The sequence below is a fragment of the Bufo gargarizans genome, chromosome 2 (assembly GCF_014858855.1).
Source record: "Bufo gargarizans isolate SCDJY-AF-19 chromosome 2, ASM1485885v1, whole genome shotgun sequence".
Taxonomy (NCBI): Eukaryota; Metazoa; Chordata; class Amphibia; order Anura; family Bufonidae; genus Bufo; species Bufo gargarizans.
Genome location: NC_058081.1, coordinates 521,276,228 through 521,398,123, shown reverse-complemented (window position 1 = coordinate 521,398,123; position 121,896 = coordinate 521,276,228). Strand labels below are relative to the sequence as shown.

General features: G+C 44.1%; 3 protein-coding genes across 7 annotated transcripts; 1 reads left to right on the top strand and 2 right to left on the bottom strand.

The window, feature by feature from the left end:
- Positions 1 to 540: 540 nt before the first annotated feature.
- On the top strand, positions 541 to 97,995 carry IQSEC3 (IQ motif and Sec7 domain ArfGEF 3). 5 transcript variants are annotated; one of them, XM_044281399.1, is made up of 15 exons: positions 541 to 1,006; positions 26,118 to 26,186; positions 60,614 to 60,845; positions 72,240 to 73,237; positions 76,404 to 76,565; positions 77,698 to 77,820; positions 82,193 to 82,359; positions 84,295 to 84,434; positions 85,966 to 86,091; positions 86,517 to 86,616; positions 86,846 to 87,007; positions 88,505 to 88,597; positions 92,499 to 92,542; positions 94,358 to 94,510; positions 95,190 to 97,995. In XM_044281399.1, exons 1-15 carry the CDS (start codon positions 597 to 599, stop codon positions 95,280 to 95,282), a joined length of 3,072 nt encoding a protein of 1,023 aa, XP_044137334.1. In that variant the 5' UTR covers positions 541 to 596; the 3' UTR covers positions 95,283 to 97,995. The 5 variants fall into 5 exon arrangements, with proteins under 5 accessions (XP_044137334.1, XP_044137336.1, XP_044137335.1 ...); XM_044281401.1 differs by lacking the exon at positions 94,358 to 94,510; XM_044281400.1 differs by lacking the exon at positions 94,358 to 94,510 and having other exon boundaries at positions 95,160 to 97,995.
- LOC122928502 lies at positions 88,606 to 92,479 on the bottom strand. The gene is made up of 2 exons (XM_044281403.1): positions 92,108 to 92,479; positions 88,606 to 92,050 (listed from the first exon to the last, which is right to left on the bottom strand). Exon 2 carries the CDS (start codon positions 91,799 to 91,801, stop codon positions 88,901 to 88,903), a length of 2,901 nt encoding a protein of 966 aa, XP_044137338.1. The 5' UTR covers positions 91,802 to 92,050; positions 92,108 to 92,479; the 3' UTR covers positions 88,606 to 88,900.
- Positions 97,996 to 104,194: 6,199 nt separating the features above from the next.
- On the bottom strand, positions 104,195 to 120,257 carry LOC122928505 (sodium- and chloride-dependent GABA transporter 1-like). The gene is made up of 14 exons (XM_044281405.1): positions 120,026 to 120,257; positions 119,659 to 119,790; positions 118,880 to 118,980; positions 117,734 to 117,843; positions 115,848 to 115,980; positions 114,678 to 114,812; positions 113,046 to 113,149; positions 112,354 to 112,478; positions 111,859 to 111,971; positions 107,279 to 107,410; positions 105,710 to 105,812; positions 104,969 to 105,069; positions 104,716 to 104,883; positions 104,195 to 104,317 (listed from the first exon to the last, which is right to left on the bottom strand). Exons 1-14 carry the CDS (start codon positions 120,255 to 120,257, stop codon positions 104,210 to 104,212), a joined length of 1,797 nt encoding a protein of 598 aa, XP_044137340.1. The 3' UTR covers positions 104,195 to 104,209.
- Positions 120,258 to 121,896: the final 1,639 nt, after the last annotated feature.

Sequence of the window (121,896 nt, the reverse complement as noted above, 5' to 3'; positions counted from 1 at the left end):
CAGGACAGGAGAAGCGGTTCTGTGCGGTATCATACATACAGGACAGGAGAAGCGGTTCTGTGCGGTATCATACAGGACAGGAGAAGCGGTTCTGTGCGGTATCATACATACAGGACAGGAGAAGCGGTTCTATGCGGTATCATACAGGACAGGAGAAGCGGTTCTGTGCGGTATCATACAGGACAGGACAGGAGAAGCGGTTCTGTGCGGTATCATACATACAGGACAGGAGAAGCGGTTCTGTGCGGTATCATACAGGACAGGAGAAGCGGTTCTGTGCGGTATCATACATACAGGACAGGAGAAGCGGTTCTGTGCGGTATCATACAGGACAGGAGAAGCGGTTCTGTGCGGTATCATACAGGACAGGAGAAGCGGTTCTGTGCGGTATCATACAGACAGGACAGGAGATGGGTCCAGGGTCGGCGCCCGCGGAGCTGACACTCTTCGGGAGGTCTATTGGGGGTGGGCTCAGGGCAGCCTCCTCCTTCCACGTTATATAACAGCGGCGAGTGCGCTGCCTAAGTCCGGCCTCCTGCTCCCCCTCCCCCGTCCCTGGCAGCCTAGGCTCCGCTGTCAGTGTGTCCGGGTCCGGGATGATGATGGAGAATCTCCTGGAGAACCCGGTGCGCGCCGTGCTCTATCTGCGGGAACTAACCACCATCGTGCAAAACCAGCAGAGCCTCATCCACACCCAGCGGCAGCGCATCGACGAGCTGGAGCGGCGGTTGGACCAGCTGGGCAACGAGAACCGGAGCCTCCGGGATCTGCATCAGGCGGCGCAGCAGCAGAGCCCGAACCCGACCCCACAGCCGCCACAGAGCCCCAGCGCCCCCGAGAGCCCGGCGCACGTCCAGGCGCTCACCCCGGCGCACCAGCACCCGCCGCCTGCCCCGCACAGCGAGCCCGAGCCGGAGCCCGCACAGAGCGCTGCGCCCCGGAGCTCCCCGCAGGTCCAGCACAAGCCCGCGACCCTGTGCAAGGCCATTCTGGGAAGGAAAACCGAGTGAGTACCGTGCCCTGCTGCGCCAACCCGGGAGGTGCCCTCTGTAGGCTCCCTGGATTCAGCTGGCCTCCGTAGAGTTCTTACAGTAGTCCATTAACACAGGTGCCCTCTGTAGGGTTGGTATCATTAGCTGCCCCCTGTAGGGTCCATGGAATCAGTGGCCATCCATAGGGTCAATGTATTCAGCTGCTCTCTATAGGGTCCATGGATATAGCTACTGAAATAAAAATAAAAACCTGGATTTTGCTATCCTCTGTAGGATCCATGGAATCTGCGGTCATTCAAAGGGTCCATGGATTCTGCCTCCCTCTGTAGGGTCCATGGATTCTGCTGCCCTCTGTAGGGTCCATGGATTCTGCTGCCCTCTGTAGGGTCCGTGGATTCTGCTGCCCTCTATGGGGTTTGTGGATTCTGCTGCCCTCTATGGGGTTTGTGGATTCTGCTGCCCTCTATGGGGTTTGTGGATTCTGCTGCCCTCTGTGGGGTTTGTGGATTCTGCTGCCCTCTGTAGGGTCCATGGATTCTGCTGCCCTCTATGGGTTCATGGATTCTGCTGCCCTCTATGGGGTCCGTGGATTCTGCTGCCCTCTATGGTGTCCGTGGATTCTGCTGCCCTCTATGGGGTCCATGGATTCTGCTGCCCTCTATGGGGTCCATGGATTCTGCTGCCCTCTATGGGGTCCATGGATTCTGCTGCCCTCTATGGGGTCTGTGGATTTTGCTATCCTTTGTAGGATCCATGGAATCGGCGGTCATTCATAGGGTCCATGGATTCTGCTGCCCTCTGTAGGGTCCATGGACTCTGCTGCCCTCTATGGGGTTTGTGGATTCTGCTGCCCTCTATGGGGTTTGTGGATTCTGCTGCCCTCTATGGGGTTTGTGGATTCTGCTGCCCTCTATGGGGTTTGTGGATTCTGCTGCCCTCTATGGGGTTTGTGGTTTCTGCTGCCCTCTATGGGGTCCGTGGATTTTGCTGCCCTCTATGGGGTCCGTGGATTTTGCTGCCCTCTATGGGGTCCGTGGATTTTGCTGCCCTCTATGGGGGTCTGTGGATTCTGCTGCCCTCTATGGGGGTCTGTGGATTCTGCTGCCCTCTATGGGGGTCTGTGGATTCTGCTGCCCTCTATGGGGGTCTGTGGATTCTGCTGCCCTCTATGGGGGTCTGTGGATTCTGCTGCCCCCTATGGGGGTCTGTGGATTCTGCTGCCCCCTATGGGGGTCTGTGGATTCTGCTGCCCCCTATGGGGGTCTGTGGATTCTGCTGCCCCCTATGGGGGTCTGTGGATTCTGCTGCCCTCTGTAGGGTCTGTGGATTCTGCTGCCCTCCTATGGGGCCCGTGGATTCTGCTGCCCTCCTATGGGGCCCGTGGATTCTGCTGCCCTCCTATGGGGCCCGTGGATTCTGCTGCCCTCCTATGGGGCCCGTGGACCCATATATCTGTAGGCTAAGCCTTGGCATGGCATCTGGCATCTTTTGGGCACCCCATCTGTTGTGGAATCGGGGAATGTGTCTTGCATATTGGAAGTTGTAGCTTTCCATCTGAAGCAGTCTTGGAAATATAACTAGGGTCTGGTGCTCTCTGAGCATGATGGGGGTGGTAGTTTTTTCAGGCAATCAGTATGTGTTATGGTTCTAGAATAGATGGAACGGCCATAAAATGCCAAGGTGTCCTCATACAGATTATACATGGGGGCTGGCATCTCGGAGCTAGTCTTCATTGTCCGTACCTGCTGCAGAGTATTAACCCATGCTCTGCCAGTGTTTAGCTATACTGATTACATGGGTTTATCATTCAGGACTAGGAGTGGGGGTGTTACAGGGAGATCAGGGGTCACATCATTGCTGTCACTATCTGCCGGTGATCTAAGGAGCTAATCTAGGTCAGGATCCCTGCTGCCAGCTGTAACCGAACACCATTTTGGCGGGGGAGCAACCTCCCCAGGACAGGGAAGTAAGTACTATTGTGTCGTGTCCCCCCCCCCCCACCCCCCCACCGCCCCCTTATTATGCACCCCCTCTCCAGTGTATATCATCTCAGGCACAGTATAAAATGTCTTTAATTCTTCATCTCGTCCTTTCCCTGAGCCGGGGGTTTGGTCGTGTTTGTACCATGAGCACAGTATGGATGATGGGAGGGATGGTGCAGCTCTGTATGTGGGGACTGTGAGAAATGGCTCGGAGGAGTGTGTTGTCTCAGAGGTCTCTGTATGGTGGACGGAGGTCACTGTAGGGGCATGCTGATTTGTGATGCAGGAGATTGGTTACGGCATGTGGGGGTGTACTGGTTATATAGTGCAGGTCACAGGTCACATCGTGGGGGGTGTACTGGTTATATGGTGCAGGTCACAGGTCACATCGTGGGGGGTGTACTGGTTATATGGTGCAGGTCACAGGTCACATTGTGGGGGGTGTACTGGTTATATGGTGCAGGTCACATCGTAAGGGGTGTACTGGTTATATGGTGCAGGTCACAGGTCACATCGTGGGGGGTGTACTGGTTATATGGTGCAGGTCACATCGTGGGGGGTGTACTGGTTATATGGTGCAGGTCACATCGTGGGGGGTGTACTGGTTATATGGTGCAGGTCACATTGTGGGGGGTGTACTGGTTATATGGTACAGGTCACATCGTGGGGGGTGTACTGGTTATATGGTGCAGGTCACAGGTCACATTGTGGGGGGTGTACTGGTTATATGGTCCAGGTCACATTGTGGGGGGTGTACTGGTTATATGGTGCCGGTCCCATTGTGGGGGTGTACTGGTTATATGGTGCAGGTCACATTGTGGGGGTGTACTGGTTATATGGTGCAGGTCACAGTGTGGGGGGTGTACTGGTTATATGGTGCAGGTCACAGTGTGGGGGGTGTACTGGTTATATGGTGCAGGTCACAGTGTGGGGGGTGTACTGGTTATATGGTGCAGGTCACAGGTCACATCGTGGGGGTGTACTGGTTATATGGTGCAGGTCACAGTGTGGGGGGTGTACTGGTTATATGGTGCAGGTCACATTGTGGGGGTGTACTGGTTATATGGTGCAGGTCACAGTGTGGGGGGTGTACTGGTTATATGGTGCAGGTCACAGTGTGGGGGGTGTACTGGTTATATGGTGCAGGTCACAGTGTGGGGGGTGTACTGGTTATATGGTGCAGGTCACAAGTCACATCGTGGGGGTGTACTGGTTATATGGTGCAGGTCACAGTGTGGGGGGGTGTACTGGTTATATGGTGCAGGTCACAGGTCACATCGTGGGGGGTGTACTGGTTATATGGTGCAGGTCACAGGTCACATCGTGGGGGGTGTACTGGTTATATGGTGCAGGTCACAGGTCACATCGTGGGGGGTGTACTGGTTATATGGTGCAGGTCACAGGTCACATCGTGGGGGGTGTACTGGTTATATGGTGCAGGTCACAGGTCACATTGTGGGGGGTGTACTGGTTATATGGTGCAGGTCACATTGTGGGGGGTGTACTGGTTATATGGTGCAGGTCACAGGTCACATTGTGGGGGGTGTACTGGTTATATGGTGCAGGTCACATCGTAAGGGGTGTACTGGTTATATGGTGCAGGTCACAGGTCACATCGTGGGGGGTGTACTGGTTATATGGTGCAGGTCACATCGTGGGGGGTGTACTGGTTATATGGTGCAGGTCACATCGTGGGGGGTGTACTGGTTATATGGTGCAGGTCACATCGTGGGGGGTGTACTGGTTATATGGTGCAGGTCACAGGTCACATTGTGGGGGGTGTACTGGTTATATGGTGCAGGTCACATTGTGGGGGGTGTACTGGTTATATGGTGCAGGTCACATTGTGGGGGTGTACTGGTTATATGGTGCAGGTCACAGGTCACATCGTGGGGGTGTACTGGTTATATGGTGCAGGTCACAGTGTGGGGGGGTGTACTGGTTATATGGTGCAGGTCACAGGTCACATCGTGGGGGTGTACTGGTTATATGGTGCAGGTCACAGTGTGGGGGGGTGTACTGGTTATATGGTGCAGGTCACAGGTCACATCGTGGGGGGTGTACTGGTTATATGGTGCAGGTCACAGTGTGTGGGGGGGTGTACTGGTTGTATGGTGCAGGACACAGGTGACGGCATGGTAGGGTGCTGGTATATGGTGCAGGACACAGGTGACGGCATGGTGGGGTGCTGGTATATGGTGCAGGACACAGGTGACAGCATGGCGGGGTGCTGGTACACGGTGCAGGACACAGGTGACAGCATGGTGGGGTGCTGGTATATGGTGCAGGACACAGGTGACAGCATGGCGGGGTGCTGGTATATGGTGCAGGATACAGGTGACAGCATGGCGGGGTGCTTGTATATGGTGCAGGACACGGGTGACAGCATGGTGGTGTGCTGGTATATGGTGCAGGACACAGGTGACAGCATGATGGGGTGCTGGTATATGGTGCAGGACACAGGTGACAGCATGGTGGGGTGCTGGTATATGGTGCAAGACTTTAAAAGTGGCATAGCTCCTATTTACTGACATACGGTCCTCTGCAGGGGACAGAAATGTTTAAATGTTTTTGGAATTAATATCATCCTTTCATGATTCTGAAATGGCTGATAACAGAGGACAATAGATTGTATTTTAAGTATTCCTTTTAAGACGCACTTCAGTTCCTGTTGCCTCAGAAGTATCCTGTGTATCCGGCGTCTCACAGCTGTGACATGGCTATGAAGGCAGCCGTGAGATTGAGGGGGCATGTTACCTGCAGCATCGTCTGTTTGGCAGATGCCCGTACCTAGATAGGTTAATGAGGGTGTGTAAGGGTACTTTCACACTTGCGTTTTTATTTTCCGGCATAGAGTTCCGTCCTAGGGGCTCTATACCGGAAAAGAACTGATGAGGCATATCCCCATGCATTCTGAATGGAGCGCAATCCGTTCAGGATGTCTTCAGTTCAGTTTGTTTGACTGATCAGGCAAAAGATAAAACCGTAGCATGCTGCAGTTTTATCTCCGGCCCAAAAAACGAAAGACTTGCCTTAATTTTTTTCCATAGGAATGTATTAGTGCCGAAAGCGGCATTCAGAATGCCGGATCCGTCCTGCTGGTCTGTACATGCGCAGACTGGTAAAAAAAAAAATCAAAACTGATCTGTTTGTCCGTATGACAAACAGACAGATGGATCTGTTCTTGCAATGCAGTTTTAAAACTGATCAGGATCCTGATCAGTCTTAGGGCTCGTTCACACAACCGTGCAGGCTTTTGCGGTCCACAAATTGCGTATACAGAACGCAAAATACATTCGTGTGAACTAACCCTTAAAATACAATCAGTTTGCAGGCTGACTCCAGTTGTCATCTAGAAGTTTATAGTATAACCCGAAATCTAGAGATTATTTTTGGATACTGGAGCATACCGTGTGGATGAAATGTGTTTGAGAGTTGAGGTTCATCCACGGTTAATTTTAAATCTGATCTTTACCTCTTGGTAGTTTGATTTCAAGACATAATCCAATTCACGTACTGATTTAGGAGAAGATGTGGAATGACATTATCTATTAAATTCTGCTTGGACTGATGTAGGTATGTTTTTGGTCTTTGGTTTGGTGGTCTGAGCTGCTGGGGAATCTGCGACTACAACCATTCCAGCTGTGCCATTTATATGGCTGCACCCTATGTACAGTACAATAATATAACTACTATAATCCTGCCTCCTGTGTACAAGAATATAACTACTATAATACTGCTTCCTACGTACAAGAATATAACTACTATAATACTGCCTGCTATGTACAAGAATATACCTACTATAATCCTGCCTCCTGTGTACAAGAATATACCTACTATAATACTGCTTCCTATGTACAAGAATAGAACTACTATAATACTGCCTCCTGTGTACAAGAATATAACTACTATAATACTGCCTCCTATGTACAAGAATATAACTACTATAATACTACCTCCTGTATACAAGAATATAACTACTATAATACTGCCTCCTGTGTACGAGAATATAACTACTGTAATACTGCCTCCTATGTACAAGAATATAACTACTATATTACTGCCTCCTGTGTACGAGAATATAACTACTGTAATACTGCCTCCTATGTACAAGAATATAACTACTATATTACTGCCTCCTGTGTACGAGAATATAACTACTGTAATACTGCCTCCTGTGTACAAGAATATAACTATTATAATACTGCATCCTATGTACAAGAATATAACTACTATAATACTGCCCCCTATGTACAAGAATATAACTACTATAATACTGACTCCTATGTACAGGAATATAACTACTATAATAATGCCTATGTACAAGAATATAACTACTGTAATACTGCCTCCTATGTACAAGAATATAACTACTATATTACTGCCTCCTGTGTACGAGAATATAACTACTATAATACTGCCTCCTATGTACATGAATATAACTACTATAATACTGCCCATGTGATCAAAAAAAGGATATGGCACTACATTAATTCATTCCTTGGATCCCATTGCCCCGCTGTTGGACCTTTTAGATCTGCCCCCAGTCCACACACACAGCACAGGGGTCTCACGAATATTATTCTACATCTCCAGTTGTTGGGTTAGAAGGTTTAGGTTAAATGTAGACGTTCAGAATTCATGTGCAGAGAATCTGTACTGAAATCCGCAAGTGTTCGCAGGGAAATCCGTGAAGACAAGCCACATCAATTGGTGCGGTTTTTATGTGGATTTGGCGCTGATTTTCTCTCTCCATTAAAGTGAATGAAGAAAATCTGGTGTGGAAAAAGAAAATAAATTGACGTGCTGCGGATTTTAAAATCCGCATGGAAAAAATTAACATTGTGTACATGAAAATATTTTTAATTCTCATAGAATACAAAGTGCATGACCTACGGTGCAGATTTTCCACATGCAAATCCATGCGGAAAATCTGCAATCCTTATCGTGTGCATTTGCCCTTAGAGGAAAGGTTGGTAGATGGGGGTATTGAACGGAGCTGAATAAACAACAGGGTAAGGGCTGTTTCACACGAGCGGATGCCGTGCGTGACATCCGCTGCGTGAATGACAGCCAAGACCCGATGCAGACAGCAGAGGCACGGAGCAGTAACATGGATGATAATGCTCCGTGCCTCTCTGTGATCTCTTTACTACGAAATCACAGACAACTTTATCTCCCTGTGATTTCGTAGTAAAGAGGTCACAGAGAGGCACGGAGCATTATCAATCGTGTTACTGCTCCGTGCTTCTGCAGTCCGCATCGGGTCTTGGCTGTCATTCACGGAGCGGATGTCACGCACGGCATCCGCTCGTGTGAAACAGCCCTTACTCAAACTGAAGTGAGAGGAGGATCTCCCGCTGGGCACAGGCCTCTCCATGATATTATCATTTTAGGAAGCCTCTCTGGCCTCCTGCCGAATGAGGGAGTTGATCTGTCCCTGCATTTCTTTTATTCCGCACACTGCTTCCTGTGTATTTCTGGAAAATGTGGGTGAGAGGGAGAAGTGTTGTAACCTGTCCGCCCCCTCCCTGCCTCTCCGGGCGAATTACTTAGCTGCAAAGCTTTAGAGATGCAGAAAATGCTCTTCCTACACTGCGGAGGAGGACACTACATACGTGTTACACTCTATGTACTGCATGGAAGACCATTTCATAGGGGGATCCTGAGAATTGTAGTCCTTAAACGGGTACAACTGTGAGCAGCTTCATCTCCTTTTATCCCACAGTGTAGTCAAATGCAATCTGTTGCCATCTGAAGCTGAGGGAAGGCTAAGGCTCCATTCACACTTCCGCAACGTGTTTTGCGGATACACGGAGCCGCAGATCCGCAAAACACGGAAAGCGGCAATGTGCGTTCCGCATTTTGCGGACCGCACATTGCCGGCACTAATAGAATATGCCTGTTCTTGTCCGCAATTGCAGACAAGAATAGGACATGTTCTATTTTTTTTGTGGAACGGAAGTGCTGCCCCATTGGAACGAATGGGTCCTTAATTACGTTCCGCAAAATGCAGAACGAAATTGCGGACGTGTGAATGGAGCCTAAATGTTTGGTTCTTCAAAGTGTTCCTCAAGCGGAACCCTCTGTCACCCTGCTACTGATCCTACGGCTGAAGAGATGATAACCCCCATGAGTGATATTTTAGGTTTCCACTTGTGCAAACTTCTTCTCTGACTGTCATGATCCTGACATAGCGCCCAATAATAAATCCCCCAAATCTAGACCTACATACCCATTTTCCTATACCATTGTCACAGATATGACCTGGTCCTATACATCAGACTCTCTGTTGGAGAATTTCATGGGACTGTTACTGGCTGGTGGTAGGAATCGGCCATGTCTGTTCGTGTTTAGATTCTCGGCGTGACCTGCGCCCGCAGCTGCTTCAGATCTGTCCTTGGTGCTGAAAAGCTTGAAGGGCTGTGTGTAGGAGTTAGTGTCTGTGGAAGTAGTCCTGTGTGCGGGCAGTGATTTAGTTATCAACTAGGAAAAGAAACAGAAAAAATAAAAATGAAAGCCTGTTATAGTATGTGTGTATGTATATATGTGTGTATGTATATATGTGTGTGTGTGTGTATATATATATATATATATAATAAAATCTGCCCTCCTGAACTCAACTCTAGTTCCCATTCTCAGGGGGACAGTACTTTATGCTGCACTGTGCTATTTGGTTCTGCTGGGACAGTATTTTGTGGTGCACTTCAATATTGCAGGCCCTGCCTACCTGTGATGACCCGCTTTCTATCAGTTTGGACCCACCTACGACATGAGGCCGCTTTCTTTTAGGTATTTTTTTATTTATTTTTCCAGTCCACCCTTGTTCTTACCACTTTTGTGGCCCACCAGTTTAACAATACAGTGGTCCCTCAAGTTACAATATTAATTGGTTCAATGACGACCATTGTATGTTGAAACGATTGTAAGTTGAGTAATCGGTTCCAAAGCCCCAAAATGTCATCCAAGATAGGAGAAAAATAAGCAGGTAACTAAGACAGATAAAACAAGTCCTTACATATAACAGTCAGGAATAGCTGCTAACTAGCACCTAACACAGCTATTTTACCAGAGAAGTGACCTTGATTGGTTGGGTCTGAGTCTGAGACATTGTATGTTGGGTTTCAGCTTACGATGGGTCAGAAAAGACCATTGTATGCTGAAATTATTGTATCCTGAGCGAGCGCTGTATCCTGAGCGAGCGCTGAAGCGTACGCTAGCCGCTGGCTCATGTAGACTTGAATTTCTGGTGCATGGACTACCAGAGATGCGAATAATTTATTAATGGATGTCTGCCTCATCATAAATTAGGCGCATCTCACTTCAGCGCACAGGGGTCAAGACCGGAGTATGGGAACGCCAGACGTGTTTGACCGATAGCGTTTTCTTCACAGCAGTTTTCTCCTATAGTGAAAATGTTTTCCAGACTTCTGAAAAAATGTTCCAGCGTACTGCATTTTTGGAAAAAATTCCACCTAATGAACATAAATGCCAGCACAAAAAAAAAAAAAAACGCTTGCGTGCCCTATGTTTCATATTTCCCGTAGGCCTTCGGCTGACTTCTAGAGCTGGAGTTTTTTTACTGCAAAATAAAAGCGCAGATAAAAATGTAAAAGTGCTGAAAAAACCTGTAAAAACCATGTGAACCCACTGGTAATGCCGCCTTACCCAAATGCTGCTTCCGTTTGCCTCAGACATGACGCTCATCCCAGTGCACAGCTTCTCCTATAGCGCATGTACTGTGCATTAATGCCATGAATGCAGCTTATTTGGTTCTCAAGGCTTCCCACCGGCCTCCTGCCGGGCAGACGCAAATGAGGAAATATGAATGTAATTACGCCACTGGTCTCCGCTGACCCAGATGCTCTGCAGCCGCTTGTGGATGAGGCTCTGGCTGTGTGGATGGCAGAATTTGTACGTATGGGAGCTATACCATCCCTCTCCCCCCTTCCATCGCACAGCTAGCATTTTAATCCATAACACAGCAGTTGGCCAGTTCCCTTGGGCACATCAGGTGGGGGTAGGGGCACACGTCCTCATTCAGTCAAATGGAATCCAAGGTTGGACACCTGCCTGGAGCTGAGCATAGAGCAAATCTGCTCAAGCAGGACAGAGTATTTCAGGAGAGGAGAATGCTGATGATATTGCAGAAGGTCAGAGATCGAGAGAAACAAAGAGGGAGCAGCAGTACAGAGTATTTCAGCAGAGTGGAATACTAATATTGTGGAAAGTCATAGCCTAAGAAGCTGGTTCCCCAAGCAGCACCAAGTATTGGACTTTTTTGAGTACATGTTGATTATACACAGGGGTGCAGACTTTTTTTTTTTTTTTTATTCGTGAAGGTGAAGTGTTGTATCTTAATCTAAGGACATTGTGGTGTGAGACCTAGAAATCCAATGTCACCTTATCGGCTTACTGGATGCTGTCAGTGCTGGGGTGAATGTTGCCCTGTCCATGGTGCTGAAGAACTGGTGCGCCCTCGCTTCTTAAAGGGCTGGTCCAGTTCTATAACTGACTATGCCTTTCAATTCCTCGCCATTTTTAACACCTGTGCTTGCTGTTGTTGAATGGGAACGTTCATTATTTAGATCCAACTGACATGACAACAGAGTTTGTGACGAGAGAGAGCACTGATGTTGCTGGTAATGGTCTGTACCAGGGATGCTCAGCCTGCGCCCTCCAGCTGTTGTAAAACTACAACTCCCACCATGCCCAGCGGTATACTGATACCTGTAGGCTGGGAGTTGTAGTTGGAGGGCCGCAGGTTGGGCATCCCTGGTCTATACAGATTTTAAATCTTAGAATGTTCCCGTTCACTGACAGGAAGCAGACTTATTGAGAATCGCAAAGAACGGAGTATAAATAAAGCTGAAAAGTTTCTCATTTTACAGTAATTAAGATTTAAAATCTGATTTATAAAATCATGCCACAGTTCTTAATGCAACTCATTTGTGGGACCGCTGAGTGACAACCAAAATGGCCACCAATACATGTTGGTTACCACTTAGCTTTACCAGAAATCACACGTTTTTATGGTCCGCTATTGCAGTTCCCATTCTGCAGCCCCTCGTTTTATTACAATGGCGTCATGATTTGCCAGAACATCGGGTTGGTCATAGTGACCTGACATGATGACGGTTCACTGGGTGTAGTTGGCCCACCATTGTTGCCTGTGGCCCGGCAGATCAGATGAACCACTCCCCCTGTTATTACCGTGAAAACATTGAGAGCACCGCGTGCTGCGGGGGCAGCGATTATGTAGGAGACATTATAAACCTTGCAACCAGTCAGAGACCACAATTAGTTTATGCATTGCAGTGTACACAGTCAAAGCTGTCCTCAGATTGGCTGTTACCTAACAACAAGCCAAGCCTTGATACCTGAGCCCTAGAGGACAGTAAATATCCTGGAACCAGATAATTTGGAAGTCCAATAGTAAGAACTTGGGCTAGTTTAACACTAGCGCTTGTACATCTGTCAGGTCATTCTGGCAGGGAACAGCATGGCAGATCCCTCTGCATTCTGGCATTGCCAGAAGCTACAGAGTGTCCGTCCGGTCCCATTAACTAACTGGGACCGGCGAATATCCTGTCTTAACGCGGCAAATATGTAAGCACTAGTTGTTTTTTTGTATGTGGATTTCCATGCAGATTCTGTGATGGAAACCCCCCTCCCATTGTTTTTTATGGTAGTCTGCATTTCCGGTTATGTGGCCGTGTTAGCCCAGCTCCCCATACCTGCAATTCTGTCCCCACACTCAGGTACAGATGCTGGGCTTCTTCACTCCTCCCTGCTACCGCATGCTGTGTTGAGGGGCGTGGGCAGCGGGGTTCTTAGCTGCGGTCTGCACTCCTGCCACCAGCATCTCCCTCCTGGTTCCTTGTGTGTATTTAGGCTCCATTCACACGTCCGCAACGTGTTTTGCGGATCCGCAAAACACGAACGGCAGCAATGTGCGCTCTGCATTTTGCGGACCGCAGATTGCCAGCACTAATAGAATATGACTGTTCTTGTCCGCAATTGCGGACAATAGGACATGTTCTATTTTTTTTTTTTTTTTTTGTGGAACGGAAGTGTGGACCCAGAAGTGCGGGTCTGCAATTCCGTTTCCGAAATAAATGGGTCCACGTTTTGGAAATAATTGGGTCCACAATTCCTTTCCGCAAAATGCGGAACGAAATTGTGGACGTGTGAATGGAGCCTTAGGGTGTGTGCGGGCGTCTCTCTCCTCTTTGTGAGGCAGCCTGCGGATGCCTTCTATCTTCCCCAGGCTATGGGTGGTCTGCAGGAGGTATTTAAAGGTGCCTCCATCTACAGGAAGGCTGTAGGTTCCTAGCTAGTCTAGTTTCCTTTTTGAGCGAAGGTGTTCTGTTGGTTCTTGTCATTCTGTGTACCGGATTTTGGATTAAGTTTTACAGAATTTGCCTGATTGCCGCCCGCCCTGACCCTGATCTACGTTTATGGACTTTGCCTGACTGCCGCCTGCCCTGACTTCTGCCTCTATACCCCGTACTACCCCTCCATTTGATCAGCCTCTGGCCTCCCAGCATCCACTGGGTGTATTGTCACCTGGAGGTCAGTCCAGTAGGTTCACACTCTGGTCCTGATTCCTTCGTGTTCCAATTCCCCTCTGAGGTAGCACCTGGTACTCCCCTCAGGAAAGTCTCTCTCCTCACCATCAGAGGTATCGTGTGAAGAACAAGTGGTGTGCTTAGACATCAACCTCAGAGGAGTTGGTCACGTGGATCACCCACTGGTCATAACACTGTGATTTATTTCCACATGGTTTTCCAGACCATGATTTAAAAAAAAAAAGTTCATGGCGCAGCTCCCTCACTGACGAAACCTCAGCTGGTGTTCACTTGCAGATTAGCCCAATTAAATTTCACTAAAGCTGTAAGTGGGTCCACCACATTTAACCTGTATAACCATGGCAGAAACCCTTGATTATTCAGCATGGTGTTTGCTGCAGGATCTGTTAAAAAAATAAATAAAAAAAACATAAAAAGAAATATAAAATCCCTTATGGACAAGCCCTTAAACTAGCCAGTATTACAACCAGGAGGGCAAAGCTGGTATTTAATTTCTTCTGGTTACTTTAATTTTCCCTACAGTAACCAAGGAGGTACTAACGGCTCTGTCTCGGGCTGTATACCAGTTACAGATATGTCTTGTTTTGAAGGTGACAATATAAGCAGAGCTCACTCTTGACCTCTTTTCTAAAAGCTGTATCGGTGGCAGTTAGATTGCAATCCCATTCTTATCTTAAAGCTTGGATTTAGAGTTTTAAAACAGGATGTGACTTGTATCTCTAGCCCCTAGTCAGCCAGAGATAAAGCAGGTTAAAGTAGCCCACCTCCCCTTCAGAGCCCTAATGGGGGGGGAGGGGGGGCTGACAAGCTGGAGGGAGAGAAGTCATAGACCCTCTCCCCCCTGTATAACTGTACATGACCCAATCAATCAGAACATGGTTTCTGATTGTCACACATGGAAGGTCTTTTTCCCCAGAAAAGCAGTAAGTAGATGATTGCTTGCTCATCTTCTCACCCTTCTGCGCATAAGTTGAACATATAATGATGCCACGACTCAGATATTTAGCAGCTTCCAGATAAAGCATAAAATAAGTCACACCAAACACACAAACACCATTACCGTTTTCATAGCTATATTTAGCTTAAAACATGCGGCTGCTTCTCTAGCAAAATCCTTGCTACAGTAATGGAATAACAGCTAATATATTTCTGACAGAAGGGAAAGGATTCCTTCAGTTGGTAAACTTATATTTGCTCACTGTTGCTATAAATGATCATTTTTAATTAATTAAAAACAAACAAACAAAAAAAACTGTATAGCAAACCAGGACAAACTTGGTTTCCGCATAGGACTGCTCCATTCAGCGGCAGGTGTATGGCAAGGGTCAGCAACATACAGCATTAAAGCTGCTGTGAAACTACAACTCCCAGTCTGTATACCTGTTCAGCTGTTCTCAGAACTCCCATAGAAGTGAATAAAGTATGTTGGGAGTTGTAGTTTCAGATCAGCTGGAGTGTTGGAGCTGAAGCCTGGTGTGTGTGTGTGTGTACACACACACACCATATTTTTTTGCCCTATAAGACGCACGTAGGTTTTAGAGAAGGAGACCTCAGGTCAGAGTCCCAATCAGACCCCCAGTGTTACGAAGACCCCCAACCATACCTCAGATCAGACAAAAAAATAAATAAAAAATCAACTCTCCTCTCCTGGTCCAGACGCCACCGCCACTCCTGTTACTTAGACCCCCTATCAGACCTCAGATCAGACCCCCATGTTAATAACCTGTGAGTTAATCAGTCATATATATATATATATATTATACACACACTTGACATGGGTGTGAATGCAATGGGTTCATCTAGCTCCACTCTCTCAATCTTGTACTCACCTTCCACATAACGTACATCCCAAACACAGTCTGCACTCCCCAAATCCTTTCTGGTACCATTTCTTATTACAGCAGAAGAGATGCCAATCCATTAGCACACAAGTACGTGTAGGCACACACTGCTCTCAGGCGAAACGGGCTTAGAAAAGCCATACAGCATTAAAGTGCACACAAGGATTACAGTTGGTGCAAAAAAAAAAATATATGAATTCCACTTTATTGTACCAGTCATGTTTTTGGGTTTTAAAGCCACCCTTTTGCTTCATTATCCAAATGCTTTATATGTGACAGTACCATCCATTAATAAGGGGACAAGTAATATTGTTCATTTGTCAGTCCTTAGAAGCTTGTAGAAGCCAGGCCAGTTGTCAGAATTCTCACTGCTTATGTTGGCCAGGAGAACACCCCCCCCCCCCCTTATCGTTGGCCATGCTACCCACCTTCATCCAAGCGGCGCTAAAAGTTTTTTGCCAGTTCAAAGGGACAGTACAAGATTACGTTCTTGTGCCCTCTTTCATTACAAAACAATCAGCGTCAAATAGCACTTTGTGTCATGTGACGCCCCAAGCCACGCCCCCTTTTACCCATGTAAACTCGGCGGATATTTCTTGTTAGGAAGGTGGAAACCCTAGTGCTGAGAAACTCGCAGAATGCACAAGTCTTGTCTGTTTTCCATCCAAAACTCATTCAAGTCAGTCGTTGAGAAGAAAAACGGATGCACCCGGACACCATACGACCTCCACATGAATTTACATAGGTCCTTATTTTGCTGACAGAAATCAGAACCGCCATCTGAATTGGGCTAAAAAAAAAGCCAATTTGACATATTCATTTCAACAGGCAAAAAATATTAAAAAAAATAATCATATTTGTGGTATTGCAATGAATTTTTAAAAAACCACGGCCACACACTGCACGTCAATTAATCTCAATATGGATGTCTTGCTGCGTAACTAGACTTGTTTTACCATTCAAAATCCTAAGAAAGGGGTTGTCCATGAAAAATATTCTACATTTTTCAAACCAGCTCCTGGATCTGAATACTTTTGTAATTGCATGTAATTAAAAACTTAGTACAGCCACGGAGTTATTCGCTGAAATCTGTCTGTATAGCGCCACCTGCTGTTTGCTCTTTTTCTAATTTTTCAGTCCTGCTTACTGAGATGGAAGCACATACTCTGTTCCATCCTTCAACTGCCACCAGCTGCATTGAAAAGGACCCCCCCCCCCCCCCCCGATATAGTATATGCCCCCTAAACTGCCAGCTTAATATAGATCTATCAGAGCAATGAATGTGGAGATCTCTGGATCCCTTTGAGGTACACGGCTGGTTCTAGCTTGGTTAGGTATTGTCATGTCCTGTATCGGGGATCAGCAACCTCTGGCACTCCAGTTGTGGTGAAACTACGACTCCCAGCATGCCTGTTCTCAGAACTCTCATAAAAGATTATAGAGCATGCTGGGGGTTGTAGTTTCACAACAGCTGGAGGTTGCTGACCCCTGTCCTATATGACGTCTGATTTTTAGTGTCCTGCGGAGATGCATCATTATTTGGGCAGCTCTGCGCAGATGACACTGGTCTCTGGCACACGGTACACAGGCAGCGGCATCCATGTGGGATGTAGTGACGGTGAATATTACAAATGCGCCAGTCTTTTTAAAGTCGCAGAAGGGCTGTTTTTTGGAGACGTCCCTCGCACGTTTATCAGCGGTGGGAATTTACAGTCTCCTCTAAAATGCCTAAGCACATCTGTGTCGTGAACGAATGACAGATTCATTAGCAGCGAGGGATGAGCGGCCACTGAATGCGTTCAAACAGCAGAAGGGTCCTGCAGGGAGGCCGGTGGCGAGAGCCTGTGCCATCCATGGCCCAGTAATAAAGTCCCCCCTATGACGATAGACAGTGCGGGCAGCTTTCTCCCTTAAAGGGCCAGTAACCATAAAATGGCCAGATACGAGTGACACATATGGCTGTCACTGGAGGTATGTGACATATATTGGGTTGTGGCACGAAGCACTTTGAAAAGGACACTAGACATTCACGGCCGAACACATGTGTATTCGGTAGGGAGAGAGGAGAAAGCCGCTGCCAGACACGTCTGGTGGTTGGGCAAAGGGATCAGACAAACATGGAGGCACACTACACCCATCAAACTACAGAATAAGTTGCATACCTAAATTATTAAATAAATACCAAGAGACTCCAAGTTTGGAATGATAAGGCCGCAATGCTTTATTATGAGTTACCCATTAAATTACCAAAACGTCCATTACTCACTAAATTAGAATAAATAAATAATTCCTCAACCATTAAATCAGTCCATTTAACCATTAAAACCACAATCCACCCAGCTGTAGCTGAGTGATAAACCCCAGTAATAAAGCATGCGACATGAATTAAAAAATTATTTAGAGGGAGGGCGGGCGCAGATCAAGGTCCTCTTCAAACTGGCACCTAGCACAGCCAAATGCCGCATTATAAAGGTGTCGGTTTCCCGCCACAAATCAAGTTCCTGGATTTCACCCCCAGCAACCGATGACGGCCAATCAGGAGAGACCTGGACACTTCACCTAGGACCGCTTCAATCCAGATCCAACCGGTCTTCTTTACTCAGGTAAAATTCCTCCTGAGGTAGATTTTACCTGATAAACTACAAAAAGGTATTATACCCCCAAAAATATCTAAAACCGTAAAGGTGTATGTGTCCCCCAAGCTAGGCGCTCTGGGGGGCCAATGCATTAATTTCCCCCGATCCCTACATTTGCTGGGGGAGAGTCTGGAGCTCCCCATACACATTAACCCATCATTCTTGGCCATGTTTATGGAGGTCTTAAAATGGTCCTCTGATTTCAAGAGAAAACTGGGCAACCCTCGGGATCAGCCTGCAATAAAGAACTGGTGAGTACTTACCTGGCAGATCCGGTGCAGCTGCTCCAGTTCTCCTATCCGGGTGCTACTTACCCAGCTGCAGAAGACATGTGACCGTTGTAGCCAATCACTGTCCTGAACTGGAGCAGCGGCGTGGCATCTGCTAGGTAACTCCTCAGGCTGATCCCGAGGGTTGTCTCATGAAACCGGACTACCCCCCAAGTCTGAAATGGCTGATCATAGGGAATGAGAGATGATTAAGAAATCGTAGCGCTTCCATACATTGAATAAAACCAAGCTGATGGGTCGGGGATGTCCGCTAGATGTCTAGAACTGCTAGTGTTGCACCCCAATATGTAGAGGTGACATCAGGGGGACACTACTACTTCTATGGAAGAAGGAAAATACCTCCCACTTCCCTTAATGGGCGTCATTGCGCCCGCTAGCTGAGTGTAATTGGGTCATGTTATAGTTGCGCTAATCTGGGTCTGCTTTACTAACAGATGGACTGTGAAGGGTTACACCTCCCGTTCAGTGAAATCTATTGCACTCTGTTATCAGCCATTGTAACCTTTGCCATTTATTAGCTTTTCCAAAACCCCTTCACTACATGTGATGTGACCTCTCGTCCCTGCGCTGCAGTGTGTGAATATGGCCTTGGACATCACCATGGAGGAGGATTCTGGTGCTGAGCCACACAGGAAGCCACTTATCAGCAGCACTAATGAGACGGGCTGGGGTCGCCCTTCGCCCTCTTAGGAGACCTTGTTTACCAGCTATTCACGCATCAATACGTTGTGAGAAGACGGGTAATTGGATGCAAATCGTGTTTCATATCGCGCTCCGCAGATTAATATATGCGCACCCTTAAAGCTTTTCCCAGAGGAGAATATTGGATTCTTGTCTGTATTGGGGAACTGCGGCAAATCCGTAGATTAAAGGTAATTCCAGGAGCCGCCATGGATTGCACTGTGCCTGACAATATAAAAAAAACTATGATCATTATAAAAATAATAATTATAATAAATCCATTCATTTATTATTCATTCATGCTCAGTAGCAACCTCTGACAATAACTATTGCTTAATCTTCAGTGTCTTGGTTTAGGAATAGAATGTCAGAAACGGTAAAGACTGACACATAGCTATTCTAGGAGTCTGTATAGATCGCAAGCTTTATGTATATGTTTACACAAATTGTCATGATCTGTGAATAGAATGCCAGAACTACAGCCAAGACTGGCACCCAGGTAGTAAAGAGATGGATTTTCCAGCGACTGTCGCGTCGCAGTCGCAGCATGTCGCAGTGCAACACCATAGACTACCATTATAAAAATTGTCACGCGACATTAATGTCGTGCGACACATGTTGCAGTGTAGTTGTGCCCTGTGTGTTGCGCGACACATGTCGTTGTGTAGACCTAGCCTTAGGGTACAGTGAGAAATATGATTTATTGGCCTCCCAGAGTCTACAAATAAATGGGTTACACCCCTTGTAAGCGTTATAGGGGTTACCCTCATTGGTAGTCACCCCATCTCTGTAGGAAGATCAAGGGTTGTTTGCGCTAAAATGCGTGTCGTCATCTTTTAATCGTGTTAGGCTAAATGCACACGATCAGGATTGCATGCGGATTTTCCACACTGAAAATCCGCGCCGTAGGGCATGTACATTGTATTCTATGAGAAGTTGAAATGCTCAATGCACACGATGCAGATTTTTTCCGCACGGATTTTGACCTGCGGTGCGGATTTTAAAATCCGCAGCATGTCAATTTATTTTATTTTTCCTGACCAGATTTTCTCCATTCACTTAGGCTTCATGCACACGGCCGTTGCTTTGGTCCGCATCCAAGCCGCAGTTTGGGCGGCTCGGATGCGGACCCATTCACTTCAATGGAGCCGCAAAAGATGCGGAAAGCACTCCGTTCTCTGTCCGCATCCGTTGCTCCGTTCCATGGCCCCGCAAAAAAATATATAACCGGTCCTATTGTTCTCCACGCTTTGCGGACAAGAATAGGCAGTTATATTAAAGGCGGTCCGCGCCGTTCCGCAAATTGCGGAACGTGCACGGACGCCATCATTGTTTTGCGGATCTGCGATATGCGGACCACAAAACACACAATGGGCGTGTTCATGTAGCCAGAAAATCTGCATGCAAATCCGCACCAATTGATGCAGATTGACCGCACGGATTTGCCTGCGAACACCTGCGGATTTCAGTGCGGATTCTCTGCACATAAATCCTGAACGTGTGCCTGTACCCTTACAGAACTGCGCCAGTGTTTAAAATAAATAAGTAAATCTGAATCCGATCGTTGTAAAGCACGCTGTGTGTAAATAGTTGTCTTGATCTGAGCCATAACCCTCATGGATTTGCTTGCTGTCAGTGAATGGGAACATTTTCCTTTACATCCTGAGGCCAAATACAGGCCTAATACTTCACACAGCTGAGGGATTGTTACTGTGTATCTGGACATACTCAGCCCCTTGATGTCAGTGGTGACGGCCTCCACAGCTGAGGTCAGGGAGCATTAATTAATGGCGCCGCCGCTCGTCGGGGTCCTCCGTTATGACCTGTACTCCTGGAGGGGGCCTTGGGACATTACAGTGAAGGTGCAGATGTGATTCCCGGAGGAGAGTGTCACATCCGCACATCAAGAGGCAGCGTGCAAATAATGACATTGTACGTACTGTCGTCATGGCAACAGGGCCTGCATCCAATATATTGTATTAGTTGGCTGCGTGCACCGATCAGGGTCACATTGAGAAGATGGGGGGGAGGCAATCTCATAGATGTGTGACCTCATTATCCTGGCAGGGGTCAATGGCTTCAGGTCACTTGTTAACCCCTCATCGTCTATAGAGGTCAAGGCTGTTTCCTTAGACTAAAAAGTATTTGTGGAATCTACGCACGATCGTCTCAACGCAGCCAAGTTTCCGCAGGATGAATCCATGCAAATGATGACTGGATGAAGTATCACGGCCTGACTGATTTGACCGCCATTAGAGCGCCGTTCCAGGAAGCTTGGCCTTACCTCCCTAGGGCCACAATATATGCTCCACTGGACTCGTGTTTCTCCATCCCCGGTGTGCAGTCGTACTGGGGGGGTTCTGTAGGGGGGCAGCGCTGAAAGAGATGGTGACATGACATCTGTAAAGTCCTTAAATAAAGCGGGTCCCGGAAAATGATGGAAGGTGTAATTTATTCATTAGAATCGACACTTCACAAAGTGGGTTGAATTACAGAGCGTGGCTGTGAAGATGGAGATGACAACCGGGCCAAATGTCAGCACACAGATACTGCCATTATCTGTGTGAAGGACACGACATGCGGATCTACACGCGAGGCTGAACCGCAACCTCCCAGATTATGTCCCTGCATCATTGTCATATTAAGACATGTCTTGTTCTTCCCATAGGAGGCAGTATTATAATAGTTATCTCTTGTACACTGGGCAGTATTATAGTATATTCTTGTACATAGGAGGCAGTATTATAGTAGTTATATTCTTGTACATAGGAGGCAGTATTATAGTAGTTATATTCTTGTAGATTGAGAGAACAGTATTATAGTAGTTATATTCTTGTACATAGGAGGCAGTATTATAGTAGTTATATTCTTGTACATAGGAGGCAGTATTATAGTAGTTATATTCTTGTAGATTGAGAGAACAGCATTATAGTAGTTATATTCTTGTACATAGGAGGCAGTATTATAATAGTTATCTCTTGTACACTGGGCAGTATTATAGTATATTCTTGTACATAGGAGGTAGTATTATAGTAGTTATATTCTTGTAGATTGAGAGAACAGCATTATAGTAGTTATATTCTTGTACATAGGAGGCAGTATTATAATAGTTATCTCTTGTACACTGGGCAGTATTATAGTATATTCTTGTACATAGGAGGTAGTATTATAGTAGTTATATTCTTGTAGATTGAGAGAACAGCATTATAGTAGTTATATTCTTGTACATAGGAGGCAGTATTATAGTATATTCTTGTACATAGGAAGCAGTATTATAACAGTTATATTCTTGTATATAGGAGGTAGTATTGTAGTAGTTATATTCTTGTATATAGGAGGTAGTATTATAGTAGTTATATTCTTGTAGATTGAGAACAGCATTATAGTAGTTATATTCTTGTACATAGGAGGCAGTACTCTAGTTGTTATATTCTAGTACAGGCATCCTCAAACTGTGGCTCTCCAGCTGTTGCAAAACTACAACTCCCAGAATGCCCGAACAGCCTACAGGTATCAGCTAGGGATCGACCGATTATCGGTTTTACCGATATTATCGTCCGATATTGAGGATTTTGACCGTTATCGGTATCGGCATCTATTTTGCTGATATTCCGATAATGTATGGGGAACAGATCTCACTGCTGTCAGTGCTCTCCGTGTTCCCTCAGCAGCACAGGGGAGAAGGAAGCAGTGTCTCCCTCCCCCTGTGATGCTGCTGCCGCCGCCAATGGGAGGACAGAGGACAAGAGAAGGGGAGGGGCTGTGGCCACTGCGCCACCAATGAAGATAACTCTCTCATTAATTCATATACAGGAGGCGGGAGCTGGCTGCAGAATCACATAGCCGGCTCCCGACCTCCATGACAAGCAGCTGCGATCTGCGGTAGTTAACCCCTCAGGTGCTGCAGATCGCAGCTACCGGTTCTGAGACGTGTAGATGCAGAAAAATCAGGGCATGGTCAGAGATGGTGATGCTGCCTATGGAAGCCTTTAAGACTCTTTGTATGTGCGCCGAGGATAAAAACAGGTAGTCAAGTCTTTGATAGGAGGCTTGTGCAGAGGAATAGAAGGTGTAATCCTTCTCTACAGGGTTTAGTGTGCGCCAGACATCAACTACTCCTGTTCTTTTTAAGTGTTGTTTTAAATTGTTTCAGAAGCTTGTGTGAAATGGCTGATCTACCGGTGGAGGAGTCCAGGACTGGCTCCAAGGTGGCATTAAAATCACCACCAAGGACTGTAAATCCCTCTTGAAAAGAGGATAGCTGAGACAAAGTCTGAGTAAGCCATGGGACTTGTCCTCTGTTTGGGGCATATAGATTCGCAAATGTCACTAAATTTCACGAAAATGCAACGCCCATCTGGATCCACCACCGTCGCCAAATGTTTAAAGGCTAGCTGTTTATGAATTGCCACGCTCACACCTCTACTAGCAGTGGAAAAGGGGCAATGGAACCAATGTGAGAATTTAGCAGTGGGGAGTTTGGGTATCTTACCAGATTTAAAATGTGTTTCTTGCAGGAATACAATTGATGCCCTTTCTTTCTGCAGAAGAGACTATATCTGGGCCCTCTTGCAGGGTTTGTTCCAGCCTTTTACGTTAAACGATGCAAATACAGCAGTAGCCATGGTATATGCGTGTGGCTCTCAAGTGGAAGACAATCAGTGCGGTTGTACTCTAATCCTCTACAGTAGTTATATTCTTGTACACAGGCGGCAGTGTTATAGTAGTTATATTCTTGTACATAGGAGGCAGTATTATAGTAGTTATATTCTTGTACATAGGAGGCAGTATTATAGTAGTTATATTCTTGTACATGGCGGCAATATTATAGTAGTTATATTCTTGTACATAGGAGGCAGTATTATAGTAGTTATATTCTTGTACATGGGAGGCAGTATTATAGTAGTTATATTCTTGTACATAGGAGGTAGTATTATAGAAGCTATATTCTTGTACATAGGAGGCAGTGTTATAGCAGTTATATTATTGTACACTGGACGCAGTATTATAGTAGTTCTATTCTTGTACATAGGAGGCAATATTATGGAAGTTATATTCTTGTACATAGAAGATGGTATTATAGCAGTTATATTCTTGTATATAGGGCCCATATTATAGTAGTTATATTCTTGTACATAGGGGGCAGTATTATAGTAGTTATGTTCTTGTATATAGGGCCCATATTATAGTAGTTATATTCTTGTACATAGGGGGCAGTATTATAGTAGTTATATTCTTTTATGTTATAAAATGTCCCTACTATGCAAGTTAGTAATGTATTTGGATTAGTTTTTTTAGTCCTTAGGCTGGACCTGCTGAGTGTTTTCTTCTTTTCTCTGGTATAGGTAATGTAATGAGGATCAGTACATTTTCAATAGACAGAAGAAATGACAGAATAAATATATAAACTGATAAATCAAAGTCTGAGATGGAACATTAGAGAAGAGGGAGATTTCTAATCCAGTATTCTCTCCAATCTGTCAGGATGCCGTAGACTGCAGCAGCTCTCATATTACAGGAAATCTGTTTACTCTGCTGCTCCCAGGGAACAACCACCCTCAGAAATTCAGCATTAGGCGTGTTCATCATTCCCCGTTTCTTACATAATTTGTGTACTTGATTTTAAAACAGGCACAAGCATACCATAGAATATTCAATATTCACAGCAGCACTGAGTATAGAAGGATGTGTAAGTATGTGATGATATTGGTGAGGACAGGTCTGTATGTTAAAATTAAATTATCTAGTCAAGAACCGCCAGCTTCAAAAAAATCATGGACACATCTATATTTTTTATTTTGGACAGAGGAAAAAATTTCCTATTATTGGACAATTGTCAACCCTGGAAGTCACAGTTCCGCTTTCAGACGAGCGTATTGAAATCCGTTTTCTTGCTCAGGATCCTGATGATATACCACCAGTACTGTCATCAGGATTTACATGCGTATTTCTTCCTTCCTTCATTTTTACGCACTTCACAGACTGTAATGTGCATATTTGGAAACAAATCCGCACAAAAGTTTGACATGCTGCGGATTTCAAATACTGACGGAAATTATACGCCCATGTGAATAGCTCTATTCATTAACATTAGCAGCGGATTCCGGAACATAAAATCTGGACTATATACGCTTGTCCGAAAGAGGCCACAGAGTGAGAATAACATAGAGGAGGGTACAGGGTTCCCCAGCATCACAGAGTATTTTAGGAGCAGAATGTGTAAATATGTGATGATATTGGTGAGGACAGGGCTGTATGTTATGAGCAGTGTCATGAGGAGGCAACTGGGAGGTTAAAGGGAACCTGTCATCAACGTTATGCTGCCCATACTAACGGCAGAATAAAGTAGAGACAGGTGAGTTGATTTCAGCGGTCTGTCATTTATAAGTTAAAAGTAAGTGGTTGCCGAGAACCAACATCACAATCATTGCAGACTGGACCTGGAAAAGAGTCCGGCCACCTGAGAAGAGTCCTGGTTATTCATGACTTCCTGCTCTCCTGCCCACCTGGTGCTGATTGACAGTCTTCTACCTGGTTTTCTCCCTTTCTCTAGGAGAGAACTGCCAATCATCAGCAGATAAGTGGGGAGAGCAGGAGATTATGGATAACCAGGACTCTTCTCAGGTAGATGTGACTCTTTCCAAGGCCCGGGCTGCAATGATTATGATGCTGGTTCTCGGCAAACACTTACTTTAGATCAGCATTTCTGTCCCTGTTTTATGCTGCCCTCAGTGAGGTTAGCATAACGTTGATGACAGGTTCCCTTTAAGTAGTGGGAGCAACATAGTGGAGGGTACAGGGTTTCCAAGCAGCACAGAGTATTTCAGGTGATGAATGTGTAAATATGTGATGATATTGGTGAGGACAGGGCTGTATGCTACGAGCGGTGTCATGAGGAGGCAACTGGGAGGTTAAGGAGTAAGAGCAACATAGTGGAGGGTACAGGATTCCCCAGTAACACAGACCATATCCAGTACAGGAGTCCTGTGGGAGGCGCTGATATTTGAGGTTGGACCTGTCGTACTGGTCAGTGGCTGACATTTCTTGGACATGTTTCTAACATCTGCTGATATAATAATACTTGGCTTTCTCTGTCTTTCCAGGAATGAGACTGTCTTGCACCAGTTCTGTTGCCCTGTTGCAGATGCAGAGCAGAAACCGTCTCCACCGAGGTAAGACCTTGAGGTACAACAGTGTCAGGTCTCCAGCCCCAGATCTAACACATGGAGCCCCACTACCTTTCTTGGTGAATCCATGGACTGCTTTTCAGCTGTGATCTCTGATACAATAATATCCTCTGCTCAGTGTATTGACGCCTACTCCTTGAAGAGGACCCGTCTCCTCTCCTGACACGTTTGTTTTAGTAAATAATTGTTTTCCACAAAAAACGACAATTCTGGAGCATCTGTCCTTATTAATCTATGTTGTGCCATTCCTCTATTATTCCTACTAGAATTTTATAACTACATGTGCAACTGGGTGTTACTAGTTTGCCACTGTCCAATCAGTGCTGTCAGTGAGAGACTGTACAAGAACAGCCCCTCCCTAACTTATGCATACGCTTTTATTAGAGGAATAGCACAAGATGGAGTGCAGAATAGACGATTCAGAATAATTGTTACATGGGGAATACAAGCAGTTACTAAAACTGACATGTCAGGTCCCTTTGAAACACCGGTTCATCTTTCATGAAAATATACTAATATGTACTTTCGGCAGGAGTGTTCCAATAATAGGGCAGTGGAGGAGAATTTGAGTTTTGTGGCTATTTTATGACAACCCCTGCCTGCTGCTCAATACACAGAATAAAGGCTGATCCACATAATAGCCATTAAGCTGACTGACTTACTGGGCAGTATTAACTAAATTGGCACGTGAATGCAGTGTCAGACTACACACAGGGTTTGTTTGTAGTCTGTAACCATGGAGACACACAGGTCTGCATAGATATCGACATAAGAGTAGGAACATTTTAATATCAAGCATAATTACTTCATTTTTTATTTTCAATTTTATTGTCTGCAAAAGTATACAATCTATTTAAAGTGTTCACCAAGGCTATGTACATGATCAAGATGATTATTAGTAAAATTATAATATATTGTTCTGTATATATTTGTATGAAGCCACCCCCCAGGGGCTGGATAAACGTGCGTTTAGTAACAATAGAGAATGCCCTGATCACTGTGAATATTGATCCATGCCCCTGTCACATACAGCTCAGACCGTATATAACCACCAGAAGATCAGCACACTTCTCTCTTGAAAATGCTCTGCGCTGCTGTGGACCCTGCTCCTTCCACTGTGTAATTCTCCTGTGGACCCTGCTCATTTCACTATGTAATTCTCAGATGTAAAAAAAAAAAACAGGGCACATCCCCTTAAAGGGGTTGTCTGATAGGTGCGGGTCCCACCGCTGGTCCCCCCCACCTGTATTAAGAACGGAGCCCCGAAACTGGTGGAGGGTGCACTGACTGTCTCCTCACTGACAGACTGTCTGATCACTGTCCACTGCGTAACTCTCAGTCTGTGACTTTCCACAAGATCAGCTTACTCCTTTTCTAAAATACTCTGCGCTGCTGTTATCATTCTTTCCATCTGGTTCCAAACACTGTATTTATATCACAGGCGTCTCATAAGCAGGAGTCACACGGACGAAAAGGTGTTAAAAGCCTCAGCAGATCTGACAAGGAGCTGTGAGGAAGATTTAATTTGTCCTGTACTGTTTTATTGTATCAGTCAGCCGATCATTTCTTATAAATGGTTATTTTTCTGCTCATAGAAGGTATTTCCATAAGGGACATGTTCCTCTTGTATTATATCTATGTATTGATAGTCTCATCATCCAAATGCACTCATAGTGATAATGATATTGGATACCAATCTGATTGGGAATGCGTCGGTGGCATACATGACGATTACAAGGCCACACAGGGTATATCGGATGGCTCATTATTTTTCCCCTGCTGCAAATTTTTACCTATTTTACCCCTGCATGTGCCTCCTTGGGCAGTGGAAATCACAGGAGGCGATTCGTCATCCCATCATATAGCAGTAGGGTGCAGGACGAGGGGTATATCCACCATTCCATCACGTGTTGTTTTAGAGCCTAGTGTTGGCGTCCAGAGAGTAAGGGGTTAATCTGACTTTTGCGCGGTTTCCTTTGCATAAAATTAAACTTGATTTTTCATCTGTATCATGTAATTAACCTGGAAAAATCTGCAGTAGCGAAGCATTAAATATTCTCCTGAGAGTCTTATAGCAACACCTGGTGGAACATGTTTAATGTGCCAGGGGAAGAGACTGCCTTGTCTAATGTGCCAGGGGAAGAGACTGCCTTGTCTAATGTGCCAGGGGAAGAGACTGCCTTGTCTAATGTGCCAAGGGAAGAGACTGCCCTGTCTAATGTGCCACAGGGGAAGAGACTGCCCTGTCTAATGTGCCACAGAGCAAGAGACTGGCCCTGTCTAATGTGCCACAGGGGAAGAGACTGGCCCTGTCTAATGTGCCACAGGGGAAGAGACTGGCCCTGTCTAATGTGCCACAGGGGAAGAGACTGGCCCTGTCTAATGTGCCACAGGGGAAGAGACTGGCCCTGTCTAATGTGCCACAGGGGAAGAGACTGGCCCTGTCTAATGTGCCACAGGGGAAGAGACTGGCCCTGTCTAATGTGGCGCGGAGCAAGAGACTGGCCCCGTCTAATGTGGCGCGGAGCAAGAGACTGGCCCCGTCTAATGTGGCGCGGAGCAAGAGACTGGCCCCGTCTAATGTGGCGCGGAGCAAGAGACTGGCCCCGTCTAATGTGGCGCGGAGCAAGAGACTGGCCCCGTCTAATGTGGCGCGGAGCAAGAGACTGGCCCCGTCTAATGTGGCGCGGAGCAAGAGACTGGCCCCGTCTAATGTGGCGCGGAGCAAGACATGGCCCGCAGTCCAGAATGATATGCCAGAGAAAAAAATCCCAGTAGCAGAGATTTTTCAATGCAAGACTCCTGAGTGTACAGAGCTCGGCCAGTTCAGTGTGGTCATAATGGCTGAGCAGAAGGCTTATACAGATACGCAGAGCAGTACATAGGAATGGAGTATATCCATATACTGTGGCCAATGACTGCTGTAGTACTACATCTCTCAGCATGCACTGGTTTCTTAGTTCAATCTTCATTCTACAAGATGTAGATGACATTCTATGTCATACGTGATAGGTTCTTATTATTGGACTTTCCACAGTAGACATTTATGGCACATGATTGGCTATGACCAAGAGTGATTGTGAGGATGACCAATGTGAGACCCTCCCCTACAAGAGCCGCAGGTCCTTCTGCTGAAGCGCTTTGTGCTGCTGCCACACTGCGATTTTGGAACAATGCGAAGACCCCCTGATTGTCTTAAGGAGACAACGTGACATCGCACAGACGCCTGTTTCTTGCTCACAGCAATCTAAGAATATTTGTGCTTTAAAATGCAGACACTTGTGATGTATCATTAGCACATGGCAGTCACCTTCCTAATGTTTCCCTGAATTCATATACATATTTAGTAGAGCGCTGGCTGCACCGGAGGGCGCACTCCTAATCCTACCGCACTGTCACATCCAGTATCCCACATCACACTCCTCACAGAACACAATCCTCTATCCAGTCCGCATCTTCCAATCTTAGTTGCAGTTTATTTAATTTCCAGTAAGCTTTTGTGAAAAATGTCTGTGTTCCCCTTGGACCATCTGTTTGTGCATTTTCTGTTCCTTGTTATAACAAATATATTTATACCCAGCCTGTGTTTCATGGCATAGTATTAAATTCGTTATATTCTGGTACATAGGAGTCAGTATTATAGCATTTATATTCTTGTACATAGGAGGCAGTATTATAGTAGTTATATTTTTGTACATAGGGAGCAGTATTATAGTAGTTATATTCTTGTACATAGGGAGCAGTATTATAGTAGTTTTATTCTTGTACTATACATAGGAGCATTATTATAGTAGTTATATTCTTGTACATAGTAGACAGTATTATAGTAGTTACCAGAATATTCTTGTACACAGGAGGCAGTATTATAGTAGTTATATTCTTGTACATAGGAGACAGTATTATAGTAGTTATATTCTTATACATAGGAGGCAGTATTGTAGTAGTTATATTCTTGTAGATAGGGGACAGTATTATAGTAGTTATATTCTTATACATAGGAGGCAGTATTATAGTAGTTATATTCTTATACATAGGAGGCAGTATTATAGTAGTTATATTCTTGTACATAGGAGGCAGTATTATAGTAGTTATGTTCTTGCACACAGGAGGCAGTATTATAGTAGTTATATTCTTGTACATAGGAGACAGTATTATAGTAGTTATATTCTTGTACACAGGAGGCAGTATTATAGTAGTTATATTCTTGTACATAGGAGGCAGTATTATAGTAGTTATATTCTTGTACATAGGAGGCAGTATTATAGTAGTTATATTCCTGTACATAGGAAGCAGTATTATAGTAGTTATATTCTTGTACATAGGAGGCAGTAATGAAGTAGTTATATTCTTGTACATAGGAGGCAGTATTATAGTAGTTATATTCTTGTAGATTGAGAGAACAGTATTATAGTAGTTATATTCTTGTACATAGGAGGCACTATTATAGTAGTTATATTCTTGTACATAGGAGGCGGTATTATAGTAGTCATATATACTTTTCCATATATTGGTAGAGGTACAAACTATCTTTGTCAGGATAAGGCCCGGATCTGCTCCGGATGCGTCGCGTGTGCATTGCGGGAAACCTGCGTGAGTGCCCACGCAATTTCAGTCAGTTTTGACTGCGATTGTGTTGCGTAGTTCAGTTTTTTACCGCACGGGTGCAATGCGTTTTGCACGCGCGTGATAAAAAACTGAATGTGGTACCCAGACCCGAACCCGGTCTTCTTCATAGAAGTTCGGGTTAGGTGTTGTGTATATTTTATTATTTTTCCTTATAACATGGTTATAAGGGAAAATAATACCATTCTTAATACAGAATGCTAATTAAATTAGGGATGGAGGGATTAAAATAATGAAAAAAAAATCAATAATTAAACTCGCCTCATCCACTTGTTCGAGCAGCCCGGCTCGTCTTCTTTCCTCTTCTTCTTTGAGGACCTTGGAGGAAAAGGACCTTTGGTGACGTTGCTGCGCTCATCACATGGTCCATTTCACTGCTTTTCTTAGCAGGTCGTGCACATTGTATTACTCAGCAAAAGTGACATTCATGTCTTTGCAATGTAACTTAGTAATGGTTACTAGACTGATGTGAATATCGGCTGTGGCTGGAATTCTTTGATTGTGGTTCCCGATTTATTCTTCCTATTGTTCGGCTATATACTCTGTATGCATTCCTTCACCTATGAAAGGATCTATATACTAGTGCTTTTTTTTTTTTTTTTACAGATAGGCACCTGTAAAATGTAACCTTTTATTATACTGCTATTAAAATGAAAGTCTCCTATTATAAAAAATGCATTAGACATAACAGAACCAGAGATGGTTCTATACTATATATCAGTGCAGAGTCTGTCCCCTATGGAGACCTTAGGCCTTGAGTTGGACTGACAAACAACAGCATGTTAACGGTTGCTGCATTTCCAAGACAGATACCTGCATTTTTTTCTTTTTTTTTCTTTCCTATTCTTTGAATCCCCCTAACATGCTGCTGTTTATCATTGAACAGGCCCAGACAGTGACGTACCCCACCCTGGATCCCCACTCCCAGTGAAGCATCATTTCAGCTGAGCCCCCAGGTGTGTGAGCGGAGCATCGTGTCAAGGCGTCTGCTCACACAGCCCCCACTCCGGATCAGGACCTTTTGCAGTGCTTGCGACGCCATCACATTAAAACCGAGACCTGCAGAGCATTAAGTGACAGCACACAGCTTTTTATTCCAGCCGAATCCCGATTGGTGAAAAAGTGGTGGAATCATTCTAAAGAAGGCCATGTACTTACACAATGAGGGGCAGCTATTTTCTGATGGACCAATATTCTTGATAATTCAGTTCAGTACTATAAAGAGCAACTCCAGTCAAGTATGGAAGTCTTCCTTTTCACATCAACCTTCTTAAAGGGGTTTTCCGAGTTATATTTATTGATGACCTATCCTTGGGATAGGTCATCAATATCAGATCGGCGGGGGTCCATCACCCGGCACCCCGCCGATCAGCTGTTTAAAGAGAAGGCGCGCGCCGTGCCAGTGCCGCCTCCTCTTCACTGTTTACCTTCTTGCCGTTGCATCTGCGGCGGTGAGCAGGTGTAATTACACCCAACCGTCCCATTCATTTCAATGGGACGGATCGATCCTATACAAGTGTTTAGAAGCGATCCGTACCATTGAAATGCATGGGATGACTTGGGTGTAATTACACCCGCTCATAACTGCAGATACGACGACGAGAAGGTAAACTGTGAAGAGGAGGCGGCACTGGCACGGCTCGCGCCTTCTCTTTAAACAGCTAATCGGCGGGGTGCCGGGTGACTGACCCCCGCCGATCTGATATTGATGACCTATCCTGAGAATAGGTCATCAGTTAATATAACTCGGACAACCCCTTTAATAGGGGGGCAGTATTATAGTAGTTACCATATATTCTTGTACATAGGAGGTAGTATTATAGTGATACTAAATGATAAATGAGACAGACCTAGTGGCCTGCCCCCTTCCCCGCCTACATCATGCCCCCCTTTTTTTAGACCTGGCATGAGCGGTGAAAAGTCACAGATTGCAGCGCATATAGCCTTTGTGCCGCAATCTGTGATGGATATACGCCAGTAATCTAGCATATATCAGTTTGTAAATGATCCCCTTTGTCTTTATAGGGGTTTTCCATATTGATGTCCTGTCCTCAGGTAAGGTCATTAATCCATGGAGGTCTGATCAACTGTTATTGGTGGGGGTGCTGGCTGTCAGACTCCCATCGATCTGATATTGATGACCTTTCTTGAGAATAGGCCCTCAGTATCTACAGGCTGAGAAACCCCTTTAATGCTGGATTTGCTCTTTAAAAATAAGGAGATGAGGTAAAGTATATCAGTTGTAATACTAAACTAACATTTGATGACATCACGGGGACAGAATGATGCAATCGCTGTTCTCATGAATATTTGCTCCTCCCATAAAATGTATGCATCAACTTAGGCCTCTTGCACACAGTGGCTTTTTCAGTGTTTTGCGGTCCGCAAAAAAGGGATCCGCAAAAAATACGGATGACATCCGTATGCATTCCATTTTTTTGTCCGTTATGTGAACAATAATAGGACATGGTCTATCTTTGAATGGAACGGAAAAACAGAAATACGGAAAGGGAAGGCATACGAAGGCATACCGTTTTTTTTTGCGGATCCATTGAAATTAATGGTTCCGTATACGGAACACAAAAAACGGAACGTAAACGGGGGAAAAAAACAAACTTTTGTGTGCAAGAGGCCTTAAGCTAATACTTTGCATGTAGGCAGTGACAGACAGAATAACCTCAGGGAAGGTGTTTTCCCTGCAGAATTTCTCAGGTTTCTGTAAAGACTCAGGTTGTAGTTAACCATGTGCTGTCTGATCCTGCTTTAGGAGTGTATAGCTCATCTGTCACTCATAGAACGTAGTAATTGTATAATACGCCAGCTGTTATTTTGGTGCTGAAATCCAAATATCTTCCCCCTCCAGTGTATATATAGACAGTATACTGTGAAAGTATCAATGCTACATATACACACTCTGCCTTAGAGTAGCCTACAATATATTGTACTACGCAGAGGAGCCAGAATAGTGCTTTAACAGCTCCACCTGCTGGCCAGAAGGAGTAATGAAGTCACTGCTCTCACCTTGCATGCACTTTCCAATATATTCTATATAATATACGTTTCACTACCATCAGTGCCACTGCTAACATCCATCTTAGAATATAATCAGGTCTGTGAATCTCAGTATGTATTATGAATAATCATGAATTGATTAGATCAATACTGATCAGCTGGATCGTTTTATTGTTTATCCAGACACACTCGCATACTCTGGATACTGAAAGGTTGTGTAGACTTTTGCAATCAGTATTTTTCTATTGAAGAGGACAAGAATAGGCATTTCTATAAAGGGCCGTCCGTTCCGTTCCTCAAATTACGGAAAGCTCATGGATCCGCAATTTGCAGACCGCAAAATAACGGCACATTCGTGTGAACAAGCCCTTACAGAGTAACACATGATTGCCAGATCTGACTACATGGATTGTTTGTAGTCTGTAACCACGGAGACAGATTGGCATAGAAGTTCTACACACAATAGTAGAACATTTTTGATCAAGACTATTTACTAAGTGCTTAATTTTCTTTTTTGTTTTAGACACATTGTAGCAAACTAAACTTGGTATAATTAAAAATGATATACATTGATAAAAGTAATATAAAAATAATACATTACCAAAAAATACATTTATATATTATTTAACCCCCCCAAAAAAATAAAATATTCACATTTTTCTGATGCATCCAATGAAAGTCACATACTCTAGGTGTGTGTTTGCAGGGGGTTAACAGTGGGAACCTGCCATCTGAAATCCAAGTATTAGCGGTGATGACTAGTCCATTTTTGGAACCTCCAACTATAAGGACATGTGAACATCGTATAGGACTGACTTCCCCCTATTAGTTAGCCATAGAGAAAGGCGTCAAAGAGCTATCACTCTGGTGGACATGGCCTGTCCATTTATCACATGACTGGAAATGTATTTGAATTGCCGCCTGTAGTATTTCATTTTCCCAGTGGTGACCACTCTTCCTCCACAGTATCTACTGATAATTAGATCACCAGGCCTGCTTCAGTCCAAAAAGAGTAGTTAGTAACTTGGAATAACACTGAGGTGCCACTAAAAGGGTTCTTCAAACCCCTTGAATTGCCTTGATGGAAGTTATATGACTAGGTCTAAAATATAATATACTATGTATGTATGATACTACATATATATACACCATGAGGCTGCTTTCTGCACCTACCCCATCTGCCTGATGCTGTGAGCTAATAATAATATATACTCATGTTATATCATTCTGATCGGCAATAAATCTGCCTCTATATGTGCATGAAAACTGTATTGTGTCTGTTATACTGTGTATCTGTAATCATACATGTGTCTGTAATCATACATGTGCATATACTCACCTTTGGATGTAACCTTGCAGAATATTTATATAATCTGAACAAAACTTTGCTTAATTTGTACTGTTTTTGACATAAATTATGCTGAAAAAAAATCTATTCACATCCAGAGCTGTATTCCCAATTCTGCCGACTGCTTTAGAAATGGCTTTGTTTAATGTCCAGCCTTGCGCTGCATTGTGTTATGGACAGAGGTTATCTAACATGGATTTGCATTGAAGGGAACCGGTCACCATGAAAATGCAGTGCAGTCTGCAGGCTGATATACAGTTTTATGGGAAATATTTGGCAAAACCTGTAATTTATTTATTTCTGCTCATTCTGGGCATTGACTTCACGGAGACGGTCCTATCAGTGATGACAGCCTTCCCTCTATGACTGTGTATACACAGATAGCTAAAAATAATAATAATATTTATATAGCACCACCATATTCCGCAGCGCTTTACAATTCAGAGGGTTCATGTACAAAACAAAAGACATCACAATGTAACTGGCTAATATACAACTGAGCGAGGGCCCTGCTCGCAAGAGCTTACAATCTATGAGGAAGTGGGGGCGACACAAGGTAGTTTATTATGGTAGTAGTCAAGCCATCATTGTACTGAAAGCAGATGTGAAGGCCACTGATAGGACAGAAGGAGTAGGAGTTTAAATGTAAAAAGTTTTTCGGAATAATCCGTCTGCTCAGCTCCTCCTGCTCTATGACGCCCCACCTGTAGAGTACGCTGCATTTTCATGGGGACAGGTTCCCTTTAACAACAGCCACAAGTCTGCAGACAGATTAGCTCCATTTTATTTATTTCTTGCTGCGGCTTAATCAAGATCAATGCGGATTCAAATTGAAAACTATGGGGTGTGCATTCTGGTGCCATGTGACCATGCCCTAGTTTACTGTATAGTACAACGGTGGAGGAATTCTTGAAAAAGATCTTCCAGAAATCCCATGATTAAGATCCAAGGGATAACTGGTAGAGCGTCTGGTGTAAAGAAGACACTTCCCAAAATGCAAGTCAAAAGAACAGCCTGGATGTAATGTAACTGGTGTACAGAACAAGATAATGACGGCAAAGTTACTCAAGATTATACATAGATCAACTATATATACTGTATCTATGAACTGTAAAAATGTTCTGACGTTAATCTGCTGCTATCTACAGTATCTAGTATACACACAATTATAGGTGCCTATTAGATGGACAAAGGGATATGATAGAGGTTGGATAGGTAAGATATAGATATGAGAAAGATATCTATTAGATCTATAGATAGAGAATGATAAATAAGTAGAAGATGGATATTAAATGTATACATAGATTGACTGATGGATTCATAGGCCGTAGATATGAGAAAGAGGAGATATATGGATACTTAGGAGATATGATAGATATCTATGAGAAAGATAGTAGAATAGCGGAAAATGTAGACGACGGGTGCCAGCGGCTGTAGAAACAATCCCAGTTCCTGGAAATATAGTGCAAAAATTCCACGGCACTCCAACAAGCAAACGGTACTCTGTGTTTATTCACCAAACGGCAACGTTTCGTCCTCTTTCTGGAACCTTTCTCAAGCAGTGATGCATAACTAAAGTGCACAGTGAATATAAATAGGGTAGACAATTTACAACAACGATTCATGCAATTATGTGCAACTCAATACAAAATAACATTATATAGTGTATATAATTTTTTTTTATCAACATATATACAGGTCCTTCTAAAAAAATTAGCATATTGTGATAAAGTTCATTATTCTCTGTAATGTACTGATAACCATTAGACTTTCATATATTTTAGATTCATTACACACAACTGAAGTAGTTCAAGCCTTTTATTGTTTTAATATTGATGATTTTGGCATACAGCTCATGAAAACCCCAAATTCCTATCTAAAAAAATTAGCATATTTCATCCGACCAATAAAAGAAAAGTGTTTTTAATACAAAAAAAGTCAACCTTCAAATAATTATGTTCAGTTATGCACTCAATACTTGGTCGGGAATCCTTTTGCAGAAATGACTGCTTCAATGCGGCGTGGCATGGAGGCAATCAGCCTGTGGCACTGCTGAGGTGTTATGGAGGCCCAGGATGCTTCGATAGCGGCCTTAAGCTCATCCAGAGTGTTGGGTCTTGCGTCTCTCAACTTTCTCTTCCCAATATCCCACAGATTCTCTATGGGGTTCAGGTCAGGAGAGTTGGCAGGCCAATTGAGCACAGTAATACCATGGTCAGTAAACCATTTACCAGTGGTTTTGGCACTGTGAGCAGGTGCCAGGTTGTACTGAAAAATGACATCTTCATCTCCATAAAGCTTTTCAGCAGATGGAAGCATGAAGTGCTCCAAAATCTCCTGATAGCTAGTTGCATTGACCCTGCCCTTGATAAAACACAGTGGACCAACACCAGCAGCTGACATGGCACCCCAGACCATCACTGACTGTGGGTACTTGACACTGGACTTCAGGCATTTTGGCATTTCCCTCTCCCCAGTCTTCCTCCAGACTCTGGCACCTTGATTTCCGAATGACATGCAAAATTTGCTTTCATCCAAAAAAAGTACTTTGGACCACTGAGCAACAGTCCAGTGCTGCTTCTCTGTAGCCCAGGTAAGGCGCTTCTGCCGCTGTTTCTGGTTCAAAAGTGGCTTGACCTGGGGAATGCGGCACCTGTAGCCCATTTCCTGCACACGCCTGTACACGGTGGCTCTGGATGTTTCTACTCCAGACTCAGTCCACTGCTTCCGTAGGTCCCCCAAGGTCTGGAATCGGTCCTTCTCCACAATCTTCCTCAGGGTCCGGTCACCTCTTCTCGTTGTGCAGCGTTTTCTGCCACACTTTTTCCTTCCCACAGACTTCCCACTGAGGTGCCTTGATACAGCACTCTGGGAACAGCCTATTCGTTCAGAAATTTCTTTCTGTGTCTTACCCTCTTGCTTGAGGGTGTCAATGATGGCCTTCTGGACAGCAGTCAGGTCGGCAGTCTTACCCATGATTGCAGTTTTGAGTAATGAACCAGGCTGGGAGTTTTTAAAAGCCTCAGGAATCTTTTGCAGGTGTTTAGAGTTAATTAGTTTATTCAGATGATTAGGTTAATAGCTCGTTTAGAGAACTTTTTCATGATATGCTAATTTTTTTAGATAGGAATTTTGGGTTTTCATGAGCTGTATGCGAAAATCCTCAATATTAAAACAATAAAAGGCTTGAACTACTTCAGTTGGTGTGTAATGAATCTAAAATATATGAAAGTCTAATGTTTATCAGTACATTACAGAAAATAATGAACTTTATCACAATATGCTAATTTTTTTAGAAGGACCTGTATATATTAAGCAGTGTTGTCCGTGATCAAAACAATTCATCATAGTTTCTCATATTTTTTAAAAACAATATAAAATTAATATGGGGGATTCAGCCCGCACAACCCCTAGCAGGTGCAGATTGCTATGGCGAAATACAGATACAAACGCAAAAACACAAAATGCAATCGCACTCTGCAACCAGCACTCTGCCCTGCCTTTATGCTGGATGTTGAATATAAGGCATTGGTGTACATTTTGGCCAAAGCGTAATAAGCCACTCACCACGTCAAGGTCGCCTCCATGAGTGGTCCCTAACACTAGTTCCTACCTTTTATGGGCCATGACAGCCACACAAAGTCCAGGGAGCGTAGGTACAGCATGCACGCCAAGCACACTCTGCTTTTAACCCCGTCCGGGGTACACCAATGCCTTATTCAACATCCAGCATAAAGGCAGGGCAGAGTGCTGGTTGCAGAGTGTGATTAGGCTCCAGGAGAAGTATATAGTGGGCTCAGCATGCATGTTGGTACTTGCATCCCTGGATCCGATGAAAACTGTAATGGCACCGGACGGGGTTAAAAACAGAGTGTGCTTGGCGTGCATGCTGTACCTGCGCTCCCTGGACTTTGTGTGGCTGTCATGGCCCATAAAAGGTAGGAACTAGTGTTAGGGACCACTCATGAAGGCGACCTTGACGTGGTGAGTGGCTTATTACGCTTTGGCCAAAATGTACACCAATGCCTTATTCAACATCCAGCATAAAGGCAGGGCAGAGTGCTGGTTGCAGAGTGCGATTGCATTTGTGTTTTTGCGTTAATATTAAATTAATACTTGTGCTTAATAGATTATCAGGTGACCTTAATGAGTGTAATAGTGTGCAGGTGAGATAATAAAATGCTCACACAAATAGTTTGTACCGGCTTGGATCCCTCTACTCCATAAGGTTTTCAGCGTGGCAAGTGCTTTACTGTGCACGCACGATGCGCGTCCCCACTTCCGTTCACAATGGAATCCATGTGGGACGCACCTTGTAAAGCGCACACGTGATCCCCAGGTCCCAGTCACGTAATGCGGTCCACAAGCTGCGCACCTAAGGAGTGTTCAAACATATAATGGATGAAAACACTACTTTTAGTTAATACTTTTAAATTCATTTATATTAAGTATAATGTATATCAAATGCATTATGGGAAGCTCGCTCTTCCCTTCCAGACGGGGTCAAACACTCATTTATAAAAAAAAAAAAATGAATTTTATTAAATTACACTGTATGGATTATTTAACACAATCACCCATTGTGTTCTATATGTATTAAAAGAACCTTACACATCTCGCCAGAATTTCTCATGTGATCGGGGTGTGTCCGGAGGCTGAGCCCAGACATGGATTATCTGCGCCAAATTTCCAAAAATCACTGTTGGAATAAAGGAGTTTTCCTACGTATAGAAAGATGGAAAAGTCCAAAATCAAAGAAAATTTACTAAATCCAAAAATCCATTTAAAGGGAACGTCCCAGTATCCTAATTTTACACCAAGTTTGCTGGTAACGGTGGTGGTCCCGAGGGTCTGCGGTCTGTATCCATTTGAATTACCTTATCTCCTTGACTTATGTAAGACTTTGATATACCTGTCATCTAATTATCGCCTGGGTTGTTTCTGTATACAGGACTGACTTCTGTACCCGTTTACCTAGGGGTGTGTATATGTGGGGTTCTACTTCAAGATCTCCCACTACTTTTGTTGCCTGCTTATTTGATGGCCTGTATAATGGAGATGTGAAACTGCAGGGAGGGACTGATGCTATTTTCGTATTCGTATTTATATGAATTTTCCCTTACTTTCATGTTTTGTAGACTATGTGAACCTGTAGTGCGATTGGTCCGCCGTCCACTGCCACATTTGGGATCCATTTTTATTGATGATTAGCACTATGTATTGTAATTTTTTACAGATGTATTTGAAATAAAGATGTTACTTGATATGTAATAGTGGTGTACAATTTAAACACCGTTACATCCCGTCTTTGGAGCCCTTAAAAGGGTCTTCAAACTTTCTTCTGGGGACCAACGTCTGCACGTACCAGTTTATCTTTTAGATTATTTTTTTAAAAGTTTTAACTAAAAGTAGTGTTTTCATCCATTATATGTTTGAACACTCCTTTGTAGGTGCGCATTACGTGACAGGGACCTGGGGATCACGTGTGCGCTTCACAAGGGAGGAAGTGAGAGGTCACACATGCGTTCCATTGTAAATGGAAGTGGGGACGCGTGTGCGCAGTAAAGCGCTTGCCACACCGAAAACCTCATAGAGTAGAGGGATCCCAGCCGGTACAAACTATTTGTGAGCATTTTTTAATTCTGAATTTAATCTCACCTGCACACTTTAAGGTCACCTGATAATCTATTAAGCACAAGTATTAACTTAATTAGTTTTTAACAATATGAGAAACTATGATGAATTGTTTTGATCACAGACAACACTGCTTTATATATATATATATATATATATATATATTGATGAAATGGTTTTTTTTTTATATCCACTATATAATCATGTTATTTTGTATAGATTTGCACATAATTGCATGAATCGTTGTTGTAAATTGTCTACCCTTTTATGTGCACTGTGCACTTTAGTTATGTATCACTGCTTTAGAAAGGTTCCCGAAAGAGGACGAAACGTCGCTGTTTGGTGAATAAACACAGAGTACCGTTTACTTGTTGGAGTGGCGTGGAATTTTTGCGATAGATAGATATGAGATAGATAGATAGATGGATGCATGATGGATTTTACGAAGAAGTATAATAACTCCTGAATGTCAAATACGTTCATTACATCAGATACTGGAATGTGTATATTCGATAGATGGGTAAATAGACAGATATTATACACATGTACATAATATTCCATATTTAATTGCAAGAAACATGTAATAAAACGTGTGTGGAATCTCCTGCTGTGCACTGTGCTTGTCTATTTGTGTGGTTTTGTGTAATGTTGTGTATTGTGTAAGGAGCGGCCCGTGCTGTCTCTTCCCGTCTATATATGGAGTGATAGTATACAAAACTCCATAAGTTAACATTATCAGCAACATTTTGAGTGACGTGTGTGCCGAGTTGCATCATATTTTATACTCCACTCACATCCAAAGCTGCATCTACAATTCTGCAGGGTACAATATGCAACTATCCTGCACCTCCCCAATTCCTTAGCTTGAGCTGCTATGATGTATGGTTTTGTAGGCGACGCATTTTGATTATTAATGTAGTTCCCGAAAATACTAGTGTCCCTGAAGTCAACCAGATTGTGAGGTAACCATTGCTTAAGGCCCCATTGCTTAAAGGGAACCTGTCACCTGGATTTTGGGTATAGAGCTGAGGACATGGGTTGCTAGATGGCCGCTAGCACATCCGCAATACCCAGTCCCCATAGCTCTGTGTGCTTTTATTGTGTATAAAAACCGATTTGATACATATGCAAATTAACCTGAGATGAGTCAGAGCTTGAAAATATGACTCTTCTCTGGTCACACCTGTAAGATATGACTCTTTTATGTTAATTTGCATAAAAGGCGGGAAGTACAAATATGCATCATACTTATTGAATTTGTCTGCAAATAAAATTAAAAGTGTAATTTATATGTTTAGGGTAACACAATGAACATTTAGAAACGCTCAGTGAGGGTAGCATAGTAGAGGTGACAGGTTCCCTTTAAGTATTTGTAGCTGGTAGAGCCACAAAGGAAATTGTTTTGTGCCATGCAGAGCCATGGGAGGAGAGTGGGTGTGGCTTAAGGAAATGGGTGTGGCTTTGGATTTTATGGCTTATTCACAATGGCTCCAATACGGTAGGTGCTAATAAACGGTGTAGTAGTGAATGAATAGTAGGGTCATTGATGGCACTGTACTAGTATATACGATACATTCTGTACGTATAGCATAGTACATATAGTATATTCTATAGGTGTACAGGCTGTATACACTATACATGTATATAGTATTTACTATACATGCATACATTGCGTACTTGTATATACTGTATGTTTATATGCAGAGTATACTTTTTTATGAGTATATACTGTAAAGTTCTGTGTACTATTTTATATGTATACTATGGATGCATGTGTTATATACTTGTATATACTAGGCCTGCACAATATATCGCCAAAGCAATCGCAATTAATCGCAATCGCCAATTGGCCGACCCAGAAATGCTGCAATTATATTACCATATTTTTCGCTTTATAAGACAAACTCCCCCCCCCCCCCAAAAGTGGGGGGGGAAATGTCAGTGCGCCTTATAAAGCGATGGTTGACTTTTTACGTGGTTGACACGGATGTATTGCCGGTGTTCTGCCGAAAGTCTATAGCGGAAGTGACGTGGTGCGCTGTGCAAGCGCACTTCCACAAATCATCAGAATCATTGTCGTAAAGTGACAATCACCTCCAGTAAAATACAGCATCTACATTAATTTGTACCCTCGCGGGCTTGCTTCACTCGCCACGCATCGGGCTCGGACTCGCTGCGCTCGGCATTTAGTAAAACTGACTCTATGCCGCCATTGATAGTAAAGAAGGAAATGGATGGTAAAGAAAGAGACTATCCATCTCTTTCTTTACCATCCATTTCCTTCTTTACTATCAATGGCGGCATAGAGTTAGTTTTACTAAATGCTGAGCGCGGCGAGGCCGAGCCCGCGAGGGTACAAATTAGTGTTGATTAATGTAGCTGTATTTTAATGGAGATGACTGTCACTTTAAGAAATCTATACCCTTAAGTGTGCGCACGCGCGGTGTGCGAACTACTGCAGTGGAGGCTGCAGGAATGCTTCGCTGAAGTACGCTTGTGCGCTTGCGCAGCGCACCACGTCACTTCCGCTATAGACTTTCGGCAAGCTATAGAGATTTGGCAGAACACCGGCCGCTATGCTGCACAGCGCGTCCGGCGATACATCAGTTACAGTGCGGGGAGGGAGGAGGGGCTGGAGGCAAGTCGTTATTTTAATGAACAAATGTTCTTTTATTTATTCTATTTTATTTCTCTGTTCTGTGCAGTGCTATTAAGAAAATAGCAAGTTTTGTATTTTGTACTTTTGCAGTAATGCAAATATGTTATTTAATTTAGTAAAAGATGTTTTATTTTGAAAAACACTGTGCATTTCACTTCTTGAGTTAAGCATAACTACATTTCTGCATTATCAGTAATTTGTGTGTGCTTTTGCCTTGAAAATCCAAGCAAATAGACCTGCAACCCTAGTATATACTATAGGTGTACATGCTATGTATATAATTTGCGTGCACATGCTATCTGCAGTTGCTATATGTAAGTGTACCCTGTACTAATTACTAATGTGGTCTTACTGTTATCCAAGTTAAAATTAGTCTACTTTCACACTCGCGTGTGGTGCGGATCCGTCATGATTGTGCACAGACGGATCCGTTCAGATAATACAACAGTCTGCATCCGTTCACAACAGATCCGTTTGTATTATCTTTAACATAGCCAAGACGGATCCGTCTTGAACACCATTGAAAGTCAATGTAGGACTAATTTTGTTTTCTATTGTGCCAGATTGTGTCATAGAAAACGGATCCGTCCCCATTGACTTACATTGTGTGTCAGAACAGATCCGTTTGGCTCAGTTTCGTCAGACTGACACCAAAACGCTGCAAGCAGTGTTTTGGTGTCCGCCTCCAAAGCGGGATGAAGACGGAACGGAGGCAAACTGATGCATTCTGTGTGGATCCGTTTCCATTCCGAATGCATTAGGGCACAACTGATCCATTTTGGACCGCTTGTGAGAGCCCTGAACGAATCTCTCAAACGGAAAGCTAAAACGCCAGTGTGAAAGTAGCCTTATAGGCAAACGCAATATAACAAAATTAATACCACATGATCAGTTGTACTGTTTATATCTTTTAGGGCTCTTTCACACTTGCGTTCTTTTCTTCCGGCATAGAGTTCCGTCGTCGGGGCTCTATGCCGGAAGAATCCTGATCAGTTTTATCCTAATGCATTCTGAATGGAGTGAAATCCGTTCAGGATGCATCAGGATGTCTTCAGTTCCGGAACGGAACGTTTTTTGGCGGGAGAAAATACCGCAGCATGCTGCGCTTTTTGCTCCGGCCAAAAATCCTTTTTGATCCGGATCCGGCCTTAAGCTAAACGTTGTTTCGGCGCATTGCCGGATGCGACGTTTAGCTTTTTCTCAATGGTTACCATGGCTGCCGGGACGCTAAAGTCCTGGCAGCCATGGTAAAGTGTAGCGGGGAGCAGGGGAGCAGTAAACTTACCATCCGTGCGGCTCCCGGGGCGCTCCAGAGTGATGTCAGGGCGCATGGGGCACTCTGACGTTACTCTGGAGCGCCCCGGGAGCCGCGCAGACTGTAAGTATACCGCTCCCCGCGCCTACTTTGGCAACCAGGACTTTAATAGCGTCCTGGCTGCCATAGTAACACTGAACACATTTTGAAGACGGATCCGTCTTCAAATGCTTTCAGTACACTTGCGTTTTTCCGGATCCGGCGTGTAATTCCGGCAAGTGGAGTACACGCCGGATCCGGACAACGCAAGTGTGAAAGAGGCCTTATTGAGCACACTGGCCTAGATTCACTTTTGACTCTGTGCCTCGATTTTTGTTTTCCACGGTTTTTGCTCATTTAGATGCACAATATTGCAAGCAAGACCTAATTAGCAAAATTTTGTTTCATAGTAACATAGTTTCATGGATTATTTCTCCATTAAAGGCACACAGAGCATGGTTACTGACAAAGCTGTTCTTTCTGAGTAAGATTGATTAGTGTGAGCCTAGCCTATATGCAAACCGCTTTCGGGAGACCTCAGAGGATGTGTGTTTTAAAAAAAATATAATATATATATACAGTGTATATATATATATATATATATATATATATATATATTTACGAAGCTAGGAAAAGGCTACAAAAAACACTTCTAAAGACCTGGGTGCACATCAATCCACAATTAGACAAATTGCTTACAAATGGAGAAAGTACTCACTATATTTGCACTCGCATCAAGCTATCCTTAAAGAGATGAGAAAGGACCCAAAGGTAACAGCAAAAGACCTTTGAAGACTCTACAAACTGCTCTACAAACTCTACAAACTGCAAAGAACTGTGTTCCATTATTTGAAAACTACTGATCAAGAATGGTAGTCATGGAAGGACACCACAAAGAAGTGGCTGCTGTCTCAGGTTTGCTTCTAACCACTTGGATGATCCTCAAAGCTTCTGGGAAAATGTTTTATGGACAGATGAGTCAAGTGGAACTTTTAGCACAAATGCACAATGCTGTGTTTGGAGGAAAATGATCACTGCACACCAGCACCAAACCCTCATCCTAGCTGCGAAGCATGGTGGATGAAGCATTATGGATTGGGCTTCTTTGCTGCCTCGGGGACTGGACACCTTTCCATCTTTGAGGGAACAATTCTAAGGTATATCAAAACATTAAAGGAGAAAATTAGAGTAGCAGTCAATGACACAAAGATGAACAAGACAGTGACCTAAAGCAGCGGTCCCCAACTGCCCAGGACCGGGCCCTGGAAGATTGTTTGCCGGGCCGCGGCGATCAGGGCCGACTTTAACGTGGTACTAATGAAGCACTTCCATTATGGAAGCGCTTCATTAGTACAGGAGGACCAGGAAGCGGTGAAGGATCTGTACTCACCGCTTCCTGGTCCTCGTATCGGCTATCGGCTGTGCACAGCGTGAGGTTGCTCTGTGACCTCACACTGTGCGCCGCGATACACAGCTGACAGCAGGATGAAGAGGATCGCGATGGTGACCAGGAGAGGTAATTTTTATTTTTTTTATATTTTTGCTGGGGGCAGACATAAGGGTTGATGGCTGACACATGGGGGGCTGATGGCTGACACATCGGGGGCCGATGGTTGGCTAAAGGTTGGAGGGTTGATCTGAGGCATTGGTGGTCTGATCTGAGGCATTGGTGGTCTGATCTGAGGTGTAATGAAAAATATTTTTTTCTTATTCTACTCTAAAACCTAGGTGTATCTTATAGGGTGAAAAATATGGTACAGTGCAGCAGAGACCAATAGTCGTTATATAGTGTTATATATTTTAATATGCACCTTGTGTTTTGTTATGTGCGTGAATCAGTCAGCACTGACTAGACCTGGCGTGAGCTGGGAAAATTTGCAGATTGCGGCACAAATAAACTTTGTGTTGCAATCTACACCAGAAATACGTCGAATATAGGCATATTTCTGGATAATAAATGACCACCTATGTGTATATATGCCCTTTACACCAGTGGTCCCCAACCTTTTTTGCACCAAGGACCAGTTTCATGCAAGACAATTTTCCCAGGGGCAGGGGGTTAGGGTGCTAGCCGGCGCTGACTGATTCATGCGCATAACAAAACACAAGGTGCATATTAAAATATATAACGACGATTGGTCGCTGCTGCACTGTACCGTATTTTTCACCCTATAAGATGCACTTAGGTTTTAGAGTAGAACAATAAGAAAGAAATATTTTCCCTTACACCTCAGGTCAGACCAGCAATCAGACCCCCAATGTTAATCAGACCTCAGTTCAGACCCCCAATGCCTCAGATCAACCCCCCAACCTTTAGCCATCTATAAGTCAGCCATCAGCCCCCCATATGTCAGTCCCCAGCGCAAAAAAAATAAAAAACACCTCTCCTGCTCCTGGTCACTATTGCGATCCTCTTCATCCTGCTGTCGGCTGTGTATCGCGGCGCACAGTGTGAGGTCACAGAGCGACCCGGCAAACAATCTTCCAGGGCCCAGTCGTTGGGGACCGCTGCTTTACACAATGTGTGTGTGTGTGTGTATGTATAATATATATACATGCTGTATATATTGTGGCGGCAGGGCTGCCTGAGTGGCATGGTTATTTCCCTAAAATGTTATAAAGGGACAATGCAGGAAGCTAGGGAGGTCTCTAAAGTAGAGAAAGATACGTTTCTTTACTGTTGGCTTAGTATAAAACCTGGAAAAGGGTCTGGCTTGCCAAAGTTTGCCAGAAGGGCAGACTCCTAACTTCACTGACTCCATTTAGGAATTGAGCTTGATAGTTTGGCCTATTAGGAACCATATGGGTGAGCTCAATGAGAGAGGGCTGAGCTCTTACCTTCAGGGCTACTGATCTGGGAAGGACAGGCATTGCCAAGCGTGTAGCAGGCACCATGATGATGGGATAAACTGTGCCTGTGTTTTGAGGTACCGGTATTAGGCTCTGGGATGGATAGTGAGGTCTAGGTGTTTGTTTGAAACTACATTATACTGTTGAGGTGTGTATATTGTCTGCTGTGGATGGTAATAAAACTGAGGTCGGTTACACCAACATTTTGTGGACTGCAACCTTTTGTTCATGTGCCACCTGTCTTAAACTCGGAAGATGGCAATTCCTGAGAGCTGACTAACCCCTTAGTTATCACAACGTGTATCTATAGGGGTAGATTTATCAAACTGGTGTAAAGTAGAATTGGCTTAGTTGCCCATAGCAACCATATTCCACCTTTCATATTGGACAGCTTCTTTGGAAAATGAAAGGATAAATCTGGTTGCTATGGGCAACTAAGCCAATTCTTCTTTACACCAGTTTGATTAATGACCCCATAGACTTTACCATAGTTACCAATATTTGTGTTGGTAAATTCTGAGCATTTAGTCCCCATCCCAGGTACACCCAAACATGTACCAGAACTCCCAATTATGAAAATTGGTTTACAGAATCCCAGCTCATTTTAGGGCTGTGATGAGGTGAATTTGTGGGATTGTCAATCCCAGCAAATTCAGGACTGTCGGCAACAATGCTACACTCATGTATGTGCTCTATATACTATGCATATACAATACATTTGGAAAGTCTTCAGATCCTTTCACTTTTTTCACATTTTGTTATATTGTGGCCTTGTGGCAAAATAAAAATAAAATGTCTCCTATCAATCTGCACTTAATAACCCATAATGAGTGAAGTGAAAACAGAATGGTAGACATTTTTGATAATTTGTTAAAAAGGAGAAATTTTGCATGGACATACGTATTCACATCCTTTGCCTTGGCACTTGTAATTGAGAGCCTCCCATTTCTCTTGATCATCTTTGAGATTTTTCTACACCTTGATTGGCGTCCACTTGTGGTAAATTCAGTTGATTGGACATAATTAGAAAGAGACAGACCTGTCTATATAAGGTCTCACAGCTGACAATGAATATAAGGGCAAAAACCAAGCCATGAGGAGGAAAGAACTGCCTGTAGAGTGCAGAGACAGGATTGTGTGGAGACAGGTATAGAAATTTCTGTTGCACTGAAAGTCCCCAAGAGCACAGTGGCATCCATAATTCTTAAACGGAAGGAGTTTTGAATAACCAAGATTCTTCCTAGAGTTGGTCGCCGCACCAAATTAAGTAAGGATAAAGAATTTGGTAAGAACCCAATAATCGCCCTGGCAAAGCTCCAACAATTCTGTGTGCAGATGGGAGAAACTTCCAGAAAAGCAGATAGTAGAAAATTGGTACCTGGAATTTTACTTTCCTTGAGTCCGAAGGCAGCACAGAATGGGTTAACGTTGACCTCTTTAGTTTCCTAGGACCGCCCACCTAGATTTAAACAGTCAAACAATTAGTCAATCACATAATCAGTACACCTATAAAGGTCTGGTGAATGCAACTGCCCCTTGTATTAAAAAATAGATCCACACAGTTGCAGAACAAAAATATAATTTATTAGGGAGGGTACGCCTGTGCTGCCTTCGGACTCAAGGAAAGTAAAATTCCAGGTACCAATTTTCTACTTTCCCTTATCGTCCTCGGCAGCACAGAATGGGATTTTTATAGATTCCAAAGGGGGGGATTATACCGAAACCGAACTTAGAATGCCTGTGCCAAAGGCTGAGCTCCTGGACTCGATGTCGAGGCGATAATGCTTTGCGAAGGTGGAAGGAGTGGACCAGGAGGCTGCGCTGCAGATTTCTTGTATAGACACCTGCCCGTATTCCGCCCAAGAGGCTGCTGTCGATCTCGTGGAATGAGCCTTAATGGAAAGTGGTGGAGTTTCCCCCTCCAACAAGTACGTTTCTGTGATGGTGTTCTTAATCCACCGGGCGAGAGAATCTTTGGATGGCGTTCGCCCTCTTCTCGGTCCAGAATAAAGCAAAAAAAGACTTTCGTCTAACCGGAACTCTTCCGTTCTTCGCAAATATGTTTCTACTGCTCTTTTTACATCCAGCATATGTAACTGCTCCTGTTCTTCATCAGCCGGATTTGGGAAGAATGTAGGCAAGAAGGCTTCCCTATTAATATTCATAGTGGAAGGAACCTTTGGTTGAAAAGAAGGCATAGTTCTAATCAATATCCCATCGGGAAGGATTCGTATATATGGATGTCTGGAAGATAACGCTCGTAGTTCCCCCAATCTTTTTGCCGAAGTAATGGCTACAAGAAACAGAACTTTGCAGGAGAGATATTTGATGTCCACCTGTTCCAACGGTTCAAAAGGTGGTTTTGTGAGTCCCCTTAGTACTAGAGATAAGTCCCACACAGGAAAGGGTTCGTGAATCACCGGTCTTAGCCTCTTCAAGGCCTTGAAGAATCTGACTATCAAAGGATGGAATAGATATTTATTCTCTGTCAAGATATTAATGGCAGTCATCTGGGATTTTAAGGTATTCGGCTTCAAGCCCATATCAAATCCTTCTTGAAGGAACTGAAGAATACTGGAGATGTTTATTTCCGCATATCCTTTCCCAGACAACCAAGACCGGAATTTTCCCAAAACTTTGGCATACTTCACGTTGGTAGAACGCTTGCGGGAATTCATTAGTGTGTCAATGACCGAAGCTGGTAGGCCCTCTTCTTCTAATCTGCTTCTCTCAACATCCAGGCCGTGAGGTGTAACCTGTCTAGGTTCTGATGAAATAGCCCCTGCTGGAGGAGAAGGTCGGGGGCACATGGAAGCTTCCAATAGTTCCCTTCGGACAGCTGGAGAAGAAGAGGAAACCATGACCTCCGGGGCCAAAATGGTGCTATCAATATTACTTTGGGTCTTTCTACCGCAATCTTCTGTAGAACCCTCGGTATGAGGGGTACTGGTGGAAATAGGTAGACGAATAGGTGACTCCAAGACATCGAGAAGGCGTCTACCACTGTCGGCCCGTCGTGCTTGCTCAGGGAACAGAACTTCTGGAGTTTCCGATTTTGTCTGGAGGCCATCAGATCCCAGGTTGGACAACCCCATCTGGCTATGATTTGCTTGAAGTAAATCGGATTCAAACCCCACTCGCTCGGACTGACTGTCATCCGACTCAGACGATCCGCTTGTATATTGTAACAGCCTCTTATATGAATCGCTCTTAATTGCAAAAGATGTGATTCTGCCCAGGTGAAAATCCGTTTGCATAATTTCATTAAGGACGGGCTCCTCGTTCCTCCCTGTTTGTTCAGGTAGAACACAGTGGAGAGGTTGTCTGAGCGAACCAGCACCGATTTTCCTTCCAGGAGAGTCTGAAAATGGACCAGCGATTCCAGAACAGCCTTCATCTCCTTGAAGTTTGAGGACTGTTGCAGATCCTGGGGAGACCATTTCCCTTGGATCCATCTGTTCTGTACATGAGCTCCCCAGCCTCTGGCTGACGCATCCGTGGTGATTACTATCGGAGACAGATACTGGAACGATTTCCCTGCTGTGAGCTTCTCCGTCTGCAACCACCAGTCCAGACTCTGAATAACGGATGGCCTCAGGCTGACTCTTCTCTCCAGGTCGCAATGACTGGTGCGTCTTGCCTGTATCATATTCCATTGAAGGTCTCGCATATGGATCTTCGCCCAGGGGACCGCATCTATGGTAGAAGTCAGATGACCCAAGGTCTTCATCACTCTGCGTACAGATGGCTTGTGAATGGATCTTAAGGTTCTCACTTCCTCTCTGATCTTCTGACTCTTGTCTGAAGGAAGGAAAACTTTCATGCAGCGGGTGTCTATCACCATCCCCAAGAATCTTTTTGATGTCGTAGGGGAGAGCTGAGATTTCTTCCAACTCATTATGAAACCGAGGGACTGGAGAAGAGAGATGACTGTACGGAGATGAAGTTGTAGCTGTTCCTCCGTTGCTGCTGCCACTAGCCAGTCGTCCAAGTAAGGGTAGACTTGAATGGCCTGTAAGCGTAGATGTACTGCTGCCACCACTGATATCTTGGTAAAGATTCTGGGCGCGGATGTCAGCCCGAAGGGCAATGCTCTGAATTGAAAGTGCAGGATTTCACTGCTCTCCTGACGGCTACTCTTAGGAATTTCCTTGAGGAAGCTCTTATGGGTACATGCAGGTAGGCGTCCTCCAGGTCCAGGGAGGCCATGAACTGATCTCGCTGAAGAGTGGACACCACCGATCTTAATGTTTCCATCTTGAAATTGATTTTTTTCAGAAAATGATTCAGGTATCTGAGGTCTACAACGAGACGCCAATCCCCGCTTGCTTTTGGGACTAGAAACAACCTGGAGTAGACTCCCTTTTTTTCTTGACCTCTTGGTACCCGTTCTAAAGCTCCTTTCTTTAGAAATTGGTCCACCAGGTGATCTATACGAGGGTCTTCTCTTTGATACAGAAATCTGCTTCTTGGCTGATGAAGAAACTCTAGCGAGTATCCGTCTCTTACTAGATCCAGAACCCATTTGTCTGTAGTGATTCTCTCCCAGTTGTTGTAGAAGTGGGATAAGCGCCCTCCTACAGACCGGCTTTCGACGTCAGAAATCAGTCTTGGAGTTTTTACTGATGTCTTCCTTTCCTCTCGCTTTTTCAGCAGAACTGGGAAGGACTCTTCTGTCTGACCGGCCTCTGCTAGATCGCCCACGATAGCTTGTTCTGCGGTAAGGCTGCCTGCCAAAGGGACGAAAATTCCTCGGACGATTCTTGGTCTTAAACTGAGGGAACTTCAGGGATTTCTCATCCGAATTGGACTCTAACAGCTTGTCTAGCTGAGAGCCGAACAATCTCCCAGGCTCAAAGGGTAAAGCGCAGAGGTTGGTCTTAGAGGCAACATCTCCTGCCCATAGCTTGAGCCACAAGGTTCTTCTTATTGAATTTGAGAGAGCCATATCTTTAGCCAGGAATCTCAGCGAATCCACTGGAAAGTCGCACAAAAATTCAGCGGCCATTTTAAGGGACGGCAGTTGAAGAAGCAGGTCTTCTCTGGAGACTCCGTCCTCAATGTCCCTTCCTAGGTGACTTAGCCAGATTCTGAGGGCCCGAGCCACTGGTACTGCGGCCATGGCTGCCTTACTTAACGTGGCCAAGTAAGAATGCAGTCTCTTTAACAAGTTATCCGCTTTTCTGTCCATCGGATCCCTCAGCAATGCGGAGTCATCTGCAGGAAAAAAGGACCTTTTAGCCAGCCTTGTTACCGCCAGATCAACTCTGGAGGGAGCCTCCCAGCTTGAGGACTCAGAGGAGTCGATTTTATAGACCGAGCGGAACCTTGAGCCAGGATCCATCTTTTTCAGGGGACCTTTACATTCCTTCTGGAATATGGAGTCCAGCACTGGATGGCTTGGGAGGACTGAACCTTTTTTCTTTGGAAAATAGAAGAGACTCTCCTTGTCCTGTGCAGCGACAGGGTCTTCCTTAGTCTCCATTATTCCGTTTACTTCTTTAATTAAGCGATTCGCATTCTTCCTATCAAAAAGGAAATTTTCCTCCATTTTAGAGACTTCCCAATCGGAGTCTGAATATTCGCTCTCAGCCGTCAGAGACTCGTCAGAGGATGAGGAGACAGGATCGCGCTTTCTCTTTTTGGCCTTCTGTTTCTGCTTTGTCAGAAAGGACTTAAAGAGGCTCATTAGCCTTCTGGACTCTGCGTCAGACTCGACCTCCGGCTGAGTACAGGAAGCGCAGACATTGGACCGCGAATCCTCAGGTAAGGGCTGAATGCAAGAAATGCAGCGGGACTGCTTCCTCCTAGACCTCCTGGATCCAGACGATCTATGAGAATGGACAGAATCAGCCGCATTACAGTTGTCACAGTAGTCCTCTCGCTGCTCATCAGGTAGGGGCTGCTCACATGACAGGCAATATCTGTGTCTGTGCTTCTTAGCCTTCTTTCTCCCTGAACCAGAAAGCCCAGACATCTGGAACAGACAAACAGACATATCATGAGCAAAAACCAGCAAGGCAAACTAGTCAGAAGGGACCCCAGCTGACACAATACCTTAAATTCACAGGAGCTCGGCTGCCAGGCACTTATGGCAGCTTGCTCCAGCCTGCATCCACTTTAAATATTCGAATCTGGCGCCCTGGACGCCGCCTGGTGACGTCAGCCGCTCCTGCGGCTCCCCATTGGCCCCAGAGGGCGCGCTGACTGATGACGTCAGACGCTGCCCGAACCCGGAAGTGCGGCATGGGGCGGCCTCCTGATGGAAGGAGCGGCATGCTGGGGATGACGGCGTCGGGCGCCACGCGCGAATCCACGGCAGGGAAGCGGCTTAGCAGACCGCAATGGAGGACCTCCTGCCGGAGCGCGCATCGTGGATGCGGCATAGTGCCAGCGCCAAGGACACACCCGTGGCACTGCTGGACACTTGGCCAGGAGCCTGGGACACACCCCACGGCATAGATGGCCGATCTTCACACACCAGACAGGTGGGCAGATTCCTCAGGAATGAGGACATAAAAAAAAATACAAGGGGCAGTTGCATTCACCAGACCTTTATAGGTGTACTGATTATGTGATTGACTAATTGTTTGACTGTTTAAATCTAGGTGGGCGGTCCTAGGAAACTAAAGAGGTCAACGTTAACCCATTCTGTGCTGCCGAGGACGATAAGGGAAACTGAGACATACACCCAGTATACAGGACAAGAGAAGTGGTACTGTGCAGTGTGTATATATACAGAATAAGGGCAGATACTGAGAATTAAACCTAGTATACAAGACAAGAGAAGTGGTACTGTGCAGTGTCCATATATACAGAATAAGAGCAGATACTGAGAATTACACCCAGTATACAGGACAGGAGAAGTGGTACTGTGCAGTGTCCATATATACAGAATAAGAGCAGATACTGAGAATTACACCCAGTATACAGGACAAGAGAAGTGGTACTGTGCAGTGTCCATATATACAGAATAAGAGCAGATACTGAGAATTACACCCAGTATACAGGACAGGAGAAGTGGTACTGTGCAGTGTCCATATATACAGAATAAGAGCAGATACTGAGAATTACACCCAGTATACAGGACAGGAGAAGTGGTACTGTGCAGTGTCCATATATACAGAATAAGAGCAGATACTGAGAATTACACCCAGTATACAGGACAGGAGAAGTGGTACTGTGCAGTGTTCATATATACAGAATAAGAGCAGATACTGAGAATTACACCCAGTATACAGGACAGGAGAAGTGGTACTGTGCAGTGTCCATATATGCAGAATAAGAGCAGATACTGAGAATTACACCCAGTATACAGGACAGGAGAAGTGGTACTGTGTAGTGTCCATATATTCAGAATAAGGGCAGAGACTGAGAATTACACCCAGTATACAGGACAGGAGAAGTGGTACTGTGCAGTGTCCATATATACAGAATAAGAGCAGATACTGAGAATTACACCCAGTATACAGGACAGGAGAAGTGGTACTGTTACCCTGAACAAGATAAATGATACTGTGCATCATCCGTGTATACAATCAAAGAAGAGTTACTGATCTGTAGCTTCAAACATCCATAACCATATTTAAATCGTGCATGACACAGCATAGATGAACCTTTTATTTTTGACGTCGTATGACTCTTCCCTCTTTCCCCTTCTCTCATTCTCACTTTAGCAGTTTTACCTTCCGCCTCATTGCCCTGTCAGCAAATCCTTCTCATCCTGATCAGCCCCCAGGCACAAGAAAAGCAAGGATTTCAGAGCTACCGTTTAATTACCCCTCCTCTTTACCCAACTCTCTCTCCCATCCTAATATCCTGAGGCTCAGGAATGTAACACTAATGCAGTCTGCCAGCTGCTTTGCTATGTACAGGATGCCAAGCTAAGGTCTGCCTGGCACATAGAGCAAACTTTAGTCACTTAATTTTAAAAAGAAACTACACTCAAAATTCATTACTACTATGATGAATTTGTTGTATAAAATAGATAAAAATTGCTTATTTTCTGACTAATGCCCTGTGTATAAGCTGGTGAAAGATGTATGTTTGTCAACGGCTCAAATTTATAACTACTATAATAATGTGCGCTATATACAAGACTATAACTATAATACTGCTCTTATATACAGGAATATAACTATTTTAATACTGCTGCTATGTACAAGGATACAACTATTATAATACTGCCTCCTATGTACAAGAATATAACTACTATAATACTGCCACTATGTACAAGAATATAACTACTATAAAACTGCCTCCTGTATACAAAAATGTAACTACTATAATACTGCTTCCTATGTACAAGAATATAATTACTATAATACTGCCTCCTACATACCCACTACCAGGGACGTCTTTAATATTGATTGGACCATGGGCAAAGATTTACTTGGACCCCTGGATCCCGCCTTCCCACACCCTAGCATGCAATCATACCCTCCACCACAACACACACACACACACAAGAAGAAATCCACACACCTGGTAGAGTCCAGTGAATTACTGTAAATACTTCCAGTTCTGAAGACTCCAGCAGCTCAGGATCAGTGCTCTGGGCAGCTGGGCTCAGGCTGGAAGTGGGCACCGCTCTGCAGTTCAGGAAGGAGACCGGGGCTCGGCTCACGCTAGTGTTACAGTGCACTCCAGCACCCCACAGTATGCAGTATAGCTCCATATAGTATACAGCACCCCACAGTATACAGTAGAGCAGTATAGCACTCCACAATATACAGCTCCCCACAGTATACATTAAAGCAGTATAGCACCCCACAGTGTACAGCAACCCAACGGTATACAGCACCCCACCGTATACAATAGAGCAGTATAGCACTCCACAATATACAGCTCCCCACAGTATACAGCACCTCACGGTATACAGTATATAGCACCCCAAACTATGCAGAATACAGCATCTCACAGTATACAGCACCCCAAACTATAGAGAATACAGCACCTCAAACTATACAGTATACAGCACCCCACAGTATACAGCACCCCAGGTATACAACACCCCACAGTATACTGTAGAGCAGTATAGCACCCCACAGTATACAGCACCCCACAGTATACAGCACCCCATAGTATACAGTAAAGCAGTATAGCACCCCACAGTATACAGTAGAGCAGTATAACACTCAGTATACAGCACCCCATAGTATACAGTAGAGCCGTATAGCACCCCATAGTATACAGTAGAGCAGTATAGCACCCAGTATACAGCCCCTCACAGTATACAGCACCCCATAGTATACAGCCTCCCACAGTATACAACACCCCACAGTATACAGTAGAGCAGTATAGCCCCCCCACAGTATACAGCACCCCATAGTATACAGCCCCCACAGTATACAGCACCCCACATTATACAGTAGCTTACAGTATCTTAGTATAACAGCCCCTGTCACCCTTTCCTGATGTAATCTTCACAAAAAAGCTCCACAAGTCTGGCAAACTTCTCCTGCCTTCGGCCCCCCAGGAGCAACTGGGCCGGGGAAGCTGCCCCTTTTGCCCCTTGTTAAAGACGGCCCTGCCAACTACTCACAAAATACTGCCTGCTATGTACAAGAATATAAGTAATATAATACAGTTCCGATATACATTTGAAAACAGCAAAGCAGCGCTCAACTGAGCGCTGGACACATCCTGGACTCGGCTGTTCAAACTGCAGAAAGAAAATGGTGGTAGTCCAGCTTCTAAAAAGTTTTGCTTTATTTCATGCGGTAAACAAGTTCCATAAACAAGACAGGCAAGCGGTCTATGCGTATTATACTGCTTCTATGTACAGAATATTACTACTATAATACTGCCTGCTATGTAGAAGAATATAACTACTATATTACTGCCTCCTATGTACAAGAATATAACTACTATAATACTGCCACCTATGTGCAAGAATATAACTACAATACTGCTCCCTATGTACAAGAATATAACTACTATAATACTGCTCCCTATGTACAAAAATATAACTACTATAATACTGCTCCTATGTACAAGAATATAACTACTATAATACTGCTCCTATGTACAAGAATATAACTACTTTAATACTGCTCCCTATGTACAAGAATATAACTACTATAATACTGTCTATGTATACTAATATAACTACTATAATACTGCCTCCTATGTACAAGAATATAACTACTATAATACTGCCACCTATGTGCAAGAAAATAACTACTATAATACTGCTCCCTATGTACAAGAATATAACTACTAAAATACTGCTCCTATGTACAAGAATATAACTACTTTAATACTGCTCCCTATGTACAAGAATATAACTACTATAATACTGTCTATGTATACTAATATAACTACTATAATACTGCCTCCTATGTACAAGAATATAACTACTATAATACTGCCACCTATGTGCAAGAATATAACTACTATAATACTGCTCCCTATGTACAAGAATATAACTACTTTAATATTGCTTCCTATGTACAAGAATATAACTACTATAATACTGTCTATGTATACTAATATAACTACTATAATACGGCCTCCTATGTACAAGAATAGAACTCCCATAATTCTATGTACAATAATATATCTACTATAATACTGTCTGTATGTACAGGAATATAACTCCTGTAATACTGCTTCCTATTTACATGTGTGGTAGGCAGTATTATCAGTTTTACAGCTCCAATTGGCTCTCCTGAATGGGAGTTCCAATGTGGTTGTTAATCATGGCTGATTTACCATTACAGGAAATCTGGCACCAGGATAATCGCTATTGAAGTAAAGCAATGGCCTAACAGATGTGCCTTTGTCTCAGCAATAGGTGTTTTCTATCTTCTGAAAATCCAGTTTATTTGGTATGCAAATGAGCCAGTAAGGCTTCTTTCACACTGGCGAACAGCCTGCTGAATCCGTACTAACGTTTGCACACGTCTGCTACAGAAAGTGCGGCCTGGACCCAGTCACTATAATGGGGACGTGCCAGAGATGCGGCCATGTGTGCAAACGTTAGTACCGATCCAGCAGGCTATTCCCTTGCCGGACAAGCCTATCGCCAGTGTGAAAGAAGCCTAAGGTACCCAGAGGGGTGTTTATTCTCGCACGAAGGAGCCCAGGCACGCCTCCTGCTTATGCCCAAGTTCTCCCTCATGCAGACCTGAAGCCCACCTCCTCTCTGACATGGCACCCGGCCACAATATGTCCACCCACCCCCTCCTACATCACATTCAAGCTATAACTCCACCCCCCACAGTTTTCCTTTCTGTTTCGCGTATAAATCTTGCGCATGGCAGTGCTGAACACAGCCTGCGCGCTGCCTGTCCCGCTGAGGGCATCAGCCTCAACTCCTCTACAACTGGGCATTTTATACTCCTGTTTTAGGCGTACAAAAAGGTCTTAATGTAAGACAGCCAGGAAGCTATCTTATGTTTAGAACGGGCGCCTTTTCATAACTTCGGCTTCTAAAACGCTGATCTTATCAAATGTGCCCCTAAGTGCTACTAGGCTATCGCTTTACTTTAATAGCGATTATCCTGGTGACAGATTTCATCTAAGAAATGAGTACGACTGCTCAGGAACCTTATCAGCAGCCATTTTGGTTCTCACACCAGTTCAGAGAAGTCTTGAGGACATATACGGTATTGACTTGGGATTTTTTTTTTACTTCAGTGAGTGGTGTCCTGTAAACACAGCACGGTGTAGATGTCCTCTTTATGTCTCACGTGCCATGCTTTGTTCCTCATAAAACATCTTCTCATAGGCTTGGCGCTGTGCTACATATCTTTCTCCCTCCACGCCTCATCTCCTCTGGTGTTGACTGATACCGCAAGTAATTTTAGCTGAATGGATGTTCAGACCAGGAGGTTAATACTCTCAGCTCGGAGTATTAATGAAGACACATTGCCCATCCTCCGCTGGGCATGATGCCACTCCAAGTCTCCTTTTGTGATTGTTCTGGCTGATTCACGTCTGACCTATTTGACCTCCATATGAGTCTGAAGGCTTTGTGCCGCTACCAGAGCTCCCATTAACTTTATGGTCCAAGTCCTCTTGATTCAAAGACCCGAAATACCGCCAGCGTCTGTGCGTTTGCGTATTATGAGAATCCAGATGGCAGTTATATTAATAGATATAAAATATTCAGGCACGTCGCCCTACACCGAGGGCACAGAACATATTTAATCAGCTTATCCAAGTCACTGGCTTTTCTAAAAATATTCAATCACCTTAACACTTCCACAGCCAAGGGGTTATAGACTGGAAGCGCAGAATGGTGCAGCTGACATCTCAACCCCTTCAGCATTGAAAAATATACCCCATATCTGTCATGTTATTAAAGATTTGTTGCTGGGAAAGCTGGATGACCACCATTGCGGCTTTTAAGAATGTTGTCCACCAGCTTTTCCAGACTCCTGCATGACATTTATGCCCAATCCTGCAGTAATACAGTAGCCATAGACTGCAGATTTGCCAGTCTGGAGTCTGGGTAAGCTTGATGACATATGAAAGCTGTTTCGAGGCCCATATTGGTTGTCACCCTGCATAGTTTTATCTATATGTGGGATGTAAGATATGAACCAGTATGCCCAGTATTACAACTTCCAAAGCGGGTATTACCCAATTTCCCCAAATTTTTGAAGAGAAAACCTGGCATCCTGTGCACTGGTATCTTCCTGCTTTCCCACACTATAGGATAACTAGACAGTAAGTAACTCACCTACTAAACTGGTGGTGGCGTGGCAGTTGCAGCCATTCATGTTGCCACCTAGCTTTCCCAGAAACAGAAGAAAACTTAATGAAAATGTTATTTCGGTGAAAGCTGGGTAATAACCAATATGGCCGCCAAGAGTAATATCCAGTTCCCCCTGTGTCATCTGTATTGGTAATTATTGAGACGCCAATCTGATAGCCGTTATCATTTGTGTGAACCCAGCTGGAATCACGTTTTCCTCACTACCAGATGTTAAAGTCTTCTCAGCAGTGGCTCATGTGTCCTCTTTATCATATTTCTGAAACAGTGATGACTCCGCCAGTAAGAAGCTGTTGTGTACCCCCTGGGACATCCGGGAAGGTGACAGTCAGATGAACAGCAGTTCCAAACAGCCTGGAGAGGAGGAGATGCTGACCAAGGCCAGTCTGCACCACACTGGCTCCCCGGTCCGAGTACAGCGAGGGAAGAATGCGGCCACCTGCTCTCATGGGACAAATAAATCGGAATATGAGTTGTCCTTGGACCTTAAGAACAAACAGGTAAGGGTTGGTGAAAGCCCTTCTATAGGGGGGCGGGGGGACTTCCCCAGTAGAGAAATGTAATACATAATACTGCATAGAGAGCCAACATTATTGTACCATTTATAGTATAGAAGTGCTGTACAGTATCAATTAATGGTACTAAATAGTGCTTACATAATACTTTCATTTAGAGCCTAGATAATAGTGCCAACCAGTGAATATATCAGAGTGCCTACATTGGTGTCATTATTACATAGAAACATAGAATGTGTCGGCAGATGAGAACCATTTGGCCCATCTAGTCTGCCCAATATACTGAATACTATGGATAGCCCCTGGCCCTATCTTATATGAAGGATGGCCTTATGCCTATCCCATGCATGCTTAAACTCCTCCACTGTATTTGCAGCTGCCACTTCTGCAGGAAGGCTATTCCATGCATCCACTACTCTCTCAGTAAAGTAATACTTCCTGATATTACTTTTAAACCTTTGCCCATCTAATTTAAAACTGTGTCCTCTTGTGGTAGTTTTTCTTCTTTTAAATATTCTCTCCTCCTTTACCGAGTTGATTCCCTTTATGTATTTAAAAGTTTCTATCATATCCCCTCTGTCTCGTCTTTCTTCCAAGCTATACATACATTATTGAACACAGAACTGCGCCATACAGTCCTCACAGAAGAATGCCTAAAGTGCCAGCATACGTGTGTATGCCCATTTCATAGAGGGTGGTAAAGTGAAGACATGAGGGTTTTGTCACACACAGGTTTAAAGGGAATGTCGCCTGGATAATCAATATTAAAGCAAACCTATGTCCTTGCAGCACTTCAGACCTTCTGTCCATAGGTTTTTCTTTTTCCTTGGAGCTCGCTTTATATCTTCATAAAAATCCACTTTTGTCCTTATGCTAATGAGACATTAAGGTGCCCAAAGGGGCCTGATTTTCATTCAAAAGATGCTCAGAAACGCTAGAAAATAATGTTGTACAGGGGCCATATAATACTGTCCTAGAAGCCATGCATAATGATACCATACAATGACCACATGGCAGCCACATTGTTTCATGCAGTGCCAGATAACAGCAGATAATACTCCAGTTCCTAGCGCCTACATAATAGTGCCTTAGAGTGACCACATAGTACTCCCATTCAGTGATATTTAGAACGGGTTGCTAGGGGACACGTTTACAGTGGATGATGGGATTGAGGAAGCGCAATGTAATTGTCCTTTTTATAATGCTATAATCCAGCCCTGATCATAACACATTGCAGTATAAGACGCCATGAATGCAGCAGACTATAATGACATAAGTATAAATGTACTGTCCTAGAATTGACCAGCTTTACTTACCTTCCACTTCTTCTACGTTAGCTCTAAAAACATGTTTCTGGGACTGTAGCATTGTTCATCCTGCGCGACCTGGTTCATGAAAGAACGGGCAGGACTACAGTGAAGAATGACAGATAAGCAGTGTGATAGGAACATGGACCAGGTCAGGAGTAACTGAAAAATGCCTGTTTATCATTCAGGTATATAGGACTCCTAGTCTTAAGAGGGTTCTGATTGGACCCCCTGGGCTACTTGGTATTCAGCCTATTTCCCTTGACCTTCTTTTTGCTTTTTCTGCTGAAATAAATGAGTAATCACACAAAGCCCGGGGCTGCAGGATACTCTACGCCTTGTTACTGATGTGGCCTCTCTGGGTTTTGCAGTGTTACGGTTCTTGCCCTCGGTAATGAGATTTATTTTCATCCTAAACTTCTAGCCGGTTCAGTTATCACTGGAGCAGTTTCCAAAACCAAATGCGCAAATCTCAGTTTCCATAGAAAAGTCCAAATCTGCAGCATTCATCCACTTTTCATAGAAACAGTCACAGATTTGTCGCAACATCGGTGTATCACTAATACGGACATTTACAACACTTCCTGTTTTTTTTGTTGTGGAAGCTATGGACCTTTAAGGGAAGGACCAGACGTGGTAGACCCATACAGCACGATGCAAGTGGATGGGATTTTCCAAATCCCATCCTCATGTAGCACCAAAACCAGAGCATGCGGTGGCATTTCAAATCTGCAGCATGCCCATTATTGTGCGGAAAAGCACCACAAGTTCTGAGGCCCAGTTCTTCTGCCCAACGGTGTCCAATGTTGAGTCACATGACTGGAATTGTCATCGGTCCCACCCCAATAGTCAAAGTAGACGATTTGTAAGCTTCCTGACTTGACTATTGAAGAGGTGATGGATTTCAAACTGGAACCAAACATCTTGGGGAGAAGGTGTTGTGTTATACAAGCCCTCCATGACACTAATGGTCAGTGACTTCATAATAACATAGGTAGCCATAGTAGCTGCCTCCAATGCACAGGCTACAGTATCCATGTGTTCCTAACTACATCAGTGCCCTCATGGCACTGACTAACACAGTGATCCAAATTAAATGATGCCTACAGTATCCCATAACAGTGAGGACCACAGTGCCCCTTAACATTGCCAGCAACAGTGGCTCATAACAGTGTCAGCCACCAAGCTCTATAACAGTGACAGCTGCAGTGCCTGAGCTAGTGACTTTTCTGTAGCCCAAGATATAGCGATGCTTGTAAGTTTGTGAACCTTTTAGGATTTAGTATATTTCTGCATATACCGGTATGTGAACTAAAACTGCATGAGGTTTCAACACAAGTCCTAAAAGTAGATAAAGATAACCAAATAAAAAATAAGTTACAAATATTAGACTTAAGCATTTATGTATTGAGAAAAATGATCCAAATCACATGTTAGTAACTGGCAAAAGTATGTGAACCTTTAGGCTGGTTTCACACGGGCGTTGCGGGAAAAGGTGCGGGTGCGTGGCAAGAACACGCGCGATTTTTCAGCGCGAGTGCAAAACATTGTAATGCGTTTTGCACTCGCGTGAGAAAAATCACGCATGTTTGGTATCCAAACCCGAACTTCTGTGTTCTTGGGATCGGTGTTCTGTAGATTGTATTATTTTCCCTTATAACATGGTTATGAGGGAAAATAATAGCATTCTGAATACAGAATGCATAATAAAATAGCGCTGGAGGGGTTAAAAATAAAATAAAAAAATGTAACTCACCTTAATCCACTTGATCGCGTAGCTGGCATCTCCTTCTGTCTTCATCTTAGCTGTGTGCAGTAACAAGACCTGTGGTGACGTCACTCCGGTCATCACATGATCTTTTACCGTGGTGATGGATCATGTGATGTCACTCCAGTCAGCGCGATCAAGTTTAAATTTTTTTTAACCCCTCCAGCGCTATTGTACTATGCAGTCTGTATTCAGAATGCTATTATTTTCCCTTATAACCATGTTATAAGGGAAAATAATAATGATCAGGTCTCCATCCCGATCGTCTCCTAGCAACCGTGCGTGAAAATCGCACCGCATCCGCACTTGCTTGTGGATGCTTGCGATTTTCAGGCAACCCCATTCATTTCTATGGGGCCTGCGTTACGTGAAAAACACAGAATATAGAGCATGCTGCGATTTTAACTCAACACACAAGTGATGCGTGAAAATCACCGCTTATGTGAACAGCCCCATAGAAATGAATGGGTCCTGATTAAGTGCGGGTGCAATGCGTTCAACTCACGCATCGCATCCGCGCGGAATACTCGCCCGTGTGAAAGGGGCCTTAGGAATAGCAGATCATTTGTAGGTGAAGTTAGTCAGGTGTTCTCAATAAATAGGATGACAATCAGGTGTGAGTGGGCGACCTGTTTTATTTAAAGAACAGGTATCAAATTCTGATTTTCACAACACTTTTGTGGAAGTGTATGATGGCACGTAAGAGGAAATTTATGAGGACCTCAGTGGAAGAGTTCTTGATGCTTATCAGGCTGGAAAATGTTACAAACTATATCTCAAACTCTTGAAAAATGGTTTGTAACATATCTTGGTACAAACCATCTCTAAAAATTCTACCAATCCACTTTCAGGATCTATTCACTCGTCCGCAAAATGTGTCCGCATCTTGCAGAATGGGTGCAGACCCATTCATTTTCAATGGGGCCTCAAAAGATACGGACAGCACACTGTGTGCTGTCCGCATCCGCACTTCCATTCCACGGTCCTGCAAAAAAAAAAAAAATAGAACATGTCCTATTCTTGTCCTCAGCCACGGACAAGAAAATGCATTTCTATCATAGTGCCGGCCATGTGACATCCGCAAAATGTGGAACACACATGGCCAGTGTCCGTGTTTTGCGGATCCGCAATTTGCGGCTGCAAAACAGTTGCGGACTTGTGAATGGACCCTCAGACAGATTCCTTGTTGAAATTCAGGACCATTATTATCCTCTCCAGGAGGGGTCAACCCACAAAAATCACACCAAGAGCAAAGTGTGTAATAGCCTTTTAGGTCACAAAGAAATCCAAGGTAACCTCTAAGTAACTAAAGGCCTTTCTCACATAAGCTAATGTTAATGCGCATGATTCCACCATCAGTTCACTGAACAGCAATGGTGTGCATGGCAGGATCGGAGAAAGCTTCTGCCCTGCAAAAGGAACATTGCTGACCATCTGCAGTTTGCTTAAGATCGCCTGGACAAGCCAGAAGCGAGCATTCCATGGGAGGAAACCCTCCAACATAACCAGTGTCGGACTGGGGTGCCCACCAGTAAAATTTATTTTGTGCAGGACTAACCAACATTTACCAGAAACAGATGTACCGTTATTGCCGTAGTTATTTGCCCCTCACAGTTGTGTGATACTGAATTATTTGCCTCAATAAATAAATGACCAAGTCTAATATTTGAAAGCTTTAATTCTTGCAGCTTTTTTTTTTAAATACAGAGTTAAACATGAAAAACAGTAGAAAACAGTTCAATTCATCTGGTACCATAAAAACAGATCCCCAGTGCAAAAGCAACAAAACAGAGGTCAATGAAAAGAGAAATTAAATCAGTGTCTTTCGCAATGATGTCCCTTATCACTTTAAAAAGGATTCCCACTCACATAACATTCACACTGCAGCACCATTCAATTTTCAGTCAAGCACGATGGCCAAAACCGTATTGGCCCCAGGTTAAGATCCCTAGAACTTATTAAAACGACCAGATGTTTCTCTACCTATGTACGTTAATTTATACAAAGGTAAAGCTGCATCAATAAATTGTATCCAGTGAGGGAAAGAAGGTTTCCTCTGGGGTTTCCAGTTCAGAAGGATGAATTTCCTCGGATTAAGGGTCCATTTACTTGTCCATAGGTGTTTTGCGGTCCGCAAATTGCGGATCCGCAAAACACGGACACCGGCTATGTGCGTTCTGCAATTTTCTGACCACACATCGCCGGCACTATGATAGAAAATCCCTTTTCTTGTCTGTAATTGCAGACAAGAATAGGACATGTTCTATTTTTTTCGGGAATGGAAGTGCGGATCCGGAAATGTGGATGCAGACAGCACATAGCATCTATTCCGGCCCCATTAAAAAAATGAATGGGTCTGCAAAATCTGGAATGGATCTGGAAAAAAAATTGCGGACGTGTGAATGAACCCTTAAGATCAGGAGCCTGTAAAGTATTTTACAGTATTTAGTAGGAAGGCGGAAACCTAGCAAGCTATTCTTAGGGAAGCACACATCCAGCAAACCCAGTTAAGTGTTCAGAAACATATGCACCTCATCCCAAAAAGCAGCAATAACCAGGCATTCCCGTATTATGTTATTAGCGTAACCCCTTCCCCCACCAACTTTGTGCAACAATTTTGTTTAAATCAATTGATCTCTAGCACTAATCACTGAGGAGCGCCAACAAGAGGCCAACTTTTTCTCATGATGGATCTTCAAGGTTGGAATGTTACTCTTCCAATGCTTGAGGACCCACTTAGGGGACAAAGAAAAGTAGACATAAGAACTTTATAAAAGGGAAGACATCCGAAGAATGGAGGAGCTGACAGCTCTTTTGAGAAACACCCACAATGCCTTCATTACCTCTTGGACCCAGTGGTTTGTGTTCCAGGGCTCTTCGGAATATCAGGCTTTATTGGCCTATTGAGGACTTAGAGATAGTGTTTTTTTTTTTTTTTTTTTTTTTTTCCCCTCTACCAGTATTATTTTCTCCATCTGTCTCACCCACCTTTCCCCCTGTTTCGGGTCCATCCCCCCTCTCTTGTCTAGATGTTATCTGTCTCACCTTGTCCTATGTTTGCTTTTGGTTGGCATTATTTATTTGCATTTCTGGTATCTATACTGCTATATGAAAACTGGTCATGCTTTGTTGGACAAGATATAATGTACTGTCTGTTATTCAAGTGGCCTCTCAGCATTTTTATCAGTCACCCACCATCGAGGTCAGATTTTTCTATTTGCTTTTTCTATTTTCCTTAAAGGGGTTCTCCAGGAATAAAAAAAATGAAAATACTTAAATATTACTTTATTATAAATATATTCCCAAATACCTTTCATTAGTTGTAATGGTTTGTTTTGTCTAGGGAGCAATCCTCATGGGAACTGAAATGGCCGCTGTCCTATTAGTACACACAAAACCCGTCTTAATCACACAGGAGGACAAGTTACTTCAATAGACTAATCTAAAGCGCTGCCTCATGCTCCTTTATAATCCTGAATACAGTTTTATATGATCTTTAGCTGAATCTCTGTAGGAATGGAGTTCATAAGGAGACATGAATTACAGAGAGTAGCGTGAGAGGAGGTGTGACTAATGAGCAGCAGCACTTGTATGCAGTCTTCATTACCACAGTCTGTCCTGTCCATTCTCTCTGTACTTCATGTCTCCTCATGAACTCCATTCCTCCAGAGATTCAACTGAAGATTAGTGTTGATCCAGCACCAAAGTGCTCGGGTGTTCAGATGGTCGAACACCTCCGGATGCTCAAGCACAATGGAAGTCAATGGGAGAACCCAACCATTAAACCAGGCACCCGCTGCTCTGAAAAGGGAAGGGTGTCTGGTTCATAGAAAAAGGTCAGAAATTGATGGAAACACCACCGAAATGGTTCAGGAACAGCATGGGGAGGATGTCTGGATGCATCTTGGACTCCCAGGTCGCTGCTGGGAACGATGTTGTCCGAGTAGTACGCCACTTTTACAGACTGACAATAATACGCACAAAACCGAAGATAAAATTGATTTTAGAGGAAAAATTGTTAGGAAACATTTTTTCCTGTATATTTACTTGTATAGAAAAGTGCAAGTGCTGCCAAAAATTACAAGGAAGAGGCACTCTGATACAACCTGTATAGCACATAATAGATATCCTCATTCACTTTGTGGTACAATTGTTCAGGTAGTGGGACTCCTACACTAATAAAGCCTATGCACAAGTAAAAGGGCTTCGAAAAATTGCAAGGAACCGGCACTCCAATACACCTATTATTACACTTAAAGGAGGGCATCATACACCCTTAAAAATTTTGATTGATGGCCTGCTGGTGACCCTCAAAAACATTAGGAGAAAGGGCCTGCTGGTGACCCTCTAAAACATTCCGCCGAGGGCCTGCTGCTGAGCTGACCATCTAAAACATTAGGGGTGAGGGTCTGCTGCAGAGATGACTCTCTAAAACATTAGGGGCGAGTGCCTGCTGCTGATCTGAGCATCAAAAAAATTATAGACGAGTGCCTGCTGCTGACCATTGAAAAAATTATGGGCGAGGGCCTGCTGGTGAGCTGACCCTGTAAAACATGGTTGAGGGCCTGCTGGTGAGCTGACCCTCAAAAACATTATATGCGAGGGCCTACACGTGAGCTGTCCCTCTAAAAGATTGTAGGTAAGGGCCTGCTGGTGAGCTGACCCTGTAAAACATGGTTGAGGGCCTGCTGGTGAGCTGACCCTGTAAAACATTATGGTTGAGGGCCTGCTGGTGAGCTGACCCTCTATAATATTGTAGGTGAGGGCCTGCTGGTGAGCTGACCCTCAAAAACATTATATGCGAGGGCCTGCACGTGAGCTGTCCCTCTAAAAGATTGTAGGTAAGGGCCTGCTGGTGAGCTGACCCTGTAAAACATGGTTGAGGGCCTGCTGGTGAGCTGACCCTGTAAAACATTATATGCGAGGGCCTGCAGGTGAGCTGACTCTCTACAGCATTAAGAGCGAGGGCAGACTAATAAGCATATTGATATAATGGAAGAGGAGGAGGACGAGAAAAGGAAAATTGAACCATATACCCTTTTTTGTGGTGGAAGGGGTGCATGGGACTACAGTGTATTCAATACATTATAAAAAACACATTTAAAGTGCCTTTATGTTTAGCTGCTTTGCTCTAGTGGAGTAGAGAAGTCATGGGCAATCCAGGCATTTTTAAGAGTCAACCGGTCAGCATTTTCCGTTGACAGGCGGATGCGCTTATCAGTTATTATGCTCCCAGCAGCACTAAATACCCGCTCTGACAAAACGCTGGGGCAGGCCAGCACCTCCAAGGTGTAGAGCGCCAGTTCGTGCCACGTGTCCAGCCTGGACAGCCAGTAGTTGTAAGGCACAGAGGGATCATTGAGGATGCTGACATGGTCTGCTCCGTACTCCTTCACCATCTTCCCAAATTTTTCCCTCCTTGTGACACTAGGCCGCGCATCAGGGTGAGGATGCTGGCAGGGTGTCATGAAACTGTCCCAAGCTTTGGAGAGTGTTGCCCTGCCTCTGTTGGAACTGCTGTGTGTTCCCATCATCTCCTCTCCTCGGTTGCCCAAGGAACTATGTACTCTGCCGCCAGCGTTGTCAGCTGAAAATTTTTGGAGCAATTTTTTCACAAGGACCTTGTATTGCACCATTTTGCTCATCCTCTCCAACACAGAAATGAGAGATGAGAAGTTCTCTGTAGCGGGAGTCGAGAAGGGTGAACAACCAGTAATCGGTGTTGTCCAAAATGCGTAAAACGCGTGGGTGACAGGAAAGGCAGCCTAACATAAAGTCGGCCATGTGTGCCAGAATCCCAACAGGCAAGACTTCGCTGTCGTCATCAGGAGGATGACTCTCAATCTCCTCATCCTCTTCCTCCTCTTCTGCCCATCCACGCTGAACAGATGGAATTAAACTTCCATGGGTACTACCCTCTGTAGCGGAGGCATCCGTCTCTTGCTCCTCCTCATCATTATGCAATTTGCACTCAGAAGACGAACTGAGGGTGATCTGGCTATCACCCTGTGTAATGTCTTCCCCCATTTCCACCTCTTCCACATGCAAAATGTCCGCCTTAATTGTGAGTAGCGAGCATTTGAGGAGACACAGAAGTGGAGGTGACGCTTATAATAGCGTTATCGCTGCTCACCATCTGTGTTGATTCCTCAAAGTTTCTTAAAACTTCACAGAGATCAGACATCCATGCCCACACCTCGCTTGTAAAGAGCGGAAGCTGACTGGAAAGGCGACGACCATGTTGCAGCTGGTATTCCACTACTGCCCTCTGCTGCTCACCAAGCCTGGCCAACATGTGGAACGTCGAGTTCCAGCGCGTGCTCATGTTGCACAACAGTCGGTGAGCTGGCAATTGTAATCGCTGCTGCAGTGTTGACAGACCAGCAGAAGCTGTCCATGACGGAAATGGGCACACACGTGGCACACTTTCACCCGTAGCTCTCGCAAATTGAGGTAGGTTTTGCAAAACCGCTGAACCACTAAGTTGAAGATGTGGGCTAGGCATGGGATGTGTGTGATCTTCCCGAGCTCCAAAGCCGCCACCAAGTTACGGCCATTATCAGACACAACCATGCCTGGTTCAAGGTTGAGTGGCGAGAGTCACAGCTCAGTCTGGTCTCTTATCCCCTGCCACAGCTCTGTGGTGGTGTGCTGTTTGTCACCTAAGCAGATCAGCTTAAGCACGGCCTGTTGACGCTTCCCCACTGCAGTACTACACTGCGTCCAGCTACGGACTGATGGCTGACTGGTGCTGCAAGAGGATAATTCTGAGGTGGAAGTGGAGGAGGAGGCAGAGGAGGAGAAGTGGGGGTTGGAGCCATTAGGTTGGTGGCGGAAACCAGGATGGAATTAGGGCCCGCAATCCTTGGTGTCGGTAGCACCTGTGCCATCCCAGGGTACGACTCGCCTCCATAACGTTCACCCAGTGTGCCGTCAGGAAAATGTAGCGTCCCTGGTTGAAAGAACTTGTCCATGTATCAGTGGTTAAGTGGACCTTCCCAGTATCTGCGTTGGTCAGGGCACGGGTGATGTTAGGGGACACATGCTGGTGTAAGGCGGACATAACACATCATGAAAAATAGTGGCGGCTGGGGACTGTGTAACGAGGGACGGCTGCCGACATCAGGCTGCGGAAGTCCTCAGTGTCCGCAAGCCTAAATGGCAACAGTTCCAGGGCCAGTAATTTGGAAAGTTGCGCATTTAGTGCTATAGCCTGTGGGTGGGTGGCTAGGTATTTGCGCTTGTGTTCAAATGCCTGGGGTTAGGATATTTGTACGCTGCCCAGGGACACGGAAGTGGATGTGGTCGCTGATGGTGCTTGCAAAGATCCAGGTGCAGGGCGGGAGGCATCCGGGCCTGCGCCTTCGACAGGGGATTGGCCAGCACGTAACACAAGGGAAGAGGAGGCAGTGGTGTCACCCGTAGACACAGATTGTGGACCCAGGCGTTTAGCCCACCTATTACAGTGCTTTGATGCCATGTGGCAGATCATGCTGGTGGTGAAAAAAAGAAAATTTCACTTTACACTATCTTTCCCTTCTTCAGCACAGCTCTCCCTGACCAACACTGAGCCGAACATGTGTCATCGGGTGCTATATAGCACCCGATGACGCGTTTCCGCCCAGCCAATCACTGTAATGCCAGTAACCAACATGGCTACGGCATTACAGTGAAAGGCAGCACTCACCTGCACGTTTATTGGCTGCGTAGCAGCCAACAAAAGTGCAGGGAGGAGACTCGAGCATTGCGCACGAGCACATGTGGTATTCGGCCCAATACCATTATGTGCCGAACATATTTATGAGTTCACGGCGCTCCCCGCCCACCTTCATCTGACAGCTTTTTCATATGAATCAGTAGCAGGTGGGTGGGGAGAGCCATGAGCTCATAAAAGAGGAGTCATGAGCTGATGCTATTCAATACAAGATTTTGGCAAATGGCTGGGTCAGTTAAAGAAAGTGACCCAGTATTTTGCTAAGGGGTTCTGTCACTTGTTCATGTTGCCCTTAGTTAGGACACCATAAAATTGTTGACAGATTACCTTTAATAGCTGATATTTTCTGTAGCACAAAGCCAGACTTGTGTATCAACATAGTTATGCCCTCATAGAAGGAGGATTAAAGGATTTAAGTCCAATATTTTTAACTCATATGTTTGATGTGGTTATCGTTATCTACTATTAGGATTTGTGTGAAAGTGATGTAATTTTAGGTCAAATTTATGCAGAAATGTAGAAAATTGTGAAAGTTTCACAAACTTAGTTTTCTGTTATTGGTGTTTTATAACCATTTTCTTTTTTTCCAGATTGAGATGCTTGAGCACAAGTATGGGGGGCACCTAGTATCTCGCAGGGCAGCCTGTACCATCCAGACAGCATTTCGACAATACCAGCTAAGCAAGAACTTTGAAAAGATCCGAGACTCCTTGCTACAAAGTCGCCTCCCCCGACGCATTTCCTTGCGAAAGATTCGAGTCCATAACCCAGATAGTTTCCCTTCTGCTGAAAAAGCTCTGTTGGAAAGCTACAATTTGATGGGTATCCCTCTAGTGAGGTCTCCTTCCCTCCCAGCTACTATCAGTGGGGCATTAACTGAGCTTGAAGACTCCTTCACTGAACAGGTACAGTCTCTTGCCAAATCTATTGATGATGCCCTCAGCACTTGGAGCCTGAAGACCATGTGTGCCTTCCCTGAGGCAGGCTCCTACCAGATACGGGAGACCTTTATGCAGCAGAATCCAGAACTGGAGCCACCTAAACTAGAAGAAGGAGAAAGTGAGGATAGCAAACTGGGGACTCTACCTAAAAGTAGCAGTACATTAATGATGGCTTTCCGTGATGTTACAGTTCAGATAGACAATAATAATATTTCAGTATCCTCCTCTACTTCCCTTTCCATGTCCAACTGCTTGGCCGGGACTCAGAACTCTAAAACGGAGGAGGAGAGGGTCAGTGTCAGTGGAGAAGTTACTTTGGAGCCTCCTTCCCAGGAAACTACCCATGAGACGCACGTTGTACAGAACTCCTTTCCTGAGGTGAATGGTAATGGGGTTGGGAAGGAATTAGTTGGACCTGTTCCTACTGAAACTGAAACTACTGACCTCTCAGAACAGTTGAGCAGCAGTAGCACCTCCACCTCTGCTAAGTCTGTATCTGAGGTGTCTTCTAAGGAGGCCTTGCAAGCCATGATCCTCAGCCTTCCTCGGTACTATTGCGAGAACCCTGCCAGCTGCCGATCACCAACTCTCTCAACTGATACAATGAGGAAGAGACTGTACCGCATCGGGCTGAACCTGTTCAATATGTGAGAATGGGCAAAGGGTTATGGGGTTGAGTATGTCTTAACTCAAGTAGGGTCTTGATGTTCTCCTAAGGGCTAACCTCCCTGTGGCGCTTGTTTTTCCACTGGAGAACAAAAATCTGCACATACCCTATATGAGAGTCTGCATATGTACTCCAGCCAATTGGCTCAAAGCATACCTGCAGTTTTTTGTCAAAGTTCTTGAAAAAACCCATACATTTTCCTTGGTCTCGCTAGCAGGGGTGTTGCTAGGGTCTCAAAAAATCAGAGGCCCAAGCACCAATGCAAATGGCCCAAAGTTGAACAACCGCATCTCCCCCCCCCCCCCCCCCCCCCCCCTTGCAAACACTAACACTGAAGACATTTTACTGTACTTGCTATACAGCAGCACATATCTCTCACATCCAGGGCCTCCAGGTGACTTCTCCTCTGATGTAGATCTTCTCTGTTATCATCTTCTCCATTCGGTCCAGACACTTTTCTCAGCCGCCTCGTCTCTGCAGAGTGTGATGCACAGACATCTTAGCTTCCTTCCCACCAATAGTAATTCCCTTCTAGAATACTCTCATTAGTAATACTGCCCCCTATTGGACCCAACAGTGATAATGCTCCACAAGAGTGCCTCCATTAATAGAAGAGCCCTCCAGTATTAATAATACCCTCACAGAGCCCCTAGTAGAAATAAGGCCCCCTATTGTTCCCCTAGTGGTAATAAAGTGCTCTACAGGCCCCTCAGTAGTAATATGGCCCCTATAGTGCTCTTAGTAAAAATAATGCGGATTTCTCCTATAGAGCCTTAAAATGCCCCCACAGTACCCCCAGTATTTATATTGCCCCGTACTGTTATAATGCTTTCCCTGAAGCGCCCCAAGTATTTATAGTGCCCCCTGTAGTTATATTCCTCAGTTTATTTTCCTCAGAAATTATAATTCCTCAGCACCTCCGCCATACAGTCCCATGTAAATAACACTATTTCCTTCCCTCCACCATAGAGTCCCATATAAATGCCATCACACCATCTCTCCAGCCCCCTCCAATATTCAGTCCCATGTAAATAACATCACACCATCTCTCCTGCCCCTTCCAGCATACAGTCCCATGTAATTGACATCACCTTCTCAATATTCAGTCTCATATAAATAACATCACTCCCTCCCCCAGACACCTTCAACATACAGTCCCATGTCAATAAAATCACCCCTCCGCAGCCACCACCAACATGCAGTCCCATGTAAATAACAATACCCCTTAACATTCATTCCCATGTAAATATCACTCCCTCCCACAGCTGCCTTGAACATGCAGTCCCATATAAATAACATTACCCCTCAACATACAGTCCCATGTAAATAACATCACCCTACCTCAGCCACTTCCAAATTTCAGTGCCATGTAATTAACATCACTTCACCTCACTCTCCCATGTAAATAACTTCCCTCCCTTCATCTCTAATATACAGTCCCAGTTAAATAACTACAACTCCCAACATTGCTCTGCCTCTCACACTGAGTAATCTTTACTTACCTCTCCTCATGTAGCAAATATCACCTCAGCCTCCTCCCAGGACTTCTCTTCACTGCTGAGCCCTCCTCTCCTGCTCTGGTCACATGATGGGGACATCATCCCAGGTCATTTTCAGCTACTGCATTTAGAACTGATCACATGACCTTGTGAGGTCATCACGGGTCCTTCAGCTCTTGCAGTGTATTAGATTCAATTGTATTGCCGTCCTGAGGACGGAGTTCTGCCAGATTTCTATACCTTGGCACAATGCTATACTGGAAGTGAGGCGGCCGCACAGGAATCATCTTGAGGAGGGTGTGTGTGCTATGTGGTGTCCCCGATATCCCGCACTCAGCTCTGCTATGGATTCGTAAAAATAATTGGACCGCGAGAAGCACCTACTTCATTTGCATGCGCGAAACTGTACACAGCGTGTGCGCACTCAGGGGTAGGTAGATTTTTAAGTGCAGAATGTTCCATCAGATCTCCCTACCTCTACATGCGCACATAGTAGAGCTGAGTGCAGGAAATCGGGGACACCACATAGCACACACACCCTCCTCAAGCTGATTCCTGTGCGCCACGTCACTTCCAGTATACATCAGGGGCCCACGCCACAAATGTTTTGAGCTAGCAATGCCCCTGCTCGCTAGTTCAACTTGGAAAAAAAAATGAGGGTGCCTTGGGAAATGTACATGGGGTAGATTTAGAACTGGTGTGAAGCAAAAGTGGCTTAGTTGCCCACAGCAACCAATCAGATTCCAAGATTCCATCTTTCATTTTTCAGAGCTCCTCTGGAAAATGAAAGGTGAAATCTGATTGGTTGCTATAGGCAACTAAGCCACCTTTTCTTTAAAATCGTTTGATAACTATCACCCATTAATGATATGAAAATTGGGTAATTAAAGACCCTTCTCTTGACATGGTCTAGTAAATACTTGTATGTGCCATGAAATAACAGCTCAGTGTTGTGGCTTTCCTCTGTTTTTCCAAGGGTATGGTATGTGCCTACATACTTTGATACAGTCAAGTCATTGCTGATAGTCCCAGACTGTGTAGAGACACACCTTATTGACAAGGGAAAACATAATGCCATTTGTCAATTTATTCATAGATTACAAACAGGAATATCAGAGGAAAGGCAAAATGCACAGGTCGTTTGTTCCAGAATTGTTATTTTATGGGAAATACAAGAGCTACGGTAGACATGTCAAGGATGTTGACAGATCATCTTTTAACTCTAAACCAAAACGCTTGATGTCACACTGATGAAGGTCTTTGTTTTTGGACCCCTATAGGGCACCAGTCAGAGATGTGTTTTCTAGACACAGTACCGTTATGTTCTGACAGATGATACTAAGGTGGTGTGTCTGTAAAGAATAAATCAAGGCAACTGGACTTACTGTAGATTTCTTGAAAACGTTTCACTCGTTCTTCCAACGAGCTTTCTCAATTCTGAGCTCGTTGGAAGAACGAGTGAAACGTTTTCAAGAAATCTACAGTAAGTCCAGTTGCCTTGATTTATTCTTTGCAGATATACCATGACCTGGATAAATGAGAACCTTCACAGACATAAGGTGGTGTGCTCATTTAAATAAAGAAAGGTCTACCAGTCTTTGGTAACTTGCAGCTTCTATCAAGATTTTATTTTTGTTTTTCCTGCAGTAATCCTGATAAAGGCATCCAGTTCTTAATCTCTCGCGGTTTCATCCCAGATACCCCCATTGGGGTTGCACATTTCCTGCTACAGAGGAAAGGACTAAGCCGACAAATGATTGGCGAATTCCTTGGGAACAGCAAAAAGCAATTCAACCGGGATGTTCTTGAGTAAGCGACAAACTCTGAATACTTTAGGGGCCGCATGTCTGAGAATTGTGAATGTGAATCGTCGTTTGACTGGGATATTGTCTCTCAGCATATTGCTCCATTAATAATCAATACGACCTCATTACAGCTCCTATAGAGGATGTCACCCGGACACCTTACTTATCTAGTGATTCATCCTTTCCTGTCTTGTTATTGTATAACCATTATTGCTTGCCCAGGACTTGTTTCAGGCTTGTTCCTATAACATATCCTCTTTGAATTGCCAACATCTCTCATGGAATTTTTTTTTGTTGCATGAGTGATATTAGAGCTCTTTAGGTGAACTATGATACAATACGATCAATGATCTCCTATAAAAAAAGGTTTTTATTGACCTTCCCTCCCCCTTCGTATACAACTGAATCCCCGCTCCTCACCTGAGTTCTGAAACTAGGTCATTCTGCTATTCAACACACATTACACGCTTGAAGCCCTCACATGCATGCGGCTGCTTTACCCGAATCCCAAAAAAAAAAAAAGCAAGAAATCAAAGACATTAGTGTGAAGTGGAGATTTAACGGTAGAATGAAAATGAATGACGCACACTTCACAGTTGGGAAAGTTCATCTTATTCTATGGAGCCATATGGGCATAGTAAAAGCTAAATGGACATTGTGTTGATGGGTTGCTATATTATATCATGAACCCATCTTACTTTTTTTCTGTGTCCTCACACAATTCCACGTACTGCATGATCGCTCTATGTGAGTAGAGTCTTGAATAGAACGTCAGTACCACAGTAATGACTAACACCTGTACGGGCAGGTCTTTAGGAAAAATGCAGCAGCAATGAGAAATGAAGTTGAAATGTCAGTTTATGCTAGTGTCAAAGCTAAGTAGGGTGCCTTCACACACGGCAGATTGTGTTGCAGTTCCGATTATTTGAATGGGCCGGCAAGCACATTGACTTCAGGTGAATGGAACTGATTTTCAGTTGCAGGAAATTCTGCAACAAAATAAGCAGTGTGAAGGCATCTAACAACCCTTTTGAGGACTGGTAGGGTTACTTTTCGTCTATCTATTTTTCTGAAAACCTGAATGGAGGCCAGTTGAAAGTTCGATGTAACTTTCTGAATTTTCCTTTATACTTAAGCTGTGTGGTGGATGAAATGGATTTTTCCAACATGGAGCTGGATGAGGCTCTGCGGAAGTTCCAGGCACACATCCGAGTGCAGGGTGAGGCACAGAAGGTGGAACGTTTGATAGAAGCCTTCAGGTAAGTCTATAATCAGTCATATTCACAATAGTTACATGTGTTGCAGGTATGACCTATTCCTCGGCAGTCACATGATCATCCTACAGTTTTATTGCAGCATTTCTAAGTTTCTACCCCAAGTATTGTGTTATCAAAATATCAAGCCAATATCAAAGTATTTATGCTGGTTACCCTAACATATGTTTCAGGCACCATAATGGTAATTGGAACCTCTATTCGCTATACAAGCTACTGCCTGTCAATACCACATAGGTTTGTTTTAGGTTTCTCTCCTTGAGATATCAGGAGGCCTATTTAAGTTAGGCTTCTAACATCTTACTGAAACCTCTGTGCTCCCCTGCGAGGAAAAAGTTGGAGGCAACTCCTGTTGATCTCAAAAATTTCTGATTGTTGTACAAATTTAGGGAATTAAGATTTTTACTGTGACCGTTCCACAGCCAAAAAGCTGTGGAAGACTAGTGTGTGGAGTTAATATAGTTATTGCAATAAATGTAAGCTGATCAGGGCATTAGACACTATTTGCAATAAAATATACTGCCTCTCCTTCTCTTTGATGGTATATTTCTTGCAAACATGAGCAGATACCATCAGAGGAAAACATAAAGACCTTTGTATCATGGCCCGCATAAGCATCTATGTGGTTGTCTCACTTCATTTTCTATAGTATCTTGGCCATTAGGTGCTGTTACATGTACTGAAGTGGTAAAAAGAATTTCTTGTCCACCCCTCTCATCTTTCCTTCTAACTCCTGGTATGTCTTGACTGAACTATTAATGTCTCTTTCCCTGCTGGATATTTCACCCCTGTATATGGTCCTCCTTGATTAGGCCTAATGTATCCCCCTCCCCTCTTGTTTACACCTGATTGAACACTGAGTGGTATAAATCTAAGTTCATAGGTCTTCCAGACCTTGGTCTTTCCAAATCTCTCAAGTGCAACTTTTAAGTGCACATACTGAATTATACCAGAATTGGACCACAGATAATTGCAGACATAGGTAATGCAAACAATGTTTAAATTTTTCATTTTTCCACAACCTCCTAAAATACCCCCACATCCATTCACCCAGCAAGGAACTATTCATCTCTTCCTCCATCTTACCTTCTCATCTGACCGCTTGCACAAACCTGTTTGACAACATAAAACACTTCCTTACCAAACACACACAGATACCTCATGCCCTCTCCTATTCTCACCTATTAACACTTTCTCTGCTTCTCCTTATTGCTGGTGATATCTCTCCAAATCCAGGCCCCCCTCAGCAAATCCCCACTATCACCTCCATGTCCCACTACAAATCTCCTTCTACAAATTTCTGCAACCCCTTAAACCTAATAACCATTCCTCTGACCCCTGCCTCTTTGGAATGCACGCTTTGTCTGTAACAAACTGTCCTACATTCATGAACTTTTTATCTCTCAAAACCTTTCCTTTCTGGGTCTCACAGAAACATGGCTGACACCCTCTGACACCTCCTCCCCTGCTGCACTCTCTTATAGTGGAATTCAATTCACTCACACCCCCTGCCCCGACTGCAAACATGGTGGAGGAGTTGGTCTTCTCCTATCAGACACCTGCTCCACTTGCCACCCTCCATTACACTCACCTCATTTGAAGTACACTTTGTTCGTATCTATTCTCCCTCCAACCTTCAAGTAGCCGTCATTTTCCGCCCCCCAGGCCCAGCCACCATCTTTCTTGACCACTTTAACACCTGGCTACTACACTTTCTTTCTGCCGACATCACCACTATCATCATGGGTGACTTCAACATCCCTATTGACATCTGACACTCGGCCGCCCCTAAACTCCTATCACTCTCTTCCTCCTTCTGCCTATCACAGTGGTCTTCAGCTCCCACCCACAGAGATGGTCACACTCTGGATCTTATCTTTACCCACCTCTGCTCCCTGTCTAACCTTTCTAATTCGCCTCTCCCCCTATCCGACCACAACCTACTCACCTTCTTTTCATTGGTCTCTTCTGCTGCTCCCCCTGTCCACACACTAGCACACCCCCGCAGGAACCTTAAACATCTCGACTTTTGCTTGCTTTCTGACTCTCTTCTCCCACTCTCTACCATCTGTTCCCTCCAAGACCCAGATGCTGCTACCACCCTATATAACACCACAATAAGTACAGCTCTGGACTGTTGCCCCCCTCACACACAACAAAACCCGAAAAATTAACAGACAACCCTGGCACACCAACCTGACCAAAAAACTCAGACAATCTTCCAGGGCTGCTGAGTGGCGATGGAAGAAATCCCATTGTAAAGATCATTTCACCGCATACAAGCAATCCCTCCTCATATTCAAATCCTCACTCGCTGATGCAAAACAGGCCTACTTCTCATCTCTCATATCTTCCCTATCCCACAGCCCTAAACAACTTTTTAACACTTTTAACTCCCTTCTCAGCGCCCCCGCCCTCTCCTCTCTTCTCAGCTGAGGACTTTGCCAAATATTTCAAACAAAAGATAGCCAACATCAGAGAAAGCTTCACTACACAGTCCCCACAGACCCTCTACACAACTGCTCGGTCCTCTTCTCCCAAAACCCGCTTCTCCACCATTACAGAAGAAAAACGTTCCACTCTACTCTCCAAATCTCATCTGACCACCTGTGCACTTGACCCAATCCCGTCCAACCTCATCCCTAACCTCACCACAGTGTTTATCCCAGCCCTAACTCATCTCTTCAACCTATCACTAACCTCTGGTGTCTTCCCCTCTGCTTTTAAACATGCTACCATTACACCCATCCTCAAAAAGCCTTCACTTGACCAATCTTCTTTGGCCACTTATCGCCACTTATCCCCCCCTATATCTCTACTTCCGTATGCCTTAAAGCTACTTGAACAACATGTGCATTCTGAACTGTCCTCTCACCTCTCCTCCTGCTCCCTCTTTGACCGGACTGCCCTTACCAAAGTCGCCAAAACCAAGAAACAATACTCTGTCCTCCTTCTCCTTGACCTGTCCTCTGCCTTCGACACTGTTGACCACTCCCTTCTGTTGCAAACTCTCTCATCTCTTGGCATCACTGACCTGGCCCTCTCCTGGATCACATCATACCTCACAGACCGGACGTTTAGCGTCTCCCACTCCCGCACCACTTCCTCGTCTCATTACCTCTCTGTTGGTGTCCCGCAAGGCTCTGTCCTAGGACCCCTGCTCTTCTCTATCTACACTTTTGGCCTGGGACAGCTCATAGAGTCCCATGGCTTTGGGACCAGGCTTTGGTCCAGACATCACCACCTTACTATCAAGAATCCCACAATGTCTATCTTCTATATCATCGCTTTCGCTTTCTAAAACTTAACATGGATAAAACAGAATTCATCATCTTTCCCCCATCTTGCTCAACCCCCCCCCAAACAGACCTATTTATCACGATCAATGGCCACACACTCTCCCCGGTCAACCAAGTCTGCTGCCTTGGAGTGACCTTGGATTCTGCCCTTTCCTTCCGACCACACATCCAAGCCCTTTCCACCACCTGCCGCCTCCAACTCAAAAACATCTCCCGCATCCGCGCTTTCCTTAACTTTGAATCTGCGAAAAAATGCTTGTACATGCCCTCATCATCTCCCACCTAGACTACTGCAACACTCTCCTCTGTGGCCTTCCATCTAGCACTCTCGCACCCTTCCAATCTATCCTCAACTGTGCTGCCCGACTAATCCACCTCTCACTCTATTACTCCTCTGCCTCTCCCCTCTGCCAATCCCTTCACTGGCTCCCCATTGCCCAGCGAATTCACTTCAAAGTACTAACAAATACATACAAGACCATCCATAACCTGTCCCCTCCCTACATCTTTGAACTACTTTCCCAGTACATCCCCACACATACTCTCCGATCCTCACAAGACCTCCTTCTCTCCTCTCCTCTTATCGCCTCTTCCCACAATCGACTCCAAGATTTCTCCTGTGCATCCCCCATACTCTGGAACTCGCTACCCCAGCATATCAGACTCTCACCTACAGTGGAATCCTTCAAAAGAAACCTGAAAACCCACCTCTTCAGACAAGCCTACAACCAATGACCCTGCTGCCTCCATACTGCCATAACCAACTTCACCCAGCCCTCACAGGCAGGGCCCTCTCTCCTTCTGTACCAGTTTGTAACTTGTCTTGTTTACGATTAGTGCAATTGTCTGTATTATGTATATATACCTCTTCTCATATGTACAGCGCTATGGAATAAATGGCACTTTAATAATAAATAATAATAATACAACAGACTGCTTCTCTATGCTACACAGTCTTGTTTCTTCATCACATTTATTGTTACAAAGTAACAATATAGTATGATACACCATTGCAGGAGCTGATATCATGTTCGGTTTTTTTTCTCCTTATGATTTAGCCAGCGGTACTGTATGTGTAACCCAGACATCGTTCAACAGTTCCACAACCCGGACACCATCTTTATCTTGGCATTTGCCGTTATCCTTCTCAACACGGACATGTACAGCCCCAGCATCAAACCTGACCGCAAGATGATGCTAGAAGATTTTATACGCAACCTCAGAGGTCAGAACACCTCAGACAAATTCATGGCCCATTATAAGCACTTGTGCTCTTCAAGATCTGATCAGTTGGCTAGAAAATACAGTACAGACCAAAAGTTTGGACACACCTTCTCATCCAAAGAGTTTTCTTTATTTTCTTTCATTTTTATGACTATGAAAATTGTAGATTCACACTGAAGGCATCAAAACTATGAATTGACACATGTGGAATTATATACATAACAAAAAAGTGTGAAACAACTGAAAATATGTCATATTCTAGGTTCTTCAAAGTAGCCACCTTTTGCTTTGATTACTGCTTTGCACACTCTTGGCATTCTCTTGATGAGCTTCAAGAGGTAGTCACCTGAAATGGTTTTCAATTCACAGGTGTGCCCTGTCAGGTTTAATAAGTGGGATTTCTTGCCTTATAAATGGGGTTGGGACCATCAGTTGCGTTGTGGATAAGTCAGGTGGATACACAGCTGATAATCCTACTGAATAGACTGTTAGAATTTGTATTATGGCAATAAATAAGCAGCTAAGTAAAGAAAAACGAGTGGCCATCATTACTTTAAGAAATGAAGGTCAGTCAGTCCGAAAAATTGGGAAAACTTTGAAAGTGTCCCTAAGTGCAGTCACAAAAACCACCAAGCGCTACAAAGAAACTGGCTCACATGCGGACCGCCCCAGGAAAGGAAGACCAAGAGTCACCACTGCTGCGGAGGATAAGTTCATCCGAGTCACCAGCCTCAGAAATCGCAGGTTAACAGAAGCTCAGATTAGAGACCAGGTCAATGCCACACAGAGTTCTAGCAGCAGACACATCTCTAGAACAACTGTTAAGAGGAGACTGTGTGAATCAGGCCTTCATGGTAGAATATCTGCTAGGAAACCACTGCTAAGGACAGGCAACAAGCAGAAGAGACTTTTTTGGGCTAAAGAACACAAGGAATGGACATTAGACCAGTGGAAATCTGTGCTTTGGTCTGATGAGTCCAAATTTTAGATCTTTGGTTCCAACCACCGTGTCTTTGTGCGACGCAGAAAAGGTGAACGGATGGACTCTACATGCCTGGTTCCCACCGTGAAGCATGGAGGAGGAGGTGTGATGGTGTGGAGGTGCTTTGCTAGTGACACTGTTGGGGATTTATTCAAAATTGAAGGCATACTGAACCAGCATGGCTACCACAACATCTTGCAGCGGCATGCTATTCCATCCGGTTTGCGTTTAGTTGGACCATCATTTATTTTTCAACAGGACAATGACCCCAAACACACCTCCAGGCTGCGTAAGGGCTATTTGACCATGAAGGAGAGTGATGGGGTGCTGCCCAGATGACCTGGCCTCCACAGTGACCGGACCTGAACCCAATCGAGATGGTTTGGGGTGAGCTGGACCGCAGAGTGAAGGCAAAAGGGCCAACAAGTGCTAAGCATCTCTGGGAACTCCTTCAAGACTGTTGGAAGACCATTTCAGGTGACTACCTCTTGAAGCTCATCAAGAGAATGCCAAGAGTGTGCAAATCAGTAATCAAAGCAAAAGGTGGCTACTTTGAAGAACCTAGAATATGACATATTTGATATTTTCAGTTGTTTCAGACGTTTTTGTTATGTATATAATTCCACAATTCATAGTTTTGATGCCTTCAGTGTGAATCTACAATTCTCATGGCAATGAAAATAAAGAAAACTCTTTGATTGAGAAGGTGTGTCCAAACTTTTGGTCTGTACTGTACATTATACCATCTTGCTAATTGTTCTAGGTCCATCCATGCCATAATTAAGAGCAACAATTCCTCATGCTGGTGAAAGCAAATGTCCAATATTACTGTTAACTATAGAAGAGCCTAAAAAAAATCAAGCCCAATTCCTTGAAATGTCCTCTTCTGTCAGTTTCTTAGAAAGTTGAGGCAGCAACAAATTTTAACCTAGAGATTTCACAATTTTACCACAGGGGTGGATGACGGAGCAGACATTCCCCGAGAAATGGTGGTAGGCATCTATGAACGAATCCAACAGAAGGAACTGAAATCTAACGAGGATCACGTGACCTATGTAACAAAGGTGGAAAATTCTATTGTGGGCATGAAGAGCGTAAGTTTGCAGAACCTGTGTTTATGTCTGTTTATGACTACAGAGTTGTGGTTGTCTAGCAACCACTTGCTTTACTGCCCTGAGACCACGATCATTACATACAGTGCATTCGGAGAGTTTTCCGGCCCTTTCACTTTTTCACAGTATGTCATGTTGCAGCATGTGTTAAAATGTAAAAATAAAATTATTAAAAATAAAAAAACACAATTTTGCATGGACATGAGTATTCAGACTTTGTTATGAGACTTGAAATTTAGCTCTAGGTCCTCCCTCTCTCTTTTTCTAATCCTTGATTGGAGTGCACCTGTGGTAAATTCGGCTTGGACATGCTTTGGAAAGAAACAACCCTGTCTATACAAGGTCTCACAGCTGACAATGCATATCAAAGCAAAAACCAAGCTATGGGGAGTAAAGAACTGCCTGTAAAGACAGGATTGTGTGGAGGCACAGATCTGGAGAAGGGTACAAAAAAAAATCTGTTCCACTGAAAGTTCTCAAGAGCACAGTGGGCTCCATAATTCTTAAAAAAAGACGTTTGGAGCAACCAGGACTTCTTATAGCTGGCCACCCCACCAAACTAAGTAATTGGGAGAAAGGGACCTCGGTAAGAGAGGTGACCAAGATCCCAGTGGTCAACCTGGCTGAGCTCCAAAGATCCTGAGTGCAGATAGAAGAAACTTCCAGAAGGTCAGTCATCACTGTAGCACTCCACCAATCTGGACTTTATGGCAGAGTAGCCAGAAACAAGCCTCTCCTCTGTAAAAGACTCATGAAAGTTTGCAAAATGCACTTAAAGGACTCCTAGACTGTGAGAAACAAGACTGCAACCTAGATTGAACAAACAAGACTGAAACCAAGATTGAACTTTTCGGCCTCAATTCTAAGCGTCATGTCTGGAGGAAACCAGGCACTGCTCATCATCTTCCAATACCATCCCTACAGTGGAGTATGGTGGTGGCAGCATCCTGCTGTGGGGGTGTTTCTCCGCAGCTGGTCATTATGCGGTATTAAGTGCAGATTGATGGAGGAAACTGTGAACAGTTTTTTATTTTATTTTAGCACAAGGCCACAACATAACAAAATGTGAAAGAAGTGAAAGGGTCTGAAGACTTTATGCACTGTATTGCTGTAGAGAACTATCTATGACCGCTTCAGTGAGTCTCCTATACAACTGAGAGTCTCTCTGTTCTGCACAGGCTTATTTTAGGTTCTTTATACTAAGGAAAAATTAGGTGATTGCATAGGAAATCATGTGGCCTTGAAAGAAGAAGCAAGACTAGGGGAAAAAGGTGCAGAAACAAGACAACTATCTAGTATCACCATGTGTATTTTGATGGTCATGGTACTGTTAGCTCCTGTCTTGAAGACCACCATGTACTGAAGTGGTCACTAGAAGCTTTCTATGTTATACAGTAGAGTGCCTCTCAATGCTGCACAGACTTGCTTGCAGAGAAAATGATCTTGTGTTGTGATAAGATAAATTGGATTGTATGCTGTCTGACAGCGGCCTTTGTCACTTTGTTTGTGACAGGTGCTCTCAGTTCCTCACAGACGTCTCGTTTGCTGCAGCCGCCTTTATGAAGTGACCGATGTGCATAAAGTACAGAAACAAGCAGCACACCAACGAGAGGTCTTCCTGTTTAATGACCTTCTATTGGTGAGTCAAGCATTTGTGCTTTGTAAGGGTACAAATACTTTGATTTAAGGGGGTGTAAAGGATTATAAAATCATGAATTCTTTTTTCCCTAAAACAGCGCCATATCAGTCCATGGGTTATGTTTGGTATTGTAGTTCAGCTCAATTAAAGGGAATTGAGCGAAGCTGCAGAACAACACACATTAAGTTGACATGTGTGGCCCTGTTTTTTAAGGAAACAACCTATTTAAAAAAATATATAACATTTTGGTCAACGCTTTTAACTTGGAAATGCGCTCCTGTTATATCATATATTATTCTCCACTCACATCCAAAGTTGCTGGCTTATACTGATAAACACACCTTTTAACAAGCATGCACTCAACCAGCTGAGAGCAACAGTGAGACATGAACTATAATATATGCATTTTGGGGTATCTTGCCTAGATCTTAAAGCTTTGTCCAAAAAAGAAGACTTCCTCAACCTACACGTTCTGCCGGGCGGTGCCGCTCCTGGGGATGCAGTTTCATCTTTTTGAAAATGAATGTGAGTTTTTTTTTTCAGTTATGGCTCCAGCTAACCCTCAGGGGCCTCTCGGTCCAGTGCAAAGCAGCTGTTTGAGTTTAGGCTGCAATATCAGCCTATGAAAAAGTGGCACAGTTTGTACAAGAAACTTTTTCCTAGTCTCATAAATCTTTTTCAGACCTAAAACTGTTAGTTTAGATTGCCCTGTCAAACATTGTGATCTGTGATGTCATTTAATCGTTCCCTTCAGATTACCCGCATGGGATCACACTGGTCAGCCCACTCTCAGGTTCAGAGAAGAAATTAGTTTTGCATTTTTGTGCACTTGGCGCTGAGGAACTACAGAAATTCCTGGAGGATCTAAAGGAGTCCATTTGTGAAGTGACAGAGATGGAACAGATCCGTATTGAATGTGAGTGTCCAACAGATTGGAATTGCTCCATGATATAGAATTTTTCTAGCAGTGGTTCATATCTTCTCTATAATGTCTTGGGTTATACATTGCATGTATATACACATGTCGACAAAATTGTTGGTACCCTTCCGTTAAATAAAGAAAAACCAACAATAGTCACCGAAATAACGTGAAACTGACAAAAGTAATAATAAATAAAACATTTACTGAAAACCAGCTAATGAAAATCAGACATTGCTTTTAAATTGTGGTTCAACAGAATAATAAAAAATATATATAAACTAATGAAACTGGCCTGGACCAAAATTATGGTACCCCTAGAAAAAATGTTAAATAATTTTACCATAGGGACATGTAAACTAAGGTGTGTCCTGTAATTAGAATCACAGGTGTCTTCAAACTTGTAATCATCCTGTCTATTTGAAGGGTGAAAAGTAGTCACTGTGCTGTTGGGTACCACACAGAATATGGACCAAAGAAAGCTAAGGAGAGAGTTGTCTCAGGAAATTGTAGACAAACATGATAAAGGCTATAAGACCATCTCCAAACAACTTGATGTTCATGTTGCTACAGTTGCACATATTATTCAGAAGTTTAAGGTCTACGGGACTGTAGCCAACTTCCCTGGACGTGGCCGCAAGAGGAAAATTGATTACAAATTTAAGAGATGGATAATTCCAAGGTCAAGGTTCATCAGTGTCAGATCGCACCATCTGTCGCTGTCTTATCCAAAGTGGACTTAATGGAAGAAGACCGAGGAGGAAACCACTGTTAAAATCAAATCATAAAAGTGAGACTGGAATTTGTCAAAATGCATATTGATAAGCCACAAAGCTTTTGGGAGAATGTCCTTTGGACAGATAAGACAAAACCTGAGCTTTTTGGCAAATTATATCAGCTCTATGTTCATAGATGCAAAAATAAAGCATACAGAAAAAAGAAAATTGGACCTGCTGTGAAACATGGAAGAGGCTTGGTTATGTTTTAGGTCTGAGTGGGCCAAAATACCTGTGGACAGGTACAGAAGTCTCATTGAGAGTTACAGAAATTGCTTGATTGCCTCAGAAGGTTGTGCAACAAAATATTAAGTTAAAGCTACTATCATTTTTGTCCAGGCCAGTTTCATTAGTTTGTTTTATAAATTATTCTGTTTAACCACAATTCAAAGTCAATGTCTGAATTTTATTAGTTGATTTTCAGTAAATTTGCTACTTTTGTGAGTTTCAAGTTATTTCAGTGACCATTGTAGGTTTTTGTCCGCATGTGTATATTGTGGTAACAACACAGTTTCCATTGCTGTTTGTCACCCAGCTTTCCTGGACTCTTGCCTTATTTTAACTCCATAATTTTTCACTTATTTATAATTCTAGAATAACTAAATAATCCCATAGGAGCTCTGATGGAGGCCATACTGCTTTCCTCACAGGGTTATACAGTATTTACATTTTAGCAGAAATACTGCTCAAGGTGACCAATCTGTCTTATATTTTGCAGGGGAATTGGAGAAGCAGCATGGGGTAAGGACTGCCCCCATTAGGACAAACGGGTCTCAGTTGGACATTCAGTGCACGCAGGAATCCCCCATTGGTGAGTGGCACATTCCTACCGTGTCACAGACTTGCTCCTCATGACCCCAAGTCTCCCCGTTCCAGTTATGCTCTGGCCTGCGGCGCTCCTTGTCCATTTCTGTCTGATCTTCATCCTTCTTTTCTCATCCATTCTGTCTCACCCATTATCCCTACTCTGATTTTAAAGTAATTAGTCTTATTTCTGACTTCAGTCTACCTCCTCACTATAACATATTGCATGGCCCTCTCAAGGTTGTGCAAACTGTGTGTGCATTACCTGTCAGTGTTAAGTATGCACCTTTGGTTATTATTTCCTGGGCATCTAGAGCTTGCACCCTGTAAGTGTATTTAAATAACAGTTAGGGAGGGTAATAGATGAGAGAGAAGAGATTCGGGAATGCACAGACTGGGAGAAGAGATGTAGGAATGTGCAGCCCAAGAGAAGAGATGTAGGAATGTGCAGCCCAAGAGAAGAGATGTAGGAATGTGCAGCCCAAGAGAAGAGATGTAGGAATATACAACCCAAGAGAAGAGATGTAGGAATGTACAGCCCAAGAGAAGAGATGTAGGAATGTGCAGCCCAAGAGAAGAGATGTAGGAATATACAGCCCAGGAGAAGAGATGTAGGAACGTGCAATACAAGAGTAGAGATGTAGGAATGTGCAGCCCAAGAGAAGAGATGTAGTAATGTGCAGGCCAAGAGAAGAGATGTAGTAATGTGCAGCCCAAGAGAAGAGATGTAGGAATGTGCAAGCCAAGAGAAGAGATGTAGGAATGTGCAGGCCAAGAGAAGAGATGTAGGATTGTGCAGCCCAAGAGAAGAGATGTAGGAATGTGCAGGCCAAGAGAAGAGATGTAGTAATGTGCAGCCCAAGAGAAGAGATGTAGGAATGCGCAAGCCAAGAGAAGAGATGTAGGAATGCGCAGGCCAAGAGAAGAGATGTAGGAATGTGCAGGCCAAGAGAAGAGATGTAGGAATGTGCAGGCCAAGAGAAGAGATGTAGGAATGTGCAGGCCAAGAGAAGAGATGTAGGAATGTGCAGCCCAAGAGAAGAGATGTAGGAATGTGCAGGCCAAGAGAAGAGATGTAGTAATGTGCAGCCCAAGAGAAGAGATGTAGGAATGCGCAAGCCAAGAGAAGAGATGTAGGAATGTGCAGGCCAAGAGAAGAGATGTAGGAATGTGCAGGCCAAGAGAAGAGATGTAGGAATGTGCAGGCCAAGAGAAGAGATGTAGGAATGTGCAGGCCAAGAGAAGAGATGTAGGATTGTGCAGCCCAAGAGAAGAGATGTAGGAATGTGCAGGCCAAGAGAAGAGATGTAGGAATGTGCAGCCCAAAAGAAGAGATGTAGGAATGCGCAGGCCAAGAGAAGAGATGTAGGAATGTGCAGCCCAAGAGAAGAGATGTAGTAACGTGCAGCCCAAGAGAAGAGATGTAGTAATGTGCAACCCAAGAGAAGAGATGTAGGAATGTGCAGCCCCAAGAGAAGAGATGTAGGAATCTGCAGCCCAAGAGAAGAGATGTAGGAATGTGCAGCCCAAGAGAAAAGATGTAGGAATGTGCAGCCCAAGAGAAAAGATGTAGGAATGTGCAGCCCAAGAGAAGAGATGTAGGAATGTGCAGCCCAAGAGAAGAGATGTAGGAATGTGCAGCCCAAGAGAAGAGATGTAGGAATGTGCAGCACAAGAGAAGAGATGTAGGAATGTGCAGCCCAAGAGAAGAGATGTAGGAATATACAACCCAAGAGAAGAGATGTAGGAATGTGCAGCCCAAGAGAAGAGATGTAGGAATGTGCAGCCCAAGAGAAGAGATGTAGGAATGTGCAGCCCAAGAGAAGAGATGTAGGAATATACAGCCCAGGAGAAGAGATGTAGGAACTTGCAATACAAGAGTAGAGATGTAGGACCATGCAGCACGAGAGAAGAGATGTAGGAATATGCAGCCCAAGAGAAGAGATGTAGGAATGTGCAAGCCAAGAGAAGAGATGTAGGAATGTGCAGGCCAAGAGAAGAGATGTAGGAATGTGCAGGCCAAGAGAAGAGATGTAGGAATGTGCAGGCCAAGAGAAGAGATGTAGGAATGTGCAGGCCAAGAGAAGAGATGTAGGATTGTGCAGCCCAAGAGAAGAGATGTAGGAATGTGCAGGCCAAGAGAAGAGATGTAGGAATGTGCAGCCCAAAAGAAGAGATGTAGGAATGCGCAGGCCAAGAGAAGAGATGTAGGAATGTGCAGCCCAAGAGAAGAGATGTAGTAATGTGCAGCCCAAGAGAAGAGATGTAGTAATGTGCAACCCAAGAGAAGAGATGTAGGAATGTGCAGCCCCAAGAGAAGAGATGTAGGAATGTGCAGCCCAAGAGAAGAGATGTAGGAATGTGCATCCCAAGAGAAAAGATGTAGGAATGTGCAGCCCAAGAGAAAAGATGTAGGAATGTGCAGCCCAAGAGAAGAGATGTAGGAATGTGCAGCCCAAGAGAAGAGATGTAGGAATGTGCAGCCCAAGAGAAGAGATGTAGGAATGTGCAGCACAAGAGAAGAGATGTAGGAATGTGCAGCCCAAGAGAAGAGATGTAGGAATATACAACCCAAGAGAAGAGATGTAGGAATGTGCAGCCCAAGAGAAGAGATGTAGGAATGTGCAGCCCAAGAGAAGAGATGTAGGAATGTGCAGCCCAAGAGAAGAGATGTAGGAATGTGCAGCCCAAGAGAAGAGATGTAGGAATGTGCAGCCCAAGAGAAGAGATGTAGGAATGTGCAGCACAAGAGAAGAGATGTAGGAATGTGCAGCCCAAGAGAAGAGATGTAGGAATATACAACCCAAGAGAAGAGATGTAGGAATGTGCAGCCCAAGAGAAGAGATGTAGGAATGTGCAGCCCAAGAGAAGAGATGTAGGAATGTGCAGCCCAAGAGAAGAGATGTAGGAATATACAGCCCAGGAGAAGAGATGTAGGAACGTGCAATACAAGAGTAGAGATGTAGGACCATGCAGCACGAGAGAAGAGATGTAGGAATATGCAGCACGAGAGTAGAGATGTAGAAACCAGCAGCACGAGAGAAGAGATGTAGGAGCCTGCAGCACGAGAGTAGAGATTTGGAAACCTGCAGCACGAAAGAAGAGATGTAGGAATATACAACCCAAGAGACGAGATGTAGGAACGTGCAGCCTGAGAGAAGAGATGTAGGAGTATGCAGCATGAGACTAGATATGTAGGGCCATGCAGCATGAGAGTAGAGATCTAGAAACCTTCAGCACGAGAGATTAGATGTAGGAATATGCAGCACGAGAGATGAGATGTAGAAACGTGCAGCATAAGAGTAGAGATGTAGGAATGAGGAACACAAGAGAAGATTTGAAGTTAAAATTGTGATAAGATAATGATGGTGTAGGTGTAGGTTATAAACCGATTAGACATGTTCTATTTTTTTGCGGAACGAAAGTGCGGATCCGCGGATGCGGACAGCACATTCCGGCCCTATTGAAAATAAATGGGTCCACATCTGTTCCGCAAAATTGCTGAACGGATGCGGACCCATTTTGTGGACGTGTGAATAGACCCAAAATGGGGTATTCCCACCTTAGACATTTATACCATATCCACATGATAAGTCATAAATGTCTGTTATGTGCAGGTCCCACCTCTGGAACCCACACCTGTTTCCAGAGTGGGAGTCCCCAGTCCTGCCATGATGAGCACCAGGATTTTTCCACCCCTTTTATGCCCAGTTTGAATTTTCTTTCAATGCTGGACTTCGGCATCTTTCTGTTCCCTCATTCTTTTATTATGTTCCGTCCTTCTTATGTTCCCCCTTCCTCAACCTTCTCCCTTTTCTCTCCGTTTGCTATCTCTTTCTTTCTTCCTCCCTCCCTCTTTCTGTGTCTCTTCCTCTCTCCTCCACCTAAGTTCACCTCATATTTTGAAGGTAAGCACGAGTCACCTGAGAAGGACACAGACAGCGTGGTGGAGGTGAGTAACGCTGTGTTATACTCGGGCTGCAGTACTCACCAATCACAATGCTCCATCCTGCGCTGCTCAACCATCCTTCAGCTCAGTGCAACGACTTCCATTTTAATTGGCTAATACCGTACCTATAGATGCACCCTGGCAGTCACCCCATGACAACCCCCCTCCCCACAATGTACTAAACCCCCTATACATCGACCTGTTGCCATCATACGAGAAGGAGATCTTTTTTTTTATACTAAAGTACTGTTCATGAAGACCCTACAAGTGAGGTACAGAGGTATTTCTGAGGCACAAACAAGCGCTGTGTGGATGACAAGCAGTCTATTCTTTCATAAGGAGATGCTGAAATGCTTTATGCTTCAAAAATGGCACCTTGTGAAAATATGCCACAGGCTGGTTCATTATTTTTACACATTTGTTATGTTCTGCAGCATTGCATAGTGGGTGGTGTGGTGGTCCAGGCACTAATACAAACTTCCTTTTGTACTAAGCAGATGACAACACCTTTTCAGCCCGGTTTTAGCAGATTTTACCGCATTTCTGCACTTTTGCATATGTGGGATATCCTCTTCTCTGTGCAGGCAGCAGGTCCCTGTATATTACTATATCACTTTATTTTGCAGACCACTAGAAACTCATATATTTTTTTATATTTTCCCTAGATAAGAGATCTTTATCAGTTTAATGGTATAAAACTGGAAAATGTGTATATAAAAGTACATTCTTAACATCTGTGTCATCCTGTAATGATACAACTCTGTTACAGGCCACTTAAAGGAGAACTTCGCTCAAAAATGAAAACTGCTTTCTTCCATACTGTTTATATGACTTCCTTACCTGCACATTGTATAGGCTTTGTGTTTTTCCTATATTCACTGTTAAAGTCTGGTTTTAACTATAGCTGTTACCTTATTGACACATATTTTCCCACGCCAGAAAATATGTGTAAGACTCCCCCACTTTTTTGTGTCCATTTTTACTATACAATTGGCAGGTATCTACTGTACTGTAATGTACTAATATCCAGTCAGGATAACAGAGACTTAAAGGGGTTGTCTCATCTGAGGCACTGGTGGCATATCACTAGGATATGCCTCCAATGTCAGATAGGTGTGGCTCCCACCTCTAGGACCTGCTTCTATGTCCAGAACGGGTCCTCCAATGTGAACGAGAGCACATCGTGCAAGCATGGCCACCCTCCGTTCTGCGAGTTCCGAATATAGTCTAGCACGGGCTCTTCTATTTCTGGCAGTCTCATAGCGGTGAATAGAGAGGTGGCCATGCATGCACAGTGCACTCTCTATTCACCGCTATGGGACCTGTGGAAACAGCGGAACTAATTTAGGAACTCCCATAGAAGTTAATTGTGAGCACGCCACGCATGAGAAGTGCCCTATACTTCACCCTAGGGGCCCTGTTCTGGAGGTAGGAGCGGGTCATAGAGGGGCGATCTATAACCCTTTAAAATGTAGTTTTCAAGCCTGATCATTAGTGATCTACAGTGATGACTGGAGATTTCCTTTAAGTTGTCTTCAGACTCATGATGGTGGATGCAGGATGGGAAGTGGAGAACTGGCGGTCTGTAATGTAAATATCGATGCAGTGGAGATCACCCCCTTTTATTTACCACAGTGACGTGTCTTTAAGACCCTGTAGTCCTACCCTGGCATGTCGCGCTCTATTAGGAGCCCCCCCAAGTGAGAATATATGGTATGAGCTGGATCTTAGATTCTGGGGGGGCACAGGGCAGCCAGGATTAGCACGTGGGATATAGTCTTGTAACATTTAATGCTTCTTTGGCTGTTTCTAAACTAGGTGTCAATTCACAACAGGCTTCAGACGTCCCAGCACAGCGGCCCCCAGGGGCCAGAGAATGGAGCTCCGGGCAGCACGGCTCCTAATGGGCAGCGGGAGGCTCTGCAGGCTGCCCCCTCCGACCGGCTCCTGCAGTGTCAGCAGATTGTCAAGGTGATTGTGCTGGACACACCCGGTCGGGCATTGCCTGCCATCGACCAGACTGTCACCCGCTACCTGTCTGGGTCCTGCTCCTCTACTCCCGTGCGCAGTGTGGGAGGAACTGTCCACCAACCCCCTCTACCCCCGCCCCCTCCTCCTTATAACCACCCTCACCAATACTGCCCCCCAGGAGTCTTACTTAGAGAACGCAGGTATTCTAGTGGTTCCCGTAGTCTTGTGTAGTCACTGGGACACTTGACAGGCTTTCCCGGACTGATCTGCCTGCACACTTACCAAGTATTGCACATGTAGCGCTTCCTGCCCACTCTATCCTGCCTGTATTAACTGGCACCCATCCTTGCACTTTCACCACCCCCTGCACATGCTAAAACAGGCTGTTCTTGCACACTCACTTATATTTATCTCATACAGTATGTTCATCTACTTGCCCTTGCACAATTAGCTAGCCCAACCCCTGCCCCACTTCCAAAGAGTTGAGTTTGTGAATTTTTAGTAGACCTGATGCCCTCTAACCAATATTTTTATTGTGGAAGAACCTTTGTAATGATCAGCACGCCCAAGACAATCCTCCCACAGTCAGCCCTGACCCCCAAACTCCCATTCGCCTCACTTGGGATTCTCTTGTCCATTGCACAACTAGATTTTGCTGCATTGCCCTTTCTGCTCTCAGTTGGACTTCAGGTACAAGAAGATTTTGGAAAGATTTGGAGTTGTTACAATGGGACAAACTGTGAGAATTATGGGACCCCATGTGTCATTCTGATCATCACCGGAGCCACGTATCTTCACAAAAGAAGAGGAGCACAAATCCACAAAAAGATGTTTCCAGCTTCATGCCACGTTGAAGTCTTCTACAAAGGATTAAGATTCACTAGTGTGATTGGTGATGTTCTGTAGAGCACCTACCCGCTGTTCATCTGTTTCTTCATTGTTATGATCAATATGGCCATCATGGGTTCACCAGTCATTTCCGGGTTCCTAAATGGCAAATCTGTGCATTGAAGCTACAATAGCAGCCATATTAGTTGTCTCTCAGTTTCCCAGTAACAGAGAAAACTAAGAAAACATTGAACACAATTTAGTTACTTTCAGGCATTCTCTTTTGGGTCTAGATGGTGTCTAGACATGCACCAGATTTATCACAGGGGCTCAGGCTGGATGGTAAATGTGGTGCAGGAAAATACAGTTTTCTCTGACTCTATACCAACTATTGGTTGGCTTAGTTTGAGAATGAATTTTGTTTTGTTTTTTGTGGCACAATTTTGGAGCTAAATATTGCATATTAAGCAAGACTACTTTCACTCGAAACCATGCACCTTTTCCAGTAAGTCATGTCCCCAGGCACAGATGATTTCTCTAAACCTAGATGTGCAAATTGTGCCACATTATGGCGCAATTTACACCAAAATCTAGGTACACATTAGTAACTGTGAGCCCTTGTATTTCAGTTGTTCACACTTTTCAAGATCTTTGCTTCTTGTCGGTGAATACAAACCTCATTTATGCCCAAAGGCTTGAAAAGCCACCCTAGCACGGGTGCATGGCTCATTATTATACATAATCATGAAACCTTGAAACTGGCCAATAGCTGAAAAACAAAGTATATTAAAACTTGCCGAAAGGGCTTTTCTGAGATCTTTTTTTACTGATGGCCTATGCTCAGGATAGGACCCTCACTGATCAGCTGTTTGAGAAGGCAGTGGTGCTCGAGGTAGCAATGTACCCTTTCCGAGCTTAGCCTGCCCTAGGCCATGTAATGTCACGTGCATCATCACATAACCTAGGCGCAGTTCAGCCCCATTGAAGTGAATGGAACCGAGCTGCAATACCAAGAACAACCACTATACAATGTACTGTATGGCGCTGTGCTTGGTGAGCATAGAGAAGACTGACGGTGACCTCTCAAACAGCTGATCAGTGGGGGTCCTGGATGTTAGACTCCCACCGATCAGATACTGATGACCTAGCCAGTGGATCAGTAAAAGGATCTCGGAACAACCCTTTTAAGCTTTTCCTTCACAAAACTGGCTGTATATCCCTTATAAATATATATCTTTTTCTAATCACTACATGCAAAGTCAAAAACCCTATCCCTGCTGATGAGCTTGCTGTCTTTTGTGGAGGCTTGATGTGATCACTGATGATGCACAATATGAATACCCAGTGGTTACTGCATTAACTGCATGGTGCATTATATACAAAATCAAAAATCTTATTCTCCCATAAGGTGAATACAGACTTTTTGTAGGGAGAATTTTTTTTATGTTTCACTCTTCACTGATGTTTCATGAAATGGCTCCTCAACTCGTAAGGTATTAGCCACATGGTACATTACATAATACTTCAAAAACTGAAGCTCCAGCAGAGAAAAACCAATGTTCTTCATGTTATCACATGTGGCAGTCTGACATAGGGGAATGATGAGCTTCGGGTAGGGCCAAACCATGATTTACATGTTGAATTCAAAGCCCCATTCCTGCTGATGAGCTCCAGTAAGGGCCAAGCTGTGTCTTACATGCACAGTTGAAAATCCTATGCCCACTGATAAGGTCGAGTTATGACCAACCAGTTTTTCTTGGTGGAAATGCCATGATATCTATGATATTTCACAATAGAAATACTTAGTCTTAAGAGTATTAATTGTATAGTGCTTTACATGCTGAATCGAAAATCCTGTCCTCACTAATGGGCTTTCAAGGTGGAAATATTTTGTCATCACATATATTTAGTGGTATTAACACCTAGTGATAAGCGCATTAACAGTGTGGTGCTTTACACGCTGAATTGAAAGCCCTATTCTCACTGATGAGCTCCACTAAGAGCCAAACAGTGTTCTTGTAAGTCATTAATATCTTCTAACATGAATATCCAGCCATTAAAGCATTAAATGTAAGGGCTACCATGGCAATGACAGTTCACAAAATTATATTTTTCTGAATAGGAGTGGATTGTTGTAGCGCTAGATTTTAAAAAGCATTTTCTTCATATTGGACTATATCGTTAGCCCGGGCAACCTGTAGATTAGATGAGAGTTTTGTGCATATCAAGGGTGACCGTGGCTGTTTATCAAATTGTAATCTGTATTTCATTATGTGTAAAACCTAATCTAGAACTTATTGGAGTTGTCCAGGATTAGGGTACGGACAGACGTTAAATTTTTTTGGGGGGGTTTATGCTGTTTTTGAAGCCAAAGCTAGGTGTGGATTAGAAGAAGAGAAGTCGGATCTGCACATGTAGCGCTAGGTCTTATTCACACAGCCAGTGTTTGGCCAGTGATTTCCAGCAGTGATTGTGAAACAAAACCAGGAGTGGAGCCTACGTATAGATAAGGTGTAATGGAAAGATTTGTACCTCTTCTATATTTTTGACCCACACCTGGTTTTGGCTTCATAGTCACTGACCAAACAATGATAGTGTAAAAACAGCCTTAAAGGGGTTCTCCAGGAATTAAGAAAATGAAAATACGTAAATATTACTTTATTATAAATATATTCCCAAATATCTTTTATTAGTTATAATGGCTTGTTTTCTCTGGGGAGCTATCATCAGGAGAAATAAAATGGCCGCCGTCCTATTAGTACACACAAGACCTGTCCTAATCACACAGGAGGACAAGTTACTTCAGAACACTGAGCTAAAGAGTCGCCTCATCCTCTTCTCTGCTCTGCTTGTCAGGGATTATGATCTTGAATACAGATGATAAGATCTTCAGCTGAATCTCTGTAAGAATGGAGTTCATGAGGAGACATAAAGTACAGAGAGGAGGTGGGAATGTGGCTTTGTCCTGCTGTGTGATTAGGACAGGTTTTGTATGTACTAGTAGGACGACAGCCATTTTTTTTCTACTGGTGATTGCTTCCCAGACAAAACGAGCCATTATAACTAATGAAAGATATTTGGGAATATATTTAAAATAAAGTAATATTTAAATATTTTTCATTTTCTTAATTCCCGGAGAACCCCTTTAAGCTGACCATACACATTATACCTTTGACGTCCGAACCTGCCGAGAACGGGCTCAGTCAGTGTGTGGGGAGCTCCCGACTCTGCTCTGACAGATGATGTCGGGGGAGACAAGGATTGGGCAAAATAATTATTTTCACCCAATCCTTTTGTTCTCCGGGGAGATAATCTGCCACCAGAACTGTCTGGCAGCAGCTTTCTCCGCTCTCCCTATAACATACACAGATCTGTTCGGCCAAGCAGATCATGTATGTGTATAGGGAAGCCGGGAGGGAGACTGGAGAGATAGCTGTCAATAGTTTGGCCGACAGCTATTGACTGTGTATGGACAGTTTTAGAAAAACATGGCTGCTTTTTGTAGTATCATACCTGTCTGAGGGTTGTGTAGCAGCTGTGCTTTATTGAACTGAATGGGGTTGAGTTGTAATGGACAGGTGCAATACTGATTTTGTCAGAAATCAGCCATGTTCTTCTAACCCTAGAAACCCTTGAATATATATTGACAAAGGTACTGAAGAGGATGATGGTTCCAGTCAAGCAAGGTAGAATAATACAAGTTCCATTATTTGGAGAAAATATGTATACGGATACATACAGCTGTACAACCGTTATTTATTTATTTTATTTTAGCCAGCAGGTGTCACTGTTTCAGTCTTGTATATGGAGAAATCTACTTTTCACAGGTAACAGCTGCAGGCAGAAGATGGTACTGCGTTATTTTTTTTTTTAGAACTGATAAATAATATGTATTTAATAAACAAAATGATACAAGCTCTATAAAATAGGTAGATACTTGCAGTGGATTGTTTTAATGTCTCTAGTACAATATCCCTTTAACCGTCCAATACTTGCAATTTTGTCTTGTTGGCATAGATGCTATCAATGTGCCAAATTAGTTTTTATGATGGAAATATTAATACCCTGGAAGACTATTGCAATTACATTAGTTAGCTATGTTATACATTTAGATTTTATTTTATTTTGTAATGTAAATCAAATCCTTTAATTGTTCTGTTAAATTGTCCAGATTTCCAGGTGACTACCTTGGTATGAGAGCACTTTTGACTGTTGATAAATATGAATTATGGAATACAGGCTCCTATTAAAAATGGCAAATCCAGAGATTCATCCATGCTGGGGTAGAGGGGGGGGATGACGGACTAAATGTGGACATGTGACTGAGCACCCAGACACCTGTAATATTTTGTAACTGATAAGAAGTGAATATTTTATCTGTTATATAGAGATCTAGAAATAACATGAGATAATGTTACCTCTATTCATTGAGTCTGTCTTCTGTCTTGGAGGGACCATGGGGGATGTGCTCTTTGTAAGGCACTCGTCGTCACCTGTACAGAATGGTGTGACCAAGAAAGAAGTGATCTGCAGAGCTTCCTGTCATGTGTGATAATGTCCGCTGAAGTGCTGAATCTAAGCCTATCATGTGTGCTAGTGTGTGATCAGATGCTGTATCCAAGCCTGTCATGTATTATATGGTCTTGGAGAACCACACAGCTCTGCATTCCACATCATGTAGTTAAGGGTTCCAACAGGCAGTTCCGTTACCGGAAATCCGTATGCAAACGGATAGCATTTGTTTCTGGATCCGGATGCGGATCCATCTGACAAATGCATTGAAATACCAGATCCATCTCTCCGGTATTTTTTTTTCCCCGGAACAGTTGGTACTAGATCCGGCATTAATACATTTTTAAATAGAAATTAGTGCCGGATCCGGCTTTCCGGCAAGTGTTCCGGAATTTTGGCCGGAGAAAATACTGCAGCATTTTCTCCAAGCAGCATTTTCTCCGGCCAAATACCGTAAGAGGGACTGAACTGAAGACATCCTGATGCATACTGAACGGAATGCTTTCCATTCAGAATGCATTAGGATAAAACTGAAGCGGTTTTTTTCCGGTATTGAGCCCCTGTGACGGAACTCAATACCGGAAAACTTTAACGCTAATGTATGGAACTCTCTGCCTGAGGAGGTGGTGATGGTGAGTACAATAAAGGAATTCAAGAGGGGCCTGGATGTATTTCTGGAGCGTAATAATATTACAGGCTATAGCTACTAGAGAGGGGTCGTTGATCCAGGGAGTTATTCTGATTGCCTGATTGGAGTCGGGAAGGAATTTTTATTCCCCTAAAGTGAGGAAAATTGGTTTCTACCTCACAGTTTTTTTTTTGCCTTCCTGTGGATCAACTTGCAGGATAACAGGCCGAACTGGATGGACAAATGTCTTTTTTCGGCCTTATATACTATGATACTATGTTACTAATGTGAAAGTACCCTAATATTGTTGGCGGGGGCACATAATATTCTGCTCAGTGGCTCATAGACACTTGCTACCTCACAGTATGAATCATGACGCATATGATTTACTTTCCAGGTCAATTACAACAGTAAGTTAGCACAATCAACTCATAGGGCCAGATTTATCATTAGCTCAGGTCAGAATAATGGAGTGAAAAAGTCCCAAACGCTAAAACTGCGCACAAATTAGCGACTTTTGTAAAGCTGCTTTCTGACGGATAACCTGCTACCGTCAAACCACATTTATTACAGTCTTAAAGGGCCGATCATAAATCTGACTTGGCTAAAACTGACTTTAGCCATATGTTAAAGTGGAGTCAGCTGTCAGAGTCATGATAAATCTGCCCCATAGTATATAGCAAAAATAGAGCGGTACCATGATGTTAAATACTTTTGCCTTAAAAAAGACAAAGGTATTATAGCAGTGATACTTTTATTGGGTAATCAAAAAAAATTGCAAGCTTTCATAGCATAGAGACTCCTTCATCAGGCAGTATACCACCACTTCTATGTGCCAGTTCACTCCTTCTTAACCACTGCTATGTACCAGGACAATCCTTCTGTCCCAGGTCACTCCTCCGCCACAGTTATGTGCCAGGCCATTTCTCCACCACTACTATGTGCCAGGCCATTTCTCCACCACTACTATGTGCCAGGCCACTCCTTCCCCACCACTGCTATGTGCCAGCCTACTCCTCCACCACAGTTATGTGCCATTCCACTCCTCCATTACTGCTATGTGCCAGGCCACTCCTGCACCACTACAATGTGCCAGGCCACTCCTGCACCACTACAATGTGCCAGGCCACTCCTTCCCCACCACTGCTATGTGTCAGGCCACTCCTCCACCACTGCTATATGCCAGGCCACTCCTTCTACATCACTGCTATATGCCAGGCCACTCCTACATCACTGCTATATGCCAGGCCACTCCTCCATCACTGCTATAGGCCAGGCCACTCCTCCATCACTGCTATAGGCCAGGCCACTCCTGCCCCACAACTACTATGTGCCAGCCCACTCTTCTCCATCACTGCTATGTGCCAGGCCACTCCTTCTCCATCACTGCTATGTGCCAGGCCACTCCTTCTCCATCACTGCTATTTGCCAGCAGTGATGGAGAAGGAGTGGCCTGGCACATAGCAGTGATGGAGAAGGAGTGGCCTATGTGCCAGGCCACTCCTTCTCCATCACTGCTATGTGCCAGGCCACTCCTTCTGCACCACTACTATGTGCCAAGAGACAACTCCTCTATCATTGCTACATGCTAGGCCACTCTTTTTCCATTATTGCTATGTGCCAGGCCACTCCTTCTCCACCACTGCTAAAATAGAGCGGTACTATGTTAGCCAGATTAATCTATGTGATGTTTCCCTTAAAAAAGACAAAGGTATTATAGCAGTGATAGTTTTATTGGGTAATCAAAAAAATTCAATTTTCAAAGCATAGAGACTAGTTCATCAGGCAGTATACCACCACTGCTATGTGCCAGACCACTCCTTCTCCATTACTGCTGTGTGCAAGGCCACTCCTTCTCCATTACTGCTATGTACCAGGCCACTCCTTCTCCATCACTGCTATGTGCCAGACAACTCGTTCCCCATGATTGCTATGTGCCAGGCCACTCTTCTACCACAGTTATGTGCCAGGCCACTCCTTCTCCACCACTGCTTTGTGCCAGGCCACTCCTTCTCCACCACTGCTTTGTGCCAGGCCACTCCTTCTCCATCACTGCTAAGTGCCAGGCTACTCATCCACCACTGCTATGTGCCAGGCTACTCCTCCGTCACTGCTATGTGCCAGGCTACTCCTCCACCACTGCTATGTGCCAGGCCACTCCTTCCCCACCACTGCTGTGTGCCAGGCTACTCCGCCATCACTATCTACAAGGCCACTCCTTCTGCACGATTGCTATGTACCAGGAGACTCCTTCATCATTATTGCTATGTGCCAGGCCACTCCTCCACCACTGCTATGTTCCAGACCACTCCTTCTCCATCACTGCTGTGTGCAAAGCCACTCCTTCTCCATTACTGCTATGTACCAGGCTGCTCCTTGTTCATCACTGCCATGTGCCAGGCCACTTCCTCTCTATGACTGCTATGTGCCAGGCTACCTCTTCTCCATCACTGCTATGTACCAGGCCACTCCTTCTCCGCCACTGCTATGTGCCTGGAGACTCCTTCTCCATTATTGATATGTGCCAGGCCACTCCTCCACCACAGTTATTTGCCAGGCCACTCCTCCACCACAGTTATGTACCAGGTCACTCCTTCTTCATTACTATGTGCCAGGAAACTCCTTCTCCGTCACTGCTATGTACCAGCCCACTCTTCCACCACTGCTATGTGCCAGCCCACTCCTTCGACACCACTGCTATGTGCCAGGCCACTCCTCCACCACTGCTATGTGCCAGACCACTACTCCACCACTGCTATGTGCCAGGCCACTCCTTCTCCGCCACTGCTATGTGCCAGACCACTCCTTCCGCACCACTGCTATGTACCAGGCCACTCCTCCACCACTGCTATGTGCCAGACCACTCCTCCACCACTGCTATGTGCCAGGCTCCTCCTTCACCACTGCTATGTGCCAGGCTACTCCTTCTCCATCACTGCTATGTACAAGGCCATTCGTCCACCACTGCTATGTTCCAGACCACTTCTCCATCACTGCTATGTACCAGACCACTCCTTCTCCATAACTGCTATCTGCCAGGCTGCTCTTTCTTCATCACTGCCATGTGCTAGGCCACTTCCTCTCTTATTACTGCTGTGTGCCAGGCTACTCCTTCTCCATCACTGCTATGTACCAGGCCATTGCTATGTGCCAGGAGACTCCTGCTCCATTATTGCTATGTGCCAGGCCACTCCTTCCCCACCATTGCTATGTGCCAGCCCACTCCTTCCGCACTGCTGCTATGTGCCAGCCCACTTCTTCCGCACCGCTGCTATGTGCCAGCCCACTCCTTCCGCACCGCTGCTATGTGCCAGCCCACTCCTTCCGCACTGCTGCTATGTGCCAGCCCACTTCTTCCGCACCGCTGCTATGTGCCAGCCCACTCCTTCCGCACCGCTGCTATGTGCCAGCCCACTCCTTCCGCACCGCTGATTTGTGCCAGCCCACTCCTTCGGCACCACTGCTATGTGCCAGGCCACAAATTATAATATTCATCAGTATCTGTAGCATTTCTGTTTATTTCTTCAATGGTTATAGTACATCATACGCCGTAAAATATTAGGTAACACTGTAAGGCACTAAGGTCGGTTCATCCTGGGGTAGTAGGTTCTACGCTCCACTGAGTGTAAGTTCTTAAACCCAGATTGGGAAGTTAACAGAAATTGAGGCTGGAATTAAAGGCTCAGCTATATAAAGGGATGAAGAATGGGGGGTACATGTCCTGGAGCACGCTACAATCCTGGAGTCTCTTGTGTGCTCCCATCCAAGCTAAGTCTGGGTCGCAATCCATTTTTTTGCATGACCCGCTGCATTTGTGGCCGCATCATATCTCGGAGGCGCTAGATAAATAAACAGATATAAATAATTACAGTGATGGGAAATTACCACAAGGAAATAAAAAAAACTGTAAAGGAGAACTGTTAAAGAAGAACTCAATTTTAAATGCTTTAAATGTACTAATATTGAGTAATGTTCCAGTTACATGCAGAGCTGCATTCACAATTCTGCTGATTTACTGTTACCAGTGTGCAATGCTTTGTGAGAGCTCAATTATGCATTTAAAAATAGGTCAAATAAAACCATACACCACATAGATTGCGAATGCAGGTTTGGATGTTACTGGAGTAAAGAATTTAACAACATTATGACATTGGCAAGGTATTTGAAAACCTATTTAGCATTTATGTTGATTTGACCTCTGACATGTTATATATATTTGATATTGCCTAGTACCTACCTGACTGATGGTGCCCGATGAGGTGAGAAACAAATATAACATGTAGCCAGGGATCAATACCATAGACGAGAGTGCCATCAACCAGCCGATACCCTGACCCCATGCTGGGTACACATATGGCCCTAGTGTGAGGGGGGTCATCTCTACCACGCTGAATATAAAAACACCCTGTGTGAGGATAGAAGAAGGTTGAGATAGGCATTTCATAATGGGGACAGTTATTTAAAGGCAATTCTGTAAAATGATTTCTCACCAAACAAACAAATGGGGTAAAATATGCCCAGCAGAGCTTCCACCAGGAGCAGGGCTGGTACCCAATCATCTCCTCAATGTCCTGGTAGAACCGGTCCACACCTGTTATGGAAGTATTGAAAAGAGGAGATTACAAGGCTTCTCCTGATTTCCCTCTACACTACAGGCAGTCTAGTGCATGTGTGACCATGTCATTTCTTCAATTAATTTGTTAACTAGAAAATATGGCTGCCATTGCAATAGAGATGTTTCCCAGCTTTCCTAGTGTCCTGAATGGTATAACTGCCTAGCAGTGATGGTGAACCTGTTACAGACCGAGTGCCCAAACTGCAACCCAAAACCTATTATTTATGGCAAAGTGTCAACACAGCAATGTAACCTGAAACAGTCCAATATAGTATGTCCTCCATGTACTTTATAATTTATCTATAATAGCCTGTCTACATTCAATGCGCTGCCTGCGCCGTTCATAGTCCGCCCTGCGCTGATAAATGGCAGGAAAAGTCTAAGGCATATTGGTACACAGACTTTTTCCAGGGTGCGAGTGCCCACAGAGAGGGCTCTGAGTGCTGCCTCTGGCACCCATGCCATAGGTTGCCGCTTAGGAGTTGTAATGGCAGCCAAAGTGACTGTCACCAATCTCCCAAAACAATGATCACATTAAGAAAAGGGTACATAGAATTATTGCGAAGGGGGACTTAAATTTTAGGGGTAAACAGTCATGTGACTCCATGTCACTCACCATAACACCATGCTATAGAGATAGTCTCAAAGAAGACCAGGAACAGGAGACACATTCCACTGGCTGAGTAATAGTCAAAAAGTTTAAAGACGTAAAGTCCTCCCTGTGAAAGTAAGGAGGGACAAGAGCCAGAAATGAACAGATTTGCACTCTTCACTATGGACACTGATATCTGTACAAGAAAATTTGTGAACCCTTTAAAAAAATGCTTTGTCATGCAACTGTCCAGACTCAACTAGCCGCATGGTCTGCTTAACAGTGGGAACTTGCATAGTCACTGATGCACATGCCAAAGCCTCACCTATTTGTGGGCCAATAAGCTCCACAATTTTGCAAATAAAACCAAGGCAAAATCTTGCAGCTTTTGGTTACTAAATGTGGGCAGGGTTCCAGTCATGTACAGGATCTGCTCTGCCTGTTATTGCTGAGGATTACACAAAAACAGCATCAGACCTGTCTATTCATGGGCGGATTGGCCATAGACCACATGACTACAGGGACATTTCTCGATGGGCCGATTCCCAGGGGGCCACTTAATGCCTCCTCTTGGCCATCAGCAAGGTACATAAGAATCTGATGCTCTAAGTATTAATTAATGTAGGAGCATCAGGCCAGTGGCCTCAAGTGCCCTCCTGAATTCAATTATATTGCCGTCCTCAGGATGATGATACAGCTTCATACTGTGGGGCGGGTGGCAGTATTTTGTGCAGCACTACTGTATTGCTGACCTTGCCGACATTTGTTGCCCTGCCTTCTGTCAATTTGGACCCACCTACAACATCAGGCCACTTGTGTTTGTTTTTTTCCAGGGCCACTTTAAGTTCCCAATCCACCCCTGTGTCTATTTGTTGTGTGTGGTATTGCAGCTCAGTCACATTCATTTCAATGAAATTGACCTGCAATACCAGAATTTGCCTCTTCATCCAACAAAATCTAGAAGACTAGGGTAGGACATAAAATACGCCAGGTCACAATAAACCCCAGTGTCTGAGGAGCTCAGAACTCTATTGCATCCTCTAAGAATGTGTTTGACCTATGGGCTCAAAGGCTATGGTCCAAAAATTAAACTAGCAGAACTTTGCATCCAAATTCAACAACCTCATCCTTAGGGGTGACCATGTCATGGTTCTAGGCCTCTCTGCTGTGATGAAACCAGGACAGCTTGCAGTTTAATGGTATAGGTTCAGATATTGTGGGTTTGAATTCAATGAAAGTCAACATGTTGGCGTTTGTATGTTCTCCCAAAGCTTGGCAGATTTTCTATGTGTAGTCTGGTGTCCTCCCTTCACATAGTTTTTCCAAATGCATATAGTACTATTTGTGTAAATTGATAGAGGCTGCTCTATCAATTTGTATAACTTCAAAAACTCAGAACAAGTGATCACAAACATTCTGGCACTCTTATAAAGCATTGGCATACCTGCCATAAACATGTGATACTGCTAGGCTCATAAAGGCAGATGAGTTCCTTATGGCCAGGAATGCATTCCAAATAGCAGGTCACAGACCTGTGATGAGGTCAGTTCATGAGTCAGAGTACTGTATGCCAGTGGTGCTGTATCCTAATACCTGGGTAATATTGGAAAATCCGACAATGAAGGAGATGAAACAGACGGCTGCAATGAACGTTTTCTTTCTGCTCCTTAGAAATTGTGGGTATTCGTCCACCAGTGCAGTGATGAACCCTTCCACTGTGCAAAACTGGCCAGGCCAAAGGAGACAGGAGAAATGAAAGTAATGCAGCACATGTTATTGTAATAGAGGACAGTGCAATGGGATAATGACAGTGATAGTAAACAGGATTGTTTGTGATGGGCAGCCTCACAATGTGTGGAGGGAAATGGTGACAAGTGCAGGTCATAAGCTGTATCAACGCAGGGAAAGGCTTAACTCTCCCCATAATGTTTGAGGAAAACATTTCTGAATCGCTCTGCACAATCATACAGAGAACTGTGCAGCAGTAGTTACAGTTACACAGTCCTCTCTATCCCCCTTCACTCATCTCTATAAGCGCAGGGAGAAAACAAGATTCTGAATAATCAGTCGAGCCTCCTGTTACAGTCCTAGAAAATATGGACTACTAGGAAAATCCTTCCACACCCCTAAACAATTCTCAGAAAACATGTCCACCACCCTAACACCCCTAAAACAAGCGGCTGCTTTGAAAGTAGAGGTGGCCAGGATTGCAGAGTTTGATGTGCCAAGCGATTTCGGTTCCTCGCATAGACTTGAATAGGAGTTACGTAGCACAGCAATCTCTCCTTTTGCAGCCACTTAGTGAAAATGGAGATCAGGGGCTAGGTGTGGGTCCCAGAGGTGGGACCTGTATCTATTAGACATCTATGGTATACAATGCATTCGGAAAGTCTTTACACCATTTAACTTTTATCACATTTTATGTTGCAACTTTGTACTAAAATAAAAAAAATACATTTTTTTCCCCATGATTCTGCTTTCAATACGCAATAATGACAAAGTGAAAACAGAATGTTGAAAATGTTAATCTATTGAAAAAGAAAAATTTAAAACTTGCATAGTTAAAGCATCTTTTGCAGTGATTACAGCCTCCAGTCTTCTTGGTTATGATGCAACAAAGTTTGTACATCTGGATTTGGGGATGTTCTGCCATTCTTCTCTGCAGATCCTCTCAAGCTCTGTCAGGTTGAATGGGGACTGTTGGGTGAAAGCCATTTTCACATCTTTCTGGAGATGTTCAATTTGGTTCAAGTCAGGGCTCTGGCTGGGCCACTCAAGGACATTCAGAGTTGTCCTTAAGCCACTCCTGCTTTTTCTTAGCTGTGTGCTTAGGGTCATTATCTTATTGGAAGGTGAACTTTTAGCCCAGTCAAAGCTCCAGAGCACTCTGGATCAGGTTTTCATTAAGAATACAGTATCTCTGTACTTTGCTCCACTCAGCTCCTCCCTCAACCCTGACCAGTCTCCTGGTCGCGGCTGCTAAAAAAAACACCTCCACAGCATGATGTGCCATCATCATGGTTCACTGTAGGGATGGTATTGGGTTGGTGATGAGAAGTGCATTATTTTATTGAGACATGACACCTAAAATTGAGGCCAGCAGGTTAATTCCTGGCTTCTTCAGACCAGAGAATCTTGTTTCTTACAGTCTGAGAGTTCTTTAGGAGATTTTTGAGGAAAACTCCAGGTGGTCTTTTATGTGTTTTACTGAGGAGAGGCTTCATTCTGTCCACTCTGCCATAAAGTCCAGATTGGTGGAGTGCTACAGTAATGATTGACCTTCTGGAAGTTTCTTCCATTTTACTTAGTTTGGTGTGGTGGCCAGCTCTAGGAAGAGTCCTGATTGTTCAAAACGTCTTTCATTCAAGAATTTGGAGGTCATTGTGATATTGGGAACCTTCAGTGCAGCAGATATATGTGCCTCCATACATTCCTGTCTGTGATCTCTACAGGCAGTTCTTTCCTCCTTGTGGCTTTGTTTTTGCTCTGATATAAATTGTCAACTGTGAGACCTTATATAGACAGGGGTGTTTTTTTCCAAATCATGTCCAGTCAACTGACTTTACGACAGGTTGACTTCAGTCAAGGCGTAGAAACATCTGAAAGATGATCAAGAGAGATAGGAGGCATCCAGAGCTAATCTTCAAATGTCATGGCAAAAGGTCTAAAAATCAGTTTTTACTTTCTCATTATGGGGTTCTGAGTGTAGAATGATGGGGGAAAATGTTATCTTTTATTTCAGCACAAGGCTGCAACATAACAAAATGTGAAAAAGTGAAGACTTTCCAAATGGAATAAATCCTGTGGATATGTCATATATCCAACAGGTTCCTTATAATAAATACATACGGTAACTTTTATTGTAAAATTACTAAAATTGCCCTAATATTTAGATGTCAATAGTAAAATTGTGCAAAACCACATTAAACCGCAGCACCACTTCATACGAGGGTTGGGGGGCTCAGATACTGGGTCTCTTACAACTATTTGGCCCTGCCAACCCTAATATCCTGTTCTAGCTAGCTATCTCTCCTTGTCCCTGCGCTGCGAGAGTTACTGCCCAGCTTCGTCATAAGCTACTTACCTATGTAGTTGGGACAAGTTGCGTACATTTACTGTTGATTAGCATTAGGATCCTTCCCTTAGCTTATGATGATGCTGGGCAGTCACTCTCGCGGCGCAGGGACAAGGAGGGATAGCTAGCTAGCACAGGACATTAGGGTTGGTAGGGCCAAATAATTGTAAGAGACCCAGTATCAAAGCCCCCCAACCCTCGTATGAAGTGGCGCTGCGGTTTAATATGGTTTTGCACAATTTTACTATGGACATCTAAATATTAGGGCAATTTTAGTAATTTTACAATAAAAGTTATGTATTAATTATAAGGTACCTGTTGAATATAATTTGTGTAGTGTTTTCTGAATTTTGGGTTACCATCAGTTATCTAAGCAGTGACAATTGCTGAATGGTTGTGTGTACAGTGATATGTCATATATACCAGAGATGAGAATATCCCTTTAACCCTTTTACTGCCCTAGATCACGAAGGATTCTGACATTAACATTTTCATAGACCAGCGGGCATACAAACATTAACCTCTTCACTGTACTAAACAACCCGTAAACCATTTGCTGACCGCCCATTGGTTATATATGTCCAGGTGGTCAGTAGACATCCCTGCATCCAAACCCTGACGTTTTAATACATCCTTACAGAGACCACAGCTGCAAGAGCAGGAAGTGACAGCATGGCTCCCCTTAGAGAAGGCAGGGATTTTTTTTACCATCCCTGCCTTCCAGATAGCTTGATACATAGTGCTCAATGAGCGCTGTGTATACAGATCCCGCATCCTCCTTTGATCCCAGCTGTTTGGGGGTTGGGTGTCTACGCAGTTGGCTGGGTCTTGTTAGGCCAAGATCAGCTTTGCAGTGAGGTTGTACTTCCTTGTACAACCTCTCTGGGGGCTGTATATCCCCCGTATAATATCCCTCAAAGGTATTGTATGAACTTATGAGGGCACAAAGTGTAAAAATTAAATAAATAAGTGTAAAAAAAAAAAAAAAAAAAAAAACAACACGCACCACACCTTTCATCAGGCCCCCAGTAACCATAGCCCGTGCATCCCATATATAAAAGTGACTGTTAAAAAGGTTCTCCAGGCTTTCCTATATTGATGACATATCCTCAGGATAAGTCATAACTATCAGATCGGCACCCCCACCGATAAGCTGTATGAGTAGACGGCGCGTGCAGTGCACACATGCTGTCTCCTGTCACTTCCTGCTCTGCTGCTGCTTTGCCATAAACAGCAGCAGTGAACAGGAAGAGAGACGGGGGACAACACGTGCTGTCTCATCATACGGCTGATCGGCAGGGGTGCCGAGTGTCGGACCCCCCGCTGGTCTGATATTGATAACCTATCCTGGGGATAGGTCATCAATATAGGAGAGCCCCTTTATGGATAATAGTTTCATGTTGTGCTATTAACAAAGGAAATGAACAAAAACGGTGAAAATACTAAAAAACTAAACAGAAAAACAGATATGGCTTTTGAAAGACGTATGTGCTAAAAAAAAAAGAAAGGAAAATGCACCTGATCAGGAAAGGGGGTAAATGGCCTTGTCTTTAAGTGGTTAACCAAACATTAACCTCTTCACTACCCTACACCATGAATTTAGACAATGAGAGGGACTTACTAAGAGACACAGGCTTCTTAATAAATTTGTTGTATCTTCTGGTGGTCTTTGTACCAGAAAAGCAAATCTACAGCTGCTATAAGCTGGGGTAAATTTGCTCTATAATTTATGCTAGTTTCTGGTGTAAATTATAGTAAATCTGTTGGGCTGCAGGGGGCCAAACCTCTCTGGAAAATCTCACCCAGTTTTTAAAAACATGGTATGCTGAAAAATCACAAAAAGGTTTCAGGTTCAAAGGGAAAGATAAATTCCCCCCAATAGCTTTTAATGTTCTACACCTGCATACTGTTTAATACCATTTAACTGGATGCTATGTGGCCCTGTATATCACTATTAGGGTGCTGCTCAGCAAAGAGAGAGCAGTGCCCAGGTCCCCAACTAGCTACAAAGTCTTAGAGGGAAAATTGATGGAAGGACGCAGACTAGGACATCAGTTGCAAAAGGAGCCAGGTCCACCAGCGGAATACAGTTTCTTACCTGGCTGTCCAAACCCAACATAACAAGCATGGAGAAAAAGAGAATGGACCAGACTGGAGACATTGGCAGTTGGGTTACAGCCTGTGGATATGCCAGGAATGCCAGTCCTGGTCCTGTGGAGAGAGAGTAACATTATTATCATTATTATTATTATTATTATTATTATTATTAAAGCGCCATTCATTCCATAGCGCTGTACATATGATAAGGGGTGCACATACATAATACAGACAATTGCACTAATCATAAACAAGATGAGTTACAAACTGGTACAGAAGGAGAGAGGGCCCTGCCCGTGAGGGCTTACAATCTACATGGTATGGGCGAAGGACACAGCATTTTTGCACACTCCTAATTGGAAATCCACCATTTCCCCACAAGATACGGTAGATTTGCGATGGTGTCATGCCCTACCCCTCACACCCTAGTCTAGTCATAATAAAGTGTATACATTTTGCCGGAGTGTTTCTTTAAGGTGACTGATTGTATCTTTACCTGATGCTGCCAACTCTTGGATTGGTTTCTTGGTAATGTGTGACATGAATCCAACAATGGAAAAGATGACCAATCCAGCAAACATGCTGGTGGAAGAGTTAATCCCGCACACGATGATGGAATCTCTATGGAAGGCAGAAAACCTTGCTTGTAAGGGATTATCGAGGCAGTGGCATAAATGTGATAAAATAACAAAAGAAGTGAACTTATACTTACCACTTTTCTGTCCTGCTGCTTCCAGCCTCGCGCTCTGGTCCTCCCCACCAGTGTTTGATTTCCTGGCTGTGTTGGCGACATCCCGTACACATCACGTCACCATCACAGCCCCGTCCTGTATACTGCTGAGGCCAATGATTGGCTGCATGGTGACATGGTGTCTATTGGATGTCACCACTGCAGTCAGGAAGATGACATCATGACCAAAGCGCAACACTGGGAGTGGCAGAAGTGAAAATTTATGAGTATTGATTCTTTTATTAAATTCACAGGTGCTGCCAGATTTTTATTTTCGCTTGGACAACTACTTTAATGTAATCGAGCTCCATCTGCTTGGGAGTTGCCATGTTAACCAGTGACCTAAAGCAGTCATCATCAACCTGTGGCACTCCAGCTGTGGCAGAACTACAACTCAGCCTTTGGGCATGCTGGAAGTTGTAGTTTGTGATAGCCATAATAGAGGATGAAATCTTTACCTGTATACATTGTTGTTGAAAGAATTGTAACTGCCCAGTGCAATGAGAGAACCAAGACCAAGTCCATAGGAAAAGAAGATCTGTGTGGCTGCATCCATCCAAACCTGAGGAAGAGACAACTCAGTATTATCCTACATTACAATATTTGATTAAGGGCTATGGACACTTTTGGGGCAATTTTTGTCATTGCATTCTACCCATTTTGGGTAAAAGTAATTTTTTCAGTTAGTCTTTATTTTAAAAATTCTACAGCAGGGAGGCTCAACCTGCGGCCATTCAGCTGTTGCAGAGAGCTGCTGTGACGGCTCTCATTATAGCTAAATTCTTATCAAACTGCTTAGAATTTAGCTATAATGAGCTGTCAGCAGTTAGTAGATAATGGCAAGGAAAAACTTGAAAATTAAAAAAAATAAAATAATTTAGCCCAAAATGAGACAAATTCTATAAAAATGTAAAAAAAAGATATCCATAACCTTTAAATAATTTCTAATTTTGCATAGTACAAGTGACCATGAGAAACTTTTTCATATGGCTTATCAGTAAGAAATGTCTAGTTCCTAAGCGCGTTCCTAATCACAAACATACAGTATAAGTAAGTATCTATCTACAATGTCCTCCATGATCATGGGCTGCTTCTGCATCCATAAGAAAAGGTTAGGAAGCAAGTTCTCCTCTACTTTCTGTGTGCAGCGGATGGCAGCTAGTCTCCACTCACCAGATCTATGAAAACTGCAAACTAGACATTCAGCATGCACAGAGAAAAAAACTCCTAAAAATGCCAGATACAAGTGATATAATGGCCAGAAATAGTGTTATTCTTCAGGTACACACACTGCACTAATGATTAATGCAAAGTTTTTTTGAAAGGTTAGGTACGTTTTAAGCCCAATCTGAAGTCCTGTACAGAAAAGCCCACTTTAGAGAACATTTGTATAAACCCTACCACTAGAGGGAGCTCACTTAATACTGTTCATGCAATGAAGCTGGTCATTGTAAGCTCCCCCTGGTGGTGATTGCAGGCAGCTGGAATTTTATAATTTACATTTATTTATAAGCAGGGAATTTGAAGCTCCATTTCGGAAGAATGGAACTCCACCTACTATAAATAATGTTGAGCGAATTAAAGTCAAACTGACTTTGATCCGAATTTCAGGAAAAATTTGATTCACCACAATGCCGAATTTCGGTAAGGAATATATTTTTACTGAAATAGCAATAAAAAAAACCAAAAAAACATACCTCATCCATTTGCTCGGAGAGAGAAACCATGACGGTCATCCTGATTGAAAAAATTGCACAAAATCTTGCGTATGGTGATGTGTGACATCACCGCGCAAGATTTTGTGTGGTTTCTTCAGTCGAGATGGCTGCGACGGCCTCTCTGCATGAAAATGGATAAGTTGAGTATGTTTTTTTAATTTATTTTTTTAACCCTGATTAACCTCTGAAAGGGCTCATTTTTAATGTCAGATGCTGCGATCAGCGATGAACGTGGCATCTGAGGGGTTCAGTGATGGGAGGCGGCGTGATCGCTGTTACCCATCATTGTGCCCGCTATATACAGTGGAATATAGTAAATAGCTGGACCTTGCACTAAGAATCTGAAGCTTTTTACAGTCAGACAGCACTCACCGCAGATTCTGAGAGTTTACTAAAGTCTGGAGTGATGTAAAAGCGTATCCCATCCATCGCTCCGGGAAGGGTGATCCCACGGAAGAACAAGATCACAAGCATGAAGTATGGGTAGGTCGCTGAGAAGTAAACCACCTGAGAGGTGAATGTGGTAAGAGATTAAACTCAAGACGCAATAACTGATGATACATGCTGCGCAAAGGAGCGATACGATGGCACATGCGGATCCATAGAACAGTAGGGACTATGGGGGAAATTTATTATTGCATTTGCTCCAGAATTCTGGAATTAAGAAGTCACAAACTATGGTATGCAACACATTTACACAAGAAGTTACTTTTTACTGCTTTACACTTTGCAAAAGTGATGAGAAAAGTGGGTGAGTTTAGCGTGAGCGCTGTCCTGCAGAGTCACAGAAGCACTGTAATTCTCTCCAGAAACTGGCGCACACTATAGCGGAAATAGCAAGTGTACGTTTCATTTTCTAGGGTATTGACAGCCAAATATGCAGTACAATTGGTAAGCTGTTTGCCCCATTTGACACATCTTATGCCAACGTTTTTTAGATTAAAGGGCTTCTGTCACCCCCCCCAAACTCATTTTTCATTTTTGGGCATATTGAAAATCTTTTTGTACGACTATTCCCTATATAGGGCTCTTACCTTGTTCTGTGGCTTCGTTTCATTAAAAATCGAGCTTTTTTATGCAAATTACTTCACTAACAGCAAGTAGGGCGTCTACTTGCTGGTAGCCGCCGCATCCTCCTTTTAAAAAAACGCCCCCTCCTCCTGTTGATTGACAGGGCCAGCGAGCGCTCTCCTCCTCCGGCTGGCCCTGTCTGCAATTCAAATCCCGCGCCTGCACCTCATTCGGCGCAGGCGCTCTGAGAGAAGGACGCTCGCTTCCTCAGCACTCCCTCAGTGCACCGATGACGTCACCTCTAAACCCGAAAGAGAAGACGTCATCGGCTGAGGAAGCGAGCGTCCTTCTTTCACAGCGCCTGCGCCGAATTAAGACACGTAAGGTGCAGGCGCAGGATTTGAATTGCAGACAGGGCCAGTTTTGGGGGGGTGACAGAAGCCCTTTAAGCTTGACACATGAAATTCCAATAGATCTCTCCCTGTATGTGCTGCAATACAGGCTCAGGCACATGAAACCTCCATACTGCACCTTCCCGGTCCACTCTACTCCTTTCCAGATAGAAAAGTAAACCATGATCCAGGATAATGCCAGGGTGCATACGAGGGGCCAACGAATGTTCCCTGGTTCTCCAAGTCCACCTGTAACCTGATGCATGTTCCTCCTGCAAAGGAAATACAGAATACTCAGCTGGAAGCAGGAAAAGGGAGGATTAATAAAATATGGCTGCTTTCTACCCAGAACAGTGGCACATTTGTCCACAGCATGTGTCTGGTATTGTAGCTCTACCCCATTTGAACTCCGTAGTATAAGACACAACTTTCTGGAAAAGAGTAGCTATTGTTTTTCTAATCCAGGCCCGCAGTGTGAGTATCAAACAGCACCCGTCCTGACCTCCCGGCACTGCCGGGGTCGGATAGCATTATATTGAATTTTGATGGTATATAACCCTTAGATGTCTGGAATGTATTGGATAGCACTGACAGCATTATGTCAGTGTTATACAATACATTAAAGACCTCTAAGGGTTATATAGCATCATAAATCAATATAATGCTATGCGACCCCGGCAGTGCTGGGAGGTCAGGACAGGAACTGCCTCATACTCCAATGCGTGGAACTCGCTTGTCTGAAAGGGGCCTAAAGTAATTTCTTAGGTCCCTCAACAATCTGTTCACCAAATTTTTCAAGAATGCTGTTTTTTTTATAGTGTTTTATGTAAAAACATCCTTATGAGTTTTGAAGCAGTTTTTTTTTATTTATTTTTTATCAAAGACAGAAATGGATCTAGCAGGAAGAAGTCCTTCCTTCATATTTATCATTCTCTTTGAATCCACTTCTGGCTTTACTGGTGTTTTTCTGAAAAACACTGGGAGAAATTCACTTAAACTAGTGCAAAGGAAAAGTGGTTTAGTTACCCATTTAGTTACCCATCAGATTCCACCTTTCATTTTTCAGAGCTCTTTTGGAAAATTAAAGTATCAATCTGACTCGTGTGAAACAGATTTTTGGCATGGGTTTCGTCACAGATTCCGTGCAGAAAACCGCGCGGGATCTGGGCTGCAACCACATTTTACGTATGATTTTCCAGACTGCACCAAGAAGGGACATGTCCATTCTTGGCACAGTTACCGTGTGGGCACGACAGGAAACCGCAGCATGAGTCCGCTCGCAGTTTAGCTCCATTCAATAGAGCTAAACTGAGAGGTGGACCTCAGCATTCAAAATGAAAAAACACATTATATAAACAGCAGTGGTTTCTGCCATGGGATATGCAGTGGATTTTGACATTGTCAAAATACGACATGTGAACATATCCTTACTTGAAATTTGCAGACGATTTACCCATAATTATATGATTTATTGACAGCCCCTTTAAGAGGATTGTTGTCATGAAGACAGTTTTTGTTCATATAACCCTACTAGAGCCTGGGCAATCTAAAAATAGGAGACTTTTTTCCTAGTGTTTATGAATAAAAATAGATGCCTCTGTGATTTTCTTTAAGTTGAAGGAGCTTGTACAGTTGGAAAATCTGTGCAAGCAGCATTTCTGTGTGCGGCACGGAAAACTGAACAAGCCGGATCCGGCACCAAAAATCATGTAAGGCAATAGTGTTAGATCCATTTTTTTTTTTTGGGGGGGGGACACAAAAAAACAAGATCCCAGTGACCATTGACGTACAATGGTTTTAAATTCTTCATTTTTGATATAATACAACCGGATCCGTTCTGAACCGATTTAGACAGTCTCAAAACCACAGCATTTTGCTGTGGTTTTGAGATTCCCTGCCAGGTCTCATAACCGTACAGCAAAATCTCTGATGTGAAAGTAGCCTTAGACTTTATTGATGATATAAGACTTGGGCCTCAAGAACAATTTACTCTGGTCAGGTCAACAAAATCCAACCATGACTTACTCCCAAAACTCAGTGACAGCGCTGGTGAGGTTTGTGGTGTCATTCAAGGAGTAGTTGGAGAAACATCGATCTGTGTTCCAGCTATTATCGCAGCTCTGCCAGGGTAGAGTCTTCCCACCATAGGGAGAAAAAGTAAGAATTAAAGGGGTTGTCTGGGAATACATAATTTCTAACAGTTGCTGGCAGCTTGCCTCCTGTACTGAAAGAATCATATTTACCTGCTCCCCTCCCCTGTCCGGTTCTCTGTGCTGGCTCCTGTGTCTCCCTCCATCTTCCAGTCTGGGGTTTGTTTTCTTTCTTACCATGGGCATGGTCCCCTGATCCTCTTCAGCTGTGAAGTGTCATTTGTGGACATATTACTGCTGAAGCCAGTGGTTGGCTGAAGAGAATAATGTGACCATACCCATGCTGGTGAGAAAGAAAACAAACTCTGGACCAGAAGATGGTGATGCAGGTGCCAGAACAGAAGTTCAGAGCTGTGGGGACAAGGTTACCTTTCAATTAGAAATAATATATTCCCAGACAACCTATTTAAGGAAATTCCTTAAGAGGTTGTCCAAGATCATAAACACATTTGGACAAAGGCAGAAAATAAGAACCAACTCTTACTGGTTGGATCCCCAGAAGCTCCAGCTCTAACACTGTGGTGCTGCCTGCCATTCTTTATTTACTTGGCTGCAGCGATGACATGGTCATCTACCCACATGACAGCTGCAGTGGCCATGTGGGAAGACCAGTACCTCGTCACTGCAGCCAAGTAAATGAAGACCAGCGGGGAGCACTAGAGTGGTGGGAGGATCTTGATGCCCACAATTGGTTGTTTGATAATTCATCTCATTGCCTGTCTTTGCCCAAAATTTTATGATCTTGGGTAACTCCTTTAAATACAGATGAATAATACACTACAAGTGATACACCAACAATATCCCTACCATTACATAGCTATATTACATGGCCAAAAATATGTGAACCCCCAAAATCACATCCATAAGTGCTGGTAAACATCTCTCTCTCCTAGAAACATTTTCCTCTGGATTTTCGGATATGGTTATAAGGACTGGGCACAGATTTTTGGTTACCATTTCATAGCTAATTAGGTTGTGAAAAAACGTGCTTACAAATCTGGAATACTTATGTCGTACTTACCGAGGAGAAGGAATTGAAGAGATAATAAAGGGCCCATGCAATAATTACAATATAGTAAGTGTTCAGCCAGAAGGACAGTACCACAGCAGCCATCCCAACTCCTGTACAGGATAAAACTCAAAACTTCAGATATAAAGTAACAAAAACAACCAATAAAGCTAAATCACTTAATCTCTACAGCTTTCTAATATAATTTGTGTTCTAATGCTCCCCGTTTTCAAGACATATGCTTGCTGCCAATGAATAGTAACATCCTGACCTAATACAGTTGAGAATTTGTTATAACTGTAACCTGTCTAAACAATTTTGGTATTGCCGTTTAAAGGGAACTGGTCACTGGGTACAGAGCTGAGGACATGGGCTGCTGGATGGCTGCTACCACATCCGCAATACCCAGTCCCCATAGCTCTGTGTGCTTTTATTGTGTAAAAAAACCCGATTTGATACATATGCAAATTAACCTGAGATGAGTCAGATCTTGAAAATATGACTCTTCTCTGGTCACACAAGTAAGATATCACTCTTTTATGTTAATTTGCATATGTATCAAATCGTTTTTTTTACACAATAAAAGCACATAGAGCTATGGGGACTGGGTATTGCGGATGTGCTAGCAGCCATCTAGCAACCCATGTCCTCAGCTCTTTACACAAAATCCCGGTTCCCTTTAAGGTCTATACCCCGTCATAAGGCATTTGTCCGACCTAGAAGATTGCAAGCTAAAAGTAAACCAATTTAAGCTCCAGCTTCTTGTTTAAATAAGTTTTGTGTAACTGTACCTTTAAACATGGGGGCCAGCTTCCACACACCCAGTCCACCAATAGACGTGAACTGACCCAGAGCCGTTTCCAGAAAGAACAATGGAATTCCAGCGAAGACCAGTGTCAGAAAATATGGTATCAGAAAGGCACCTGGTGGAGACATGGGGACAACACTTGTGGGCAGGGTAGAGGTCTACTGTATAACCTGGTAGCTTTGCTATTGATAACTGTAAGAAAGCTGGGTGAGATACACTGTGAGTGAAACACTAGCCATATGCATTTTCAACTAGCTTTCCTAGAAACATACATAACTAAGGAATGATCTCAAGGATGTCTAGGACATAAAGGGAAAGATTCTTTATTACATTTGTTGGCTGCCTCCTACCTCCACCATTTTTTCCACAAAGGTATGGGAACCGCCAAACATTCCCCAGTCCAATGGCATAGCCCACACAAGACAGTAGGAAGTCAAATCTTCCTTTCCATGTACCCCGATCATCAGAGTTGGTCTTCTTTTTCTTGGCATCCACAACTGAGGAGTGAGTCTCTATGGGTGCAGCCTGACGTGCCTCACATGGGGAGTTCAGCTCAACAGAGACACTGTCTGTCTTGCCCATCCTGGAGTGGGCACGTTGGGTATATGGAGGTCTCCGAAAATGGAGGCAATGATGGGACAAAAACTTCAGCACTGCTCAACTCAGGGGAAGGAGGTGGAACGAGAACTGGATCAATACTTCTGTAGCTGAAAATAAAAACAAATCTATCAACTCTCATATGTATCCAAGGTGGTTCTTGAAAGTTTGTGAACCCTTCAGGATTTTCTGCATAAATTTGACCTAAAGCTACATTATATTTTTATACTAGTCCTAAAATTAGATAAAGATAACCAAATCCAACAAATGAATCAAGATTGTTAGAGTAGGTCTGTCACGGCCACGGTTATGGTCGTGACTCCTTGGGAGCCGCATACAGTTGCCCGCGGTTGTGGTTGTTGTTTCAACCGCAGCTGAGGCATATTGTAGTTGGCCTCAGTGCGGTTGCCGCGGACAACAGCTATGTGTGCGGTTCCCGGGGAGTTGTGTGCGTGTGTGGATGCACTTTGTTTGAATGTCTGGTGTGCACGTGTTGTTGTTTGGTGCGCACGGACATCGTCCTTTCACTGTGGCTGCCCGTGGCAACGTTTGGTATTATGTACATGTGGTGGCAGTGTCTCGGCCTTCGGGCTGTCTCCCAGGACGGCTGCCACCCATGTTGTTGCCGGCGGCAACAGCCACAGGGTGATCAGGTTGGTCACTTCCCCTGTATGTGTGTTTTCCCTTCTGTGTGCTGGAAGGGTTAACTTCCTTCCCAGTGTGTGTGTTGTGTCACTGGGTGTGGTTGACCGGTGGGTGTGACCACTTTGCCCTATAAAGCCTGTGTCTGGAGCACAGCTCAGTAGGTTGCTTTCAGTCATGCTTGGCTGAAGCAGCCTCCTGTGGATTCCATCCTTCTTGTAAGGGCCACCCTTCCGGTCATAAGTTTAAAACCTTTGTTACACGGTGTTATCTAGGTGTGTGTGGGGTTTTGTGTTATTGCAGCTTATGGTCCAGGGTTCCTGTGTGATGTCTGGTGTGTGCTGTGTCCGTTGTTGTCTTGTACTTACAGCACCTGTACATGGGTTCCTGGTTGTGTTGTCTGTGGCAGGTGAGTGATGAGTTGGTTCCATTTGACTGCCACTGCCATAGCTGTTTTTGTATCCCCGGTGTTGCTTGGCCGTTGAGACTCCTGCTCCTCCGTGTCTAGGAGGAGCAGGTCGTCTTACTCTGTCCCCTAGTTCAGGGCCGACTTGAGGGCTTGCAGGGACTTTTAGGTTCCGGCGTATGAGCCCTCCTACCACCAAGGTCGGCTCATACTGACAGGAGACAGGGTCAGCGTTAGGGACGCAATAGGAGGTGACCTGCTCCCTAACTCTGTGGTCCCGGCCAAGGGGTAACCCTACCAACTCCTGGCACCGCACGGCTGGGGGTTTCCCCCACCGCCAGCCGTGACAAGGTCATTTATTATTGAGGTAATGGGTCCAATATCACATGTCTGTGAGTGGCAAAAGTATGTGAACCATTACTTTGTGTCATGACCATGGTTATGGTCGTTACTCCTGGAACCGCATGCAGTTGTCTGCGATTTGGTCTTGTTGTCAATCACAGGTGAGGGCTGTAGTATGTTACCTCACCTGTGATTGCCGTTGGCAACATTATGTATGCGGTTGCACCTGGCAAC

Bases quoted from the DNA above. Each gene is read 5' to 3' on its own strand.
- LOC122928502 (XM_044281403.1), bottom strand. From the start codon at position 91,801: ATGCTGCATGGCCCTACATATCTAGTCTCATGCTGCATACTCCTACAT.
- IQSEC3 (XM_044281398.1), top strand. From the start codon at position 597: ATGATGATGGAGAATCTCCTGGAGAACCCGGTGCGCGCCGTGCTCTAT. The intron at 84,435-85,965 runs GTAAGTTTGCAG...TGTTTGTGACAG, and splicing joins CTATTGTGGGCATGAAGAGC to GTGCTCTCAGTTCCTCACAG. The intron at 88,598-92,498 runs GTGAGTGGCACA...CATATTTTGAAG, and splicing joins CACGCAGGAATCCCCCATTG to GTAAGCACGAGTCACCTGAG.
- LOC122928505 (XM_044281405.1), bottom strand. From the start codon at position 120,257: ATGGGCAAGACAGACAGTGTCTCTGTTGAGCTGAACTCCCCATGTGAG. The intron at 111,972-112,353 runs GTAAAGATACAA...CTCTCTCCACAG, and splicing joins CCAAGAGTTGGCAGCATCAG to GACCAGGACTGGCATTCCTG. The intron at 104,318-104,715 runs GTAGGTACTAGG...TTATTTATCTAG, and splicing joins CATCGGGCACCATCAGTCAG to CGCCTCCGAGATATGATGCG.